The 144,179-nt window shown below is 41.4% G+C and overlaps 2 protein-coding genes across 17 annotated transcripts; one reads left to right on the plus strand and one right to left on the minus strand.

Annotated features, from left to right (window-relative positions):
* Positions 1 to 31,474: 31,474 nt before the first annotated feature.
* On the plus strand, positions 31,475 to 90,950 carry CREB1 (cAMP responsive element binding protein 1). Of its 11 annotated transcripts, none has more exons than XR_009453741.1 (10): positions 31,563 to 31,701; positions 53,526 to 53,647; positions 60,258 to 60,404; positions 61,158 to 61,199; positions 68,366 to 68,466; positions 70,735 to 70,877; positions 76,189 to 76,371; positions 78,212 to 78,362; positions 84,652 to 85,217; positions 86,508 to 90,950. XR_009453741.1 is itself a non-coding variant. In XM_059702913.1 (10 exons), the coding sequence occupies exons 3-10, from the start codon at positions 53,534 to 53,536 to the stop codon at positions 84,794 to 84,796; spliced, it is 1,026 nt and encodes a 341-aa protein (XP_059558896.1). In that variant the 5' UTR covers positions 31,565 to 31,701; positions 46,754 to 46,922; positions 53,526 to 53,533; the 3' UTR covers positions 84,797 to 90,950. The 11 variants fall into 11 exon arrangements, 10 of the variants coding, with proteins under 10 accessions (XP_059558898.1, XP_059558901.1, XP_059558895.1 ...); XM_059702913.1 differs by adding an exon at positions 46,754 to 46,922 and having other exon boundaries at positions 31,565 to 31,701; positions 84,652 to 90,950; XM_059702914.1 differs by adding an exon at positions 46,754 to 46,922 and having other exon boundaries at positions 31,568 to 31,585; positions 84,652 to 90,950.
* Positions 61,449 to 101,570, minus strand: METTL21A (methyltransferase 21A, HSPA lysine). Of its 6 annotated transcripts, none has more exons than XM_059702924.1 (5): positions 101,037 to 101,189; positions 100,424 to 100,602; positions 98,523 to 98,634; positions 93,952 to 94,268; positions 61,449 to 62,060 (listed from the first exon to the last, which is right to left on the minus strand). In XM_059702924.1, the coding sequence occupies exons 1-5, from the start codon at positions 101,146 to 101,148 to the stop codon at positions 62,028 to 62,030; spliced, it is 753 nt and encodes a 250-aa protein (XP_059558907.1). In that variant the 5' UTR covers positions 101,149 to 101,189; the 3' UTR covers positions 61,449 to 62,027. The 6 variants fall into 6 exon arrangements, with proteins under 6 accessions (XP_059558907.1, XP_059558908.1, XP_059558909.1 ...); XM_059702925.1 differs by lacking the exon at positions 61,449 to 62,060 and adding an exon at positions 78,103 to 78,325; XM_059702926.1 differs by lacking the exons at positions 61,449 to 62,060; positions 101,037 to 101,189 and adding an exon at positions 101,461 to 101,570 and having other exon boundaries at positions 92,625 to 94,268.
* Positions 101,571 to 144,179: the final 42,609 nt, after the last annotated feature.

Here is a 144,179-nt window from a genome sequence, read left to right on the forward strand (position 1 = left end):
GGGGTTGGGGCGCCACACCCTGTCACACACAGAACCGCAGGGCGATCAGGGGGTTTGGGCGCTGCCCCCTGTCACGCTGATCCCGGTGCTGGGAGGCCTCATGGCTCCGCTGATCCCAGTGCTGGGAGGCATATTACCCTTTTACTATATAGGGTAGAGGCCTGGTGCACGGGTGGGTGCTGGCTAGTTTGCCCTGAAGGGTGTCCTGGATCAGGGTGGGGGTCCCCACTGGAGTGCCTGGCCAGCCTGGGTGAGGGGATGATGGCTGTTTGCAGTTGGTCACACACCCTTCAGGGTGGGGGTCCCCACTGGGGTGCCTGGCCAGTCTGGGTGAGGGGCTGAGGACTGTTTTCAGGCTGGCGGGTGACGGAAGCTCCCAACCACTCCTTTTTTTCTTTTTTTTTTATTCTGGCCCAGCTTTAGCTCTGAGGCTCCAGCTCTTAGGCCTCCGCTGCTGAAAGCAGGTATCTGGTTTGTTTCGGTTCTATAATCGAAACAATGTATAACTCCAGCTCTGAGATCCCAGCTGGCTGAAAGCAGGTTTCTGGGGTTTTGTTTAGCTTCTGTATTTGTTACAATGTTTCAAACTGCAGGCTCAGAGGCCGGCAAGGCAGGCGGGGAACGTTGGTTTCCTCCGTCACTGAAGCAAGCAAGCCTCATGTTAGTTTCAAGCTGCCTGGCTGCCGGCCGCCATCTTGGCTGGCAGTTAATTTGCATATCGCCCTGATTAGCCAATGGGAAGGGTAGTGGTCGTATGCTAATTACCATGTTTCTCTTTTATTATATATATATATATATATATATATATATATATATATATATATATATATATATATATATATATATATATAATTTCAGAGAGGGCGGGAGAGGGAGAGAGAGATAGAAACATCAATGATGAGAGAGAATCATTGATGGGCTGCCTCCTGCATGCCCCACACTGGGGATCAAGCCCGCAGCCAGGGCATGTGCCCTGACCAGGGAATTGAACCGTGACCTCCTGGTTCATAGGTCGACGCTCAACCACTGAGCCACAGCAGTTGGGCATGGCTTCTCATTTTAAAGCCAGGGGTTGAAGTCAAGAATCTCATGACTGCAAGGGTGAAAACACCCTTAACCTTCAATTAAACTATTAAATGATAGAATTTGATCATAGTAAAACAGTCATTAACAATACTAAATATTTACGGAGTGTATCGTTTGCCTCACGATAAGATTTCCATGCATTCTCTCACTCGCTCCTCACAACGACCATAAAGGAAAGGTGCCATCACTGCCATCACTGTCCTGACTTAACAGGTGAAGAAACCAAGGCTTGGTCAGGGCAAGTAATTTATACAAGGTCATGAAACTAGCAAGTGATGGAGCTGCTATGTCTGCCTCCAAAGCCTGTGTTCTTAGCCATTATGCCATCGTGCCCCCCCAAAGGAATATGCACAATGGTGCCCCTGCTCCCCAGAAGAGCCGAGGCTGCTGACCACAAATCTATCCCTACTACAAGTGCATGGTGCTGCCTTCTTCCAAGAGCCTCACCGAATATGCCTGAAGGGTCCTCTCTCTAGCTCCCCAGCCCTCACAATAATACGCCCCACACAGGAGCTGTTAATATTAACACTAGCATCGTTGTGCTTTCTCTTTTTCTGAATATTTTACAATTTCACCCTGACTCTCTTTACCCAGAACATTAATTATTTAGGAATGTGTTTTGTTAATTTCCAAATGCATAGATTTTGAGTGGTTGGCTCTCTCCTGTTAATTTAGAATTGCATTACATTGTAATCAACTAGTCAATTTATAATTGCATTATGTTGTAATCAACTAGTCAATTTATAATTGCATTACGTTGTAATCAACTAACATTGTAATCAACCACCTATATGATATTAAAAAATGTTTAGCCCGGCCGGCGTGGCTCAGTGGTTGAGCCTATGAACCAAGAGGTCACGGTTCGATTCTCAGTCAGGGCACATGCCTGGGTTGTGGGCTCGATCCCTAGTGTGGGGCATGCAGAAGGCAGCCAATCAGTGATGCTCTCTCATCATTGACGTTTCTATCACTCTCTCCGTCTTTTTTCCTCTCTGAGATCAACAACAACAAAAAATTTTTTTTAAATGTTTAACTTGTTGAAATTTCTTTGGCCTGTTTTCCCCTCTATATTTATCTTACTCTCTAAAGCAAGGTGTAGAGTAACCTAAGGAGCTTTTACCAAAAAAACTAAGCCAAATGCTTCTTCAGACGACTGAGTCGGAATCCCCAGGGGAAGGTCCAGCCATCGTATTTCTACCTGCCCCTTCACACCCCACAGTGATGACTTTCACTTACATCACAGGTTGAAAACCTCGGCTCCTCAGCTATTTTGTGGACTTGAAGTCTGAGGAATTGGGAGGCTAGGAAAAAATTGCAGGAGGAGCAGAGAGGGCAGAGTGGAGATGAAGAATTCTGCTTAGTCGTATTAAGTAAGTGTACCTTTTTCATCGTTGTACCTCACTTATCTTTGTATGCACAATGCCTGGCAGAGAGAAGCCACTAATAAATGAGGATGAGTAGATGAAATCCGAAGTTACCTATGCAACTATGAGCATCACATGTTGCTGGCTAAAGGTCTGTGTAACATCTGAAATATCAGTGGTTGTGAGGTGTGACAACATTTACACAACCTTTGTATCTTTTCCCCATGTACAATGTTGAGCATATCGTAAACACTTCATAAATATGTCTTAAATGCAATTTATGGCCATGTGTATTGAGTTTCCTACCGCAACCAGAGCAAATCATCACAAATTTAGTGACTTAAAACAACGCAAATGTATCATCCCAGAGTCCTGTAAGTCAGAAGTTCAGAGTGGGTCTCACTGGGCTAACCGAGGTGCTGGTGGGGCTGCCTCCCTTGTGAGGGCTCCAGGAGAGAACCTGCCCTTTCCAGCTTCGAGTGGCTACCACTTCCTTAGTTTATGGCTCCTTCCCACCTTCACAGCCGTCCACGGCAGACCGTTCTCACAAGGCCATTTCTCCGTGTCTAACTTGTTTGTCTCTGCCTTGCTCGTTTAAGAACCCTTGTGATTACATGTGACTAACTGAATTTTCCAAGATAATCTCCTTATTTTAACGCCAGCTGACTAGTGACTTTACTTCCCCTTGCCAGGTAACATAACATAGTCACAAGTTCGGGGAGCCCTTATTCTGTCTACCACAGCACGTAAAGCAAACAGAAAGGAGGAAGAACAGAGGAAGAAATAACAATGAATGGACAAAATGAGGTGGTGAGATTAACAACAGTAATAACATTGGAGAGTATAAGGGTTGGCACATTAGACTATAAGATTTTGGAACAAAGCAAAAAAAAAATTCTCTATTCAAAGCTATCAGCTAAGTTCAAGTGCACACACACACACACACACACACAGTAATATCCTGGTTAGCTGATGCCACAGCTGGGATAATACTGTTTACTAATCAGACAAACTAAACAAGAAATGACTGTCATGTTAGTTTACAGAACTTTTGTAGCAAATGTTCTCACATTCCTTTCTTCCTGGAGAAGGATTCTTTTCTTGCCCCTTCCAGTCTAGCACGCCTCTGATATTTCTGGAAAATGCCTAGGAGGGTGGATAAACGTCTCAGCACTTGTCTGCCCCACTTAGCCTGTCACTGTAGAAGGACAGCTAGGGACTGTCCGAGCGCCCTGCAGAAATGCAGCACCGCTGGCTGAGTCAGGGGGAAGGCTGGTCCGCATCGCCCCCTGGTGCCGGGAAGCAGAGAAACCGGCCACTGTGGCTACCCCACCTGGAAGGAATTCTGTGACTTTGGAAAACAGTTGTTTAGAGAGTGAAGTTCCCCGGGGCTTTTAGAATCTACTGTTCTCGTTATTTTAAATCTATTTATTGGGAAATGCTCTAAAATATATTACACAAAAAGAATAACCATACTGAGTTAATACTGCCAAAGAGGACATAATAGCATAAAATAAATTATTCATTTCCTTGCCTTGTAAAGAGTACTCTAAATGCAATGTTAACAGTTCTTTCTGGCTGTGAATCTCAGTTCTTTTACTGTTCCTTAGAGTAGGCAGAATACCAATACTCCTTTTTTAAAGGGGTATGTGTGTGTGTATGTGTGTGTGTGTGTTACTGCTGTTGTTTTGGTCTCTTGCCTCCTCTCTTGCTGTCAGTGGTCACATCTTGATTTTGAGTTGGCCAGTGTGGCTTCCTTGAAAAGCTTCCTTCCCTTTCTCGTTTGCTGTGGAAACAGTAACTAGGATACCAAGCTAGGAAGCTTAAGTAACAATGAGGTTAAAAAGGCCCCCACTAAGCCCCCTCTTACACGTGTGTGAGATTTAAGACAAAACCCGAGTGACTTTGCACACAGGACCGCTGGGCTGCTGGTTCCGTCTAGAATTTGCGACAGTTTGACATCCATTTGGCTACTTAGAAGTTATTTTTACCTCGTTTCTATTTTTGCTCTGAATAGGTTAGTGTGAAATAGTTGTTTTGGCAAGATGGAATACTGCTGTATTTTTCCAATTTGCCAAAGATCTGAAATGGGATAAAAGTTCCTCAGTCCTGGGATCAGGAAAAAAAAAAGAAAAAGGGTGACCTTCCAATGCTTAGGGCAATTTGATATGAAACCAGGGCTGCATGTGCATTAACAGACTATACAAAGGATGGCTTGTCTGCTAATGGAAAACCATGCACTATGAGCTGTGTGTGCCACGCATACACTAACTGGAAAATATGGCCATTGTTGTGGGGGAAGTACGCTTAGGTTTTTGAAATGCTGCTCTCTTTGCCCCCAGGGGACAGCTCTGAGAGATAGTCACAAGATCCCTCAGGAGGTGCCAGCACCAATCCTCTCTCTCTCCTTCCTCCCCGGTCCTTTCTCCTGCTCCCTGTGATCACTTCCCCAAGTCACTGCCCGCAAGCCAGGGTCTCAGGCCTTGCCTTTGACAGAAACCATCTAAAGACACTGTCAAGGGAGAAAATGGTGTTTAAAGCTGCTGCACCCACCTTGCAACCAGGGGGGGAAGACCAAGAGAACTGCAAACAATTTGCCCCCAAACCATACCATCTTTGGGTTACAGAACCAACTGCCTCTGTACATCTTGTTCCATGAGAGTAACCCTCTAGTACAGCGGTTCTCAACCTGTGGGTCGCGACCCCTAAATACATCCTGCATATCAGATATTTACATGACAATTCATAACAGTAGCAAAATTACAGTTATGAAGTAGCCACGAAAATAAATTTATGGTTGGGGGTCACCACAACATGAGGAACTGTATTAAAGGGTCGCGGCGTTAGGAAGGTTGAGAACCACTGCTCTAGTAAGTCACCGGCTTTTATGTTATTTGCAGCCCAAAGTACTCCAGGGGAACGTTTTATTTAGGGATAAAGGCAGAGGGCTGAGCCCTCTGTGTGGGGAAGCCTGGGGGTGGGAGCCAGAGGTCCAGCATGGGGACAGTGCTGGTCTGAGAGAAGCAGAGACAAAACACAGGGACATCCTGTGGTTTAAATTCTTCTGCCAGTGAATTCCTCTTTTTGCCTGAAATGGTTAATGCAGCGTTTCTATCACTTGCAAACAAAAGTCCTAATTTAAGTGAGCTCATCCTTGTTTAAAAAAGAAAATGTTGGTGCATGTGTGTATGTATGGTCATGTAAACATGGATAAAATATGCTGAAACCGGTTTGGCTCAGTGGATAGAGCATCAGCCTGCGGACTGAAAGGTCCCAGGTTCGATTCCGGTCAAGGGCATGTACCTGGGTTGCGGGCACATCCCCAGTGGGGAGTGTGCAGGAGGCAGCTGATCGATGTTTCTCTCTCATCGATGTTTCTAACTCTCTATCTCTCTCCCTTCCTCTCTGTAAAAAATCAGTAGAATATATTTTTTTAAAAATGGATAAAATATAAGTAAATGGACTAAGTAGCTACCAGTAGTTAGTTATTCCCTGAGAGTGTAGGACTAGAGGGGAGTAAGAAGGACATATGTATCATTTTCACTTTATAAACTTCTTGATGTTCAAATTGGTTTTAACCAGCTTGTATCATTTGTGATTTTAAGGCTAAAAACTGCAGAAAGGCCTGACTGCTGTGGCTCAGTGGTTGAGTGTCAACCAGGAGGTCACCGGTTCGATTCCCAGTCAGGGCACATGCCCGGGGTTGTGGGCTCGATCCCCAGTGTGGGGTGTGCAGGATGCAGTCGATTCATGATTCTCTCTCATCATTGAAGTTTCTATCTCTCCCTCTCCCTTCCTCTCTGATATCAGTAAAAGTATCTATTTTGTAAAAACTGCAGAAACTGAGATAAAAGTGTTATTTTATGCATTTAAGTTTGACGTATAATGGCAATTAACAACTAATACACACAAGTCATTACAAACCTGAGAAGCACTGCTTGCAAACACCCAGCAAAGCTCAGACAACCACAAACGCAGCGTCCACATGAGCCCAGTAACAATGTGCCAGAGGGGGGACTGGTCCTCGGAAGTTGTATCCAGTCTGCCTGGGACCACAGCCCCCCAACTACCTCCATGCTCAGCATTCCTATTTTTTCTCCCAAAAGCCAACCCAAATAAGCCCACAGTCTGAGCTAAAAACAAACAAACATAAGAGTGTGCTTGCCATGCACATGCAGCTTCAAAGAAAGCTCCTCCACTCCCCCCTTCCCACCCCACTCATTTCCAGGCAGGAAAATCCCCCTGAGTCTGTGCAAACAGCCTGGAGAGCTAAAGGGGGTGGGACGTGTATTTCCCACCCCAACCCACGCACACAGGCTGAGGGCCGGAGCCAGGACCAGAGATGGGGTCCTAAGAAAGGAGTTCAGCTGGGCTGACCGTGAAGCCCTTAGCAGAGGGAACAAAGCACATAGCAGGAGGGACACGACATTCTCAGGGTGGGAAAGAGTCAGCCCGTGGAGGCCCAGGCGGCTAAAATAAAAGCAGGGCCAGTTCTGCAGGATGGCAGCAGGACCCCAATGGTGGCTGGAGGGTGCCAGGAGGAGAATTCAGGGACGGGACCAGCAACATCTTGTGTGAGGCTGGGGGGTGGGAGGCAGCATCTGACGATAGGTGAGACCTGTCTTCCGGGCAGGGATACTGAGGCAGAAATTCAGGCGTACAAACTACATGTGCATCCTTACTACATGCCGAGTGCTTTAAACTCATATTTCAAATAACTCTCTCAAAAACCTTGTGAGAAGGCAAGTTTTATCATCGCCATTTCCAAGACGAGCAAACTAAGGTAGGTAGGTAGGTGATATGTGATTTGCTCAGTCAACTCAAGCTGCTGTAACAGAATCCCAAGCGGGGTGCTTTAAACCACATAAATGTATTTCCTCAGCCTTCTGGAGACTCCAAGTCCAGGATCGAGGTGCTAGCAGGGTTGGTTTCTGGTGAGGCTCTCCTGGCGGGCAGCAGGCTGCCGTATTGCTTTGTCCTGGAGCAGCCATTCTTCGGTGCACAGGAGGAGAGAGATCTCTGGTTTCCCTTATTCTTGTAGGAACAGCAGTCTAATTGGATTAGGGTACCACCCTTATTCACTTAACCTTTCACCTTCTTAGAGGCCTTATCTCCAAATGCAGCACATTGGGAGTTAGGCATCAACAGAAGAATGGAGGGCGGGGGTAGGAACACAACTCAGTCCATGAAAGCTAGTTGATAGCAGACAGTATGACTCCAGAGCCTCTTTTTTTAAAAAAATTAAATCTTTATTGTTGTAAGTATTACATATGTCCCCTTTTTCCCCCCATTAACCCATACTAGCCCACCCCTAGCCCCCACCTCAGGCCTTCGCCACCCTATTGTCTGTGTCCATGGGTTATGCATATATGTATACAAGTTCTTTGGTTGATCTCTTCCCACCCATCCACCCTTCCCCCACCGTTCCGCTGAGATTCATCAGTCTGTTCCATGCGTCTCTGGATCTAGTTTGTTCATCAGTTTATTTTGTTCATTAGATTCCACATGTGAGTGAGATCATGATACTTGCCTTCCTCTGACTGGCTTATTTCACTTAGCATAATGCTCTCCAGGTCCCTCCGTGCTGTCTCAAAGGGTAAGAGATCCTTCTTTTTACTGCAGAGCCTAACTCTTTTTGTGTGAGTATTTTTATATTTTATTGAGGTAAAATTTAAATTTTACAGTTCAATAAGGTTTGAATAAACATATACATCTATATGACCCACATTCCTGGCAAGAACGATAGAGTACTCCTAACCATTGCTCTCTGCCAGACCATGTGCTGGCAGGAGGTAACGCCACTGAGTCACCTGGCCCCGGAGATACAGCCTAGATTAGGAGCTATCTCCCCCACACATCCGTATGGGGCTCCCGCCTGCGCCAGCCCTCCTCCACTTTGGTCAGAAAGCACCTCCTCTCTGTTCGCCTCCAGTTTAGAAGTAGCCTGTCTTCCTGCTGCTGCTATGCTTTAGGTTATCTCGCCATCCACTGTTCGGCTTCTCAGCTCTTCCAGCTCCTGTATAAACAGTTATTTGCATTAAATTTCCCGTTTCAAATATTCAGCCTGAGGTCTCTCTTCCTGGTCACACTTTCATAGTGCACTGATATCCTCCCGCTGGTCAGGACTGGCTCAGAAACCGGGGTGGTCCCAGGATTGGAGGGGGCCCCTCACAGAGGCTGGGAGGTGGCAGAGATTTCTCCAAGAGGATGCGAGATCATAGGACCGTTGTTCTCCACACCTTGTTGACATCTTGGTGGCCCACCTTGCTAGCAAGTTAGCACTCCCCTCCAGTTCATTCATCGCCCATGGCTCGCCTAGTTTCCAGGGGGACCTCTGAAAGCTGCCAAGACTAGAGACGCTACTATCCCACGGGTCTTCAGCTAATGACACAACACTAAGCTACTGATTGGATCTGTCAAATTGCCACGTATTCTCAAAAAACATGTTTGTCCAAATGAGGTGGTTGGGGAGAAAACAGTGACCAAGGAGGGCAAGATGGGACACTCGACACCAAGGAAACGTCAACAGCCTGTGGGTATCCCCTGGGATGCTGCCAACCAGCTGGGGTCAAGGAGCAAGCGGCCGCAGAGGCTGAAAAGAGGCAAAATGCCTGGTCAGCTGTAAGTCCAGTTTACAGCAGGCCCGGCTAGCTGGGAGAGCCGTATGGAGCAGACCCCAGGACTGCGGCAGAAGGACGCCCACCTCTGGTTTGGCTGCACAACTGTCTTGTCTTCCAAGAGCCTGTGGCTTCAGGAGGGAGGACCAGGAGGCGGACTGCACCCTGGCTCGCTGCCCCACGTCTGGGACTTCTCCAGAACTGCAATGGGCGTGAGTCAAGCCTCCTTGCCTCAGCTCACACCACCTCAGCGGCCCGCGACTGTCCTGTCCCCACTGCAGGCCTCGAAGCCCCTCGTCAGGGGGTTGAAGGGCACCAGCCCATCCCCACTCCTCCTTCGCTCTGTAAGTACACATCACTGTAGCCGGGTGTGCCATGAAACGACCCGGCTGCTAATGGGAGAAACGGAACACACACCCCTCTCCCCACACGAAAAAAAAAAGAAAAAGAAAAGAAAGGAAGAAAGAATCCTGTTAGTCACAGAGCTTTTCATCTGCACTGCAGAACAGGCTCTTGCTCTCTGAGCATAAAATCGAGTCTTGCACTGTATTGGCTCCTCAGACAAAAGCAGCTTCCCGGAATGGAACTCCTGGGAATGTGTGAGCTGGATTTAGTTTTCGCTGGGGAAAGGCAGGCGTACATTCAAAGGAGAGACGGAGTGGCCTTAAGCCAGTCAAAGAAGTAAATAGCTTCTATTCAAAAGAGGAAAACCCAGGCTGTGGGCAGGTCGCCTCCGGCTGATTCACACCTGCTGAGCAAACAGTACCTCCGCCCAAGCGGAACTTTCCCACAGTGGACCTTGGAAAAGGGGTGAGAAGAGATACTTATTGCAAAGAAAAAAATCACAGAAGTTAAAAATTATTATAAGAGAAGGACCTCAGATAAAAATAAAACAAAACAAAAGACTGCCCAGCCGGTGTGACTCGGTGGTTGAGGGTCAACCAGGAGGCCATGGGCAAGGCACACACCCAGGTTGTGGGCTCGATCCCCAGTGTGGGGTGTGCAGGTGGCAGCCAACCAATGATTCTCTCTCATCATTGATGTTTCTATCTCCCTCTACCTTCCTCTCTGAAATCAATAAAAATATATTTAATGATAATAATAAAAAGGAGAGAGAAGGACCTCAAAGCAGGTGGTTGGAGCTATTTTAAGGATAAAGAAATACTCTTTGTGGAGAAATGTTTAGGAAAAAAAAACACAAGGAGTGCATGAGTATCATATGATAGGAACAAAATGTTCTCTTCAAAACAAAAAGCCGTTATGAAATTTGTTTCAACATCACGTAAGCCACCTAAGCATGCCACCTAAGCAGCAGTCCGTGTGATGTAAAAAAAAATGTGGGCTCAGGCCCAGCTGGCGTGTCTCAGTGGTTGAGCGTCAACCTATGAACCAGGAGGTCACAGTTCAATTCCCCATCAGGGCATCTGTCCGGGTTTTGGCTCGTCCCCAGTGTGGGGGTGTGCAGGTGGCAGCCAATCAATGATTCTCTCTCATCGTTGATGTTTCTATCTCTCACTCCCTCTCCCTTCCTCTCTGACATCAATAATAAAATAAAATAAAATGTGGGCTCAGTACCTGACTCTGTCCACACTTCATCCACCCCACCCCATCTCACCCAGCTCCTGCCTTCAGCACCCCCTTCCTCCAGGGTCATCCAGGACTCTTAGGAGTCTCTGGGAGAAGAGTGTTCCTCTAAATTATTCATAGTACAGTGCAACTGACTTCCTACCCTCCCCTTCCCAGAGGTATCTGCTGTGTAAGGAGGCAGTGAAAATGAGCAAGGCTTGAAACAATGAATCACTCCTGGTAAAACTTCAGGCGCTTGTAAAGATTTTCCTTGGGGGCAAGGGGTGAGGCTCTTACCCACGCCCTAAATGATACCACTTACAGAAATATTCCATAAACTTGACCTCTTTTAGAGCATTAATTCACATTGTATCGGTGCGAGGCCACTGTTTTTTAAATGCTGACTTTCCAAAGTTGAGATCACAACTTGCAATCAAAATAGCCACGTGTCTAAAGAAGGCCAGCGGAAAAAGATGGAGGAGCTTATTTCTGAATCTGTGTTCTCCTCCTCATGTTTGAACTATGATATCAATCAATGGATGAGAAAACCTTTCTAAAACCCTGTTTTATCTCGCCACGCGTCTTTTCTACTGTGTGGGAAATGTTTTACCCAAATCACGCTCTGGTCCCAATAGGGGTAAAATCCCCTGAATGATAGATCTTATGTCCACATTTACAATTAATTATAAGGGACTGCTACTGTAATATTGACACTCTCATTCCTGGCTGTGGTGGATACTTCCAGAGACAGCACAGTACAACTGCGTGCTGTTTCTTCCACGTGACTTTGCCACTCCTCCCATCAATAGATGGCGTCCACTTCCTCTCCCCTGGAATCTGGGCTGGCTTTGTGACTCGCTTTGACCAAGAGAATCTGGCAGAAGGGACTGAGTGTGGCTTCTAGGCTTAGGCCGTAAGAAGCCTTTGAACTTCCCTTTAGCTCTCGTGGGGCCCCAGGACTTCACGTGAGGAAGTCCAGGTGGCGGAGCACAGAGGTGCCCCAGCTGACAGCCCCAGACATGTGAGGCCATCCTGCATCCTCCAGCCCTAGTCACGACCAGGCAGCACAGGCAGAGCACAGGCAAGCCTTCTCAACTGAGTCCTGCCCAAATTGCAGATCTATAGAATCATAAGCAAATGACTGCTTTAAGCTACTTTGTTTGGGGGTTATTTGATACCCAGCAGCAGATAACCAAAACACTGACCTCCTACAAAAATTGCTAAATCGTGTACAAGTCTCCAGGTTTGACACATAAAAGGTGAGATACTTGACCTCAGAAAGCATAATGTGTCTCCATACAAAAATGTAAATGATGGAAGTCTAAATCTTGCTCTGAGTCAGACTGCTCCCCCAATATCCATGCTCCCCTTCTTCTATGGTGTGGTCCTGGACCAACATTGTCAACAAAACATGGGAATTTGTTTACAGTGAAAATTCTTGGCCTACTACTAAATGAGAAACTCTTGGGGTGGAGCCCAGCAATCTGTATTTCAACAAGTCTTGCAGATGATTCTGGTGCATGCTGGAGGTTGAGAACCACTGTTCTAAGGCAATCCAAGTTCTGATGTTTAACTGGTACACCTGGCCACCTGGATAAAGACTAGTTAAGGTGGCTAGTAAAGGCTATGACTAAGTTCTAGCCACATAGAAGCAGAAATGGGAAATTAGTTGTTCCTTTCCCTGTCCTTTCACTAGAATTCAGATGTGATGGCTAGAGCTCCAGAAACTGCCTGAGATCATGAGATGATCCTGGGAAATAAATGTACGCACAGCAGAGCAACAAGATGGAAGGAGCCTGGGACCCTGACACAATGGGCATGCTACATTAGCTCTAGTCTGACTCCCTAACTTCCCGAACATGGGAGAGGAACTTGTTTTTGTTTAAACCCTTGATTTTTAAAGTTCTGCCCCTCACTGTTAAATATGATCCTAACTTATACACCATCCTAATAAAGTAGTCCCCCTTCCCCTCACCTGAGATATTTTAAAAATTAAGAATAAATGTCTTTTCTTTGCTTGTCACAAGATATCTTTTAGATTATTTCCTACTTACTTATTTTAACTGTCTCCCTATTTGAGGGTGGTTTTGCTTTATCATTCAATCCCCAGCATCCAACATACTTGTGCCCTCACAGTACAGACTTGGTGAGTATTTACTGAATTGAATGGACAGATGGAAAGAGAAATGTGAGCAAACAAAATTTTGTCCAGACAGTCTTTCAGCATTGATAACTTGACCAAGCCTCAAAATAAACCTTTCTTTTAAATAGTGAACATGCAGCAAAAATATCCCTCCCTTTTTTAATCTGAATATGAAGCAATAATAATAATAACCAATAGTTTTATATGCCTTAACATGCGCCAAGTACAAATTCCAATTGAGGGGCATCTTATAATATACCTGACCAGTACTCCTCAAAACTGCCAAGGTCATCAAAAACAGGGAAGTCTTGGAAACTACCACAGCCAAGGGAGCCTAAGAAGACAAGATACTAAATTTAGCATAGTATCCTGGATGGGATCCTAGAACAGAAAAGGACATAAGGTTGAAACTAAGGAAACCCGAGCAAACTACAGACTTGAGTTAACAGTAATAAGCCAATATTGGTTCATTACTTGTAACAAATGTACCATATTAATGTAAGAGGTTAACAATAGGGAAACTGGGCACAGGGTGGGAGTAAAGGGAGAAGATACAAGTAGTATATGTTCTCTGTACCACCTGCTCACTTTTCCTGTAAATCTAATACTTTTCTGAAAAATAAAGTCTATTAATAAAAGAAATATGCCAAAGACTCACATATATTAACTTCTATTACATATATTCTCATAAAGACTAAGATAGATACTATGATGAGCCCTTTTTTTACAGACATAAAAGAGTATACAAAGTTCAGTTTCCCCAAGTCCTGAAGCTTAGAGTTCGTTTTTTTCCTATATCAAAATTCATTTGATTCAGTCATTTAAATAATGTGTATTGGTCACTATGGAAGACAGTATGGAGTTTCCTCAAAAAACTGAAAATGGAACTCCCATTTGACCCTGTGATCCCACTTCTAGGAATATATCCCAAGAAACCAGAAACACCAATCGGAAAGGATATGTGCACCCATATGTTCATAGCAGCACAATTCACCATAGCTAAGATCTGGAAACAGCCTAAGTGCCCATCAGTAGATGAATGGATTAGAAAACTGTGGTACATCTACACAATGGAATACTATGCTGCTGTAAAAAGGAAGGAACTCTTACTATTTGCAATGGCATGGGTGGAACTGGAGAGCATTATGCTAAGTGAAATAAGCCAGTCAATGAAGGAAAAATACCACATGATCTCACTCATTCATGGATAATAGAGACCAGTATAAACTTTTGAACAATAATAGATACAGCGGCAGAGCTGCCTCAAACAGATTGTCAAACTGCAGCGGGAAGGCCGGGGAGGGTGGGGGGACAGGAGGGAGGGGGGTAAGAGATCAACCAAAGGACTTGTATGCATGCATATAAGCATAACCAATGGACATAAGACACTGGGGGATAGGGGAGGCTAGAGGGCTGTCAAGGGCGGGGGGGGGGGGGGAGGACACATATGTAATACCCTTTGTAATACTTTAAGCAATAAAAAATAAATAAAAAAAATAATGTGTATTGGTTACTGTGCCATCTAGAGACTGAGCTTAGAGCAGTGGTCGGCAAACTCATTAGTCAACAGAGCCAAATATCAACAGCACTTCTTCAAAATAGACTCGCCCAGGCCGAAAACCGACTTCTGTGCATGGGCCACGAAGTTTCAATCGCGCTGTACGTGCGTGCCCGCCCGTGGTATTTTGTGGAAGAGCCACACTCAAGGGGCCAAAGAGCCGCATGTGGCTCGCGAGCCACAGTTTGCCGACCACGGGCTTAGGGGATTCTATGAAAAGAGTCAAAACTGGGAAGGCAGATAGTGCTGTGTATCTGCCTACTGAAATTTAAAGGGCACAGGCAAACATTTTAGAGTACACAACTCTAAAATGTGTTATATTTATATATTGACAGCACATACATTCCTCCAACAGCTATAAACAACTAAGCTTGACATCTAATTACCAAGAACAGTTATTTAAATATGAAGCCACCAGATGGCACATGTTGTTAAGAACACATAAATCACACATCATAAGTGACATAGCTGATTCAAGCGTGGATTTGTGTCTTGTCCCAGGTACCAAAATAGCTAAGGCTCTATCTCTGAGGGTAATCCCTGGTCCAAACTGAAAGAACACCTCGAAGGAGAAAGATCTCTATGTCACTGCATTCCTTTCTAAAGATACATACTGTAGCCCTAACCGGTTTGGCTCAGTGGGTAGAGCGTCGGCCTGCGGACTGAAGGGTCCCAGGTTCGATGCCGGCCAAGGGCATGTACCTTGGTTGCAGTCACATCCCCGGTAGGGGGTGTGCAGGAGGCAGTTGATCGATGTTTCTCTCTCATCAATGTCTCTAACTCTCTATCCCTCTCCCTTCCTCTCTGTAAAAAAAATCAATAAAATATATATATATATTTTAAAAAAGACACATACTGTAAACTTCCTTAGCCACTATTTTGACAAGCAGGCCTGAACATTTTCCTTACTGACCACTATGTTGACAAAGATGTGGCCCCTGAGCTGGTCAAGCTGACATTCCTGGCCCATGCGGTCTGATTGCGGAATGTTATGAGCGCTCATTGATAACGTGGTACACCTGGACGTAAATAAGCCATGAAAATTTTTTTGCAGTGTATTACCTATGGGGTTTGACTTCCACACCCTGAACAGCAATCAGGTTCAATCTAATAAGCTACCTGAAACAATACCCTATGGTTCCTTCAGCTGCCTCACTACTTATCCTTAAAAATTCAGCTGACCTCTTTTATAGGAAGACTAGAGGCCCGATGCACGGATTCGTGCACCCGTGGGGTCCCTCAGCCAGGCCTGCAGGGATTGGGCGAAAACTGGCTATCCAACATCCCCCGAGAGGTCCCGGATTGTGAGATGGCACAGGCCAGGTCGAGGGACCCCACCAGTGCACAAATACGTTCACTGGGCCTCTAGTATGCGTATAAGATCTTTTGTTAATCTCTTCCCACCTCCCCTCTTCCCTCTGAGATTCATCAGTCTGTTCCATGTTTCCATGCCTGTCTGAGCGTCTGCCCCCTGGTGAACAGTGCGCATCATAGCTACTGGTTGGATGGTTGGACGGTTGGATGGTCAAATGGTCGCTTAGGATTTTATATATATGTAGATGGTGCTGAAAGCGATGACGGGAACCCTTGCCCCTCCCCAAACTGAAGCCAAAGAAAAGGCTTTGATGGCAAAGAAGGCAGTGCTGAATGGTGTCCACAATTTTCAAGAAAAAAGACACCCACGTCACCCACCTTCTGATGGCCAAAGACACTGAGGCTCTGAAGGCCTAAATATCCTCAGAAGAGCAATCCCAGGAGAAACAAGCTTGACTACTGAGTCGGCCATGAAGAAGACAGAAGACAATACCCTGTGTTCATTGTGCATGTCAGGGCCCAACAGGTACCAGGTCAAACAGGCTGTGAAGAAGCCCTCTGACATTGACACTGCCAAGGTCAACACCCTGATCAGGCCTGATGGAGAGAAGAAGGCATATGTTCCACTGGCCCCTGATGCATCGGATATTGCCAACAAAACTGGGATCATCTAAACTGAGTCTAGCTGCCTAATTCCAAATATAAAAAATTTATGCTTTTTAAAAAAACAGTTCAGTGCCCTTGGCGGTCCCATATCTGTCTCTTGCTTCAACAGTGTTGGGATGGAACAGACCCAGGGACGCCCCTTCTTCCAGCCTCGGGCCACTTTCCTGTGTCTTATCCAGTACCCACCTCAGAACCAACTCCGGGACCAGCCAACACACCGGGGGTTTTTTCTACCTTCACTCCTTATTGCCGAACAACCATGAGCTCCCAAATGCCTCCGAATTATCCCACCGACGTGGAGGCTGTGGTCATCCGCCTGGCCAGCCTGCATCTGCGGGCCTCCCACACTTACCTCTCTCTGGGCTTCTATTTCGACGTGAAGATGTGGCTCTCGAGGGCCTGGGCTGCTTCTGCGAGTTGGCAGAGAAGAAGCAGGAGGGCTCTGAGCGTCTCTTAAAGATGCAAAACCAGCTCCGTGGCCGCATTCTCTCCAGGACGTGCTGCAGCCTCCCCAAGGTGAGTGGGCAAAACGCAGGGTGCCATGGAGGCCGCCCTGGCCTTGGAGAGGAGCCTGACCCAGGCCCTTTTGGAGCTGCCTGCCCTGGTTCTACCGCGCAGACCCTCAGCTCCGTGACTTCCTGGAGAACCACTTCCGGGGTGAGGAGGTGAAACTCATCAAGAAGATGGGCGACACCTGCCTCACCTCGCAGGCGGCCGGCCCCCAGGTGGGGCTGGGTGAGTATCCCTTCCAGAGGCTCTCCCTCAAGCAGGACTAGGAGCCTGTGGAGCCCAGAGGCCTTTGAGGGGCCCCTCTGCATCCCCTGGCATCTGGTGTTTACCTGAGCCTCTTCCCAAAACCCCTAGCCATTCTTTTAACCACCCTGAAGCCCTCTCCCATGCATCGGACCAAATGAAACAATAAAGCTTTTTACAGAAAAAAAAAAAAAAAAAGTTCAGTTGAAGCATTAGCTCAGTGGTTCTCAACCTTCTGGCCCTTTAAATACAGTTCCTCATGTTGTGACCCAACTATAAAATTATTTTCGTTGCGACTTCATAACTGTAATTTTGCTACTGTCATGAGTCGTAATGTAAATATTTGATATGCAGGATGTATTTTCATTGTTACAAATTGAACATAATTAAAGCATAGTGATTAATCACAAAAACAATATGCAATTATATATGTGTTTTCCAATGGTATTAGGTGACCCATGTGAAAGGGTCGTTCGACCCCCAAAGATCCTTCACAAAGTCTTAACCTGCTCAGTGGGGGCCATTCTTATACACTCCCATGCACCTGTGCTGACATCAGTCATACGATTTGTCACAACTGAGTACAACTCAACAAGCACTGAGTGAGTGCTAATGAAGCACTGCTTAGGCACTTGGGAATTTCAGTGAACAAATCCAAGGTTCCTGCCTGCCCTGGCCACATGGCTCAGTTGGTTGGTGCGTTGTCCCATACACGAAAAGTCATGGGTTTAACTCCCAGTCAGGATACATACCTTGGTTGTGGGTTCGACCCCTGGTTGGGGCAGGTACAGGAGGCATCTGATTGATATCTCTCTCTCTCCCTCTCACCTCCCGTCCCCCCGCTTCCTCTCTCTCTAAAAATTCAATATAAATATATCCTCAGGTGAGGATTTTTTAAAAAATGCCTACCGTTGTGAGGAAAAACAGATAATAAACTATAATAAATAAGTACATTCTATAGTAGTTATACTGATAAGTGCTATGGAAAAAGAAAACATGGAGTGGAATAAGGGGGATTGAATGAACCGGGGTACAAAAGGGGGTTCAGGTGGCTGTATTAATTAGGATGGCCAAGGTAGGTTTCAGTGAGAACATGAGATGTGAGCAAAGACTTGAAAGAGGTGAGAGAGTTAACTCTATAAATCCCAAAGGAGGAGGCTTTCGGGCAGAGGGAAGACCGAAGACCCTCAGGCAGGAGCAGGCCTAGTGAGCCCAGAAACAGCCTGGAAGCCAGTGAGTGGGAGCGGAACGCTCCAGAGGGCGGAGGAGGGGCCAGCACAAAGGCTCTGCCTTCGACTCCGAGGGAGCCGTGCTGGGTTTTGAACAGAGGAGACTTATTTTTGCAAGATTCACTGGGGCCACTATGTTGAGAATAGGATTGTAGGGGGGCCAAGACAGAAGCAGAAAAACCTGTCAGGAGGTAATGATAGGTGAGGTTTGAGGAGGCCTCAGGCTAGAGAAGTAGCAGTGGAGGAGGGCAGATGGAGCCAGATTCCGGAGTCAGAGTTGCAGTCTTACGGAAGGGATGTGGGTGGAACAGACAGAGGGAAGCCAAGAACGGCTCCAGGGATGCTGCCCTGGGAAACGGCTGCAGTGGCCTTGTCCTGACCTAACGGCTGCAGTGGCCTTGTCCTGACCTAACGGCTGCAGTGGCCTTGTCCTGACCTAACGGCTGCAGTGGCCTTGTCATGACCTAACTTGGCGACGGCCCTGGAAGGAGCAGGTCAGGGTGTGGTGTGCGGAGCAGGAATTCAGAGAAGAATATGGATGTGGCTGTTGTCTGAAAACATTCTGCCGGCACCTCCTGGGGAGAAGGGATGAGCATGAGGAGAGTGGGTGTCCGCGGTTTGAAAGAAAGTCTGGGATATAGCAGAAGACATTTTAAAAGCGCTGCATTTCTCATTTCTCGCAATTGATATCACAGGCAACGTTATGAGAGAAAAAAACAAATCAAAAAGTGATTCTGAAGAACCAGACTCAGTGATTTTAAAAAGCCATCTAAATAAGTCTAAAAGTTTTTCAATAAATAAAAAATAATTTTGGCCCTAGCTAGTTTGGCTCAGTGGATACAGTGTAGGCCTGAGGACCGAAAGGTCCCGGGTTTGGGTTCGATTCCAGTCAAGGGCACGCACGTACCTCAGTTGCAGGCTCCTCCCCGGCCCAGGCCCTGGTTGGGGCTCGTGCGGGAAGCAACCAATCAATGTGTTTCTCTCACATCGATGTTCTCTCTGTCTTTCCCTCTCTCTTCTGCTCTAAAAAAAAAAGGAAAAATATCCTTGGGTGAGGATAAAAAATAAAATTAAAAAAAATAATTTTGATGATAAGAAATTATTGTGTAATAGTTTAATAGAACATTTTTTCTTAGTGACACAAAAGTATCTCTTAATTGGATGTAATGAAATACGATAAAAATAATAAATACTTACTAATTACTTACCATCAGCCAGGGACAGTGCTAAGTCACATATATGAAACTTTCCATTTGATCCCCATAACAATCCTATGACATAGTTCCCACGTGCCACCCCCCGCCCTTTTCTAGAGAAAGCTCAAAACAGCAACAAAGAAAACTCATGTGTCTTCTGCATGCCCCCAAAACTTTTTGCACCTTGCTATTTTTCTTTCCCCTGGAAAGAAACGATTAGCCTCTTATTGAGTAACTCCTCGCCTGTAAGAATTTTAAGAAGGAAATCCTTAGCATGGGTCTTCCATGCCTGCTACAAGCCAGGCTGCCCTCTCTCCTTCCAGTCTTTTCTGTCCCGTGTTTTCGGTTTTGTTTGGTTCCCTCTGTTCAGGTCAATAAACAGGCATAGAAGGAGGTGCTGAGCTAAAGGGATGAGTAAAACTTTATCCCTGGCCTTGAGGCATTTGGAGTCTAATGGGCTGGACAAATACATGAATGGGCGATATGTTTCATAACACGCAACGGGTGCTCTGCCTGTGGGTGCAGCAAGCTCCGACAGGGAACTGACTGCATAGGGCAAGCCCTAATGAAGAAAGAGAGGATGTTTTTTTTAAAATCCCTTTGGCTTCGGGGCAGCTCTAGTAAAAATTCTTGAGCTTCAGCAAGCCACTTAGGGAGTGTTTTGATTACAGCCTTTTCATACCTTGCCGCACACAGGCCACAAGGGCATATGCTACCGGACTAAAGACGATAGACTATAAGCCAGTGATGGCGAACCTATGACACGCGTGTCAGAGGTGACACGCGAACTCAGTTTTTTGGTTGATTTTTCTTTGTTAAATGGCATTTAAATATATAAAATAAATATAAAAAATATAAGTCTTTGTTTTACTATGGTTGCAAATATCAAAAAACTTCTATATGTGACACGGCACCAGAGTTAAGTTAGGGTTTTTCAAAATGCTGACACGCCGAGCTCAAAAGGTTCGCCATCACTGCTATAAGCCCTAGAAATGATTCCGTTCTGGCTTCCTGGAAAAAGGACAAGAAACTCTGACACACAATTACAACAGCATTCTCCAGTTCCACTCAAAACCCCAATTACAAAAACCATTTAGCACTGTGCCATAGACCAGATAGTAGACAGTGACATTTACCGAGGATCACACAGGGACGTGTTGGACAATAACATTTACGGATTCATTGCGGGAATCTCTACAGGGTAACTGTACTGGGGAGGAGGGGATAGGAGGGAAAAAGGTTGTACTCAGTCCTGGAAAAAGATGAGTCTAGAGAGACTGTGTGAACCTGGAGTAAAAACCCACCCTGCTAAGAGCCAGGGCTGTGAGCAAACCAAATCCCAGCAAATTCGATTCCTTGTCACTGCTGCCTATAACCCTCACTCACAGGCGGAGGCTATGTGTACGAAGGGACCTCTTATCCTATGAGGATCTCAGAGGCAGTTTTTTTCTGATCTATAGACGCAAGACCCTAATGCTATAAAATTTGCTGGGGCAGGAGTGGCGTGGACATGTGTGTGCCCTCTAAGTTCTGTTGGCGAGGAAATGTTTCCTGGAAGAAGCAACACTGTAGCCAAACCTGTAAGAAATCACTGTCATTTCTGACAGGTCCCTTTTTCAAAAGTATGTCAAATACTCGGCTGCAAGAATTTAGCTGACAGGGCTCGAGCTCTTGCTAGAAAAGTCTACACAGAAAAGGGCCACTGGCAATCATGGGTTCTTATTCTCACGTGCTGACGAGGGATGGGTACAGATGAACAGATTTCTTTTTTTAAAAAAAAAAATATATTTTATTGATTTTTTACAGAGAAGAAGGGAGAGGGATAGAGAGTTAGAAACATCGATGAGGGAGAAACATCGATTAGCTGCCTCCTGCACACCCCCCACTGGGGATGTGCCCTCAACCAAGGTACATGCCCTTGACCGGAATCGAACCTGGGACCCTTCAGTCCGCAGGCTGACGCTCTATCCACTGAGCCAAACTGGTTCTGCTGAACAGATTTCTTCTCTCCTTCCCCAACTCCCAAACGAGTCACCTCTTTCTAAATTCCTTGTAGAAGGAGGAGGACGAGGAGGGGATAAAAGTCTGGGTGGAAGGAGCTTTTGAAAACAGACGGGGTCCTTACCCCCACGCCACCTTTGGATGTTAGTCATGTAAATGTGTTAGTTGTAGGAGCTACAGTGACTCCTACCTCAGACGCTACCCAGGTGTGGAGAGCCTGTCACGCTGCAGAAACGGGGGATGCTTCCTGGGACGCGGTTTGAACCGCTGTGCCCTGCGGTAACAAGAAGGGCATGAGTCAGCCGTGTTGTTTCCAGGATCACCAAGACAACACACATGACTGAACAACTAGACAGACACCAGAAACGTTTAATCAACATGCATGTGAGTTCTGGCCGGTGCATGCACCAAAAAGTCACTGGTTCGGTTCCCAGTCAGGGCACATTCCCGGTTGCAGGTTCAGTCCCCCATAGGGGTTGTATAGGAGGCAGCCAATCTGATGTTTCTCTCTCTCTCTCTCTTTCTCCCCCCCACACCGTGCTCTCTTTCTAAAAATATCAATAAAAACATTTTTTTTTTTTTAGATGCACCTGAACCTCAGCCTTAGGACTGACAGTTATGACGACTTCCTCCTTTTTACTCAGACATTGAAAGAAACGTCACTCTTCTGGAGAAGAGCTGTGCTGGGATCCTTCTGAAATACCTTCACTGACAAACTGTCTTCTACTTTATCACAGTAAAGCATCAGTTTTTAAGCCCCAAAGACATTCAGCGTAAATGTTTTGTTTCCTTTGAATAAGTACAGGGCAGCATGGGCGTAAAGCCTGAAGGAAAAGGAGTAAGAACCTAACAAGACAGTTTAAAAGGCATGAGAATTCCTATCTTTTTATATTATTGTTTCTGATGCCTTAGATATTTGACTAGCAACACTCGCCTAAGAGTAGTGCAGTCAAAAAAATTAAATAAATAAATAAGAATTTGGACAGGGCTGCAGGAATGAAAGCTTGTTAACCTTACAAAGTCAAATGTCTCCCCCTTCCCAGGGTTAGTAACGCTGTTTTCCCATGGCTTCTTGGAAAATGCCAATATTTTCTTTGGGTTCTTTCCAGGTATTTTATTGAGAGGGCAAAATGGAGGATGAGGAGAATGTTGTGAACATGGGGAATGCTGGCCTCAGTATGCTTCTGTTCTTTCTATATAAAATTCTCAAGATATAATTGTGGAGGAAAACGGAGCATTGGTCATTTGCTGATTGTTCTAGCACAATAATTCCCCAAATATATTCAGCCCAAAGCCTTGCCTTTATATCCCAAATCAGTGCTTCTAAAACTATCTGTGGCAAAGGACCACTTTTTAAATCCTCAACAGAGGACATTCATTGATTTTTAGAGAGGATGGGGAGGCATGGCCTCTAATTCCCCGAACTGCTCTGCGTTTCTAAAGGGGAAATGGACTTCCTTCTTAGGGATATCCCTCCTGCAGGCACTCAGGTATCAGCTTCCCCCTCCTGCCAAGTCAAGTTGCCTTTCCTCCATCCATCCTATCTTCTAAACATGCATTGAATTCTCTCAACTATTTTATCTCCTCTCCTATTTTGGTCCATAACGGGCTGTACTAGAATCTTATTGCCACTGCAACAAATTACCACAAACTTCATGGCTTACGACAACGCCAATTTATATTATCTTACAGTTTTGGAGGTGTGAAGTTCAAAAGCCGTCCAGTGGGCTAAAATCAAGCTGTTGCAATACTTGCGGCCACCCCAGGGGAGAAACTGTTTCTTTGCCTTTTTGAGCTCCAGGCTGTCTGCATCCCTTGGCTCCTGACCTCATGTTCTGTCTTCAAAGCCAACAGTGAAGCATCTCCCAATTCCCCTCTTCCCTGCCTCCCTCTTTCCCTTACAAGAATCTTTGTGAGGACATTGAGCCCACCCAAATGATCAAGAATAATCTACTATCTCAAAACCCTTATCTTAATTATATCTGCAGAGTCCCTTTTACCAAGTAAAATAACGTATTTGCAAGTTCCAGGAATTAGGACAGGAGTATCTATGGGGGAACCACACTCTATCTACCAAAAGGGTTTATATTTGTCTTTTTCCTTTACTGTGAGGTGTCAGGAGTGAGCAAAGCAAAAAGCATGTGTTCAATCACCTTGCGTAACCAGAAGCCCAAATAGTATGTTGCTGGTTCCAATCCCTGGGACTTCTTCTTTGTTGTTGTTAATCCTCACCCAAGGATATTTTTTCCCATTGATTTTTAGAGAGTGGAAGGGAGGAAGAGAGACAGAGAGATACATCGATTGGTTGCCTCCTGCACATGCTACAACCGGGGACTGGGGTCAGGGATGAGCCTGCAACCCAGGTTTGTGCCCTTGACCAGAAATGAACCTGAGACTCTTCAGTCTGCAGGCCAATGCTCTAACCACTGAGCAAAACCAGCTAGGGCTCCCTGGGACTTGTATATCTATTTCTGAAACAAATATAACGATAGTGTAGGAATGATAGAAATAAACAAATATTACAAAAGCCTTCAATCCATACACAGGATTAGGGTAGGCCCCAAAAATGTTTTCAAAAGCCCTGAGTGCCACTATTTGGGATAAAAAAATGGCAAGGTAGAAATGGAAAGAAAATGAATAAAAGTGAAAAACAGAACAAAGGAACAAGAGAAAAAGGTTTTTGAAGGAGGTGCATATAATGCATCTATGGAATATGATTACTACTCAGTAATATGTGTGATAGCCATGAACTAGTAGACAAGATCAGAGATGGGAACAGAAAGGTATATATATATATATATATATATATATATATATATATATATATATATATATATATATATGTATATGTATTAAAGAAAGCTAAATTTAGACTCAGAAGTTCTAAATTCAAACCTCAATTCTCAGACTTATAGCTTGATCTTCCACAGTCAATCGGGCATCTTGGTTGTACGGCAGAGGAAACTGAAACCCCAAGAAGTTATCTCACTTTAAAGGAGCAGATACAGATAAAAGACCCTTGGGAAACATATCACATAGCAACTGAATGTTGCTGAATCTGAAGCCAAGAGAGGCACTGATCGAAAGCCAGCATCAGGGCGTAGTCAGTGATAACATGAAAACCCAACAACTGGAAGGCAGATTAAAGGCAAATTACCTTTTCCATTTCTAGAAAGATGGACTAGCCTGGACACAAGAAAAATCATCTTAATGCATGGCTAATTGGAGATATTCCTGAGAAATACAACTTTTATTCACTCGAAACAACTGTACTGAACTGTGCCCTCGCAAAGATTACAATCTAGTGGAGAACTAGACACTAAACAAATAGCAGTAAGTTGTGATAGGCACTTTGATGGAACAAAAACATGAGTTCAAGTACCTAAACCAGACTAGGGTGTTGTTAGGGACCTGGGGAGGGGAAAGGGGGGAAAGGGATTTAGGTAAGGCGCTCAGAAGCAATGCCATACCTTCAGAGCTCAGCTAAAGAGTAGGAGCTAGGGAAGCAAAGGTGAAGGGAGTGGTTTGAGCAGTGTTTCAAGGAGCCTGCTCCTTTGCCTGGGGAGAGTGGAAAGTTATCTTGGAAGCGACTTAGCCTGATTCCTGTGTCCTGCATGACAATGGTAGTAAGGCGGATGTCAGGAAACAGTACTTGGATTACTATGGCGCGTTCAGCATGGCAGAGTTATGTGGATGGAATTATAATTACTTTGCTTTCTTTTCCATGCAAAGCCCTCCCCCCTCACTCCTTTATATTCCACAACCAGGCAGGGGAGCACCATGGCTAAGAATGTAGGCTCTGGGGCCCGACTGCCTGCCACATTTCTTCACCCGCTGTGCTTCAGCCTGCTCACCTATAAAATGCTGCTGGAAGTACTATTTTCCTCCTTGAGTTATTATGAGGCTTGAATTCGTTAACACATCAGAAATGTTTAGGACAGTACTTGGCACGAAGCAAGTGCTCAGTAAATCTGCACTGGATCCTGCTACTGGATTTACTGCCAACCACTGGCCTTTTTGAAATTTCTAGCGGGAGAAGAGGCCGGCTTTGTTTACATGGCATTGCTTTCCGTCACAAGAAAGATGAGACTGCAGTTTACCATTTGGTCACCATCAAAATAGAAATTAAAAGCAACCAGACTCTTGCTGATCAGTTCTTCAATTCTCTGGGATGTGGGGAGATCTGAAAGCTTCAAAGAGATCCTCATCTCTTTCAGGTTACGCCAGTCCCCATTCTCCACAGGGGATGCATGCCAAGACCCCTAGTGGAGGCCTCAAACCACAGAGAGTACCAAACCCCCTGTGTACTGTTTTTTTTCCTATATATAAATACCCATGATAAAGTTTAGTTTATAAAATAGGCAGAAAAAGAGATTAACAACAACAAATAATAATAAAATGAAACAATTATAACCATACACTGTAATATAAGTTATGTGAATGTGGCATTAAGTAAAATAAAGGTTACTTGAACACTTGCAAGATCTGTTTAAGCTAACCAAATGACAGGAGATCAGAGAGGAGATGGGGTCTTGTGGGCCTAACGTAAGAATTGTGGCTTTTTCTAAGTGAGATAGGGAGCTACTAGAGGTTTTGAACAGAATCATGGGGTGGTTGGCTTTATATGTTGAAAGGATCACGCTAACTGCTGTACTGAAAACAGAATGAAGGTTAAGGGTGGCTGATATAACATCCTAGTCCAGTGATGGCGAACCTAGGACACGCGTGTCAGAGGTGACACGCGAACTTATTTTTTGGGTTGATTTTTCTTTGTTAAATGGCATTTAAATATATAAAACAAATATCAAAAATATAAATCTTTGTTTGACTATGGTTGCAAATATCAAAAAATTTCTATATGTGACACGGCACCAGAGTTAAGTTAGGGTTTTTCAAAATGCTGACACGCCGAGCTCAAAAGGTTCGCCATCACTGTACCTAGTCGAAGGCGACAGTGGCTGGAACCAAGGTGGTGTCAGTGGAGAAGGGAAGAACAGGATTTGACGACAGATTGGGTGTGGGGAGTAAAAGAGTTGCTGAGTTGGCCTCTGCAGTGGGAATGATGAAGTTCCCATAAACTGAGATAGACAAGGCTGTAGGTAGATAAGGTTTTTGAGGGGGAGGGCAATTAGGAGTCTAGCTTTGGACATAATCAAATGGAGAGGTCTATTCAACATCCAAGTAGAGATGCTGAGGTACTTGGATAAACAAGTGTGGATCTGAGGCTAGAGACTTGTGAGCATAGTTATCATATCTAATGCCCTTGACTGAATGCCATTGACTGAATGAGATCACTAAGGGAGAGAGTACAGAACAGGTCCAGGAATCCAGGGACATGCAATATTAAGAGGTCAGTGAGCAAAGGAGATTGAGAACAGTGACAGGAGTATAGGACAAAGACTAGGAGAGTGAAGTGCCCTATATCACAGAAGAAACAAATGTAAGAAGTGAAGGAAGTCTTACAGGGAGGAGGGAGTGATCACCTATGTCAAATGCTGCTCACAGGTCAAGTGAGATGAAGACTGAGATCAGGCCATTGGATTAAGTAACATGGAGAGTTTTGGTGGAATGCTGGGAACAGGAGCTAGTTAGAACATGAAAGAAAAGGAGTTGGGGCAGTAAATAGAGCACTCTTTCCAAGATACTTACTGTAACGAGAGCAAAAATTAATGGGACAGTGGCTAGAAGAGGAAGTGGAAGTAAAAATGGATTTTGTTGTTGCTCTTATTGTTTAAGATTAACTTTAAGAAGCAAATATATTAACCTACGTGGGAACCGTCACTGGTAAACAGATCAGGAATAGTTGTAACAGATCGGTGCTCCCCTCGTCTCCTTTGGAAAACTATTTGGAAAGTACAATTCAAACCACAAGATTATTTCACGAGCATTGATAACATTGACAGCACTGATGCCCAGTTTCTGAGCGTACATGGCACAAAGCAGGCGCTCAACAGATATTTTTAGAATTAAAGAGAAAGGTCACCATGGCCTTGGCGCTAGACAGGAGCAAACTGAGTCATGAGAGGTGATGCACCAGAGTAGGCAGGGTTCGTGGAACGTGAGATTGTAGCGAGAATGAACATTAGGTTCAACAGTGGAAGCAAGAGAGAAAAATAACAGGAAAAGGAAGCCATGGTTAGAGGAAAGTTCTCAAATGTCACTTTCTCCTTGAAGCCTTTTACAATCATCTCATGAGACCTCCGCCTTTTCTGGACCTCTCTCAGGCACTTACTCTTATACTATGTCAAGTTATATCCACGTGCTCTTCTCTACTTTCATCTCCCCAATATTGACCATATTTTTCAATTGAAAAACGGAGTCAAAAACTAAGGTAATTTCTAAGTCCCAGAGACAAAAAGCAGATGCTAAAAGTTTGACATTTCTAGTTCACTTCTATGGTTTACGGAGATGCTAGAGTAGAATATATGAAATTGGGGGACTGAGTTTCAAATCTGAAGTATATCCAAAATGTTTAATAAGATCAATTGCACTTGAATGCCTGGATGATTAAATGAATGAGTGAATGGACAAAGTGAAGTGAAAACTGAGGCCAGAAGAGAAGTCAAGGGGAACACGTGATTTAATAACTGAGGTCCCCTGGTCTGACAGGTGGGGCACAGGTGAATGCGGGAAGTGGGTCTGCAGTCAGAAAGCTCCTAGGAAGTTAGCAAAGTAACTAAGACGTGAAGAGATGGGGCCTAAAGAAAGCTCAGTATGAGTAGAAAGGAAGGATATGAGGACATTTTAAAATAAAAAATTACCACATTTGGTGGGTGATAAATATAGGCTATGAGTAAATAATTCCAAGATTTTGGTATCATGTGTAGGGCCAGCATAAGAACAGGGAAATGATAAACTCAATCTTGAAATGTATTTGACACAAGAATGAGATCTGCATGTAAAAGCTAGTAATCGGCAACATTTTGATGAACACTTAGTATGTGCCAAACATTGTGTCAAGTATGCTTTCCATGAATGAATTTAATTATCACAATAATGATCACCTATGATGTAGGTGCTATTATCATCTTTACATTACAGATGGGAAAATCGAGGCACAAGAATGAACCATTTGCCCAAACTCACATAGCTAGTAAGTGGATGAGCCAGGATTTGATTCCAAAAATATTAAGGAACTTATCCTGGGACCACACACATATTCATTATTTCTTCATTAAATATTGAATGAGTACCACTGCATTCTAGACATTGTGCTGGTGCTAGGGAAGGAAGGGAAAGGCTGGAGGTAAATAAGACAGACATGGTCCCCACCTGCACAAGACCTTACATGGGCATTAAACAAATAATTACAATATGATATATCAGAAAATGTTATTGCAAGTAGGTAGGAGGAGTGGGTGACAGAATTCCAGGGGAGCGGAATGGTGTGTGTCAATAACTTGAGGTGAGAGCCTACAGTAGGGGGAAAAAAAAAGAGAGAGAGAGAAAAGAGCCCAGAAAAGAAAAAAGAGAGAGAGAAAAAAAGACTAATATAAAAAAGATTAATATGGCTGGAGTGCAGAGCGATAGGGAGGCTGGAGAGAATGACAAGCCCAGATGGTGGAGGGCCTGGTCTCCATGATAAGGAGCTTAGACTGTGTTCATTACGAAAAGGAAATCCAATGAAGGAATTCAAGCAGGGTACTGACTTGATCAGATTTGTATTTTTAAAATGACTGTGGCTGCAGTATGGCAACTGAATTGGAGTGAGAGAACAGTTTTGTAGGACCTGGAAGGTAGTTATGTGCAGCACTTCAAGCAAGAGATGCAGGTGGCTAGGCAGGAGCAGGGCGTGGAAAAGTGGCCACAATCCCGTTTTTTAAGGCACAGGGGTCTAGGTGATTCTGATGTGTGTCAGAGACATGCTAGGTTTCTGGCTTGAACTCAGCAGATGAACAGGATGCCCTTTACTGATCCCAGGGCTAAGGGAGGAAGGTTTTGGAGGGACTGTAATATACAGGTGGAGTTTGACATGCCCCATTCATCCAAATGAAACTGTAGCAATGGCAGTTAGAACTATGAATCTAGAGTTCAAGAGCAAGGTCTAGATTTGCATTACGGGATGGACAGTCTTTGGCAGAGGGTATGTGAGGCTCCTGGTAGAGGATGAGGTCACCTAAGGGAGTACATAGGGTGGGACTCAGGAAGAGGACTCAGATTTGAGAGTTGGATAAAGGAGGAGAAGCAGAGGGAAGAGCATATTTGGTTGAAGGTGCGGTCAGTAGTGCCAAACGCTAGAATCAAGTCTTGTAACAGGATGACTGAAGCTGTCTGTGACAGATTAGAGCTGCTTCCAGTGAATGATTGGAATAGAAGCTAGACAGTAAAGGGTTGAGTAGTGGGACATGAGAGCATGTCCACAGGGTAAGAGACCATTGGAATCACCCGTTGGAGAGGGATTTAAGGAGAGAAATCTTATTTATTTTAAAAAAATCTTCATTGTTGAAACTATTACATAGGTCCTCCTTTCCCCACCCCCCATTAATCTCTTCCGGCCTCCTCCGCCCCTGCCCCCCAAAGCTCTCACCACCCCATTGTCTGTGTACATGGTCATGCATATATCTTTTTAAAGAAATGAGAGACTTAAGCATGTTTATTGATTTATTTTTTAAATATATTTTTACTGATTTCAGAGAGGGAGAGAGAGACACACACAGAAACACCAATGATGAGAGAGAATCATCCATTGGCTGCCTCCAACATGTCCCCCACTGGGGATGGAGCCCACAACCAGGGCATGTGCCTTGACCAGGAATCAAACCCATGACCTCCTGGTTCATAGGTCGATGCTCAACCACTCAGCCAGGCCGGCACGTTGATATACTAGGCACTAGGCGGGGAAGCCGGTAGACTAGCAAAGGTTGAATAACAGAAGGAAAGGTGGCTATTCTTTGGCCCAAGTCCTTGAGAAAGCAGCAGGTGATCGACCAAGAGAACCAAGAAGGGCAACTGTTTCTCACAGGAAGCCAGTAAGGGGCGGAGCTCAGACTTGTACCATCTCGGTCTGCTTCCTAAGACAAGGTCTGCTTCTCAAAGGGCAGAAAGGCGATTATGAAAGAGGACTGCAGAGTTCAATACAAAGGAGAACGAGAAATCAATATCGCGGCCGTGGGTGACCTCTGAAAGCGCAATTTCAGTAGCTCAGGCAACGGAAGTCACGCTGGCGGGTTTAGAGAGGGAGGGGCGGTGAAGGAAAGGGTGCAGTGGGTGCAAACCACGGCTGTAGAACACCGGCTGCGAAAAGAGAGCGACACTGGAAGGTGCCAGAAAAAAAAAAAAAAAAAAAAAGGCGGGCAGGTAGGGGAGGGGAAAGAAGACATTTCGAAAAATTGTGGAAGAGCAACCTGCCACAGGTCCCAGCCCCGAAACAGAACAGTCCGGCCGGCGGCCGCCCGCTTTCTCAGCTGGTTCTCGGAGCCGGGCTGCCCGGCCCGCCCGGGGAGACGGAAAACCCTCCCCGCGGGGGCTCCCGAGCCACGCCGGGGCGGCACCGCGTCCCAGCCCGGCCCTGCCCCGAGCCTTGGGGGCGTTTGCAGCTGCCTTCCTCCCGCACTCGGCTGCGGTCCAGACCCAGCGGCGCGTCTCCCGCGTCCCCGCAGCGTTTGAAAGTTCCCGGGCCGAGGCCGCCCGCAGCCGCCCTAGAGCCCGCCGCTTACCGCCGCAGGGCCCGACCCGCGCGGGAGTTTCCATGCAGTCGCCCACACCCCCCTGGATTTCCCCAGCCGGCCACACGCAAGCCCCACTTCCTCCTTCAGGTTTCCGCCGCCGCCGGGTTTTAGCCGCCAAAACGCGGCGAAGGAGCTTAGATCACTCCTCCCCCCCCGCCGCGGGACCCAGCCCACCTTCGCCTTCCCACTCCCGGGAGAACCCCAGCGCCTCGCCCGAAGGAAACCGAAGAGCTTCGGCAAGTTCCGCCTCCAGCGCGGGGGGGCGGGGCCGCTCGAGCTCCTCCGGGCGGACTCGGCTGTTTCCGTGCGCGGCCGCTGCGCACTCGGCACTGGGCGGCGCTGGCTGGCTCCCTGGCTGCGGCTCCTCAGTCCGCGGCGGCTGCTGCTGCCTGTGGCCCGGGCGGCTGGGAGAAGCGGAGTGTTGGTGAGTGACGCGGCGGAGGTGTAGTTTGACGCGGTGTGTTACGTGGGGGAGAGAATAAAACTCCAGCGAGATCCGGGCCGCGAACGAAAGCAGTGACGGAGGAGCTTGTACCACCGGTAAGAGGAGCAGGAGGAGGAGGCAGGAGCCCGAGAGAGCCGGGGGGACCGAGGGGGGACGGGGAGGCGCCGGACACCCGCGCTCCGGGCCTTCCCCTCGCAGGAGGGGCCGCGGCAAAGATGGAGCCTCCGCCCGAGCCCCACAACCTCGCCGCCGCTCGCAGCGAACAAAGAATAATGGCGGCGGACTGGAGCCAGCGGCGGCCGGGCGGCAGCGACTCTGCCTGCAGCCAGCGGCGGCGCTCATGGCGGGGGGCGGCGGGCTGCGGGCGGGGTGGCAGCCGGGGACGGGGCGGCGTGCGGGCGGGCGGCCGGCCGCAGCGAGCTGGCGCCCGCGTTCCCGCCGCCGCCGCCGCCGCCACCATCGGGCCGGGCGCGGAGCCGGGAACCGGGAGCCGGGAGCCGCCCCGGGGGAGACCGCCCGCCCGGCCCGATCTGGGCTGGCGCCGCTGCCCCCCGCGCCGCCCGCCTCGCCCCCGGCCCGGCCCGGCCGTCCTCCCGGCTGCGCCGCCGAGCGCCCGCGGGGGGTGGCGGCGGAGGCCGGCGGCCGCGGAGGGCAGCGGAGGTGAAGGTGCCCGCCTTCCCGGCGGCCCCGGTGCCTGCCCTGCCCGCGGAGCAGCGCGGCGGCGGCGGCGGACCCGCTCTTCGCCGCTCTCTTTGTGCAATAAAGTTCGGAACCCACGGCTTCTCCTCGTCCTGTATTTTGTTCGTGCCCTTTCCCCCCGCTCGCTCCACACCATGGCGGGGACCCTGGCTTTTCTGCTCCGGGGAGCGAGGAGGGCTTGTGCATTTTTAGGTAGTTTTGACTCTTTTCCCTTCGCCTCTTTTTTTTTTTTACTTTTTTTGCCCCCCCCAAGGCAGTAGTCATGGAAATGCATTCTTTTTGGGAGGAAGGGGTTGCTAAGAAAAAACACACATTTCTAATAAGTTTGAAACAGTTGGGATCTTGTAAAAGGGAAGCTGGCGTTTGAAAACAGTTTCGCTTTTAACCCTTTTCAATAAGGTGATCGCTTGAGATCTATCATGGTGAAACACCTCGTTTTTGGTCGATGTACTTTTGCTTTACATCACTTTTTATGTGTGTGTGTGTTTTTTCTTGCCAACCATGCCAACGCGTTTGGGCCCTCTGGATCGCTCCACCCCGCCTCCCGCCACCATGTTTCCCCACATATTTCTGTCTAAACGTGAACATATTGATTAATACTAATTCTAAAAATAGGCATTTCTAAAAAATATCCACTATTTGTCTCCCGACTGCGGTGGGTAACCCCGACCGGAGACTGAGAGTTTCAGCCACAAGGCTTATTTTTTTCTTTGTTAGGAAAAGGCATGGCAGAAAAGTCATTGACACATTAAAGATTAAAAAGATGATTTTTAGCGGACCTGCAGTATGACCTATTTAAGTGTGTCATACCCTCTTTTAGGAGTTAGAATTTCATTCCGGCCTTAGCTTACATCAGTTCCACCTCCTAAAGGTTTAGTATAAAAGATACTTTTGGTTGCCAGCTATTGAAATCTTTTACACTCACTGCTTATTTCCTGATTTAAAAGTAAAAAAAAAACAAAAAAAAAAACCGGTTGTTTTTAGGTGTTGCAAAAGATGAACGAATTATTTGTTTTAAAAACACTTGGTCTGCCACATTTCACTAGAACTAGTTAATATACAAGGTTTCTTGTGAGGAATTAATACTGATTGGTAATAGAAGCCCTCTTATTTTCCTGTTGCCAGGTCACTTTTTCAAAACCTACTTTGCTGCATTGCAAGTCTTAAACACACATTAGCAATTTGTCATTGTTGAAAAAATTAAGAAAATGCAATAAAGAGTTTTTCCATAAGGACTGAGAAGGTGATTTTATTGACAAACACTGAGGACATTATAGTATTGATGATGTTATAGATTACTGTTTTTCCTTAAGAAAGATTTTCTGAAACCCAGCATCAGTTGAGGAACATTTTTCTCCTACAGAGAATATAGGACAACTCTTCTTCTGTGAAAATTTAAACTTTATTTATAAATTCATAATCTGTTAATTCTTAGCAATTCCAAGTGAAACTTTTCAAACTTCTTTTATATTCATTAATATGTGAACATTCACATGGAGCATGGTACTAAAACTTACACTTCTCCCCCCTCTCACAGATCAGTAAGGAAATCACAGTTAAATCTGTGATTAATTTATTAACGGACCATGTATTCAGAAAATGAATCTTTGACACAAATTGACTGAAAAATGTTAAAAGGCACTTCTGGGACTTAAAGCTGGCACCCCTTTTGAATGACATTTTTTTTCATGTAAGAGCCTAAGGAAACTTAGAAACCTGATCTATAAAACGGCACTTCCCTTTTCTGCTTTCTAAAATTTATATTCTTGATTAGATCTGACAAATAGAAACTTTTCTTCATAGAGAAGTAGCTTTATTTCGTCACATTCTAAGACATGGTGTTTTGTTGTTTTGGAATATAATATGGTTATATTAAAAACCAAGTACAGGGTGGGGCAAAAATAGGCTTACAGTGTAAGGTTATAGTAAAACCAAGTACATGGTGGGCAAAAACAGGTTTACAGTTGTTAGTACAAGAAAGAGTTTATTCTTGTATTACAATTTATTAATTATTGTATTATATCATTTTCCATATGAATAACAACCTACTTTTGTCCCACATGTATGTATTCCCCACTTCATGTCAATTTAAAAATATTTTCCCTCTTCTACAGTAGAAAAAATGTTCTTGCAACTTAATGCTTACAATGTATCACTGAAATTTATAATTTCATTTATTCCATAAATACCTTACTAGATTCAGTTATATGCACTTGTTTGCCTGTAACACAGTCTTATAAGCATATCTTTTTTGACGTACAATGTCACAGTGATGGCATTTTAATTGAATAGTTAAGAGCTCAAATCTGAATGTAAGGATATAGTAGACAGGGAATAGAAAAAAGGCAAGGATTTTCTTTTCTCTTTTTTTTTAATATATTTTATTGATTTTTTTTTACAGAGAAAGGGAGCGGGATAGAGAGTCAGAAACATTGATGAGAGAGAAACATCAATTCAGCTGCCTCCTGCACACCCCCTACTGAGGATGTGCCCGCAACCAAGGTACATGCCCTTGTCCGCAATCAAACCTGGGACCTTTCAGTCCGCAGGCCGACGCTCTAGCCACTGAGCCAAACCAGTCAGGGCAAGGATTTTCTTATTCTTATGTGTGAACTCATTTCTACTGCAGTATCACTTGAGACAACAGTGTGTGGTAATTCAGGTATTTAGTTAGCATTCACTGTGACAGAATGTAGTTAGTGGAAAGAGCATTAGGTGTTAGAATCCCTGCTGACACTATTGTCATGTGCCTACGCTCAAGGAAATTTGTGACTTACCGGGGAATTTTTTAATCTTCCTCAGCCTCAGTTTTCTTATTTGTTAAATTAGAATAATACCACCTTTTTAACAGGGTCATGAGATAAAGTACCTCCTTAGGGACTCAATGATAGATACTCATTTTAACTTCCTAGCTGTGGGACATGGAACAGGTTTCTTCTCCATACCTAAGTTTGCTTGGTCATAAAGGTACAATATCCACCTCATAGAAATGTGGGAATTAAATAAATTAATACATGTAAACTGTTTAAATAAGTTAATACATATTAAATTACACAAGTGCCCAACAAATATTTTTTATTTTTAAATTATTCATTATTAACATTACTATGGAGTAGAAGCTGCAGCAAATCCAAAGATGAATTACACTGTCTTGTTGCTACTCTAAAGGAACTTTGAGGACGTGATGACTAATAAGGCAGAATATCAAAGGAAGGAGAGATCATACTTGGTGAAATAATGAAAAAGAGGAATACTACAGTTTTATATTTTCAGTTTTATTTTTTAATGTCATTCAGATAATTCATAATTCAAAACAAAATCTATAGGAAAAGTCCGTGTGTGTGTCACCCCCACCAAGTCGTCCGAGTATTGCCAGTTATTCATTCAGAGGTATATATTCATACACAAGCAAATACGTATGTACTCTCCCCTCCTTTTATACAAATGATAGTCTACTATATACACTATCATATATCTTGCTTTAATCCACTCAATACTGCTTAGCAAAAAGAGCTTCATTTTTGTTTTTTAACAATGAGGCATTTCATCATATGAATGTACCCATATTTATTAACTAGTTATTGAGCTGATTTTATTTTTAGATCTTACCTGACCCTTTAAAGTAATCTATCATTATGCCTTTATTTCTTTAAATGAAAGAGAATTCATTTGACTGATAAATAACAGTTTCTGACAGGAAATTGTCATTTGAACTTCCTCATTACCTTGTTAGCTTTTTGTGCATGAAAAGGCATGTAAGGTGTGCAAGAGTTAACTATGAAAATGAATTTAGTCTGAATTTAACTCCTGTTGAGGCTCTTTATCCTACCTATTGCTATTTCAGCCAAAATATTCTCAATAGCTTTCTCTCTAAATGAGAAAGAACATCTCATGTAGTTCAGTTCTTTAAAAAAAAAAAAAAAGTTTTTATTGATTTTTTTTATTTTTATTTTTTTTTTTAAGGAGAGAAATGGATAGAAAGAAACATCAATGAGAGAGAAACATTGATCGGCTGCCTTTTGCACACCCCCTACTGGGAATGGAGCCGAGATCCAGGCATGTGCCCTGTCAGGGAATGGAACCTGTGACCTCTTGGTTCCTGGGTCAGTGCTCAATTGCTGAGCCACAGCAGCCGGCTCAGCTGGGCAATCCTTTTTTTTAAGCAGACTATTTTCATGGGATATTAATGACCCAGTAATGCAGATGAGAATACTAGCTTCCTGTATTTATTTTTTGCATAGTCATTAACTTATTCTTTGATGATTTTCTAAATTTTTTAGTGTAATTGTCAGATTTATATTTGACTAGAGGCCCGATGCACAAAGTTTGTGCAAGAGTAGGCTTCCCCCGGCTGCCAGCACTGGCTTTCCTCTGGCACCTGGGACCCGGGCTTCCCTCACAGCCCTGCCTTCATCCAGAAGGTCGTTTGGAAGGACGTCCAGTCTAACTGGCATATTATGCTTTTATTATTATAGATGCCTAAGTAAATAGTTTCACCTATATGATTCTATACCAGGGTTGGGCAACCTTTTTGTGAGTGCGTGCCAAAACCAGCAAAATCTCTAACTCAAAATTCTTCTGTGTGCCAACCCTAATTTTTTGAGAACGTGTTACGCCTACTTGATATCTCTTAAGGTGTACATATGTGAAGAACCTTGAAGAAGTAATAAAATTCATTCGAGCAACAAAAACACAGTATATGATGATGAAAAATACATTTAAAAAATATATATTTTATTGATTTTTTTACAGAGAGGAAGGGAGGGGGGAGAGAGTCAGAAACATCGAGAAGTGAGAAACATCGATCAGCTGCCTCCTGCACACCCCCTACTGGGGATGTGCCCTCAACCAAGGTACATGCCCTTGACCGGAATCGAACCCGGGACCCTTCAGTCCGCAGGCCGACGCTCTATCAACTGAGCCAAACCGGTTAGGGCAATACATTTATTTTTTAATGTATACATGTACGCTGATAGTCCGACAGAAAACTATGACTACGTTTGATATTATCAGTGGGACTTTTGCTGCTGCATCACTGATGACAGAGTTTTTACATCAGGTTTATATTTCGTGACCTTCAGAGATATGCATGAGCTACTACTTTCATCCGTCAGGCTACTCCTATTACGAGACTTAACAAAATTCATCACTGAGAACAAAGATTCACAAGCGCATGTGGATGAAGCCAAAACACTGGTTGGATCTAGAAAGGCAGGGAGAGTTAAGGCAGAGGCATAGAAATTGCTCTTCCCCTCTCGTCAATCCATGTCTGGTCTTTAAGATAACTTGTTATGTAAAATTATTTATCTAAGATGCACCTACACTGAATTTATCTGAAAAATAAAGAAGTCGATATTAAGAAAAAAATTGTAAATGGAAGATTATAAGAGAGGGTTTTGTGTGCCAGCAAGAGTTACTGGCGGGCCATGTTTGGCACGCGTGCCAGGGGTTGCCCACCCCTGTTCTATACTGAGATTTTACTGCTAAGATGATACCACCTCACCCCCAGAAGTCTTTGGTCAACCAATTAGACCAAGTAGTACTTCAAGTAGAGCACAAAATTAAGTTTCAGCATCTCTCTTTATATATTTTTTGGCTCTTCTAAGCAGCATTTAACCTGGTTAAATACTGTTTGTTTATCTTTAAAATACATATGCTATACATTTTTTTAGTTGATTAAAGTTAGAAAGAAAAAGATAACTAATAATCTAGTAGGAGGGACATAGATAAGCTCCCTATCTTCCAAAAAGATAGGGAGGTGGAAGCTCTATCCACTGAGCCAAACTGCCTAGGGCTAATTTGTGCTGTTTTTATCTGAAATATTTACAAAGCACTTTTAAAGATTTGGGGGGATAATTAAAGTTTTTAAAGGCAAAACATTTTTCTTCTGGAATATATATCTGTGTGCTGCCAGGGAATTAAATAATTTCTCACGATATGGAGTTGTTGAATTGCCTTTTGGGAAGGAGGTAAAGGTAATGAATTAAAGTAACAAACGGATAAGGAGAAAATGGCTGTTTTCCTCTGCCATTTAATGTATATGCTAAATCAGTCATTATATAGAGGTTGCTCTGGTCAACTTTCTGAAGTCTTAAGAAGAAAGTATGGTTTTAAACTTACTCTACACTATCATATCTATAAATGTAGGTTTCTGAGAAATTGGAAACTTAGGTAAGACTAGCCATTTATTTTTCTTATTCAGAATGCTTTTCTCCCCTTAATATATATATATGTACAGGACAAATAACTCATGTCTCATGTCCTGTTTGCTTTGTTTTGCATTCTTTGAGATCTGCCAGACATGGCCTTGTAAAGATGTGTTGTTATAATTTACCCAGAGTTTTGTTCACTTGTCTACTAGGTTACCAAAAGGAAGAGGGGACAAGATTAATCATTCATATTCTGGTGTTTATCCTAACAGAGAAGAAGACAGTTCTCCAGTGATGAAAAATTACCTTTATATGTTTAATCTATGCTTGAGGCTAGTTACATGAATCTCAACTTCAAAAAAAAACAAACCAAAAAACACAGTAGTACTCCTTGAAAAACTTTTAAATGCTTGAGTTGCTTTTCTCAGGGTTGAGGTAAGGTAATAAAGGAGTTTACCATAAATGAGATGAGCTGCCTGAACCAAGATGAAAAGCACATAAGAGTTTTCTTCCTGCTGCTGGATTTATCTAGGATCTCTGAGGAATCTAAAACAAGGGGCAAAGATTTGGAGTGTAAGAGATTGATGTTAAGGGTGTGTGTGTGTGTGTGTGTGTTTTCCCAAAAGGAAAGAAGTGAAGACTGACATTTGGTTGGAGAAGAGAGAATTTAGCAGAAGTTAAAATAGCTAAGTAGTGACCTGGATAGGAGTGGAGGAGAGTGAGCCTGAAAGTTGACTTACGCCAATAGTAATAGAAAATGCCTTTCCCAAATATTAATGAATCTTCTCTAAAACTAAGATTTATTTCTTTAATAAAGAAATGAGCTACTTATATGCATGTGAGTTTTCAGTTACAACTATATGACAATATTAGATATAGCTAAAAATGTTTGTAGTTTAGCCAAAGCTGAGTAAACATTATCTTTAGGGCCGTTATCTCTGTTTGTATAAGTGATTGGCAGTAGGAGACTGAGAAGTATCTTGGTTTTTTTTTATCACAAGCAAAAATTACTGCTTGTTCTCACTTTGTATCCTTAAAGGGGTATTTCTTTTTATATAATATCAGCAGCTTTATTGTTTGCTCTGACCAGTAATAGTAGTATGTTGGTTTTACTTATTGCCAATTTATCAATCTAGTCCTTTATTCAATGAACATTTATTTAAAATCTTTTTGTAGTGAGATAATCACATGAAAATTTATTCAGTTAAGTATTTTTATAGATATTAATTAAATGAAGGATTGCTCTAGTTCAGTGGTTCTCAACCTGTGGGTTGCGACCCCTTTGGTAGTCAAACGACCCTTTCACATGGGTCGCCTAAGACCATCCTGCATATCAGATATTTACATTACAATTCATAACAGTAGCAACATTACAGTTATGAAGTAGCAACGAAAATGATTTTCTGGTTGGGTCACAACATGAGGAACTGTATTTAAAGGGCCAGAAGGTTGAGAACTACTGCTCTAGTTGCTATAAATACTAAAGCCTGATTATATGGCTCCCAACTTCAAGGAACTTACGGTGTAGTGGAAATGATTTATTCAGGGCAGAATATCAGTTTTCACTGTTGTGTTGAAGGGCTATAGGAGCTTAAAAGAGAAACAGTTTAGTTAGGGAAAGTTTTGTGAGAAAGAATTTAAACAGTACTGAAGAACTTGAATAAATAGAGATAAAAGGGTGTGTATTCTAAGCTATGGCATGGACAACAAAAATGAAGACATGGAAGTAGAATAAACCTAATGTGCTCACAAGTTGTTGAAGAAAGTATTACATTAACTATAATCTCACATTATGAGGAACTCTGTGAGGCAGGAAGCTTTAAATTTCATATAAGAGAAGGAACAATATAAACAGGAATGACATGATAAATTGGGCTACAACATAGATTTCCTGACTCCTAATTCACTCTCCTCCATGGTAGATTATGTTGCAGTGTAAACATTGGACATCATAGTTTTTAGTAGTTTTACTGAAATACTCACATACAATCTACCAATTTCAAATGTACAGTATATTGGTTTTTAGCATGTTCAAAAAGTTGTGCATCGACCACCACAGTCAGTTTTAGGATATTTTCATTACTCTCAAAAGAAACCTAGCATCTCATAGCCTTCACCCCTCAATCTCTTCATACCCCCCAGCACCAGGCAACCACTAAATAAATCTATTTTCTGTCTATAGATTTACCTATTCTGGACATTGCATATAAATGGACTTACACAGTAAGTTTTTCATTGTGATAACCTTTTTCACGTAGCATAATGCTTTCAAAGTTCATCCAAGTTGGATGTATTAGTACTTCATTTCCTTATATTGCTAAATATTCCATTTTATGGATACACATTTTATCAATAAATTCATGGACATTTGGACTTTTGGGCTATTTATTAATAAAACTGCCATAAATATTCATTTATTGCATATGTTTTCATTTCTCCTGAATATATACTTACGAGTTGTTACTGAATTATATGGTGACTGTTTAACCATTTGAGGAACTGTCACACTTTGCCAAAGCTACTGTACCTTTTTACATTCCCACTGGCTATGAGGGTCACATCCACACCAACACTTGTTATTCTTTTTCATTATAGCCGTCTTGGTGGGTAAGAAGTGGTATCTCTGTAGTTTGGATTTCTCTGATCACTAATGATGTCTAGAATCTTTTCATGTACTTATTGGCCATTTATATATCTTTGAAGAAATGTCTATTCAGATCCTTTGCCCATTTTTAAATTGAGTTAGTTGTCTTCTTATTGAGTTGTAGTTCTTACTATTCTAGAAACAAGATATATGATTTACAAAATAGGCTTTCATTCTGTGGATTGTCTTGCTTTTTTTTCCCAGCCGAGGAAGTAAAGGTTATCAATTAAAGAAATGGTGCCACACCTAGAGTCGCAGGTGAGCTCATGCTCAAACACCTGGCTTCCTGGTGGCTTCCATGTGATGGATGATATAGAGGACTAATGGAATTATGGTCCTGATTAGGGTCACACTGTATTGATTGGTCAGTCTTTTCATTTTATTTATTTTTTTGTTTGTTTCTTAATCCTCAATGGATATGTTTTCCATTGATTTTTAGAGAGTGGAGGATTGGGAGAGAGGAACATCAGTGTGAGAGAGAGAAGTCTATTGGTTGCTTCCCTCATGTGCCCCGACCAGGCCATGCAACCCAGGTACATGCCCTTGACCAGGAATTGAAACCAGGACCCTTTGGTGCACAGGCCAATGCTCTGACCAGTGAGCCACACTGGTCAGGTCTTCACTCTCTTGATGATGCCCTTTGAGGCACAAGAGTTTTTAATGTTGATGATTTCCAGTTCATATATTTTTCCTTTTGTTGCTTGTGCTTTTGGTGTCCCTGTCTTGGACATCATAAATTCTTATTTAATTACAACATTTTCTAAATATCCCTGAAAGCTCAGACAAACAGGACACCATTATTTGATGAACAATAACTAAAGCCACTAATGCATATTCGGACTTACACCATGTCTCCTCTGGACTTCCCTTTATTCTGTGTCCACATCCCTTAGTTGGGGTAACTGATGATGTTTCTTTTCATCAGAAACAAAAATCAAGAAATGACAACTTTAAGTGAAACATTTTAAGTACTATGTTTTGAGAATTATTTGTTATGAGAGAATTTATTATGACACTTGTGTGGGTGTAGTGTATGACTCATAAATTCTACTGTATTTGGGGAATTCATACTTTACAAACTTTTACCCTGAAGAGAGTAGTACCCATAACTCTTTTGTTTTTTACATATGGTTAAATTGAGCCCTGGAGAATTTTAATAATTTATTGCTGACCTAGCTTGTTTAGCTCAGTGGTTAGAGCACCGGCCCCCAGACTGAAGGGTTGTGGGTTTGATTCTGGTCAAGGGAACATACCTTGGTTGCAGGCTTGATGGAAAAATATCTTTGGGTGAAGATTAACAAAAAAATAAAAATAAAATAATACCAGAATAAACTGTTTTTCCATGCTGCAAACTGTAAACCTACTTTTGTTCCACCCTATATTCTACCCATTGTTAGCTTGTAAGCTCAGTGAGAGAAAGGTTCTTGTCTGCTTCTTTTTAGTTCCCATAGTTTTTAGCAGAACACTTACATATGTGATAGGCACAGAACATGTATTTGTTGAACGATTCCCTCTTGCAGGGTCACAAATTTAAATGGATTAAAAACAGTGCCCCTTTAGAGTTGCACAGATTAAAGGAAGTGGAAATATAGATTTCATATAATTAAAATGTACTGAAATTACAGATTTATTTTTTTTAAGCCAAGGAAGTTGGGTTTTTTCCATTGCTTAAAAATTTGTCTTACTTTGAATTTTTATTGATGCTTTATTAACTCATCCTGTCCCATCTCTGAGACATGAGAAATAACATGAGATTGTATTAATCAAAATGACCTTACCAGAAATCACTACCAGGCTAATATGCTAAGTGCCCAATCATCTGGTCAGCCATTCAATCAATCAAAGCATAATATGCTAATGATATGCTAAGACCTTTCAACTGCTTGCTATGAGGTGCACTGACCACCAGGGGTAGACACTCCGACTGGTAGGTTAGCTTGCTGCTGGGGTCCAGACAATTGGGACTGAGCGAGACTGGCCAGACATGCCCTGGAGCCGTCCCGCAGTTCATCCTCAACTCCGATTGTGCACCGGTGGGGGTCCCTCGACCTGGCCTGTGTCCTCTTGCAAACCGGGACCCCTTGGGGGATTTTGGAGAGCCAGTTTCAGCCCAACGGTGGAACGACTGGTCACTATGATGCTCAGGACCACCAGGGGCAGACACTCAACACAGGAGTTGCCCCCTGGTGGTCATTGCACTCCCACAGGGGGAGTGCTGCTCAGCCAGAAGCCAGGCTCACCGAGCACAGCAACTGTGGCGGGAGCCTCTTTCACCTCCACAGCAGCACTAAGGATGTCCCATGGGGGGCGGGCCTAAGCCATCAGACAGACATCCCCTGAGGGTTCCTGAACTGTGATAGGATGCAGGCTGGGCTGAGGGTGTTCCCCCGCGCCCCCCCCCCCCCCAGTGCACGAATTTCATGCACCGGGCCTCTAGTCTTTATATGTTAACCATGGCTAATTTTAAGTATAGTCCCAATATATCCTTGGTTCCATGAATGCTTGGGCTTTTTCTAGTAAGAAAGACATAGTTAAAATGATTAGCATGTTGCTTAATAGACCGTGCAGTTCCATTGCCAAATGCAAAGAATTCTTAACTTTTTGTAATATTGGAGGTTATGTGGTATAGCCCTGAACAGTATTGTAAATTCCTTACAAATCTCTTAACATCTCTAGTTCTTTATCTAAAGTCAGACAGAGCCCCAACCGAAATTCCTGTCTGACGACTCCTACTGTAATATGCGGACTTATTTAAGGAAAACTGAATTTTCAATCTTCCATGTCTAATTTATAAATAATTTGCCAAGAATAGCATTTCAAATTTAGTTTAAAACAGAACTATTAAAATAATAAATTGTTGATTTTATAAACTTACTGTTCAAAAGCACTTGGACACATTGATTTCCATTTGAATCGTGATTTTCACAAAGTCCCTCTGGTTTTGTTGAGCAAACGGAATAGGTCACACTTCTGTGGGTCTTTACAGTTTCGGCATTAAGGTAGTTTATGAAGCAGAATTTAAAAGCTGAAGACAGTTTCATTCTTTAGTCAACACAAAAATTGCTTTTCTAAAAGTAACTGTATGTAGGAGGTGTATGTTTCCTTGGAAAACAGTTCAGCTCCAAAAATCCATTTAGTAGAACTTCATATGTGGAAGTTTATATAGGATCACTTCTTTGAAAGGCTTATGGTGTAAAAATCTGGAAACATAGTTTCAGTTGGGTGTTTGGAAAGAAAGGAGAATGGGGAGAAATGGGATAAAAGTTACCTAAAATAATACATAGTCATGGTTGCAGTAGTCTTACCTGCAGGAAAACAAAGCATATACATTTTGCCGATACTTAAAAAAATAACAACTTTGTTTTAAGAAAGTACTAAAGTTTTCTTATTGAAAGGTTCTATAGATTAATTAATTAGCTACACATTCTAGGATAGCTGTCATAAATCATGCAGTACATTTCTATAAATCAAATAACATTTTTCTAATTCACTTCTATTAAGAACTTCCTTTGAGGGGACGGTATCTTTTCTATAGTGCATGCTATATATTTTAAAATAACTTAGTTTATAAAAATAGTGTTCAGATCTGGTATTCACAATATAGCAATAAGTTAGAAAATATAAACATTGAACTTAAAACAGTTTCTCTGAGTTCAATTCAGTAAATGTATATAGGTAATTAATTTTATTAAATAACATTGAAAAGATTCACCTTTGCTGTACGCTGCCTTCTTTTTGATAGCATTGGTACAGATATTTTCTATTAATACAAAGAATTTATGAAAAGACATAAACACATTTTCAGATTTTATTTGCTTTATAAATGATTAAATCTTATCAATTTAAGTAATAGAGAATTAATTTCATATATAACTTTCCTTGCCTTCCTCTAATACAAGCATGTCAAAATCGCAGCCCACAACAAATATTTTTGCGGCCTAGCCAATATAATGGTATGTAAGAAACATTTTAATAAAAATTTCATAACTTAATTTTTATAATATCCTGTTACACATAATTATTAATAACGAACTACAACGTTCGCTAATGACTGATTACTATAATCGTGTTGCAATTCATTTCCATACTCGCCAGTGCACCATTTCTCTCTACCAATACTAGCAGCGAATATTTTAACAGCCAATTGTCACATCATTAGTCTTGTACTGACTTGCTTGGTGTGCGCAACAGAAAATATTTTGCTCCCAGAGAACAAGAAAAATAGGCTTATTTGCATTATGCTTATTAATTTGTGCAGTTATTCAGTGTCTGGTAAGTTAATGTTCAAGAAAATATATTAATTTTTATTAAAATGTTCTATTATATTATGTTAACAATTATTTATCTCAGCCCTTGGTATTCAACATGTCTATCGAAATAAACCTACGTTTCTACAAACATTAAACCTTTTTTTTTTTTTTTTGCGGCTCATATAAACTTAAACCTTGTTTATTTGGCCCATGTTAGCCTTTGAGTTTGACATGCTTGCTCTAATATCTAGAGACTGAGGTATGGGTTTGTTCTTCAATTAAATGAGAAAGACCTTGGTAAGAACACAGAGAAAATTGTGTCAGAATACTTAGCTTGCTAGACAACAAATTTATTTTATTATATCGCCTGTTCTTTTACTGTTTTTCTACAAACATATATAACCTCATTTTGTTAAGGTGTAATCAGTATAATCTAATAAAATTTTTATAGTTGAAGTTGATATGTGTATTGAGGTGTGTGTGTACATTATATACATACATTTGAATATGCGGTATAACTGATTTCAGTGAAGATAACTTGTATTTTATACCAGAAGACTATTATTGGCATCAGAAACCTGGAGCATTATTACATTTCCAGTATTGATTGCATAAATCTCATTATGCTGGGTTGGACATATCCTCCTATATAATGAAACCCTAATATGCAAATTGACCGAATGGCAGAACAACTCATCGCTATGACGCGCACTGACCATCAGGGGGCAGATACTCAGTGCAGGAGCTGCCCCCTGATGGTCAGTGCTCTCCCACAGGGGGAGCACCGCTCAGCCAGAAGCTGGGTTCATGGGTGGTGAGCGCAGCGGCAGTGGCGGGAGCCTCTCTCACCTCCGCTGCAGGCAGGTGGACATCTGCTGAGAGGTTCCGGACTGAGAGAGGGCGCAGGCCAGTCTGAGGGAACCCTCCTCCCCCCAGTGCATGAATCCATGCACTGGGCCTCTAGTGATAAAGATAAATGATAAGTATTTAAGGTTAACAACCAAAAGAAAAATTGTACAAGGAAAAAGATAAAGGGAAAAAGGCAGTGCAACATAGTTATTGATTATTGGAAAGCTGAAGTCTGTTGTTTAGCACCTCAAAGTTTTACCACTTTTTTTAGTAAATCTTAACACTTTAGAAAATTAATACAGACATGTTGAAGGTGTTAAGAATGTGTTAGCAAGGCTTTCAAACAGTTATGATATCCTAAAAACTAAATAATAAGTACCAAATAATTGTAGAGAGTATTACGTGTTGCTCATAGATGTTTCTAGGTATACCAGGTGTACTGGTTAATAATTCGATTTTGTAATCAAAGAAAACACGATAATTTCAAGAGAAACATCAAAAGTGCTTTATTCAAAATAATGTCCATCGCTAGCTACACATTTCCCCCATCTTTCAGGTAATTTGTGGATACTGTCCCAGTAGAACTTTTCTTGTTTTGAGGCAAACCATTCAGAGACCCAATTTTTCACTTCTTCGTACATTTTGAAGTGCTGCTTAGAAAGTGTGTGTGCCGTCGATGAGAACAAGTGATAATCTGAAGGAGCAAGGTCTGGTGAATACAGGAGGTGGATTAGTACTTCACAGGTAAGATCTTTTAACGTGTCTTTAACTGGTTTTGAAGTGTGTTATGGTGTGTTATCATGAAGCAAAATTACTTTGCCATGTCTTCTGGAACATTCTGGTCGTTTCACCATCAAAGCCTGGTTCAAATTGATTATTTGTTGTAGGTAGCAATCAGTATTAATGGTTTCACCTGGTTTCATAATACACCACACCTTCCTGATCCCACCAAACACAGAGCATTGTCTTCTTTCCAAAGCGATTTGGCCTTGCAGTCGATGTTGATGGTTGACCTGGATCAACCCATGATTTTGTGCATTTGGGATTCTCAAAATAAATCGACTTTTCATCGCCAGTCACAATTCAATGCAAAAAAGATTTTCTTTCATGCCATTGAAGCAACATTTTACTGATGACTTTTCGGTTTTCCATTTGTCTTTCATTCAGTTGATGCGGCACCCATTTTTCTTCCTTTAAAATCTTTCCCATTGCTTGTAAATGATCAGAAATGTTTGTTGAGCAAAGTTTAATCTTTCTGCAAGTTGTTTTTGAGTTTGACATGCATCTTCATCCAATAATGCTTGTCATTGTTGGTCTTCAAACTTTTTCGGTTGACCTGAATATTCTTTGTCTTTCACATTGAAATCATCACTTTAAACTGTTTAAACCAGCGTTCACAAGTATCTTGAGATGGAGCATGTTCACCATAAGCTTCCCGAAGTATACGATAACTCTCAGCAGCACTTTTCTTCAAAATAAAATAATGAATTAAAACTTCCTGCAAATGCTCTCTGTTTGGCACAAAATTCAACATTTTTAAGCATAAAAATGTATATGATGTTAACACCTTCAGAAAATTTGACATAGGAAGTTTTGAAGCTTACTGTCAATACAACAAAATAGCATACATATCAAATCATATATATATCAACATATGTGTAACTTCATCTATTGAAAAAAAGTCCACATCATTAACCGGTACACCTGGTACTTCTGCAAAATATTTTTGGTACTGCATTTGAGTATGACAGAATAGTTATTTAAGTTTTAAAGTCATGTGCCCAAATGTGCCTTTTGCTGTGGTTACCCTGGAGATTTTAAACTAATGCTTATATGATTTCCTTAAATCCTTGGACTTTTGGATTGTTAAGAGTTCAGGAGGAATGTATTCGGTGTAGGGTGCAGGGGTAGGTTTTTCTCTCATTTATAATTGAAGTTATTTACATTTTTTAAGTCAGCATTTATATGTTTTGCTAGTTATGGCTGCATTATTTCTTCAGAGTCAAAAATGCACAACCGTTCATTTCTTTGAACACTTACCTCCCTTAGGCTGGATTGATTTGGTCATAGATTTAAAGGATTAAAAAGTAGACTAGGTTGTCGGGGAGATGGGTCTACGTTTCATAAATTGAACTAGAATGTTTAGGATTGTAAAGACTGGGACATTTATTAAAGGTCAAAATGTTTTAGGAAAAAGAATGAGGTGATCTGTAGCATTCTTTCCTTTTGCTCAATGATTATTAACAAAACTGATGAAAACAGGCTTGCTTTCTTAATTGATTAGCTTTAGTTAACTTGGTAGAGGCAGATAGAGATGAAACTAGTGCTGCTAGGAATTTGTCCCTGACTTGTATAGTTCTGTATAGAATTGAAATGCTACTTTAAATCAATGAAAGTTTCACTGCTCAGCTTTTATAGTATTGAAAAATCCCTCAAACATCTTTTCCAGGTTTATTTTTTACACAGCATTTCTCACCATCTGATTTACTTTCTCTCCCCTGTTCCCTCACACTAGAATATAAGTTCACAAAGGAAAAGTGTTTTACAATTTTATTTTGTATATTTCTTTATCTTCAGTAACTTGAACAGTTATGAAACTGAAATACAAATATATGTAAACTGTTCAAATTGAAGATATTGTTGGTTTTAGAAAAGTGATTATTTACTTGTGAATTTCCTCCGGTTATATTGTTATATAAATAGAAGTAAAATCTATTGCACTATAAAAATTCTGAACCCAGTACTTACCTTAAGAGACATCATTCTCATATTCTCATTTTGCCCTAGTAATTGTTGATTACTTTGGATTGACCATTATGTATTGTGATTTCTTTTCTCTTTGCTTCTATACAAAATCTGACACCAGCCAGTGACACAGTCATTTCTCTAAAGGTCTACCGCAATTTAAACCTTTGCAAAATGGGCAGATGATCTGAATAGACATTTCTCCAAAGAGAACAAACAAATGGCCAAGTGACATATGAAAAAAAAAAAATGCTCAAAGTCCCTAATCATCAGAGAAATGCAAATCAAAACCATAGTGAGATTTATGAGATATCACCTCACACCTGTCAGAGTGGCTATCATACAAAAATCAACAGACAAGTGCTGGCAAGGATGTGGAGAAAGGGAACACCAGTTCATTGCTGGTGAGAATACAGGTTGGTGCAGCCACTGTGGAAAACTATGGAGTTTCCTCAAAAAATAAAAAATGGAACTTCCGTTTGACCCAGCGATCCCACTTCTGGGAATATATCCTAAAAACCCTAAAACACCAATCAGAAAGAATATATGCACCATATGTTCATAGTAGCATTATTCACAATAGCTAAGATTTGGCAATAGCCCAAATGCCCATTGTTAGATGAATGGGTAGAAAAGCTGTGGGACATTTACACTATAGAATATTGTGCAGCTGTAAAAAAATAGGGATCTCACCCTTTGGGACAGCATGGATGGACCTGGAAAGTATTATGCCAAATGAAATAAGCCAATCTGAGAAAGACAAATATCACATAACCTCACTTAATTTGTGGAAAATAATGAACAAAATGAACTGACCAACAAAATAAGACCCAAAGCATGGAGGTGCGGAACAGACTGACATACCTTGATGTGGAGTTGAGGGACGGGAAGAGATAACCAAAGAACATAATGCATAGCCCATGGACACGGGCAATAGGGAAGTGAAGGCCTGGGGGAGGAGTGGGGAGGAGCTGGGAGGAGGAGAGTAAAAGGGGGGAAATGGGAGATATCTGTAATACTATCAACAATAAAAAGCATTTTAAAAATTAAAACTTTGCTCCTACCATTTTTCTTATCAGAAAAGTTATCGTTTCCCCCCCACACATTAATCAGTACTATATTGCAGAGCACATTCTCTTACTTTAAATGTCATGGCAGTGCTCGTTTGACGTTTATTGGGATGTTTAACTAAACTACATTTTAAACTCTCAAATATCTACTATCTTTACTGTGTAAAGTGATACAACCTTATTCATAAATTCCTTGGAGGCTTCTAAGATAGAAAAGAAAAACTTATCTTCTCTGAAAAATTAAGAAAAGGGACTATTAAACTGTTTAATAACTATAACAGCAGTTAAAACGAGAGCTGTGTAGTGAGTAATAGAGACTCCAGGTAAAAGATAATTTTGTTGAATAATATTCTGGTCTTGTATCATTTTTTATTGATTTCTGAGAAAGAAAGGGAGAGCGAGAGAGGGATAGAAACATCAGTGATGAGAGAGAATCATTGATCTGTTGCCTCCTGCACACCCCTTACTGGGGATCAAGCCCAGCTGCCGGCCGGGGCCTTTCTTCCCTCCTGCGCCGCCCCCTGGTGGTCAGTGCAAGTCATAGCGAGCGGTCGAACTTCTGGTCAGTCGCACTCTCGAGGGGACAATTTGCATATTAGCCTTTTATTGTATAGGATTACTTTTAATCAAATTAAGTTGAGTGAAACTGTAATAAATGATAGTATAGGCAAAAAAAAAAAAAAAAAAAAAGGAGGGGGGAATTGAGATAAAGTCTTTTAAACATGGTTGCGGCCAGGCTGGCATTGCTCAGTGCTTGAGCATGGACCTATGAACCAGGAGGTCACAGTTCGATTCCCAGTCAAGGCACACGCTTAGGTTGTGGGCTCTATCTCCAGTGTCGGGCGTGCAGGAGGCAGTTGATCAATAATTCTCTCTCATCATTGATGTTTCTATCTCTCCCTCTCCCTTCCTCTCTCTGAAATCAATAAAAATATATTTATTAAAATAAATAAAAATGGTTGCTTACACTGTCTACAAAGGAAGTATTGTGATGATAAATTTTATTATCTTTGTTTTCATTAAAATGACTGGAGAAGATGGAGAAAAGTTTGTGGATTTCTGCTTTTATTTGGCTTGACTTAGTATTAATCTCAAATGGACTCATTTACCTATTATTATTGAATCGTTGTAATATTGTTACTACTTTCACTTCCATTTTCTCCCAGACCAAAAGTATGCACAACATTTAAAGTGCATAAATTGTTTTGTTGTTACTGTTGCTTTCTATTACTTTTGATATTTTTCTTAAATACTGTAGTTTAAAAGAGCACAGATCATTAAGTATAAAAGTCAATAACTATCACAAATGATAATCAGAATTATTTGATAACTTTAAAAAAGAATTATTTTACTCTTTGGAAATATAGGGTAAACAGTTTGGGCAAAATTTCAACAAAAATAGTAATTTCATGTAAACTGTATCTGGGATTTTAAAAAATCTTGTCAACAGGTATCTCAAAATTATTATTGAAGCACAGTTTTTGGTTCATAGTTTCAAAATGTTATCCATGATTTTTGCTATTAATTTTTTTTTTTTTTACATTGTACAAGTATTCCTGAATCTTTGCTCATGGGAAGAGAAAAATAATATAAAAAGAGGTGAAAGTCAGCATCCTATACATGTCTACCAAATCTTCCTCTATTTAGAGCTACCACTTACAGTATACTAGAGGCCCGATGTACGAAATTCTCAGCCCTGCCTGCCTCACCGGCCCTCACGGCCCTGGCTTTGGCTTCGTCCGGAAAGTCTTCCTGACAGTTGTTCTACTCTGTCAAATTAGCATATTAGCTCTTGATTATATAACTTCCCATACCTTTTTCCATGCATATACCTTTACAACAATGTTTTTTCTTGTTTTAAACATAAATCAGAGGTCTATTTTATAATATGTTCATGGCCCACTGTTAAAGTTTTATGTCATTACATTATAGATTTTATTTGTCTTTACTGCTATAATTTCTTTAAAGGTCCTCCTAATGATAGATACTTGTTTCCAGGTCTTTGCTATTATAAAAAATTTCTACAGTGAATATCCTTGAACATACATCTTTGTGAACTAGTCAATAGTAGTTCAGTAAGAATTTCTTATTGATTAGTACTTTCTCTGTATTCTAGAGGTTACTGTGTTGATTATATGTGGCAGATATTTTCTCCCTGTGCACTTGTCTTGATGGCTTTTGCCATATAAATGTTTTAAGTAATTATGTAGTTTAGTCAGTTGACCTTTTTCTTTTTTATCTGTTTTATGAATTCTGAATTTCTAAATTACTTTTATTCCTTTCCAGAGATATTTCCACTTTAACTTTTAACTGTCACTTGTAAAACGCTTTTTTTATAGAATCCTGTAAATGATGGCAAAATGTATTAGTATGTGACACATTCTGATGGTATGTAGTAAACACATAAGGAACAGTGAAATGTTGATGGTCAATTTCAGAATTACAAAATAAATGTAATGAAGTCTGGAAAAGCATTTTGGGTTTTATGTTATTTATACAATCATTGTAGGTAATTTTAACTATTAATAAATTCATTTTGACAAGTAATATGCTAGGCACTGAATGATAACAGTAGTCCAGAGATAAGAAGTAATCCCTTTCATTGTGAATCCTTTACACATGATGGCTTCCCCAGTTATCAGAAATTTCTCTCATCTCTAGGTAGCTGCTTGCTGCCATCCAGTTCTGATAACCCAACAAATATACTAAGCCCTTAGCACAGCAGGGCTCAAAAGTAAAAAAACATCAGCCTAATTAAAATTATCCACAATTTTGCAATTTAAAATTTCAAAAGTTTGTGTGTGTGTGTGTGCGCGTGCGTGTGTGTATGGTGTTGCATACTATACATAGTGAGAGGAATCAGAACACTAATATTTTCATGTGTTTGGAGCCTCCAATTTGGCTCTGTGACTAATTATCCCACCTTTCTATCTTGATACCCCACAACTTTGGCTCTTGAAACTTGGGCTGATTTTGCCCTACCTCCAGTAATTTCACATGGAAGTAGCTTCTAATTTTTCTCCCCCCCCCCCCCCCCATAGTAGGAGGGAATACTCTTATAGAAGGTACCATGAAGCCAGTATACCTTATCATCAGCTCACTTCTCTCTACACTCTCTTCATTCCTGATTGGTATAGTTTGAAAAATTATAACTTTGCTCTCTCTCTCTCTCTCTCTCTCTCTCTCTCTCTCTCTCTCTCTCCCTCCCTCCCCTTGTCAGTAGGGGAGATTCATGGAAGAGAGAAATAGCCTAGGTAGAGTAATCTCTCATTGGGAAGAAATGGCAAGGAAAAAGAAAGTGTTTTTCTTTTTTGAAGGGACTGAAACATTTACAACTCAGCAAATTTGGACAAGTTTTATAATAATTAAGCTACATTATATTGTAACTAGATTTTTTTAGTGTATTTGCTAACCTATCCACTACATAATACCTATTAACTTGAAATTTGCCTTTAAAGTCACAAAAAGCACAAAGCACTGTAGTGCTTGTAACACTCTTTCATATTATTGTAGGTGGCTAAATGACCATGGAATCTGGAGCAGAGAACCAGCAGAGTGGAGATGCAGCTGTAACAGAAGCTGAAAACCAGCAAATGACCGTTCAAGCCCAGCCACAGATTGCCACATTAGCCCAGGTATTAAATACATGGAGAGATTCCAAGTTGCTTCTCGTCCGAGAGGCATATGTTTTTATTACAGAGATATGCATAGAATGAACACAGACATTCTTAGAATATCAAAATTCCTATATTAGTATTAGACTAATTTTAGAAATGATAGTATTCAGTTGCATATCAGAAAAAAGTGTTTTGTTAAACTGATACCCTATGTGTAGCAGCATGATTCAGAAAATTACATTTTAACTAGTGGGCAGATTAATTGTCTCTTAAACAAAGGAAGAAAACCTTATAAGTGCTTTTTTTCATATCATGCAAATTTATTTTGGGACATAGGGATGCAGATAATCTGAAAGGCTAAGTTTATATGTGCTTAAACTAAAAATATAGGATAAGTAAATAAATTGACACACAAGTAAATTTCAAGGATGATAGTTTTTGTTTCCTGTATATTTTAAATATAATTCATGACTCTTTCATTTTGTCTTTGTCTGAAACATTCTATCTCTAAGGTTATATTCTCTCCTTATTTTTTGTTATTAGATATTTTTCCTTAAATAGTTTATTTTATTAACAACTGTTTGAACGTATATGAGAAAGATGGCTAATATAAACACCAAATAGCAAAAATAAATATGCTAGGTAAGAGTATGATATTGCCTGTTTCATGTGAAGTCTCCCAGGAGAAAATAATCCTAGCAGAGGCTCTGGGATATCATACCTCAGCTTCCCAAAGAGTTTTAAAGCTCTCCTAGAGGAGTCACTGAGCAAGAATAGCATCTTAGGAAATAGAGGGCCAACCATTGATGGTTACCACACGGAGTTAAAGTGTGGGCCAAAAACTGGACCTCCAGCAGGAATATAATTGGGCTGATCTGTTTTCTCCTGAGGTCACTCAGGCCCACCTCCAGTCTTGAGGAATAGAAGACACATGAGGATGAAGTAAATGTATTCAGATGAGTCGGGTGCAGGAACAAAGCAGGAGAACCAAGGCTTTATCAGTACATGGTTGAAAAACATGCACAGATAAGAATCTGGGCTCATCCAAGCATTTGGCCCTCTAGTAAGAAGATACAATGCCACGGGGGATTTTGATGGTGACAGCGCTCAACATGTCTCTCTCTCACCTCACACTATCTTTTGTGGCCTGATGACCTCTAAGTCTGCTATAGTACATCATTCTGGAAATTTCTTCCTCCTACTGACTTTCTTGAGAAGTTTGTGTTCTTAAAATAGGAAAGCATGATTTCCAGTGGTTTCTTGAGCAAGTTTGGGTAAAGAATTCTTGGTAAAGAAATCATTTTTCTTTCAAATTTTAAAGACAAGTAACTTCTAGTGTTGCTGTTTGAGACTAAATGCATCTCTTATTTTGTAACTCTGGTATCTTAAAAAATCTCGTCTCTGATCATAGTGCTTCATTATTTCATTATTGGGTTACTAGGACCTTGATTTGGACAATTTTTCATCCATTGTCCTATTTATTCAGTGGGTCCTTTTGTAGTGGGAACTCATGCTTTCAATTCTGCACAATTTCTTTAAATTATTTGGTTGATGGTTTTTACTCTTTTCTCTCTAGGATTCTTGTCGTACAGATGTTATACCTATAGAATTGTTTCTCTAATTTTCTCATCTCTTCTTTCCTGTTTTATATCTCTTTGTCTTTTTGTTCTGTTTTCTGAGAGTTTTCCTCAAATTTACATTCTAACCCATCTGTTGAAATTTTTTTATTTCTCCTGTCATGTTTCTAAGAGTTCCTTTTGTTCTCTGAATAGTCCATTTGTGTTTTAATAGCATCCTGTTTATATTTCACAAAGGCAATATTTTTTCTTATATCAGAATATTAATTAGGTTTTATTTTAAGTTTTCATCTCTGTACATAGATTTTCCTTTATAGCTTTTCCCCCCTTCCATTTGTTCTGCTCTTCATCTTCCATTTTAGAATGTGATTTGTAGTCATCTGTCAGGTTTAAAAGTAGGGAACCAAAAAGCTGTGTTGGAAGCTCTGTGGATATGTTTGAGGCTTATAATGAGTTGTGAGCTTCACTTAGGGTGACTGGCAGTATATTTTAGGTCTTTTTTCTGCCCCTTGGCATTGGTCAGGTTCCCCAGAGAAAGCTTCACTAATACTCTGCTTGTATGGTAAAGGCCTAGGTAAATACAGAGAAGACTGAGGTTTAGTACTCTACCTTCAGCAATTCCCTGTGTTAGGCAGTCAAGTCTAGAGACACTCTCTATCCAGGGAATCTCCACTTCTCTTGCAGCATGGGATACCTTAGTTGTTCTCTCCACAGGGAGTGAGGAGGGGTTTCAGTTGCTTCTGAAACAGCCTTCCTTATCCTCATTCTTTCACTCCACCTTCCAGGGTGTCTTAGATCCCAGGCCCTTAGGATTTTATGGTGCAAATCATGCTTTCCCTGCCTCCACCCTATGAGTTGGCTTTCTGAGGTTTTCTAAGTGTAATAACATTCATCCATCTGCTTTCCAGCCTCCAAATTTCTTCTTTTTTTAATCCTCACCTGAGGATATTTTTTTCCCATTGATTTTTAGAGAGAGTGGAAGGGAGGAGAGAGACAGAGAGAGAAACATTGATGTGAGAGAGACACATCGACTGGTTGCCCCACCCCACCCAACCCGCACCGTCTGACCGGGCTGGGGATCCAGTCTGAAAACGAGGTATGTACCCGTGACCCTTCAGTCCACAGGCCGATGCTCCAACCCCTGAGACAGACCCGCTAGGGCCAGCCTCCAAATTTCGTATTCTTTTCCATTCTCATGCTTGCATGATTATGCCTGTAAAAACAAAATCAGTTTCATGAAATTTAATTGGAGATTCAGGAAGGAGCAAAATTATTATACACATATTCCATATGTCATTCTTACTAAGCAGTCCTCTAGCACTTAAAACTTTTGAAAACAGGGTGGCATGATGTTTGAGTTTTAGGAAAGCTAATTCCCATTTGTATATTTTTTTGTTCTTTTTATCTCTAATTACAGTTGTTTTCACTTGCTCATCCAAGTCTGTAACACAAACATCATACATTGTCAACATAATTTCCTTTTGTCATTCCAATATCTGCTTTTGTTTCCATTGTTAGTCTTTTTTAAATATATATATATATACATTAATTGATTTTGAGAGAGAATGGAAGGGAGAGGGAGAAAAACATTGATGTGAGAGCAAAACATTGATCGGCTGCCTCCTGCACACCCCCTACCGAAGATTGAGCCACAACTTAGGTGTGTGCCCTGACCAGGAATCGAACCAGCAACCTTTCTGTGCATGGACGACTCCAGACCAACTGAGCCACTCTGGCCAGTACTTATTGTCAGTCTTTAATACTAGAAAAATAGAATAAAATTGTCAAATCCAAGATCAATGAACAGGAAAAAATATTCAGCCTAACTAATGAAGGAAGAAAATCTAAAACAATAATGAGATGTCTTATTTTACTTTTGGAATTTGCAGAAATTTTTTTAAGTGAAAATGAAAATATTGTTGGTTTTGACTATGAGAATGTAAATTTTTAAAAAAATATATTTTATTGACTCTTTACAGAGAGGAAGGGAGAGGGATAGAGAGTTAGAAACATCGATGAGAGAGAAACATCCATCAGCTGCCTCCTGCACACCCCCTACTGGGGATGTGCCCAAAACCAAGGTACATGCCCTTGACCGGAATCGAACTTGGGACCCTTTTCAGTCCGCAGGCCGACACTCTATCCACTAAGCCAAACCAGTTAGTGCAAGAATGTAAATTTTTATGAACTTAACTGAAGAGTTGGATAAAAGGGTAATTATTGTTGTAGCTTCTTGAAATAGGCAAATTTGAAAACCTAAATATGGCCCTAGCTGGTTTGGCTTAGTGGATAGAGTGTCAGCCTGCAGACTGAAGGGTTCCGGTTTCAATTCAGGTCAAGGGCACATGCCTGGGATTGTGGGCTTGATCCCCAGTAGGGGGCATGCAGGAGGCAGCCAATCAGTGATTCTCAGAATTGATGTTTCTATCTTTCTTTCCCTTTCCTTTCCTCTCTGAAATCAATTATGTTTGTGTGTGTGTGTGTGTGTGTGTGTGTGTATATAAAGGAATTTATTGAATAAATTATATACTTTATTATGCAACCATTAAAAAAAAAGACTGTTAATGGAATGGAAAAGTATTCATAGTGGATTCATATGATAAAATAGATTCCATGATAATGTATTACAAAAATTGAGTGTATATGTGTACCTTTAAAATCACCTAGATCTACAGCAAAATTATAAAAAGTGATTAGCTCTGAGTGGTAGGAATATAAGTGTCTCATATTTTATTTTTGTGTATCTGTATTTTATAAACTTATAATTAGAGGAGCCATCATGTAGAATGGTCAAGGTAGAAAAGGAATTATTCACTGAGTTACTTAGCATCTTATATTCGCCCTAGAGAATAGTCAGAAGAGGACATAATTCAAATATTAGAAGAGCTTTTATATGGAATTGAGATGAATTATTCTGAATAACTTAAGATTGGGGTTCAGTGTAGGGAAATGTGTCTTTCGGTCCATGAGCGTTTATAAACAGGTCCCTATGTAACTAGTGGAGGGGTAGTCCATGGACCACATTTTGAGAACCAAGTAAAACTGAACAAGATTTATAGTGGCCAGAGAGAAAAATGACTAATTAGGAAGGACTTCTAACTGCCCAAAGATGGAAGGCTTATGGTTTTAACCTCTATCTTCAATAGAGATCTTCCCCACAAGCTTCACAGTCAAATATCAGATCAATTCTTTCATCTTCCACCACCATCCCCACCACCCAAAAGTTTCTCCTTCTTGTGTTCTCTGGTTCAGTTGATAGCAGAGTCTACCATTTGTTACCCAAAGATGAAATATATGGGTCATCTTTGATTCCTCTCACCTCCTTCAACCAATCATTTATAAAGCCCTTACTGGTCTGCCTCCTGAATTTTTATTAAATTGCTTCTCTCATTCCCATCCCTACCACATCTAGTACCTTCTTTCTGCCTTTATCATCTCACTTTAACTACTATTTAGGTTTTCTCAATTGGTCTCCTAGCCTCCACTTTTTTCTTCCTGTGACATAAATATTTTTCACATTGCACAAAAGAGATCTATCTAAAATGCAAACCTCACCATGATCAGGAGTTCAAAACCCTTCAATTGCCTTTCCCAAGCTCCTCAGGATAAAGTGCAAGTTCTTTAATATGACATGTATAAGAGTTTCATGACTAGCATATTCAGCTCCTGCCTGCCTCTATTATTTCATCTCCTCACTTCCTACATTTTAGTAACGAACTATAGAAATGATCCCTGAAAGTATAGTCTTACTTCCTACATTTTAGAGTAAAACACATCTCCAGTAGTACTGACTGCTTGTCATCCCTCTCTGTCATGTACAGATCATGCTGTTTCTCTGCTTTTGCCAGTGCTAGCCTCTCTGCCTGGAATTCTATGCTTATAGCAACATGCCTAACATGTGTTCTTTGTTGCAAATTTATATTATTCCCTGGTAGCCTCCTCTCTTGGTGGGATGGGATCGCTCTCAATGTGTTTATTTTTATCTTTGCAAACCTCATTATTTCACTGAAGTATATTTATTTGTGTCCTTTTCCCCATTTCTTCACACACATTCCCCAATCTATATCTTTCTCATTTTTGTAGTTTCAGATCTAACATTGTTCTCGGCATATAGGTCCCCAGTAACTGTTCACCAAATGAGCAAATAAAATTCCTACCCCAAATTTGTGCTAGCATAGGAATAGTTAAGCACCATCTGATAGACATATGGCATAAGAGCCCTTTGTACCTACATATTGACTCATTAATAGTGCCTTCTTTTGTGCCTCAAGGAAAAAATGGTTTCTCTTATATTTTCTAAACTCTGCTCCTTTATTCCTTCAAGAGGAAAATAAATCTTTAAAATATCAACTATTACCAGTTTAGTGATTTATTTGGGGGGTGGTAGAAATTTTTACCTTATTATACCTATTAATACTTTCTCATTAATGAAAGGCATACTATTAATTAGTTTAAGATAAAACTATGCTGTGTATTATAAAATGTGCATTTGTTATAGACTTAGTAGCTAAGTTTTGCCCAAACTTGAGAGCAATTATATTTCAGAACATGATTTATTTGGTACATGTTACTAAGAAGACTTTTATGTTTAGGTCTAGCATATTGCTTGACTCAGTAAATTACTTAATCTCTTTGAGGGATTGGCTTTTCTCTTTCTAAAATGGATATAATCCTGATTACCCAGGCTTGATATTTTTGAAGAGCAAAATGAGAAATTGGGTATGAAAGCAGGTGGGAAAATGTGAAGTTCCATACAAATAAAGTAGTATTTAGTTTTCAAAGGAAGTCTGTTATATATTTTGTTATTACATTAAAATAGTATTTTGATTTTTGTCATTTGGGAGGAGTTGAAAAATGGGGATGGGGAGGTATTTGAAGTCTTTTTATTTTTTAAGAACATTAAATTTAATCATTAGTTTCTTTCACACCAATGAAAGACTTACCTAGCAAAAAGGTCATCATTTTGCTGCTAAATTTTGCTTTATATTCAACATAAGTACTCCCAAGAAGGTATCTGTGATGGTAATTTTTTTCCATGTTCAACACAATAGGTATCTATGCCAGCAGCTCATGCAACATCATCTGCTCCCACCGTAACATTAGTACAGCTGCCCAATGGGCAGACAGTTCAAGTCCATGGAGTTATTCAGGCGGCCCAGCCATCAGTTATTCAGTCTCCACAAGTCCAGACAGTTCAGGTATGTGTATAAAAAGTTCTGCATCTATTTTTATAACTGTGGTTTATAGTCATATCTCTATTCTTTCAGTAGTTATGAAAATAGGGGCATTATGTAGTTCAGAGTTTATTTTATTTTACAATAAATGAATACGCTGCATCTGTATAGTCACTTTTATAGGAATGCATATACCCAAGAACAGACATAGAAGAAAAAGATTTTCTTAAGCTATAGAAGAAAGAGAATTGATTGGGGGAAATCTTTAATAAGTACATGGGATAAAATGAAAATGTTTGGGAGAGACTGTAAGGTTCATGTACCTCAATTAAGGAAACTTAAGAAATAAAACTAATATCTTTGTAACTATTTTCTAAATATGCAACTAAAAAAATAAACCCTTGCCAAAAATTAACTAATAACCTTACCTAAGATATTATTGAATTTAGAGATTACATAAAGCATTTGTAATATGAGCTATGTTTAGGGTTCTAAGTTACAGAATATAACTTTGAAATAATGATATTTCAGAAAGGGCACCTTAAGAGTCAGGGATTATACTACGCATTATCTCATTCTTTAGAGAGATTGTTCCTTTGAGTTGGATCCAAAGGAATTAGAGGCACGTAGACCTCTGAAGGTGACTACTCAATTGTAGGGAAAACCTAGAGCAGTATACATCTTTGCGGTGAGCTTATTGAAGAAGAAAAAAAAACTTGAACGTTCATTCAAGTAGGCCATAACCCCAGCCTCCCATTTCATATTTTTGCTTCACAGTCTTCCTGTAAGGACTTAAAAAGACTTTTCTCCGGAACTCAGGTGAGTCCTAGGTCCTAGATTTGGAGAGAACTATTTTTAGAAAGGAAGGTGAGAAATTTTTCTTTATGTCTTTGTCCTTCTCTGTAAACATGGGATTCAGGTTTGAATAAAAATCTTAGAGATCTTCTAAGTCTAGGCCAAACTTGTTACTTATCCAGCTCTTAGTCTGTGGCTTAATTTCCCTATCTGTCTTTTCTTCCTTCCTCTAAATTGTAGCCCAGCATTGCTTTCAAAGGAAGGAAGGTCATATTATCTCCTGAGGTAACCAATTTATAATTTTTAATTAGGGATAATTGCTAAAATATTGTTCCATGTGATGAACCAGGTATGCCTTTTCTTTTTTTTAATCCTCACTGAGGATATTTTTTCCATTGATTTTCAGACAGAGACCAGGTATACCTTTCACCAGGTGATCCCAGTTAAGCAAGTTTTAACTCCTTTCTGTTAGACTGCTTCCTATTCCCATCTCCCACCCCCTTCCTATCAAAAAAAAAAAAAAGATCAGACCAAACAATTTTCTATTTTTCTTCAGTCATTTATTGTGTGGTGTAGCTTTGATTCCTCATTACCATCCTTGTTGTCTTCTGTGGGTGAGCCTTGCATTTTCCTTGGGCATGGTAGCCAGACTGATGGGTATTTGTAGAGGGGAGAAGTGTCTCCTTTGTCTTGGGAGCATTCTGTTAACGTTGAAAGGACTTGTTAGATCTTGGCTGCCATATTATTCTTTTGTGTATTGAGCTGCTGTTACCTCCCCGCTTCATTATGTCCTTGTGCTTTTGGCTTGCTTGGATACTTAGTGGGGAAAAAGGATGTTTTCATGTGAAATCACTAAATTGTAGGAATTTCCATACTGAAAGATACCTGAAAGGGAATTTTTTACCAAGTAGGAGTCAGTATTGCCCAGTTAAAAATGGAAGAATTTGATATTTCTGTGGAATCATAGTGGATGGGTTATAGTCTCTTATACTTTGCCTCCATTTTTATTTCATTAATGTTACCTTACATTCTCTATCCTATGCCATTACTAATTCCCTATTCATATCTTCTTCTTGATAATAGTGGAAAGATTCTAAAGCTCACATTAATCTTTACTTTTTCAGTTTTCACTTAATAGTAGGAGATCTTTCTATAAAGAACACCAAAAAATTACCAAAATTATACCCACAAAATTTGTTAAGATTACAGTTTTTGGCAATAATATGTGATATATGTTTATTCTTATTTTTAATCTTTACTTTGTGACAACAATAATAATAATAATGTGGACCTGGGGTTCATAGGGCCATTAACTCTAGAAATGGGTTCATCTTTTCAAGAACACATTTTTTCTATTAAGGTGAGTTATGCCTATAATTGAAAGCCTGAATTCTATAAACAGAGACATAAATAACAGTATTTTTTAAAAAGGGCCTAAACCAGGGGTGGGCAAACTTTTTGACTCGAGGGCCACAATGGGTTCTTAAACTGGACCGGAGGGCCGGAACAAAAGCATGGATGGAGTGTTTGTGTGAACTAATATAAATTCAAAGTAAACATCATTACATAAAAGGGTACAGTCTTTTTTTTTTTTTTTAGTTTTATTCATTTCAAACGGGCCGGATCCGGCCCGTGGGCCGTAGTTTGCCCATGGCTGGCCTAAACCATGGAGAATCTATTACATTTTAATGGTCACTTCAGCTGGTTAACAGTGACTAGTATTAATAACTAGGAAGTAGTTTACATCAAAAAAGGTGATCTCCAAAAGGAGAGAAGGGGTTTCTCGAACTTTTAGATGGGAGAATAGTATTATTCTAGAACAGCATTTCCAAAATACACAAGGCACATTTCTCAGGTGTGAGAATAACATATTAGGACTTCTGTTTATATTTTTTAATCTAAGAATATCAGAAACTAAGCTGTAGTAATATTCCATTTATTACTTGACATTGGTACCCTAACTCTATCTTATGTATACGTTAAGAGTCAAGTCTCACATATTATGTGAGTGACATAAATGTATAGAAATTAACAGTGGCGTCCTTACTTTTTATTTGTTGGTTTTGGATGCATTTTTAATACAGTGTAATTTAAACATGTCAGAGGATTTATGGATTACCTTAAATTACATTCATTCCTTCAACAAATTTTTATTGATCAGATGTTATGTGCCAGTCACTGTTCTAGGTGCTTTGAAAGACAGCAGTGAACAAATAATACTTCCCTATTCTCATGAAGATCACATTTGAGCGAAGAGAAACAATGAAAAAATAAAATATGTCAGGTGAGGATAAGTACTGGGAAGATGATTAAAGCAAGTGAAAGTGATGGAGCATGGTTTGGAGAGAAGGGTGTTCTGTTTTATGTTGGGTGGTCAGGGAACATGGTAAGCAGAAGGCAGTGAAGGAGGCTAGTCCATCTATATACTGTATATAAAAGGCTAATATGCAAAGTGTCCCCTCGGGAATTCGACTGGGAGACCGGGAGTTCGATCACTCCCTATAACAAGGAGTGCACTGACCACAACCTGGGGGAGGGGGGGGGGCGCTGTGGAACGAAGGAAGGCCCTGGCCAGCAGCCAGAAGGAAGGCCCCAATCAGCCCTGATTGCTGGCCAGGCCTACAGACCCTACCCATGCACCAATTTCGTGCACCAGGCCTCTAGTACAATAATAAAAGGAAGTCCAGAGGCTGAGAAGTGAGAGTATGGAATAGCGAGGAATAGTGAGAAGATGTAACTCAAATAGAGTGAGCAAGGGGGAGAGTAGTTGGAGATGGAATTTTTGATAGAATCTTTACAATACTGTGTAATGTCATGGGAGCAACGATAAAAATCTTTTGTGCAACATCGAGGTTTAGTGGTTATATAGCAAAGTGTGTAAGAGTTATCTAATGAAAGGATGAATTGTTTGTTTTTTTACATAAGATACGTGTTCTGAAGATTCTGGTATTTTTAATGATGGCAAGCAAGGATGTGCAAGGGACATATTACCTAATATATTTTTGGAAAGAAAATCTCTTTTATCCTTTCTGGGAGAAAGTGACATATTAATGAATGAGAGAGGAACTAGTTTTTGAAAGAAACTTATGCTGTGGTGAGAGCATTTTGAAAATAAAAGTTTGGAAATATTTTCATACCTTTTTTTAAAACTGCAAACAATAAAAATATACTGCAAAAACTGTAAATTTGGCACCTAAAAAGTCAAATCTATATACTTTTAATACCTGGAAATAGAATTTTTCAAACTTTTTAGAAGTCCTCTAGAGTTTCAGTAGGTGTTGAACTTATTGGATAAAATATGAAACCATAATACCTTTTATTAGCATATAGTAACTGAGAACCAGGGAAATGAAAATATACTAGATAAATCTCATCAAAAGTTTGTATAACTGGTAGATTGTTTTATTAAGTAAGCCCAGCCAAAAATTCACCTATTTATATCTATATATCAAGAGGTCTCTTCTTTTTCAACAATAGCAGATTTTAAATCATATTTCAAAAGCCCAAGCTTATAATCATATTTTTGAGTCACTGTTATAAAGTATTAAATGATTTTTGACAAAGCACATTAAAGCAAATTATTCACTATTAAAAATGAAATGATTTAAGAAATTTACAGATACATTTTAATATTTATACTTGCTCTCTTTAAAATACTGTTTTATATGTAAAATAACACTTATAATTTACAAATAAGAAATATATGCTTATGTAAATTTTTCTTATTTGTAAGGGAGATCTGCAGATCAGAAGTGCTTGGAAGTTATTGTTCTAGATTTTTATTAAACGTCTTGATCCACTGAGTAAAAATCTGCCTAAGCCATGAGTGTGAACTATCCCAGGAAAAGTACTTCAGTTTCCAGGGGACTACATATAGTTTGAGAAAGCATCTAATATTATCAGTGCTTTGATTTTCACTGATATTTTATTTTGAAATTTCAAAAAAAACATCAAAATAGGAAGTTTTCCCCTCCATATAAATTGGAGGTATCGGTTTTTAACAAAGTAAAAGAGAGTTGAGAAATACAGATCTAAAACTTTACATCTACAAGTAATAGTTTGGCTTATGAAAATGTATTGACTTATAAGCAGCAAAGGTTAAAGATTTATTTAAGGAGCTCCAGAAGGGGTTTATAAGTGAGGTGATAGAGGGTGAGGCTCAGAGGAAGTTGTCTATCATTGGAATGAAGTAGTCTATGATACTTAAAATTGGGATGTAATTTTTTATGTTATTTTAATAGACTATTAAATATGTTAAACTATAATTACTAATTTTTATTTATAAAAAGGATTTTTAAAAATATTTGTATTTATTTTTAGAGAAAGGGGAAGGGAGAGGGAGAGAGAGAGAAACATCTACGTGAGTGCGGAACATCAATCGGCTGCTTCCTGCATGTCCCACAACCTGGGCATGTGTCCTGACTGGGAATTGAACCTAGAGGTTCATGGGACAGTGCCCCAACAACTGAACTACACCAGCCAAGGCACATAAAAAGGACTTTTTGACATGATTTTTATTAGTCTCAGAAATGTGGGTCCACTGTGTGTTTTTGTTTTTGTTGGGTTGCTTTTTTATTTTGGGTAGATAATCCATAGGAATTGGCCTCATAGTTCTAAATAATTACAATATGGAAAGTTAATTCCTTTTGTCTGAATTGACAAAATCTTTTAGATCAGAGGAAGAGTTGTTTTTTCCCTCCTGCTAAGAGCAATAGATCCACTGAGTTTAAAAAAATTAAAGGCTGCATACAAAAAGCAACATTAATTTATTTCATTTTGAAAGTGTCGCATGGGTGGTTTATGTAACATGTTTTGAAGTTGTTTTCAACCTGGGAGAGTGTGCCTAAGTCACTGTATATCCTTAAAAGAAGGTTGTAAGGATGAGAGTCAAACAAGGCAAAAAGAATAATAGAGGACCTAAGATTCTGAGAAATTTTAATGAAGGTAAACACTTTTGATACAAAATACTGTCCACTATGAGTTCTGTCTTCTTATTCCTTGAAAATCTGACCACTTGTTAAGGCCTTTTCACAGCTCCTTATCTGCTCTACCTCTGTGAGAAAGTCTGTGCAGACTACACTGAGTGGCTAGTTACAGCAGCTACAGATTAGTGAGAAATTGTTCTAGGTGCTCCTTTGGCAGTAACTATAGTGTTACTACTCTGCAGAGAATTACAGAGTAAATTCAGCCTTGCTCATCTTTTTATCTGTCATTTCTGGATTCCTTAAATGTTCCTGTTATATTTTTGGTCTTAAAGACTATTCTTATATTTTAAAGTGAGTGCATATCACAAAGCCCTGTCAAAGTGAGTGTCTGCACTCTAACTCTTAGGCTCAGACCATGTACATCAAGCATGTCAAGTTTGCGGCCCACAACGAATATTTTTGCAGCCTAGCCAATATAACGGTATTGAAGAAACGTTTTAATAAAAATTTCATAACTTAATTTTTCAATATCCTGTTATACATAATTATTAGTAATGAACTACAACGTGCGCTAATGACTGGTTACTATAATCGTGTTGCATTCATTTCCCTTACACATCTTACATGCAGGCGCATCATTTCTCTCCACTAATACTAGCAGCGTATATTTTAGCAGCCAGTTGCCACGTCATTAGTCTTGGACTGATTTGCTTGGTGTGCACAACAGGAAATATTTTGCTTCCGGAGAACAAGAAAAATAGGTTTATTTGCATTATGCTTATTAATTTGTGTAGTTATTCAGTGGTAAGTTAATGTTCAAGAAAAAATATTAACTTTTATTAAAATGTTCTATTATTTTATGTTAACGATGACTCATTTATTTCAGCCCTTTGTATTCAGCATGTCTCTATCGAAATAAACCTACATTTCTATGAAAATTGAAGCTTTTGTTTTTTTGCGGCCCATATAAACTTAAACCTTGTTTATTTGGCCTGTGTTAGCCTTTGACTTTGACATGCTTGATGTACATAGTACCTTTGGGATTTCTCTGGTTCCTCTGAATATGTTTTTTCTTATTGTTATTGCCATACATTTTGACTGGGAGCTAACCCACATAGACCCTTTTGCCCTGTTTAAATCTAAATCTCACTCTGACAGCATCGTGCACACCTAGTTCAGGAGAGAGTAAGAGGCTCCTGTTGGAGCAGACTAGGGAAACTTGGCAGTATAAATCTGACAGGAAGCTTGCCTAGGTGAATGAACTTCTAGTCTGAAAATGGTCTAAAAACACGTCTGGGTTGCTGCTTCTGAAAAAACTGGTTTGAGATTGGAACCAATAGGATTTTGGTGCCCGTAAGGATCTCTAAAACTGAGATGCCAAGTACTGACAGTGACTCCACTACTTCCTAGCTTTGTGGCTCCGGTGAGTTACTTAACTTCTTTGTGCCTCAGTTTTTCTGTCTATAAAATATATATAATAATCACACTTACCCAGCACCTAATGTTACTATTTTAGTGAGTATTAAATAACATAATATATATATTTAGCAGAGCACTTGGCATATAGTAAGAAATACTAGTTGCTCCTTTTATTATTATTTCATGTAAAATCTTTATTCAACTTCATTACTTTTCAGTTCAGGGATACTTACCAGAAATGCATAGGTCTTTGAGTGTTTGCTTACTAAAAATTGTAGATTACCAATTTTGAACCATATCTATATGTAACAGAGCTTTTTCCTAACTTACTAGAAACCACCATCTGGAATGTGTTGGGGTATCACCAATCTTATTTGTACCCTTGTAAATATACTTAGAAGTGTTTTCACAGTAGTTCAGGAAAGTATTTGTATAGTCACTGTATAGACTTACATGACCAAATATTTAGTCATTTTTTTCTTACCTTCATGTCAGACACTTTATTTTACTTGGTAAATTTTTTCTAACAACTGTAAGAAAACAACTGACAGGGACTATTGATGCATTCAGGATTGATTACAAGAAGTCCTGAAAGAGATTAAGCTGAATTTGGATATCACAGAAGTGTGGTTTTGACAAATTTTTTAGGTCCTCTGACTTCTATAGAATAAGTAAATGGGAGGGGAAAGTGAACCGTGTAGGTCTCTCATAAAAAGGGATTTTGTTAATCTACTGAAGCATGTATATGGTTTATGTATGTCCTTTTGTATTTGACTTTTTCTTAAAATTCATAAATATTTCATGGGAATGAAATTTGATTATCAAGATAAAGTTCTTTATTTTCAGATTTCAACTATTGCAGAAAGTGAAGATTCACAGGAGTCAGTGGATAGTGTAACTGATTCCCAAAAACGAAGAGAGATTCTTTCAAGGAGGCCTTCCTACAGGTATGGAATTTAATAGTCAAAAGAAGTTAAAATCAGAGATGTCGGGAAAACAATTAGCTGCTCAGCTCAGGACCCAGTAGCTTACTTTTCTTCATCTTTAGTAAAATAACTTGGAAGCTTATCATGCAGAGTGAGAGCACTTCTTACTCTGAACAGTGCTGGATAAACACTGATATTTTTTTTCCTGCTTCTGTTTTCGTAGATTATGCTGGCTACTGCTTTTCTGTTTAAAGGTTTGAAATACACTTAATAAGGTTATAGTATTTTCTAGTTACATGCCAGTTCTGACACTGTACTATTCATCTACTTAGCAACACATTTGCCAACCATTTTCTTGTGCGATGGTACTTGGCAGATAACTGTTAATAGTTGTTTTAGGGTGATGCTTTGCTGATATCCCCTAATTTTAGGGGCACCTTATTGTAGTTTTAATATTCAGCTAGAGAAGTTGCCTGGTCCATGCTTTGCCTCCAAAGATGAACCAAACCATTTTTTTTATATTTAGATATTGGCTTCATATTCAATATCTCCAGGAAAATTAATTCTGCAAATCTTCATAAGTTTACTTTAGAGTTTAATAAAGTTCAACCCTAACTGGTTTGACTCTTCAGTGGCTAGAGCGTCAGCATTTATAGAATTTCCAGAGGGGAAATTTGGAGAAAGGAAATTAAAGAGAATAGAATATTTTATACAATACTAGTAAAGGTAATTTCATAGATAAATATAAAAGCCAGGATTATTATAGTTTTGCCTTGTAATTTCTCTTTTTTTCCTATATAATTTGAAAGACAAATACATACAACAATAATTATAAATCTGTCAATGAGCATACTATGAAGATGTGATAGAAAAAACATAAAAGGGCAGAGTTTGGGTAGACTGTTAAAGCTAAGTGACTAGTGCAGATTGATTTGTTGGAAATTTAAGATATCAAAAATTACTTGGGTTAAGGTTTTTTCATCTCTTCTGTCATTATGTTATTAATTTGAAATACGAGAAAATTCATTTGTTTTTGTTTATATTCCATTTTTAGAATTTTCCCCATCCTTGTTGATATTATTTTCTTTCATTTTGAATATGTGAAACATTAGCATGATTCTGAAAGTTAGAATTGTACCAAAAATATATACATATACCCAGAAGTGTCCCTGCTCACTCATTTCTTCTACACTTTTTTACTTTTTTCCCAACCATCTTCAGTAGATACTAATCTCATCAAACTGTTTAACCTCTCTTTTTCTTTTTTTCTTGAACAGACAAGGAGATACATGTATATTTTCCTATTTTATTTTCATATACTAAAGGTACCATGTGTATCCATTATTGGGATGAACCATATTTATTCAACCATTCTCCTATGTGTGGGCATATAGACTGTTTCTAGTATATGCTGTTACAAACAGTACTACCATGAATACCCTTAATATTTTCATGCTGTGGGAAGTATATCTTAAGGGTAAATTCCTAGGAGAATGCTATGTAAACATAGTTTTGTTAGATGTTACCAAATTCCTTCCATAATAGTTATTCTGATTTTATACCCCAACATTAGTGTATGAGTGTCTGTTTTCTCACAGGTTTGATCTTTTTCCCCCCCATCAATGTTTAAGAGTTCTTTATATATCAGGGATATTGGCCCTTTTGTATGTAATATATGTAAACATTTTCTCCTAGTATTGATGATATCTCTTGACTTAATTTTTTATATTCTTTGCCACACAAAATGATTTTTTAATTAATTTCATTAATTATTTTTATTAATCTCTTCTTTACTTGCAACTGGATTTTTTAATCACAGTGTTTACATTCAGGTTTAAGAAAAATTCATCTGGCCCTAGCTGTTTTTGTTCAGTGAATAGAGCGTCGGCCTGTGGACTGAACGGTCCATTCCAGTTAAGGGCACATGCCCAGGTTGCGGGCTGAATGCCCAGTGTAGGGCATGCAGGAGGCAGCCGAACCATGATTCTTATCATGATTCTTCTCTCTCATCATTGATGTTTCTATCTCTCCCTTCCTCTCTGAAATTAAAAAAATATATATGTTTTAAAAAGAAAGAAAAATTCATCTGTATTTATCTGGTACTGGTATGGTTTCATTTTGACATATAAATCCCTGATCCTGTTTTAGTTTATTCTTACAAATTTTTATATTTTAAACTTTAGTCCTATGCACTAGTAGCTTCTTCCCAGTTTTCTGATCTTTTCCTATTACTGTTTTTAGCTAGTAAATGTCACTTTTATTTTAATTTATATAATTCACTTTTTCTAGGAAAATTTTGAATGACTTATCTTCTGATGCACCAGGAGTGCCAAGAATTGAAGAAGAGAAGTCTGAAGAGGAGACTTCAGCACCCGCCATCACCACTGTAACGGTGCCAACGCCGATTTACCAAACTAGCAGTGGACAGTATAGTGAGTAACAGATATTTCTGTTTTGGCAAGTGAGATGAAAAACTAATGTCTGCGTTCTCCTTTAAGGAATTATAAAAATGCCAACTCTTTTCTCAGTCTCGCTTATTATTATATTTCCTTTACTGTTCAATATGTAAAGTTCTGTAATGGCAGTATTTTCTTTTCTTCAGGTTTTTAATTTGGATTGCTCAAGTATGTAAGCCCTTTAGATGGCCCTATGTTTTATGCTGATGCATGGAGAGTCTTAGAAGTTTTTTGAACCACTACTTCAGGTTTTTAATTTTTTAAAAAAATATATTTTTATTGATTTCAGAGAGAAAGAAAGAGGGAGAGATAGAAACATCAATGATGAGAGAGATTCACTGATCAACTGCCTCCTGCATCCCCCCTACAGGGGATCGAGCCCACAACCTAGGCTTGTTCCATGAATGGAATCGAACCAAACGGTGACCTAGTTCATAGGTTGGCGCTCAACCACTGAGCCACCGCAGCGGGGCTATTATTCCTTTTAATATGAATGGTAGTGTTGTGAATTATAATAATGAAAGCATAAGGACTGCTGAATTACATTCTTTTTGGCTTATAGAAAGCAAAGATGTCTTTTGCAAAATTCAAAGTTTCCATTTCTGTTATAACACCTATCTTTCACCTAAATCTTTTATAAAGTACTTTTGAGTTCTGCTTTGGTTTGATCAAAGGCATTTGTGTGAGTGGTACTTTTTGTTCTCTTTTCCTAATATCTTTGTGTCTCCCAAAGTGCCTCATATTCATGATATTTTCCTTTTGATTTGTTCATTAACTTCAGTACTGCCCATTGTTTTCTCCCATCCCTTCCTTAATTATAAAGTAAATGTACACCTTGAAACTCCTTTCCTGCATTAGTTTTCTAATGCCCTGGGGAAGCCTATGTCAGGAATATGTATAAAAGTTTGACTCCCAAGTTAATAGTTTTCCAGTTATAACTCAAACTTGGTTTGCATTTCAGCTGGATTAACAACAAATTTGCAAGTAGCAGACTTTTTAGCTCTCTCAAAGCTGAAACTTTTCATAGTAAGTAGAAGGAAGGCATTTTTTACTAAGCTGCTTGTCCACTCTGTAAATTTAATAGAGTTCAGTTGTCTTTTTCCTCCTTAAGTTCTTTGTTGGCAGAGGTAAACAGGTACTATCTAAGTACATGTACATGTGTATTTTTTAACCTTATAACCAGATAATTTGTGTTATTGAAGATGTGTATTCTAAGACAGATACATGACCTTTATTTTTCTCCTGCTTGAGCACGCCTCGGGGAGATAGCATGCTCCTATTAGTGACAGTGATGCACTTAGTGGAGCATCCGACTTGAACTAGGAAGCATGCTCTTTAGGAAAGAGGCAGATCAGAATCTCACATAGAAAAGCAAAGTTCAGAAAAGTCCATGTTTAATTTGGCAAACTGCTCTCCTCCAGCAACTGAGGAGAGCACTAGTTTTAAAAGGTTAATAATTTGAGATTTTAAAATCTTAATCATTATCTTTCTCTCTTATTCTGAGTGTATACACATGGCCTTGATGGAACTGATTTAATGTTATGTTCTTAATTGTCATTAAGAACCAATATAATGCCTCCTTATACATATACAACATTTATATATTTCTTATACAGTGGGGCCTTGACTTGCTAGTTTAATTCGTTCCGAGACCGAGCTTGTTAAGGAGCTTATTAAGGAGCTCATTAACTCTATCAACTCAATGCAAAAAAATCGGTTGAGAGACAGCTGGTATCTCAAAAAACTCGTTAGTCGGGACACTCGTAAGTCAAGGCCCCACTGTATAACAAATTAATGGTTGTGAAAATTCAAGTGGTATAGGTTCATCCTATATAATAAAGAGATAATATGCAAATTAACCTTCACACCCTCACAAGATGGCTGCCTACGACCAGGCCAGCAGGGAGCAGGCTGTGTGGGGCAACCAGGTTGGCGGCGGGTGGGGGGGGGGGGGGGCAGTTGGGGGCGACCTGGCTGGCAGCAGGGGATAGTTAGGGGTGACCAGGCAGGCAGATGAGTGATTAGAAGCCAGCAGTCCAGGATTGTGAGAGGGATGTCCGACTGCCGGTTTAGGCCCGATCCTGCAGTCGGACATACCCCAAGGGGTCCCGGATTGGAGAGGGTGCAGGCTGGGCTGAGGGGACACACACTCCCCCCTCCCCCTACTCCCCCCCCCCCCCCCGAATTTCGTGCACCGGGCCTCTAGTAGTATTAATAAAAAGTAAAATTCTTTTTCATCCCTTCCCAGTAGTAAGAATTTGGTATATATTCTTTCATTCTTTTTCCTTCTATTTATACAGATACATGTTATCATGTATTTTTATACAAGTGAGACCTACATTATTTATATAGGCAATATATACATAGGGTTTGTGTATTATGTCTTTAACAGCTATATCGTTTTTTATTGTATAAGTAGAACATTTAAACAGTCTCCCACACACACATACTGATGAACATACAGAACATCTCTATTGTTTCGAATAATGCTACATGAACATTCTTTTTTTTTTTAATATATTTTATTGATTTTTTTTACAGAGAGGAAGGGAGAGGGATAGAGAGTTAGAAACATCGATGAGAGAGAAACATCAATCAGCTGCCTCCTACACACCTCCCACTGGGGATGTGCCCACAACCAAGGTACATGCCCTTGACTGGAATCGAACCTGGGACCTTTCAGTCCGCAGGCTGACCCTCTATCCACTGAGCCAAACCAGTCAGGGCTGAACATTCTTATCTATGTAGTAATGTCTCGGTAAAGTAGCATCCAAAGAGTAGACTTGTTGAATCAAATCATATCCTTCCCAGTTGCCCTTTTCAGTGGCTGCACCAATTTTTGTTCCATAAATTGGTTATGATTTTTATTAATATGGTTACTAATTTTATTTTATTTTTTTAAAAATATATTTTATTGATTTTTTACAGAGAGGAAGGGAGAGAGATAGAGAGTTAGAAACATCGATGAGAGAGAAACATCGATCAGCTGCCTCCTGCACATCTCCTACTGGGTATGTGCCCGCAACCCAGGCACATGCCCTTGACCGGAATCAAACCTGGGACCCCTCAGTCTGCAGGCTGACGCTCTATCCACTGAGCCAAACCGGTTTTGGCGATGGTTACTAATTTTATTCATACTTGATTCACTGTCTCTGTTTATAAAGTTTTGTTTGAAAGATTCTATTTTTAGTTAGAAAACATGTGTCTATCATTTTGAACTTGAATTTTTTGTTTCATTGAGCAAAACTATAACCCATAATGCTTTCCTGTTTATTTTGGCTACTGAGAATCTCAGCTAAGTTTATGTTTAATTACATTCTTTCTATCTAGATTTTCTGGTAAGGTTATTACATACACCTAGAGACACATCAGTCACTTGACTTCTATCTTTTCCTTCTTGTTTTAATGAACTTAGTTTTATTGAAAGCTATCTAAAATCCTTTTGGATTAATCAAGAAATAATTATTATATAATAAATATTGAGAAAAACCATGTTTGGTAGAATCAGACTTCAGTTTTCAGAGTACTTTCATATACATTATCTCATTTGATTTTTTACAACAATTGTACCTTAGTGGCTAGAACCAGATATTTTTATTTTTACAGAAGAGATAACAGATTCAAGTAACAGTTTAGTGATGGAAGTTGGACTAGACCCCAGATCTCCTGATGTCTAGTTTTCTACTTCTTTCTCCCACCTTGAGTTCATTGGTAGGTAGCCATGAAAGCTGTATGTGTTAAATACAATAGAATCTGCTTATTAACTCTGTATGAAAAATTGTGGTTTGATTCTCTTAACCTTCTGATTCTTTCAAGTTATCTTGCAGTATTAATCTCAGAATAGTTCTTACATATCCCTTTTTTTTTTATCATTGTCAAAAATAAGTAAAACTTATAGAATTAGCTAAAGTGAATGGACTGTATTTGCCAGTATCTTAATTTCTACAGGTATCATTTGTAAACCAGATGAAAGCCATTAACTTTTATTATTTCTTGATTGAATAGTAAATAATCAATTTCCATATTCAGGTGACTCAGTATATTAGTTACTAGAGCTAGCTGACAGTTAATCCCAAGTTAATTCGTTTCTAACACACAAAAAGTAACGTGCTTAAGTCAGACATGTTGACTTATTTAGTTAAAAATTTGTTATGCAATTTTATATGTAATATTGTAACTTTTAGTCACTTTTTGGAAAACTTGAACTCAAACAAGGAGAGTGTCTAGAAAAGGATCCAACTATCTATCTCAATGCTGGCATCTAAAGGATTGCTTCTTCCAAATAAAATAATGATCTATTTCTTTTTATTAACTTTATCTATGCACTCTATCATAAAGGTGAATTCATCTATAATAATAAAAGCGTAATATGCTACTTAGACCGGACGAAGCCGCTGAGGCAGAGGTGGCCGCGGCCATGGCAGCAGGGGTCGAGCCCCTTGCATGAATTTCGTGCATCAGGCCTCAAGTTTTTTTAATAAAGTGAAATATCTAGTAGCATGAGCCAAAGGTGATTACTTTGTAACAGATGAATGATGTATGGTTAATTAGTAAATAATAAAAAAAAAATTCTATATGAGAATGTTTGGGTAAGTAACTTAGAAATAGCAGTCAAGTTTGTTTTTTTTTCTCTAGATGATTATCTTAAGCTCTGATTTTAAAATCCATGAGAGACTCTATGATCATTAAGTACCATGGGACATTATGTTGTTTCATTGAGTGGACTTCTGTTATGGTTGTGCATTGCTAGCAAGTTAGAGAAAAGAATGTACTACTGAACTACTTTATTAATTACACATTAAGACAACCATTTACTGGGTGCCTATTACATGCCCATTATTGTACTAAAAATATGAAAGTAGAAAAGAAAAACCATATTTCCTACCCTCAAGAAATTTAGTGAGACAGTAAATACTACACAGTTAGAATATTAGGTAGTTAGTGCTAGAATAAAGGAAGTATGGATCACAAAATGGTACCTCCTCTAAACCAAGTAACTTCAAAAGGAATTTAATATTTTCTCATTTAACTACTTTTTAAAAAATTAACAAACATTATTATAAATTATAATGTGGTTCAGAGAGTGCATTTATATTATAGAAATTGATTGTGGGTTTCCTAAGCAGAAAAGTACTTCAGTGTACCAATCCTTCTTGCCAGTGTTATTTGCTCTTATAATTTTTTCGAGTTTACGTCTCACAAGTTATTCTACTTTGAATTTAGTGTGTTGTAAAAGTCCTATATGGTATTAATTAAACTTGTAACAATAAAATTCATTGGATTTTAGTTGCCATTACCCAGGGAGGAGCAATACAACTGGCTAACAATGGTACCGATGGGGTACAGGGCCTGCAAACATTAACCATGACCAATGCAGCCGCCACTCAGCCGGGTACTACTATTCTGCAGTATGCACAGACCACTGATGGACAGCAGATCTTAGTGCCCAGCAACCAAGTTGTTGTTCAAGGTAAGTGAATTCAGATTTCACAGGTATGGTACATTCTTTGAAAGGTTGAAATTTTAAAACTCAGAAAAAGTAAGTATGATACTGTAAAATACTGTAAATGTAAATTTTTTCTTCATTATAAATAAATTTTCCACTAACTCTTCCATTATTCTAATTAGACCACAATGTCATGGCATAAAAACAACTATTTTCAGTTTTAAAAATACAACTTCTATTTCTAACACCTAGAATTTGGGGATAGGAGAAACAGGGTAGGTTAAATGGAAAGACAATGAAATTGTGAGTTAGGAAAGCTAGATTCTAGCTTAGATTCTGCATAGATTTGCTATGTGACCTTGAATAAGACTCAGCTTCTCTGGGCCTCATTTTTTTTCATGTGTCAAATGAGAAAGTTGTACTGATAAGAAACTGGAGATGCAAATTTTTGTTTCTCTGCTGTTTTATTCAAAAGAAATTTACATTCTCATTTCTAAGATCATCCTTTTTATATTTCTAATGAAAAGCACTGTATTCTGAAAAAGCTTATACCAGTATGTAACTCCGCTGGTCTATGTAGAAAAGTAGTAGTTAAATCCTTGATGAATTAATAGAAATAGCTTTTTTTCTGTTTAATTTATAATTTTGTTTTGTTTTTTCCCAATTTGTTTCAGGAATCTTTATGGAGAAGAGTTGATCATTTTTCTTTTAAACTATTTGAATATTTTAATATATGGTTTATACCAGATTGAAAATTTGCATATTGAGGAAATAAAAAATGTTTCTAAAAATGTTTTTATTAATAATATGTTTTGCCTCTGTTAGGTAATGACAGTTGTGCCCCATCCCCTCATCATGGAAGACAATTTTTGAATAATTCTAAAACATCAACTAGAGAGAGTCATAATTTACTTAATTACTAAAAAATAATATTTGAAGAAGATAATACTTTGCTTGTTAATGGGAGTAAAACACCTTTTCACTTTACATGCAGGTACTCAAAAATTGTAAAGCAGGATGTCAGTGAATTTGAATTCTGAACGTCAGTTTGAAGATGGTAACATGTTTAGTATATAAATCTTTTCCACTCAAACTACACATTTTAATTGATATTAACAAATATGGATAATTTTATAAAGATCTTCAAATTCTCTCGGATAATGTTAGGTTCCTTATTCTTAGGAGGGCATATTATTAAGCTGTTTTTAGAAGCAGTTTGACCAGTAGTGATTGTATTTCTTTTCACAAGTAATAGATCATTTAGTTAGAAGAATAACTAATACATTAAACAATGTTTACAGATGATATAATTGTCATCATTTGGTATACTTTTTCATACTTAGTTTTGTGTCAATTAGAAATTTATAATAGTTGACCATAATGCTTTATTTTTTCTTCTATTTTGCTATTTGATGAAAAATCATGGTCGTTTTTATGTCGTGGCAAGAGTCTACTTGAAATTTTTTAATATGAATTTACCAATATCAAAGGAAGACATTGAGGACTTTATCTAGGAAGATGAACCAAGCTGTGCCCTGCTTACCTTTTAGACTTAAGGTTGGTAAGCATGTTAACAACAGAATAGAACTGCATTCCAATGAAATATAAATTAAAAACCCAGCAGACATAGGCTAAGACCTCTTTCCCCCAAGGGTCTATACTAATAAATACATTAATTTGGGAATTATTTCTCAGTAATTCTCAGTAATGCTGATTCTCTCACCATTTTAGTCAGAATCATCTGTTCCTTCCCCCTCCCCCCTTTTAATCCAAAATGTATGTTTAGATTGATGATTGCATATCTAGTTTTACCAGGCCACAGTGCTTCAGTGTCATACATCATATTCACCGGTTTTCTTTCCAGCGGCCTCTGGAGATGTACAAACATACCAGATTCGCACAGCACCCACTAGCACCATCGCCCCTGGAGTTGTTATGGCATCCTCTCCAGCGCTTCCTACACAGCCTGCTGAAGAAGCTGCACGAAAGAGAGAGGTTCGTCTGATGAAGAACAGGTACATATGTTGTATTTTACTGAGACTGTTGTAAGTCGGCTATGTCTTCACATTCTTCTAGATATGTGTCTTTTATATCTGCTGACAATAGGATATTTGTGCTGAATTTTTTTCTGGTGGAATTGATGGATCTTGCTAAAACTTCTTTATTTAATAAACTGCACTTACAAAATGGCTAACAGTATTATGGATTAATCTTTGATCATAAGGTAGTTTTCTTTCATGCAGTTTCCCCATGAAAGGTGTAGTGCACAATTTGCTATATATTCATTATGCTTTAATCAACTGGCTAGTTTATTTAAAAATTGTTTGTTTTTGCCCTAGCTGGTTCACCTCAGTGGATAGAGCATCAGCCTGGGAACTGAAGTGTCCCGGGTTCAATTCCGGTCAAGGGCACATGCTTGGGTTATGGCTCGACCCCCAATAGGGGGTGTGCAGGAGGCAACTGATCAATGATTCTCTCTCATCATTGATGTTTCTAGCTATCCTTTCCCCTCCCTTCCTCTCTAAAATCAATAAAAATATATTTTTTTAAAAATTGGTTTATTTTCATGAGCAGTATATTTCAAGATCAAGAGTTTCATGTATGTTATTAAAATTAAATGTTAAATTCATTTGTAATATAGTTGCCATTACCCAGGGAGGAGCAATACAACTGGCTAACAGTGGTACCGATGGGGTACAGGGCCTGCAAACATTAACCATGACCAATGCAGCCACCACTCAGCCGGGTACTACTATTCTGCAGTATGCACAGACCACTGTGGCTAATCTATGTCTTAATGACTATTACCTTTACTCAAAATAGTAATAGTTTAATACTGAAATATTCTTTGAGAATAGATTGTCTAAGAATACCTTGTAATTGACAAAATCTTAAAATAGAATTAGTCATCAACAATAAAAATGCTACCTATCATAAAGTAAATTCATAGCTGCAAATGATTTTGTCATTAAAAAACAAAATACTTTTATTTGCTTATATGTACCTTAGGACTTTAATATTAATAAAATGAAAATGAGGTATATAAAGATATAAGAAGTTATAAATTGGTGAAAATATGCCTCTGCTGTTCACCCCAAGAATCATCAACACCGTGAATAAATTGAAAGAAACACAGAGATTGAACATCAACAATCTGGATTCAAGTCCTGTATCTATCCCTTTTACTGTGATTTTGGAAGAATATATTAACCTTTTAAACCTCAGTTTTCTGTTATAAAACAGGAACCCACAGCCCACCCAGGGTTGCATATTCCAGAATCTAACATAAATGGAATCACACAGTATGTAGCCTTTTGGATCTGGATTTTTTCCACTTAGCAAAATACATTTAAGATCCGTTAACTGTGTTGCATGAATCAATAATTGGTTTTATCTCTGATATTTCATTGTATGTATGTACTGTGGTTTACCCTTAAGTTCATATTAGTTGTTTCCAGCTTTGGAGGATTATGAATAAAGTTACTATAAATACTTACGTATACGTTTTATATGAACTTTCAACTCACTTGAGTACATATCTAGGAGTGGTCTGGCTGAGTGGAATAGTAAGTATATATTTAACTTTATAAGAAAACAGCCAAACTGTTTTCCAGAATGGCCGTACCATTTTGCATTCCCACCAACAATGTTTGAGATCCAATTGCTCTATATCAAGTGTGAAATTGTTTTGTTTTTAAATATATTTTATTGATTTTTTACAGAGAGGAAGGGAGAGGGATAGTTAGAAACATCAATGAGAGAGAAACATCGATCAGCTGCCTCCTGCACACCTCCCACTGGGGATGTGCCCACAACCAAGGTACATGCCCTTGACTGGAATCGAACCTGGGACCTTTCAGTCTGTAGGCCAGTGCTCTATCCACTGAGCCAAACCGGTCAGGGCAAGTGTGAAATTGTTTTACATTTAGGCCTATGATCCCTTTTGAGTTAACTTTTGTATGAGGTGTGAGGTGTGTCAAGTTTCATTTTCTGTATGTGGACACCCATTTATCCAGCACCATTTGTTAAAGACTATCCTTTCTCTATTGTCATTGCACTTTTGGCAAAAATTAACTGACTGTATTTGTTTGAGTCTATTTCTGGACTATCTAGGTTTTTTCATTGGTTTGTGTCTCCCCTTTCATCAATATCATGCTGTCTGGATTACTATTAGTAAGTTTTGAATTTGATAATGTGAGTCCTCCAACTTGGTTCTTTTATAGAATTTTTTTTTTTTTTTTACTTTTAATTTCTTTATTAAGGTATTACATATGTGTCCTTATTCCCCCATTACCCCCCCCCCCCCCCCCCACACACACACACTCATGCCCTCACCCCCCTGTTGTCTGTATCCATTGGTTAGGCCTATATGCATGCATACAAGTCCTTTGGTTGATCTCTCCCCCTTACCCTCACCCTCCCCTACCTTCCCTCTGAGGTTTAACATTCTGATTGATGATTCTCTGTCTCTGGATCTGTTTTTGTTCATCAGTTTATGTGTTCATTATATTCCATAAATGAGTGAGATCATGTGATATTTATCTTTCTCTGACTGGCTTATTTCACTTAGCATAATGCTCTCCAGTTCCATCCATGCTGTTGCAAATGGTAAGACCTCCTTTTTTACCGCAGCATAGTATTCCATTGTGTAGATGTACCACAGTTTTCAATCCACTCATCTGATGGGCACTTAGGCTGTTTCCAAATCTTAGCTATGGTCAATTGTGCTGCTATGAACATAGGGGTGCATATATCCTTTCTTACAGAATTGTTTTAGCCATTCTGGTTCCTTTGCATTTTCATATAAATTTTAGAATCAGTTTGTTGATGTCTATAAGAAAGTTCGCTGAGATTTTTATGAGGATTATGTTGAGTTTATAGGTCAAATTGAGGAGCATCTTAACAATACTGATTCTTTCATTCTATGAACACAATATATACTCCATTATCCAGCATACAGGACTTTGTTCCTTTCTGGAGATTCCAGGAGAGAGTGTCTTCTTGCCCTTCCAGCTTCTAGTGGCTACCTAACATTCCTTGGCTCATGGCTCCTTCTCCGTCTTCAAAGTCATCAGTGTAGCATCTTGCTGTGTCTTCCTTTTATAGTCATACTAGAGGCCCGGTGCATGAAATTTGTGCAGGGGGGGGGGGGGGAGATGTCCCTCAACCCTGCCTGCACCCTCTCCAATCTGGGACCCCTCAAGGGATGTCCGACTGCCCGTTTAGGCCCAAACCCAGTGGGATCGGGCCTAAACGGGTAGTCAGACATCCCTCTCACAATCCAGGACTGCTGGCTCCCAACCACTCACCTGCCTGCCTGATTGCCCCTAAACGCTTCTGCCTGCCTGCCTGATCACCCCCTAACCACTCCCCTGCCAGCCTGATCGACCTCTAACTGCTCCCCTGCCAGTCTAATTGCTCCTAACTGCTCCCCTGCAGGCTGGTCACCCCCAACTGCCCTCCCCTGAAGGCCTGGTCTCCCCCCCAACTGTCCTCCCTTGCAGGCCTGATTGCCCACAACTGCCCCCCCCCCCCCTTTGCAGGCCTGGTCCCTCCCAACTGCCCTCCCCTGCTGGCCATCTTGTGTCCACATGGGGGTGGCCATCTTGTGTGTTGGAGTGATGGTCAATTTGCATATTACCTCTTTATTATATAGGATCTTCTGCCTCTCCCACTTTTAGAGACTCTTCTGATTACATTGGCTCCAATCAGATAATAATCCAGGATAATTTTCCTATTTTAAGATCAGCTGATTAACAACCTTAATCCTGTGCAACCATAATTCCCCTTTACCATGTCAGATAACATATTCACAGGCTAGTGACTTATAGCTTGCTAAAAAATATTTATTACTTTTAATCTGTTAGATTTTTTAAAAATTTTATTTTTAATTGTGGTAAAATATAAAATTTGCCATCTTAACCATTTTTAAGTATACAGGCTCAATAGTGTTAAGTATATGCACATTGTTGTGCAACAGACTTCCAGAACTTTTTCATCTTGCAAAAGTTATACTTCATAATAAACAACTTCCCTCATTTCCTCCTCCTTCTCTAGCCCTTGGCAGTCCCCATTCTCCTTTCTGTTTTTGTGAGTTTGACTACTCTAGATACTTCATAGAAGTGCAGTCATAAAGTATTTGTCTGTGACTGCTTATTTTACTTAGCACCATGTCCTCAGGATTCATCATGTTGTCGTGTGTGACAGGATTTCCTTCATTTCTAAGGCCGAATAATATTCCGTTGTTTATATATACACCACATTTTAAAAATGTGTTCATCTGTGAATCGATATTTGGGTTGCTTTCCTTCTATCTCTTGGCTATGGTGAATAATGCTGTTAGGAACATGGTGTGCAAATATCTCTTCAGTATTCTTCTCTAAATTCTTTTGGATATATTCCCCAAAGTGGGATTGCTGAGCCATATGATAATTCTATTTTTAATTTTTTGAGGATTTGCCATAGTGTTTTCTATACTGGCTGCATTATCTTACCTCCTTATCAACAGTACACAAGTTTTCAAATCTCTTCACATCCCCATCAAATCTTGTTATTTGCTTTTGGGGTTTTTGTTTTTTCTAGTAGTCCTAATGGCTGTGAAGGGTATTCCTCATTGTAGTTTTGATTTGCATTTCTGTAATGATTAGATTGATATTGAGCATTTTTTATATGCTTTTGCTGGCCATTTGTATATCTTTGGATACATGTTTATTCAAGTCCTTTGCCCATTTTTTAATCAGGTTATTTTGTTGTTGAGTTCTGGGTGTCCTTTGTATTTTCTGAATATTAACTCCTTATCAAATATATGACTTGCAAACATTCCCCTATTCTATAGGGAGGTCTTTTACTCTGTTCATTGTGTTCTGTGCAGAAGTTTTTAAGTTTGATGTTGTCACATTTTCATATTTACTTTCATATTTACTTTTACTTTGTTGTCTGTGCTTTTGGTGACATAGCCAAGAAATCACTGCCTAAACCAGTTGACTTAAAGCTTTTCCACTGTTTTCTTCTAGAAGTTTTATAGTTTTATGTCTTGGTGTTTAGCTCTTTAATCCATTTTTATTTAAATTTTGTATATGGTATAAGATAAGGGTCCAACTGTCTTCTTTTGTGTGTTTTCTCAACATCATTTGTTGAAGAGACTTGTGTTAGATTTTTAAAAATGCCTTGAAATAGAGAGTTTGTGAGATCTTTCTATTCAAAGCAGGGATGGGGAATATCCAGCCTGCGGGCCATATAAGGCCAATGAAATCATTTGGTCTGGCCCTGCCAAGGCATTAGGGGTGAGTTAATTATTTGACCAAATAGAGCAGGCTGATTTGCAAATTGATAATTCTGTATGGCCTGCGAATGATGTTATAAATATCTAAATGGCCCTTGGCAGAAAAAGGTTCCCCACCCCTGATTTATTATTTTTTTTTTTATTATTATTAGTTAAGGTATTACAAATGTGTCCTCATCCCCCCCACTAACCCCCAACCTCCCCCCCACACACAAACTCATGCTCCCACCCCGCCGTTGTCCATGTCCATTGGTTTGGCTTATATACATGTATACAAGTCCTTCTGTTGATCTCTTCCCCTTACCCCCGCCCTCCCCTACTTTCCTTCTGGGGATTGATAGCCTGATCGCTGTTTCTCAGTCTTTGGGTCTGTCCCTTTTCATCAGTCTATGTTGTTCTCTATAATCCACAAATGAGTGAGATCATGTGGTATTTATCTTTCTCTGACTGGCTTATTTCACTTAGCATAATGCTCTCCAGTTCCATCCATGCTGTTGCAAAAGGCAAGAGTTCCTTTTTTTTTACCGCAGCATAGTATTCCATTGTGTATATGTACCACAGTTTTCTAATCCACTCATCTGCTGATGGGCACTTAGGCTGTTTCCAAATCTTAGCTATGGTGAATTGTGCTGCTATGAACATAGGGTTGCCCCACCCCTGATTTAAAGGATGATTTTTCACACTAAAATTTGCCTTAATCATTTCTTAGTTACTGATGTTGATAGAATTTCAAGTTTTATAGGTATGATGCAGAACATTTTAATAAACATTTTAAAAAGGTAATTTTTAAGTGATTGTTAAGCCCTTTTGGTTGTGGAGTTTTCACATTTGGGGTTTTTTGAATCAAACTTCTGTGGTATATTAAAATTAAATGTTTGTATAAGGCAATTTCCCATTCATTCTGTATTTCTTTCAAAAGCTAAATTTAAAATGATGTGAGCTAACTCTCTAAAAAGAAATGTATTCCAACCCAAAGTAAGTGATATAGAAATGTTACATAATATTTCCTTTTTTGCTTATAGGGAAGCAGCACGAGAGTGTCGTAGAAAGAAGAAAGAATATGTGAAGTGTTTAGAAAACAGAGTGGCAGTGCTTGAAAACCAAAACAAGACACTGATTGAGGAGCTAAAAGCACTTAAGGACCTTTACTGCCACAAATCAGATTAATTTGGGATTTAAATCTCACCTGTTACATTGGACAAAGAACTGGCTTGGCCACAACCAGAAAGACAAAATAAACATTTTATTTTCTAAACATTTCTTTTTTTCTATGCGCAAAACTGCCTGAAAGCAACTACAGAATTTCATTCATTTGTGCTTTTGCATTAAACTGTGAATGTTCCAACTCCTGCCTCCACTTCTCCCTTCAAGAAGTTTTCAGCACCAGGAATCATGAAGAGACTTCTGGAGTTCATCCCCCATCCTCCTTAAGAAGTAATAATTGATTGACTTGTAAATTGATGGGGGAAATGAGGAAAAGAAAATTTTTTTAATGATTTCAAGGTTTGTGCCGAGCGCCTTGATTGCCTTAGGGACAGAATTACCCCAGCCTCTTGAGCTGAAGTAATGTGTGGGCCACATGCATAAAGTAAGTAAGGTGCAATGAAGTGATTGCCAAATTGACGTTTCCACATTTTCATTGTGAATTATGTAAAATCATTAAAAGAAATACCCTCTAAAGAATGGTGTTGAAGAAAGTAAGAATGAATTTGGAGTGCTTTCTATGTACAATTTCTTCAATACTGAAAACGTCCTTGATTCTTAAAAACATTCTGTATTAACTACAGCTCTTCCATAGGGCAGTTGTTGCTTCTTAATTTAGTTCTGTATGTGTTCAGCATTTTTGAATACATTAAAAGAAGTAACCAACTGAATGAAAAGGCATGGTATTTTAATTTTAAATTAAATTGAAATAAATGTAAGTACAAATTTTGTTTTAGTTAGTACTAAATTCTTAGTAAAAAGATGCTCTACTCAAACCAGCCCTCTGAGTTATATAGCAAGGTTTTTAAATAAATGTTTTTGTCATCGCCTTCAAAAATATTTATATTGTCACTCATTTACTTAAAAACAATTTCTAATTAAACTGTTCCCATTTGCACTTACATTATACCACCAATAGGAAAGCCTTCAAAATGTTAAGTAAAGCAAAGTGATATGTTTGTTTATAAAATGTGTTGTAGGAAAATACTTATTTTAAATCTTTCCCGTATTAACATACTTTAACGGAATATCTCTACTGAATTTTTTTAATGAAGTTGTAAGAATATAGCTCTGAAAACTACACTATTAGATGTGACAAGGGAGGTAATTTTCTTCAGACATGTTTGAATGACTGCTGTACTCTACAACATTTAGATTATCATTCTTGCTAAGTATTTTTCTTCTTCTAAAAAGGATAATTATGCTTTCAGTTTCCAGTATGCTATACTAGTATAGTCTTTGTCACTCTGTAAAGGAGATACCTGTTTTAACTCCTGACTGGAACAGTCTGTGCTTATATGTACCATACATTGTTTCCAATGCTTTTTGTTAATTACTCATTTTATCACTAAGCCTGATAAATCTAAAAATTATTCTTTAATAGAAAAATAAGACTAATAAAAGAAAAATAAAACTAAGGTGGATTTTAAAAATTGGAGACTGACATAATGTTAGATATAATTTCTCATTTGAGGTTATTTCTTTTAGAAGAGAGTCAAGAAAATTAATATTTTATGTTTAGTTATGAGTTATTTTTTAAAGTTTACTTTGTTAATGTGTTAAAATATGCAGATGGGTGTTAATTATTGGGTCAATTTTTTTTAAAGAAAAATTTTTAATTAATATTTGTAAAAGGTATATTTCTGTTTGTAACAAACCACTGCCTTTTTTCAAGGATGAACAGAGTTTATGAAGGAGCATCATTCTAAGAATGGAGTGATGTAGTATATTTGGACAATATACCAGATGCTCAACAAGGCTTTCAAACAACTGTAAAGATTGATGTTTATCCTGCTGAGCTATTGGGGAATGTTATAGTATAAAAATTATTTGTATACCAGTATAGAGATGTCATTTTTCAAAACTGGTTTAACAGAAACCAAGCAAAATCGCAAATTTGTTCACCAACTAGAATTCTTTCGTAATTAGTCAAAGTGAACATTTTGAATGTTATAAGCTTTATAAATGAAAATTGCCTAGTATTTAGCAAGTTATAAATGAAAGCTACACATTTTTCAAAAGTTAGGGCTTTCTATTTAATAAGAAATTTGGTGGTCCTCTTAGTCCCTGATGAATCAAGGCAATCACTTCCATATTAACTGGTTGGATTTTTAAGTTATAAAGACCAGGTCCTTTGTACCTTGAGGATGATTGCACTGGTTTGAAGGTAGTTACTTAAATGGTGAGATAACAAATGTATTCTGTTGCTAATTCTGTTTTAGACCCTTGGAGAGACTTGAAGATTTCAGTTTATAGAAATTAGGCATCTTTTGTGCAGACCTTTTTTTTTAAACAAGAATTGGGGGAAAGGTTAGTTTTTATGCATGCAACTTTGAGAATTTTTATTAAGAAAATGACATAATGAAAAAAAAAATTGTAGCCAAGAACATAAATGGCCATGTTACCAGTAATAATTGTTTTTTTCTCTTCATATTGGCCAAAAGGGAATGAAAATGTTATCATAGGAATTTGTACATATGCTACTGATTTGCCTAGAAAATAGTTTGGTATCACTTTGCAAACATAGGGCCATGTGGCACTTTTATCTATAGGACAGATGAATAGAGATGAAGTGGATGGGTTTATTTTTGATATTACTCTTATTAGTTTTCAAGCTTTGATAGTGTTTAACTGAAAAGTGGTTTAGAAAGGGCTAGATCCAATGTGTTCACATTAAAAAATTGATATCAGATGTAATTTTAAGTTCATTTTTTTCAAACTCAAGTACCATATTGGCAACCATAATACTGTCATGGGTGCTGTGTTCTTTAGATATTCTTGGGGGGGAATGGCATTTGTATGATATATGTGTACATATATATATATATACATACAGTATATAATCTGAAGCTCTGAGAGCTCTTAAGTCAGGAATGCCGAGTATTATAGTATATTGAAATTAGGTGAAATTTTACATTTTTGCGTGTTCTATTGCATACCTTTTGGTAGTTTCTTGGACTGCATTACTCCAGCACTCATGATTGATTTTTGTCTTCTAATTTTCTTCCAAGTGTTTTTTTTTTTTAATTATTATTATTGTTCGTTTTCTTTGGCTTGATACTTTTAAACATGTTACTAGTCACTTGAAAACTCCCTCCACCCAGAGTATTTGGTTTTTATCTTTGTCTCTGGCAGCTACAACAGTGGTTAAGAACATTTAAAGATAGCTTCTAGGAGGTACCGCTCCTATTTCAGAAATCATCCTGGGGGAGGAGTTTTGGTCTTTTCATTTGAGCAGGGATTTGTCAGGATGTGTGTTTTGATGGAAGGTCAATAGCAGTGCTAGTATCTGAAAGCACAATGCCAGCCAGGCAGGCTGTCCAATCAGAAGTCATCTGGCTGAAGTTTATCTCTGGCTCTCAGGCCTTATCCCTACTATCATTTTGACCATTTGGGTGACATGTGGAATCATACAAAGGCTTGGGAAGAAACAAGTTTGTTTAAACCAGGATGCTTTTCCTTACTTGAAGTGACTTCAATCTAGACTTCTTCTTTTCATTTTTATTGTTTTAAATTCTGTGATCAGCTACAGTCAGCATAAATTCGTCTCTTTATTTTGAAGATAAAAAAGGCTGCTTCATTTTGCAGGATTAAATAAAGCTTTTATCTTAAAGATTTTTTTCATTAAAGTGTGTTTTAGAAAGTGACTATATACATTTTTAGTTATTTTCAAAAGGCTTTATTTTATTGCCTTTGTAGCCCTGAAGACTGTTGGTATATTGTTTCCCATTGATTTAATACAAAAGTTGTATATTTGTTTGGATTATATTTACATTATATTCTTTGTAAATGTTTGGTGTAACTTGCACTTTTAAAAATTACCCGGTTTGGGTATTATCAACTTGAGAAATTCCCTCATCAATTAATTGTCAACTGACTTTTTATGTGTTTCTCCTTTCTTCAAATAATGGGACATTTTTTAAATGAAAACTTTTCATTGATTAAAATATTGTAGCACCTACAGTCTAGCCTTATAGTTGTAAAAGAAAAATACCAGTAAATTAGATCTAGCCCCATTAATTAGAAGATGCGGCCTGAACCCTTATTCGGTTTCATCTTGGATAAAGGTAGAAAGAAAAGCAACTCAAGTGAATAAATATTTCCAATTTTAAATGAGTGTCTTATCCTCACCCCAACATTAATACTATTTATAGGATGCCAAGATATCCATGGATTTGTCCAGAATGGTAAAAGAATTTTCAAGGCAATTATTGTCATAGTGGAGACCACATGTAATCATTTGAGTAAATTTATTTCTCTTAAAATTGGCCTGGTTAACATTAAAGAGATGCTGCTTAAATTTGACTGATTTCAGATGAGGAGGGAGAAGGAATTTCTTGGTAAGCCTTTAGATCAGCGGTTCTCAACCTGTGGGTCGCGAACCCTTTGGGGGTCGAACGACCCGTTCACAGGGGTCGCCTAAGACCATCGGAAAACACATGTATAATTACATATTGTTTTTGTGATTAATCACTATGCTTTAATTATGTTAAATTTGTAACAATGAGATTGGGGGTCACCACAACATGAGGAACTGTATTAAAGGGTCGCGGCATTAGGAAGGTTGAGAACCACTGCTTTAGATGAAGAGCTGTGGGATAAAATTTGCTCACTCCGTTGTACAAAGCACAACCAGAACTTGTGAGTGGCTTACTTGAAGTGACTTCATACATCTTGAATACTTTTAATGTTGATGTGTTGACTTTTTTAAGTTGACTGCACAGTCACTGTATGTACTAGGAACTGGTTTCCTTGACTTTCTAGAATCATTGGCTAAGAGAGGCACTAATCCCTGCGGGGTTGAACATATCCTGAAGCTGAGTCAGTATGGAAGAATTTAAAATAAATCAAACAGGGTGCTGCAGTTCCATCTGTCTCAGGCTCACGGTAAGTTCTTACTGATTAGTGAATGTAGCTTAAGCCTTTGTCTGTGTCCTCAGGGGCAGACTTCAAGAGGGACCAGATAACGTTTGAATGGAGGGATTATATTTCAGGTGTTTTAGCTTGAAATTTATTTTTTAAAAAAATAAAAATGGGGGGGGGGGGGTAATAGAACAAAGCCTGTGAAGCAAAATTGATATTATAAAACAGGCAGAGTTGTTTAGCACAGAGAAAATATTGACCTGTCTGCATTCTGGTACTGTGGGTGCAGGTCCTAGCTTGGTATAACGATACATTTTTAATTCTCACCAGCAAGGAAAAGGAAAAGGAACAGTCTTCAGAAAATGTCTGCAAAGGGTCAAGCAGTAGAAAATTCGAATGTTACCGACTTTATACAGGCATTATTTAATGCTTGCCTACAGAAGTATAGCATTTCCAAGCTTCTGTCTGAGAAGCATTTCAGAGATGTGAAAGTAAATCTGAGGTAGTTGAAAAATTGGTAAGGACAGGAGAAAATCCCTGCAGATACGATCTTACGTTAGTTGGCCAAGTGAAATGATCTAGCATTGTGTTTGGGAGGTTTTATTTTCTTACGTTTTTAAAATTGAATTGGTAAATACTTTATAGGCGTATTTTTATCCAGGTGCCACTCCAATTTGTGTGTGTAATAAAATTATTTATATTAAAAGTGGGAAATAATTTGTCAACATTTTTCTGTGAGTATAGATTAGGGGTGGCAAAGAAGAGTGCTAGTTAGCAGTTTTCCAATGTAAAGTTGTCCCTAACTGATTTGTCCACATGTTGGTTATCATCCCCACCCAAAAAAGGAATTATCCTAACCTGGATGTATCACTTGAAAATTTTTAGAAACAATAATCAGGGAAGTTTCTAGAGAGTGTTTGCTTTTTTTGGTTTTCCTTTGAGGACTGGGGTAACAAATACCTCCCCCAAAAATTATCAGCACAAAACAGGGTATTGATTTTCAACTCTGATCTTGCTATTGGAGTTGAATACTAAAGAACTATAATGAGGAAAATACATTTCTAATACAATTTCCAACATTCTAGAAACATCCCTGTTTTAATTTTTTTACTTAAATCTTTTTGTGCTTTATCTGTAAAGAAATAAAATGTACTGAATTATAAAGCATTTTATTAACACTATGTACATAGCTGCTTTGTGTTCAGAATGGTAGCATTGCTTTGTATATTAAAGTGATCCTTGTGAATTTGTGAAATATTGTCATAAAGTCCTTTTTCTTACTGTAATCTTTGTGGTAAAAACTGTCATTGCCCTTTTACACACATTTATGTGCAGTCACATAAAACATGCTTTTAAAAACTCAGAGTCTCTTTTTTGGGGATGGGGGGTGTCTATCTTGTTTTTTGCTAGTAGTGTTAAGCTATATTTTCTTGGACTTACGTTTGTTACTTTTGTTAAATGAGCAGAAGTTACGTTAGAATATATCACAAGCTTGTGTTGCAGAGCAACAGGAAACTAATTCAAGCAACAAGAACTTACCTTCAGTTAATTTTACTGTCTTTCTAATTTTTACCACACGATGTCTTTGTTCAGTAAGATTGAACAGTGCCTATTTGAAGATTCGGAGATGTTACTGCTCTATTGAGACAACCAATGGGAGACGTGTGACCAACTATCTCTGATGTCATAAAATGCATGTTTGCATTGGAAGAACAATAATTGCTAACTTCTCAGGTCCCCTTATAATTCTGAAGTTCTGTGATCATATGAAAGGAGGGAATGTGTTTAATCTGCTCCTTGCTTAAAGCATATGAATAAAAGACATACTATTTATTGATTCAATTTCTGAAAGCAGCAGTTGCATTTATTCTAAGTACTTCTAAACTGTCACGATGTGTTTATGAAGCCTGTTACACCTGCCACTGTATTAAAGGAATTATCTGACTTTCTTTTTTTCTTCTTCTACAAAGAGTGGCCACCACATAATTTATTATACAGTCAGACATTTTTGAGAGTGAAAGGGTGATGTTAACAGGGACAACGGGCATGAATGAACTGAGCTACCTGGCCAGGGCTTATAATGCTTTATGAAAATGTAAAACAACCCAATCAATGCTTTCTTGGTAGAGCATCTAGGCATCTTGAAGCTCTCCACCCCAAATCATTTTACATATATCATTCAAGGTGTGTGTGTGTGTGTATCTACATAGATATATATATGTGTATATATTATTTTATTGATTTCAGAAAGCGAGAGGGAGAAACATCAGTGATGAGAATCACTGATCAGCTGCCTCCTACATGCCCACATTGGGGATCACGCCCACAACCCAGATATATGCCCCGACCAGGAATTGAACCCTCACCTTCTGGTTCATAGGTCAATGCTCAACCACTAAGCCATGCCGGGCAGGCCAAAGTTTAGGAATTTTAAAGCAAAGGAGCCGAATTCCAATTAATACAATGATTTCTAATAGCATGCCTGAATGTGATTGGCCTTTCGTTAGTGCTGATACTGCAGGGCTCTTATTTTACTTGTTTTAACCCCTTGAGTGCCAACCAATATCCTAGGAACTATGCTAAAATTGCCAAGGCATTTTTGCTGATTTTACAGCAGTTTAGGAAAAAAAATGAATCGCAAGTAAATGAAGTTATATATTCAAAAACTTAAGGAAACCTTTACTACATTGGCATACTTATCATCACTAATAAAAGCAGACTTAGAACGGGACGCCATTTCAAAGCTTTGATAGCACTCCCGGCACTGGCGAGAGGAGGAGCGCGATCGGGCGCTCCCTGGCACTCAAGGGGGTAAAAGACCACATTCATGTACAATACTGGCATTTCATGGATTTGGTAAACAATGGGTATTTCTATTTCTTGGGCATCTATCAGAATTGTGTTGAACTGATACACCACAAAATGCTCAGAACTTTTAATTCACCTTTATTTTTAAATATTTTTATTGATTTTAAAGAGGAAGGGAGGGAGAGAGAGAAACATTAAATATGAGAATCATTGATCGGCTGCCTCCAGCATGCCTCCGACTGGGTATTGAGCCAACACTCTGGGCATGTGCCTGACTAGGAATCAAACCTGGGACCCTTCAGTCCCACAGGCCAACGCTCTATCCACTGAGCCAAACCAGCTAGGGCAATACTGGGTGTGCGACTTCTTTCATCAAAGATAATCATGAAACAACATTGCAATCATTTAACCCAAAGATCAATATCGTCTAAATGGAATGTATCTTTTTCACTCAACAAATTTACTACTAGACACTGGGGAGGCAAAATAAAAGAGCATTCCTGGCCCTCAGGAAGCGCACAGTGTTCCGGGGAATCCAAACAAGCAATGACAAGTACTCTACGAAAGGAACTTGTCCTTGGAGACTAAACTCTCATGCAGGGGTGAGATTTAAAACTTTCATTGTCATCCTATGCACTATGAGGAGGCAGGGAAAGCCTAAGAAAGAACTACAAAGACATTTGAGAAACGGGAAAGGTGAAGGGAAAAGCTATGGCTTTTGCTTTATGAAGATGATAACCTAGTCACAGCACATGGAGGTCCAAGATTTTACATGCTTTCAAAAGTAACTAAAACATTATTTTTTACTGATTCCTTTGTTCATAGACCTACATCTGACATTAATTCAAAAAGCATGCTATGAGACTGTAGAAAACTTGCACCCCAATCTCAAACCACCAAAATTATTTGACTGAAACTGGCAGACAAAAGGTTTCGAAAGCATTAACAGCTCAGGGAATATATGTTAAACTTGTTTTATATTCAGAAAATTAGAAAAAAATGGGCTAAACATATATCTCAGAATGTGTTTAAAGTTATTTGCATGACTTAGCCTCTCACTAAAGCAAAACAAGCTCACTGCTTTGAAGATGCCAATACGCCAGCCCTTCATGGTATCAGTGAAAACTGCTTATCAGGAGGCAGCATATGGGATACAGAAACAACATGAACCAAAGCTCACACTTCCTCTTAATGTTAGAGTTTCAGAGTGAGTGAAATATGACTATAAAATCACAGCAGTTTGTTCCTCGAGAACCTTTGGTTAGACTTTTTGTACAGTAAGCCATTTCATTAAACATGGTTAGATTCCCCCTGCTAACACCTTAATTGACACATTTAATGACAACATTCCTATAAATTACAGCCAACTATAAGCCCTCCCTCTGGTTTCTCTTCTGGGCTTTGTAAACATGTACATCTTTTTCAGGATCATAGTGAACCTTACTCACGGAAAATTGCCTCTCCAGCATGGCTAAGAAGTTGTTGTCCCGTTCGTAGCGGATTCGGCAAGCTAAAAGAATCACGGAGTGGCTGCCACAGAGATGTGCCAAAGTTTGCAGAAGGTCCGTGAATGTTTCTTCTAAATATATGATATCAGCTCCAAGTATCAGGTCAAACTCTCCAGGTGAAAAGCTCCCCAAATTCTGTCCCCAAGTCAGCTCCTTAACCACGGCTCTGGGTTGAATATGCAGAGGTAAGTTGGCTTCAACATTTGATTTAAGAAATTCTAATGCTACTTTTCGATCCGTGATAGTCACCTGAGCACCTAGAATGTGGGACAGAGAGAAAGTAATGGGTGCGTCAGTACAACTCATAGGTCTCGGGTCAAGTTCAACAGCAGGGTGGGTGTCTGTAGATATTCCACCTGATGTGCAGACCATGCCCTTCAGGGTGGCTGCAGATTAGAACAATGACCAGTGGCTCCTTCTGCACGGCCGACTGTAGAAGTGAACCTTATAAAACGCAGGGCCCCAAGTGACAACAAGTGGGAGCTTCTCAATTCTGCAGGCAGAGCTAGCCCTCCCTCCAGAGGCGCCTGCCTCTACGTTTCATTCATTGGGTCGCAATCTTGGAGTCAGTAGGCTTCAGGGTGAAACGGAATCCAACAATGAAAAATCTGGGAGCAGATGATTACGAAGAAGACAAGATACCAGAAACAGGGAAGGGCTACTTTCTGGGATTAAAGCTTTAAAGAGAATCAAGGAAGAGATTAATTGGCTACGAAGAAATCCTAGCCTACTTCTCCTTATGCTGTTACAAAGCAGCCAACCTATATGTATTTATGTTACGTGTGCATGTGTGTGTGCACGCGTGATTATTGAAAAACGGTAAGCTTAGAAGTTACTAGATTGTGGTGTACTCTCTGGCTCTCAGAAGCATACCCCTGCCTTCCCCTTCCTCCTCTCCCTGCCCCCCACCCCCACCCCCAGGCCTTTGACTTTAGCCTTTCTCTCTCCTAAGCTCCAAGGGCCCTTCTCCTGCCTCTGTAACTTGTTTCCTGAGCCCACACAGCCCAGCTGGCTCACTTCTACTACCTCTGTAACTTCCTAAATAATCATTCTCTTACAATTTGAAAAGAAATTCCTGGGTTATATTAAAGTGCTGTGGGTTAAAATGTGGGAGCATGTCCTCTAAGTGCTAGGTTTCCACATGCAGTGTATAAAATTAATGAGGCAATATTTTACTCATCTCTTTCTTGTGGGCTTTTACTGTGAACAAAAGATCCACCAATTTTTTGAACCAATATATGTGAGAGGCTGAACCCTTAAAATGAAGCACCACGTAAATTCAGCCCCGAAACGACCCTGTTTGTCTACATTGTAATACCAACTTAGCATGTATAATCTTGTTTAATTTTGGCCCTATCAATTCTGAAATTTGAAATTCTGTTTCATTCTTTCCTAAATTTCCCACTGGCCGGCCCCCTTCTTCAGTTCATTATCTTCACGGGTAAACCCCCCGGATTCCGGAGCTGCTGTGGTAAGCACCATTTCAGAGGTGTCTTATCTTGAGCTGCAACACTAGGTTAGGACAGTATGTAATTCATTCTGACATTTACAATCCTGAGTGTGAGACTGTGAGAATGTTCCAGTTGTTAGATGTTACAAGCATGGACCTACCGCTTTGTCTATCCATTGCCAGGCAGCGTGCTGCCTGGGAGCGGGAGTCGGTGATCCTTCATCTCTCCTGAAAATCACAGCCTTTCCCGGTTCGACTCAGAACTTTATCTCTGGAGAGAGATATATATATATATATATATATATATACATATATATATATATATATATATATATATATATATATATATATTGATTGATTTCAAAGAGGAAGATAGAGGGATAGAGAGATAGAAACATCAATGATGAGAGAGAATCATTGATCGGCTGCCTCCTGCACAGCTCCTACTGGGGATGTGCCCTCAACCAAGGTACATGCCCTTGACCGGAATCGAACCTGGGACCTTTCAGTCCGCAGGCTGACATTCTATCCTCAGAGCCAAACCGGTTAGGGCTCTGGATTTCTTTTATTTATTTATTTATTTATTTATTTATTTTATTGATTTTTTACAGAGAGGAAGGGAGAGAGATAGAGAGTTAGAAACATCGATGAGAGAGAAACATCGATCAGCCGCCTCCTGCACAGCTCCTACTGGGGATGTGTCCGCAACCAAGGTACATGCCCTTGACCGGAATCGAACCCGGGACCTTTCAGTCCACAGGCTGACACTCTATCCACTGAGCCAAACAGGTTAGGGCTCTGGATTTTTTTTATTTTTTTTTAAATATATTTTATTGATTTTTTACAGAGAGGAAGGGAGAGAGATAGAGAGTTAGAAACATCGATGAGAGAGAAACATCGATCAGCCACCTCCTGCACATCTCCTAATGGGGATGTGCCCGCAACCCAGGTACATGCCCTTGACCGGAATCGAACCTAGGACCTTTCAGTCCGCAGGCCGACGCTCTATCCACTGAGCCAAACCGGTTAGGGCTCTGGATTTCTTAAGTCACAGAGCACTGTGCTCACAATATGGGGCGATCTAGTCATTTGCATATCATCTCGGTGTTCATTTCAATAGTTCTTTGATGCAGACCTCCTCTAATGCCTGTCTCGGGGATTTCTGAGGCTGCTTCTGACTGACCTACACGGTGTTCCAGGATTCTTAATAAGATCCTGATGGCAGCTGACCATTTCCCTGGAACATCTATCAACTCCACAAACATTCGAGTGGCCACTGGACAAAAACCCTCACCCTCCCAGAGCCTGCATTCAAGTGAGGAAATAGACAATAACAGGCTTTAAAAAAAGAATATCCGTCCAGTATGTCAGTGAGAGATATGCACCAAGGAAAAAAATAAATCAGGAAAGAGACATGTAATGTCAGGCAGTAAGGGAGGCAGGGTGGACGGGGAAGGCCTTGAGAAGACTGAGGCAAGGCCTGAAGGAAGGAGCCGCCGAAGGCACGGGCACAGGCACGCAGGGGAAGGATGTTCCTGGCAGGCACAGAGCAAAGGCAGAGGCCGGAGGGGAAGGGAAGGAGGAGGCCAGAGCGGCTGGGATGAGTGAATGAGGAACAAAGCAGAAGGAGATGAGGTCACGAAAGTAACAGGAAGGGAGGCAGATCATGCAGGGCCTCGTCGGTCCTGTTTTGAAAAGGCTTTAGGCGAAAGAGGTGACGGGACTAAGCACAAATTGGTAGTTACAGAATAGTCATAGGGATGTGAGAATGGTATAGGAAATAGTATCTGAGTATATTATTGATCACAATACAGTGAGGAGGCCAATACAATATTCAGGTGGAGGCTGGTGGCTGGCCCCTGCGTGAAACCACCCCAGACACCCTCCACAAGCCACCTTCAGACCCGGCCCCCACCAGTCAGCACTCCCCGGCTCTCTCGGTGATAGTCTTTGAGGAGCCTTATCCTGGTGTTCCCGCCCCACAGGTGCAGATTTCTAGACCAGAAACAAAAATACTCAGAGAGCCAATCGCACTTGATAAGCATTTACTTTGTGCCAATCAGCGAGCTAACAGATTTCCACACACATCCCATTTGGTCATCAGTGTGCAATGAGTGCGATGGTTTCCCTGTGTTACAGGGAAATTGCAGTTTAGAAGTTAAGCAACTTGCCCAAGGTCACTCGGCTAGTGGAAGTTAAAAGACGTGTCAAAACCAAGTATCCTTCTAAACCTATGCGCTTCGCCACCCTGTGTCACTATACCAGCCAGTGAAGTTTTTGTTTGTTTGAATATATTTTTTTATTGATTTCAGACAGGGAGGGAGAGGGAGAGAGATAGAAACACCAGTGATGAATCACTGATTGGCTGCTTCCTGCAGGCCCTCTACTGGGGATCGAGCCTGCAACCTGGGCATGTGCCCTTGACCAGAATCGAACCTGGGAACCTTCAGTCCACAGGCCGACACTCTATTCACGGAGCCAAACCAGGTGGGCAGTGGTCAGCAAACTAATTAGTCAACAGAGCCAAATATCAACAGTACAACGACTGAAGTGCAAATAACAAGATGAGAGAGAGAGAGAGAGAGAGAGAGAGAGAGAGAGAGGAGAGAGCGAGAGAGACGCCCAACTTGCATGGCTCAGTGGTTGAGTGTCGACTTATGAACCAAGAGGTCACTGTTCAATTTCCGGTCAGGGCACATGCCTCGGTTGTGGGCTTGATCCCCAGTGTGGGGCATGCAGGAGGTGGCCAATCAGTGATTCTCTCTTATCACTAGTATTTCTATTTCTCTATCCCTTCCTCTCTGAAATCAATAAAAATATATTTTAAGAGAGAGAGAGAGAGAGAGAGAGAGAGAGAGAGAGAGAGAGAGAGAGAGAATTTAGCCTTGTTGGATTGGAGGTAAGAGCACCAGCAGATAGCCCGTAACTCCTAATAAAGAAATACAGCGGGGAGAAAAAGAATCATGTCAGGGGAAACAGTGGGTTTTACATCAATAAAACAGCAGACGCACCACTCAATGAGCTCCACTCACAAGGGCTCAAGCTCGCGCATCACACTCACCCAGCAGGGCAGCCACGATGCCCACCAGCCCCGTCCCAGCACCCAGCTCCACAGCAGAGCGGCCCCTGAGCTCCACGGCTCCCATCTCCAGGTACGTGGAGAGGACGACGGCCTGCGTCAAAACACGGGGGGTTATGATGAAGTCAGCAAGTGCTGGAGTTTCAGGTAGGCTCTGCGCTGGCAGGAGACATCGCACCCCTTGCCCACGGCAAGGGTCAACTCCCAGGCGATCCGCGCACACGGGAACTCAGGTGCTGCTGGGAGGTGACCCCTCGAGCAAGCACAGCACAGCGTCCCGCAGAGCGGCTGCCCCAGGCCCTGAAGGGGACGGTAGCGGTCCACGACGCGGCCCACACGAGACAGGGTCCTGCTCAATCTGGGAAGATTCATTCTTATGCGTCACTGCCTACACTCGAGGCTTCCAAGACTCTCTGGCATGAACGGTCTCTGGGATTCTGCTTAAGGGAACGTCCAGTTTCTAAACCAGGCTCAAGTCGGCAAGGCCACAACATCTGCCAGAAGGAAAAGCAGAGCAGCACCCAGGCTCCCGGAGCTGCATGCCTCCCTCGGGTCATCACCCAGCAGGAGCCCTCGCCATGCGTTACTGGGCATCAAAAGGTGAGTTTTAGACACACTCTGGATACTTGGCGTGTGAGTTAGCATTTGCATACAGTTCTACAGAAGCACTGAACACTGTTAACATGGTTTTAAAATCGTTTGTTTTCATGGCCACTTACTATTGGTCTAGTGAGCACTTAGGAGGCTCACCCATTCCTCACTACTGTCTATTTTTACTACTTGGTCTAGGAATACTTCTCATGTAGTTACCTTCGACTAGGTTCCTTAAAGTACTCGGTTAGAACATATTGATTTTTATTTCTAAATGTGCCTCTCACTTCAATAATACAATGCAAAATCTGTAAAACTGTATCTACATCACGCAGTTATCCAACATCAAATGAGCTGCCACCTAGTCCCAGGTGTGGTGCTAGAATCAGCCGTGGGCAAACTACGGCCCGCGGGCCGGATCCGGCCCGTTTGAAATGAATAAAACTATTGAAAAAAAAAGACCGTACCCTTTTATGTAATGATGTTTACTTTGAATTTATATTAGTTCATACAAACACTCCATCCATGCTTTTGTTCCCGCCCTCTGGTCCAGTTTAAGAGCCCATTGTGGCCCTTGAGTCAGAAAGTTTGCACACCCCTGTCTAGATGCTGGGGGCAAGTCGCTGGCACATGCAGCTGAGGACAGTGCTCGGAGAGGAAGTAAAAAGGCAATTGTAGGATCATTTGGGGACCATTACAACCACCCAGAACTTAAAGGAAACACATGGCCCTGGCCAGTGTGGCTCAGTGGAGGAGAGCATCGGCCTGAGGACTGAAGGGTCACATGTCTGGGTTGCAGGCTCGATCCTCAGTAGGGGGGGTGCAGGAGGCAGCCGATCAGTGATTCTCAGTATTGATGTTTCTATCTCTCCCTTTCCCTTCCTCTCTGAAATCAATAAAAAAATATTAAAAAAACACACATGATCTTCACTTTGGGCTTTGTCATTTTACAATATCCTTTGTGCAGTATTTTAACTTAACGTTCCTTTACTCGCCCTTAAAATGCAATCTATTTTGGGGAAGATGATCAGGAAAGTAATTCTAGTGGGTAGAAGTATTTCTGGAGCGAATGGGGTCATGAAAATATTTAAAAATTGAGCATGGTGATGGTTGCACCACTCTGAATTTACTTTAAAAAAACCAGTTCATTATGCACTGTAGATGACATGTACAGTATATGAGTTATATCTCAACAAAGCTGTTCTTTCATTTCTTTTTAAGTAAAGACCAGTCTTATAATCAATTGCAGATGTTTTCAGAGCGCCCCCCCCTGCCCCCCAGGATTTGCTTACCGCGTCCCAAACCACGGCTGCGACCCCCAGTTGCCTCCAGTCCTGGCGGATCTGGATGGTGTGGTTGGCGAAGGAGAAGGTGGCGAGAGGCTTGTGGAATTTCTGCAACCCCATTCCCGCGGTCTCCTCATAGGGCACCAGGGCCATTTCCGCTGTGCCAGCTCTCTGCTTCCTTTCCCCTGTTGGACAAAAGAATCCTGCATGCTCTGGCCAGAAGTGCATTCTCTCCTAGGTGGCCCGAATGCTTTTTTTAAGGTCGTTTTATGGATTCAAAAGAATAAACAGAGATGTGGAAAGCTTTTGTCGAATTCCTTTTACATGGTTCTTCTTCCAGACTCGTGGGACGTGAGACGTGGCTCTGAATTCATCCCAAAGGATGTCTTTGGGCAAAAGCACCCAGAACCGCACAATTCCTGCAGGACGCCCTACACACCTCACTGTCAGGACTCAGGGGGGCTCGAGGGCGAGCGAGGCGGCATCGGACCCGGGGGAAGGTAGCGCTCTCTGCACTGCCCCGGCCCGCGTGGGCTGCAGCTGCACCCGCCGACGTGGGCAGGGTGTTTCTGCCGTTTTGTTTTGGTCTGGCCTCCACCCCTCCAGGCGGTGCGCTCACTGGTGACAGCCACGGACCGCGCCTGCACTGAGACCGCGAACCGCTCCATGGTCCTACTTTTTGGCGGACGGTGCACGCACCCCCACCTCCGGAGACTGGCAGTGAGACCCATGCGGCTTCCCAGTCGCTCGCGGGGAGAGCGCGGCCCTAGGTCCTGAACAGACTCGGGCGTCCCGGCTAGGAGGCCTCCCCGGGGCCCCCCAAACCCGCCGCCGCCCGCCCCGCTACAGCGCCCACAGGCGCGCGCTTCCTTCCCGCGGGCGCCGGAGCTCCTGGGATCGGGGTGGAGATGGGAGGCGGCGGAGGGGTCCACAGGGCCCTTGGGGACCCCCGGCCGAGCGGGACGCCCACCCACCCCGGGGTGCCGGGAGCTGCCTGGAAGGCGCGTCAGGCCGCCCCCGAGCTGGGCCTGGCCGCTACTCACCCCCGGAGCGGCCCTCGCGGCGCGCGCGGCGCTCCCCGCCCCCAGCGGCTGCGGAGACGCCGGGCCGGCGGGCCGGAGGGCGGGGACGCCGGGAGGGGGCGGTGCAGGCGGCGGCGGCGGAGGGCGGCCCGGCCCGACGCGCGTTTCCGGTTTCCCAGGCGCCAGGGCAGGTGCCCCGCGGTCGCGGGGGGGAGAGTAGGGGCGCGAGGACGGGGCGCACGCTGCGCGAGCCGGGAGGGGGGACCGGGAGCGCTGCCTGCTTGGTGGTCGGCCCGCACCCCAGCGGGTCCCCAGGGCGTTCGGCTACCAAGTCGGCCTCCCCCGCCGAGGGCAGCGCTGGCGGGGCGCGAGGTGCACCGGGGCTGGGCACGCTAGGGCGGCCGGCGAGAGGGAGCCCCCAGCGTGGCCCTGGCTGCTTCCGCGCGCGTCCTCTTGTGTAGCTGGGTGCTGGCTCGTCTTAGTTGTCTAGGTGGCCGTAGGCATGTGTAGGAGAAGGTTCGCTCCGAAGGGTCGTGGTCACCCACTCGTGCAGGCGGCACCGAGGGAGGTCAAGGCGCAGACGCGTAGCCGGCCCTGGGCGCCCGGCCTGGGCTGTAGAACGGGGGGCGGGGAGGCGGCGCCACAGGGACGCGGCCCGACCCTGCCCCGGCGGAGGCTGCAGTGAGCACCCCAGGGTGTGACCACACGGGGGGGGGGGGCGGCAGGTTCCACCTTTGCTTTTCTGCTTTGACCCTGACCCCCGGTTCCCTCACTCCACCCGCTGCCGCTCTCCCGGAGTCTCACCCGCTCTGAACGTTAGTGAATGAACGCGAGTGCTTTTCACCCCGGTTCTCAGCTCCGGGAAGGTCTCCCGCCGCGTGCGGTGTGCGGTGTGCGCTGAGCTTTCCGGGTGATTCCGGCGCCGCCGCGAGGCCGGACGCACCCCCTCTCCCATCCCGCAGGGGGCGCGCCAGGCCTCTCCTGGCTTCCTTAACTGTCCAGCAGGAGGCTGGGCCTGGGGGCGCAAAGGTGGCTTGAAGTGAACTTTGAAGGTCTCTAGTGAAGGTCCTTATTTATTTATTTATTTGCTTTGCTGAGTTCTTTTAAATTTATTTTTAATATTTTATGGGATGTCTTTTTGAGAGCTGCTTTAAGTTCACAGAAAAACTGGAGAGACGGTGCAGAGATTTCCCATACCCCCCCTGCCCCACACGTGCATAGCCTCCCATGATCAACATCCCCACCAGAGAGGTACATTTGTTACAATTGGTGGACCCAACAGACACATTAACACGCAGAGACCAGTTTGCATTAGGGTTCCTGCGTGGTGTTGTACATTTGATGAATTTGGACAACTGTGCAATGACATATACCCACCATTATGTTACCATGCACAGTAGTTTCACTGCCCTAAAAGTCCTCTGTGCTCTGCCTGTTCAGCGCTCCCTCCTCCATAACTCCTGGCAACCACTGATCTTTTTACTCTCTTCATAGTTTTGCCTTTTCCAGAATGTCATATAGTTGTAATCATATAATACATAGCCTTTTCCAATTGGCCCCGTGAATGTAGTAGTATGCATTTAAGGTTCCTCTATGTCTTTTCATTGTTTAGTAGCTCGTTTCTTTTTAGTGCTCAATGACATTTCATTGTGTGGATGTACCACTGTTTATCCACTTACCAATTAAAGAGCATATTGGTTGCTTCTAAGTTTCGGCAATTGTGAATAAAGCTGCTATAAACATCCATGCACAGGTTTTTGTGTGCACATAAGTTTTTTGACTCCTTTGGGTAGCTACCATGGAGCATGATTGCTGGATCGTAGAGTAAGTATTTTTAGTTTTCTCAGAGACTGCCAAACTGTTTCCCGAAGTGCTCATACCATTTTGCATTCCCACCAGCTATGAATGAGAGTTCCCGCTGCACCTCAGCCTCACCAGCATTTGGTGGTGTCAAGAGTTTGGGATTTTGGCCACCTTACTAGGCCTGTAGTGGTATTTCATTGCTGTTTCTGTTTTGTCTTTTAATATATTTTTATTGATTTCAGAGAGGAAGGGAGAGGGAAAGAGAGATAGAAACATCAATGATGAGAGAGAATCATTGATTGGCTGCTTCCTGCACGCCCCCTACTGGGGATCCAGCCGGCAACCCAGGCAGGTGCCCTTATCCAGAATCAAACCCCGGACCCTTCAGTCCACAGGCCGATGCTCCATCCACTGAGCCACACCGGCTGGGGCTACTTTGCAATTCCTTAATGACATATGATATGGAGCATTTCCCCAGTATTTGATATGTAATTGATATCTAACATTGTATTAGTTTAAGGTATACAACATAGTGATTTGAAATATGCATATGTTGCAAAATTATTACCATAATAAGTTTAGGTAACATCCGTCACTCACACAGTTACAATTTTTTCCTTGGGCTGAGAACTTTTAAAATCTACTCATAGCAAGTTTCAATACAGTATTGTTAACTAGAGTCACCATTCTATGCATTACATCCCCAGAACTTATAACTGGAAGCTTGTACCTATACTCATTCTTGCCAACCTCCACCTCTGGCAACCACTAATCTGTTCTCTATTTCTGTTTTATCTTTTGTTTTGGGGGTGTGTTTTTTTTAGATTCCACATATTAGAGAGATCACACACTATTTGTCATTCTCTGTCTAACTTACTTCATTTAACATAATGCCTTCAAGATCATCCACATTGTCACAAATGGCGGATCTCCTTTTTTATGGCTGAATGTCTGTGTGGTGTGTATGTGCGTGTGTGTGTGTGTGTGTGTGTGTCACACACACTATATTTTCATCCATTCATCTATTGATGGAGCTTAGATTGTTTCCATATCTTGGCTATTGTAAATAATACTGCAATGAACATAGGGGTGCAGATATCTCTTTGAGAGAGTGATTTTATTTCCTTCCAATATATACCTAGAAGTGAGATTGCTGGTCTTATGGCAATTCTATTATTAATATTTTTTAATCCTCATCTGAGGATATGTTTTTATTGATTTTAGAGAGAGAGAGGAAGGGCGAGAGAGAAGAAGAAAGAGAGAAACATTGATCAGTTGCCTCTCTTACCTACCTTGACTGGGGATCAAACCCAAAATCTAGGTATGTGCCCTGACCGGCATACAGGGTTATGCTCCAACCAACTGAGCCACCTGGGAGTCATGCTGGGGCACAATTAAAAAATTAATTATTTTTAATTGTTTGAGGTAATCTCCGTACTGGTTTCCATAGTAGTTGTACTAATTTACATTTCTACCAATAGTGCACAAAGATTCCCTTTTCTCCACACCCTCTGTCACCAACACTGTGATCACTTGTCTTTTTTATAATAACCACTCCAACAGGTATGAGGTGACAGCTCGTTGTGATTTTGGTTTGCGTCTCCCTGGTGATGAGTGATGTTGATCACCTTTTCAGGTACCTTTTTCATGTATCTGTTAAGCACCATTTCATGTACCAAATGGTTTGGACCGTTTTAAAATCTGATTGTTTTCATATTACTGAATTGTAAGAGTTCTTTGTAAATATTGGATAACAGGCCTTTATCAGGTGTGTATTTTGCAGCCAGTTCCGCCCAGTGTGGCTTCCCTTCTGTCTGTTCTCTCACTAATACCACACTTGATTACTGTATGAAGACTGAGGTCAGGTAGTATCAGTCCTCCAACTTTATTCTTCTCTTTTGATGTTACCATTTTTTTCTTTGTTGATCTTCTTTCTCTTTCCTTTTTCTCTCCTAGTATTGTCTTTCTCTTACCTCCTCTACCTCTCTGTGCTGCTTATCCCTCTCAAATTTTTTTTTTTTTTACCTCTCTTTTTCATATTCTTCCCTCATTTTGTCCGTTTCCTTTGGGGAGCCATCCTAGGGCACAAGAATAAAGTATGTGCTTTGGAGCCAGAGAAACTTCACATTTTAATATTGCCTCTGACACTTTAATTGGGATGACTTTGGGTAATTACTAAACCTTCCTAGATCCCAGGTCCCTCACCCACCAAGCCTGGCACAGGGATTCTGGCCTCCCTCCTCCATCCTTCTCCCAGTCTCCATTGCTTCTACTGAAATCATCATAGGACTTTATAAGACAAAACCTTCCCAGCCTCTCCAGCATTCTACAAACATAGCACATTTGCCTCATTGAATTTACTTGCAGATTCTCTGGAAAGTGATTTACATTTTCTCAACCATAATAGGCAAGAATGTCCTGAGTCCTACGAATGTGCTAACTGCCGTACCAATTGGCTCCGGAAGCAGCAAAAAGAATGTTTAGAAGCATATGCAGCTTGTATAGCAGTGTAGACATTGAGCGGAGCTCTGTTTTTGTCAAGATAAACCAAGAATAGCCAGTGCTTCCCTGTGAATACTTGAAAATAAAATTTTTTAATCCTCAAAAAAAGTTGGGTATGTGATAGATTTTATTATTGAGTCACCCAGTCCACCTTCTCCTACAGGGCCTTGGTGTCCCCTCCTGAGGGAGGGCTATCTCCCCATCCTGTTGAGGTTAGGCTTGGCCATATGACTTTCTTTGGCCAATGGAATGTGGGTGGAAATGACACCTCTCACCTCCGAGCAGGGACATGAGGTGTCTAGCAAAGCTGAGTCATTGCTCCTTCTCCCCGTGCTCGAGAGCTGCATGTCCGAGATTGGGGTGTTCCCTGACCCTGGGTCCCCCAGCTGCAGAGCTGACCTGTGAAATATGTGAACCATGAGAGACAGGTAAACCTTTGTCGAGATAGCCATTGAGGTTTGGGAGTCACCACGACAGGATGACTCGGCAGGAGCTGGCAGAACACAGATGTGAAAGAAATTTCAAAAACCAGGTAGACGTTTTCAGGATGGGCGGCTTTGTTTAGCTTCTCGGTGAAGGAGACTCATTTTTTGAGCTCGGCCTCGTTCATCATGACTCCTGATTGCCCTACACCTGGGCCCCCAGTGCCAGCATCGGCCCAAGACTACTGACCACCTTTATCCTACTGTGATTCTAAGGCCGGAAGACAGTTCACAGTCTTGCTGGGATGTGAACAAAGGTAGGCTCGCTCTTCGTGTTATCTGTAATTGCCAAGTACAGTTTAACCATAACATACCAGCCTGTACGTGCTTTTTCCTTTAGCAGGGGCACGGGGCTTCTTCCCCGCTCCTCACCCGGACCCAGACACCTGAAAAGGAGACGGGCGTGGGCATCTCCATCCTAGTGTTTTCCCTGGGCACCTCGGGCTATTGGGCTCTTCCTACCTCCTCAGCCCTGCATGGGGAGCAGGATTTAGGGTGGGGGTAGGATATAAAAAGTGCACCCAGAGCCTTTGGTGGACAGCTTTCTATTTTTATCCCCCAGACTAAACGGGCCTGTCCCCAATCACATGACACCTCACCAGAGCAAAATGGTAGATGGCACATATTCTCTCCCTCCTGCCTTCTGGAACCAGTCCATGTCTGAGGTCACAGTGGAAGCAGCCACCTTGGTACAAGGTGACCCCACCCTCGGCCAGGAGTGGGCACCTAACCCAGGCTGGGTAAATCAGTTTCTCTGCAGAGTGAGGATTCAGAGTGGCTGTTGGACATCTGTTGTTGTTACGATCTTTATTAGCTCAACATTGATTTCCATTGTGTTGGTAGCAGTTCCCTTCGGCTAACGGTCAAAAGCTCAGCCTGGGGCCCCAGAGTCACATCCCAGCTCTGCAACTCACTAGCTGTGAGGCCTTGTGGGTAAGACACACTCACCTGTGCCTCCATTTCCCCATCTATAAAATGGGGATAATGTGCCGAAGCTGGTTTTTGCTCAGTGGATAGTGTCAGCTTGCAGACTAAAGCAGTGGTGCTCAACCTGTGGGTCGCGACCCCTTGGGCGGTCGAACGACCCTTTCACAGGGGTCGCCTAAGACCATCCTGCATATCAGATATTTACATTACGATTCATAACAGTAGCAGCATTACAGTGATGAAGTAGCAACGAAAATAATTTTATGGTTGGGTCACAACATGAGGAACTGTATTTAAAGGGCCAGAAGGTTGAGAACCACTGGACTAAAGGGTCCCAGGTTCAATTCCTGTCAAAGACCCTTGCTTGGGTTGCAGGCTCAATCCCCAGTAGGGGGCGTGCAGGAGGCAGCCGATCAATGATTCTCATCATTGATATTTCTCTCTCTCCCTCTCCCTTCCTCTTTGAAATCAGAAAAAAATATATTTAAATAAATAAATAAAAAGGGGATAACGTGCTGACTAAATTAGTGAGCAGATAGTAAACTGAGGTTTAAAATGAGTTAATTTTTCGACAGTGCTTAAGACGGTGCCCAGCAAACAGTGAACTTCATGCAGCCTTAGCTCTTCCTGTATGTGTTTGGGTGGGGCTGCCCTCAGCCCTGGCTCCAGGACCAGGTAACATGTCGCAGGCCTGGCCAAGGAGCATTTCCTTGTATCTGGCCCTGGGTGGCTCAGAAGTGGGCAATGTGACCAAAGCGGGGCTTACCCGCCATCCATCCCAAGTGCCCGGGAAGGAGAGAAGCCAGCGTTCCTGTAGGTCATCTTGTCCCCAGAGGGCTGAACCAGCAGCGAGTGGAGCCGGCACAGGTGCTAGTGGAGGGGGAAGTGGCCTCCTTCATGCCCTGTGACCACCTGGACCCAGCTGGCTGGGAATTTTTAGTTATTTGAACCATTAAATTCCCTAATTAGCTTAAGCCGGCTTGAGCTGCTTTTTTTGTCCCCTGCAGAAGAAAGACAATTCTGATTCCTTCCGTCTGGACTGGTCCCTGAACACAGGGGGTGGGAAGTAGCACTGTGTGTGAGTCCCTCCGGGTGCTGCTGAGTATGGGACAGAGCAGCCGGAGGCAGAGGGGCCGGGCTCCAGGTGGCTCTCCTGTCCCTGGGCTCCCAGGACCTAAGGGACACCAGTGTAACCTGATCATACATTTCCCTTTCTCGCTTAAGCTGGCTGGAGTGCCTGTGCATTCTAACGGCCAGTGTGTTTTCTGTTGTTTGTCTTTAGGAAGTAATGTAGACGAATACAAATATTCTGTAAGGTCCTTGTATAGAATTTGGTGATGGCTAACTTTCTATCCTGTTTGCCAAACAGCAACTTTGATCCTAAGAGACGGGTCTGTGTTTGAAAGACAAATGTCTCCTCTCCGTACTCCCTGTCAGCAGATAACCTGAGTTAACACGGCAGATGACTTGAGTTGGTGAAATGGAAGCGTGATCTCTGGCTGCACCTTTCCTGTCCGTTCTAGAATGAAGAAGCGGCCCCTTCTCGTCCCCCCAGCACCTCCACACACCCAGCCTGGGAGTTCTGTCCCCTCCCCAGTCCCGAAGAGGCTTGTCCCCAACCTGTTCTTCAACGACTTCTTTTTGCCAAACAACTCCAAGGGTCCCCTGTTATCTCAAAATTCAGGGTTTTAAGAGTGGTGCATGCTTACTGCCTTTGGGTTTGTGGGAGAGGAGCAACCTTCCTACCCTCAAGATTCTCCTGGCTAGTCTAATAAGCACATAGACATGAGACAGAGCAGCAAGAGAAAATAACCAAGTTTAATACATACATATGTATGGGAACCTTACACACACAGGAGAGGCAGGGGCCCCACGTGCGCAAGAGGTTCAGAGATAGAAAGGGGGACTGAGGTGTATGAGACACCTCGAGTTAGGGATGAGGTTGGGTGCTCAAAGGATCGTTGCAGGATGATGAGAAGAACAGATGCTTAGTACATAGATGTTTTCGTGCCGTGTAGATTAGTCACGACTCCTAATTTAAGTTCTACTCAGTACTTAAGAGAGAAGTGTCTTGAGCCTGTGGCTAATGCGTCTTTAGCTCAAAACAGTCTTCATGTCAACTCCTGCTGCTGTCTGGCCCTACTGAGATAATATCTCACAGCTACTTCTGGCCAACGCCTGGGTCCCAGATAACAGGCATCTCGGAGGCATTGGACTTAAAGAGGTCCTTTAGTGAGGGGGCTTTTGTGCTGGGTGTTGGGGCACCGGCCTCTGGTCTCGCCCCTCTCCATCGCCTCCACTCTGCCTCTCGGCTCCCCTGGTTACTGCAGCTCCTCAGAAAGCTGGCCTATTCTTCCTGCACTCTTGCCTGCTTACCAGCTTTCCTGCAACTTCAGCTTCAGCATGTTCAAAAGTACCATCTCCACTCTGGCTGGTGTGGCTCAGTTGGTTGGAGCGTCATCCCATACACTGACAGGTTGTAGGTTTGATTCCCAGTCAGGGCACATACCTAAGTTGTAGGTTTGATCCCGCACCTATGGGAAGGCAATTGATCAATGTTCTCTCACATCAATGTTTCTCTCTTTCTCTCTCTTCCCCTCTAAATGCAATAAGTATGTCCTCTGGTGAGGACTAAAGAAACAAAAAACTATCACTTCCACACAAGCCCAGTGCTCTGCTGAGCAGCCACAGGGGTGCAGTGAAAGAATGGGGACTTTGAGATTACACAACTTGACCCTCAGTCCCACTTCTGCTAGTCCCTCATCACAAAACCCTGGGCAGGTCACCACAACTCCTTCACTTTATCTGTTTCCTTATCTGTAAATGGGAGTCCAAGGACTGATTCCACCCTGTCTACATCCTTTCCTGCCTGTATGACCACGACTAGTGAATTCCGTGCCTCGCTTTCGTCATCTGCAAAACAGGGATCTTACCACTGTCAACGTATGAAGTGTTCAAACCTGCAGAGGATGTTTTATGAATTTTTTTGAGCCGAACTGACGACGATTGCCAGGAAGCAAAATTTCAATGGATTGAGGAAAACACTCCAGAGAATGGCAGTTTGTTTTATACATTAGAATAAAAGGAGAAGGGATACATGAAATCCATTGGTGGTAGATTAAGAGAGGAAGGAGAACGCAAAACGGGGAATCTGGGCCTGGGTAGAGAGTAAAATGATGGGTGCAGGATAGTTCATGTACAGCACAGACAGGCGGTATTCAGGGGACAAGATAACAGTGAGGGGTTCTGTGTGACCTTAGGCTCTGGTTCTGTGAGTTGTGCTCTGAGGGGTCTGGAAAAGGAGATTCCTCTGACATTTCAGCGGTGATGTTATCTTAGATGCAAAAAGGCAACAGGCAGGCTCACTGAAGGTGAAGATGGACCTTCGTCAAGGAGGCTCCGGGCCTGGGACGTGGCTCCCGGCCATGCCTCGTGTTTATGAGGAATCTTTATGTTCAGACCATCACTTGTGCTTACCTTCGGCCTCTGGGTTTGTAGGGCTGCCCTGCAGGCTCCCCTGAGCGTGTCAGGTTTGGTAGGTGGCCCCTCCTTTATCCACACATGGCTGTGACCCGCTCGGTGCTGAGACCAGTGCTGGGCATACAGGAAGCATTTACTAAATATTTGCTGTTGCTTAATTCCTCATTGTTGTCTGCGGCTCTAGCTTTTTCCTTGTCAACAAGATTTGTAACCTCCCTGCCTTTCAGTGCCCATATTTTTCTTTTTATTTATTTATTTAAATATATTTTATTGATTTTTTTACAGAGAGGTAGGGAGAGGGATAGAGAGTTAGAAACATCGATCAGCTGCCTCCTGCACACTCCCTACTGGGAATGTGCCCGCAACCAAGGTACATGCCCATGACAGGAATCGAACCTGGGACCCCTGAGTCCACAGGCCGACGCTCTATCCACTGAGCTAAACCAGTTAGGGCCATATTTTTCTTTCTAAAAATTATTTCTTTTTTTTTTTTTAAATATATTTTATTGATTTTTTACAGAGAGGAAGGGAGAGAGATAGAGAGTTAGAAACATCAATCAGCTGCCTCCTGCACATCTCCCACTGGGGATGTGCCCGCAACCCAGGTACATGCCCTTTGCCGGAATCGAACCCGGGACCTTTCAGTCCGCAGGCCAACGCTCTATCCACTGAGCCAAACCGGTTTCGGCTAAAAATTATTTCTTTTAATCCTCATCCGAGGATATGTTGTTATTGATTTTTAGAGAGAGGTGAAGGAAGAGAGAGAGAGAGAAACATGGGTCGGTTGCCTTCCATGCGTGCCCCAACCGGGGAATCAAACTCACAGCCTAAGTATATGCCCTGACTGGGAATCGAACCTGCCACCTTTTTCTGTGCACAGACACCACTCCACAAATGGAGCCACCCATCCAGGGCTCAGGACCCATATTTTTCAATCTGTTCACTCACTGCTCAGGTGGCTGTGGTGACCAAAGTGTCTTTAAGGGACCAGCCTTGGTAGTCACCCCCCGCCCCCTGGAAGAGCCCCGATTGTCCCTCTACTCAGCCTTCTCCTTGACTCCTCCACAGCCCAGGCTGCTTGCTGTGGGGCCTGCCTCAGGTCAGAGGATGCTGTGAAGGACTTGATAGCTGCTCAGCCCATGAGGTCAGTGCATGTGTGGCCTGGGGCTGCCACAGCAAAGTACCACAAACGGAGTGGCCCATAAAACACAAACCTGTTCTCACAGTTGTGGAAGCCAGGAGTCTGAAGTCAGGGCATAGGCAAGGCCATCCTGCCTGCAAAGATTCAAGGGAAGAATCCCTCCTCGCCTCTTCCAGCTTCTGGCTGTCCTTGGACTTGGCTTATGGCCAAGCTCGTAACCCAAGCTCGGCCTCCATCCTCACTGGCAGTCGCCTCCCTGCGTGTCTGCATCTCCAACCTCCCGCTCTTCATTAGGACACTAGTCAGTGGATTCAGGGTCCCTCCTACTCCAGTATGAATCTTCTCTACTTCATTCCATCCGCAAAGACCCGATTTTCAAGTGAGATCGCATTCATGGTGCAGCATACTGTGTCAGGGGACATAATTCAGCCCACAGCAGTCAGCAACCAAAACAGAAAGGAAAAATAAATGAGGGGCAACATTTTAATGAAAATACCTTTTTTAAAAAAAAAAAAAAACACACACACAAACACTATGGATTTTCTTACTGAACCATTTTAAAGTGGAAACCAGTGTAGGATAGTGGTTGGGAGCATGGTCCACTGAATCATATAGCACATGAGTTTACATCCTGCAAAGATCACTTTCTTGCCTTTCGTAAAAACAAGAGTAATGCCCATGTCATTGGACAGTTGGGAGGTGGTGGTGGTAAATGAGCAAGTGGACAGCACAGAGTTTGTGTTCTGATTGGGCTCTTGGAGGCTGGTGCCCTGGGGGGTCACTTAACCTCACTCAGCCACAGTGTCCCATCTGTAGGATGCGCAGGCTCTTGGAATTTACCTCAGGGGCTTGCTGTGAGCAGTCGTTGAAACAATCTCTGTAAGGGGAGATTTGGGGGAGGCCCCAGGCCTGTGTTCTGGCCAGGAGGATGGCGGCCATCATGCCCCTGCCTGAAGGCCCTCCTTCCCGAGAGGTGCACAAGCTGGAGGCGCGGGGTCCCCGAGTCACTGGATTGTGACAGGAGCAAGAAATAACCCTTCGCTGGGGTCAGCCACTGAGATCTGGAGCTTGTTCACTGTCGCATGTAGCCTGGCCTGGCCTCACTAACAGGCAAGGGAAGGTCCTCTGAGTGCAGTGGAAGGAGAGGGCTCTAAGGGAGAGGCATTGGAAAGATTCGAAATTTAAAAGATTAACGGGTTAGAGTTAGAGTAGGGCGGAGAGGGGAAGGCCATCCAAACAAGGGAATAGAACATGCAAATGCTTGCAGACAGAAGAGAGAACCCATCCAGAGAGCACCCTTGAGCAAGGGGGAATCAAACCCAGGACTGGCACTGTTGAAGTACTCATTTCTGCATTATCACTACCAAGTCTTCTGAGTGAGTCCAGGAAACCTCGGGAATCCCAGGGGTGAGGCCGACTGCCCTTGCCGACACTAATGTGCAGCCAAAGAGTTACTGTCCTCAGGATACTCAAGAAGCTTAAGGAATAACGCTCAGTGGGTGCCACAGAAGGGTAACCATATATCGCATCCTGGCATAACTATTCACCATTTCTTTAAGTTCTCTAGCTTCTCAATGTCTAAGTTCTCATAAGACCTCACTACCTGGAGGGAAGGACAGAGCCGCCCAGCACTGCACGGAGGGACCGTGCGGCGTCAACAGCAGCATTCGGACTTACTGTTTTGCCGGTGCCATCAGGCTCTCACAGCTGCGTGGCAGCTGCTGCCCATGCTCTCGCTCAGCAGCACAACAGAAGTTTCCAGGCTTGGGTTCTGGTGGGGTTTGCAGTCACAGCTGTGCTCTTCAGAGAAGTGCTGAATAAATATTTGTTGATGAATGTGTGGGGGTTCAGAACCAGTCACCCCAAGATAGGCCTCAGTGGTAATACAGATTACTTTGTGCTAAGGGCAATTTTCCTTTCAAATGTTCAATCAACTTCTGCCCCTCCCTTTCTTTAACCCCCTAGAAGAACTTTGGTGCTTTGCCCATAATAAGAGATGAGCAGAGATAACTTCTTTCGACCTCTCCATAGGGCAGGACAAAGTTCTGTTTATTTAGCCTCTGCTCTTCCTACAATGACCCTTTGAAACCCCCAAGGCACCTTCCTTCATCCCAGCTCAGGTTGTCTTATATGCCCATGTTCCCTTTCTGTCTCTGCATGTGGGGTGTCTGACTCTCATGTTATGTGGGTTTCCCGTACATGTGTATGTGTTAAAACCTGGTTATTTTCTCTTGCCGATCTGTCTCATCTCATTTAATTATCGGCCAGAAGAGCCTTGAGGGTAGAGGAACGTTTGTTCCTCCTCCCCAAACGCTGAGATTCAGTACCATCACACCAAATTATCGCCCACCTCACTGTAAGAATTTTCAAGTTCAAATTCCACATAGTAGATGCCTTTGAGTCAACGATGCCGAAGAATTAGTGGTCACTTTCATTTTTTGTACATGTTTCATTAAGCTGGGGGTCAGTAAAATCCACAAGTGTGCTATCCATTTGGGCAAGAAGCTATTGGCTATTCATCTTTTGATGCTGCCAAGAAAAGGGATGGAGTTGTTACCTGTTCAAAGCCCATGTGCCCGATGCTTCAAAAGGCCAAAACCCAAAATGTCAAAGGTTTGGAGTAAGGAAAGGGTTATTGATTCTCAAGGTGCCTACCAAGAAGATGGGAGCCCTAGTGGTACCTCAAATTCATCTTAAAGTACAGAGTTCGGGCTTCTTTTATGTCGTGGGAAAGAGAAATGGGAGTGGTAAGAGGTGACTGACCATAGCAGAGATCTGGGTGCCCCTGGGTCTGAGGAAGATTGTCTTAATTAATGTGAGTCAGAGCCAACTTCCTGTAAATCTTTGCTAACCAGTACATACTTCCTTCTTCTCCTCGAGCTATAAGCAGAATTCCTCTAATGATTAGCCTGCCTATATGCAAGACTGAGCAGAAGCCGTGAGCCTGAAGGCCATGGGAACAAAGCAGGCTTGAACAAGATGCAGAGGCCAAGCATTTCACTGTCTCAGAGCCATTTGCCTTTTCATACTCTGCATGTTAATTTGTGTGTAACTAGAAAAGTGTGTTCCATGTTAAGTCAGACCAAAAGGTATCATCAAAAAGAGAGCAGTAAATTATCAATTAAAGATGCTAGCTTTTGCTGAAACCGGTTTGGCTCAGTGGATAGAGCGTCAGCCTGCGGACTAAGAGGTCCCGGGTTCGATTCCTGTCAAGGGCATGTACCTGGGTTGCGGGCACATCCCCGGTGGGGGATGTGCAAGAGGCAGCTGATCGATCTCATTGATGTTTCTAACTCTCTCTATCTCTCTCCCTTCCTCTCTGTGAAAAATCAATAAAATATATTTTTTTAAAAAATGCTAGCTTTTAGTTCTAAAATAACTCATGTATGTACAGCAGGGCCCCTCCTCAGATGACACAGGGCATTTGGAATCCGGCTTTTCCTGATGAGATGATGGGAGTGGATGCCTATGCAGGTGATACCAGGGAGGACACAGCACCCAGGGGCCAGGCAGACAGCCTTCGGACAGCCTTGGCCTAAAGATATATTTTGTTTGTTCCACACCAACTTGGCCCTAATTGTGTTTTGTTTGGTTGGTTTTATTGTCAACTTTTAAAGAGTAGAAGATGTCAGGTAAAAATCAAGATATCTGGCTTTCCTTGAAATTTTGAAATAACTAGGGAGAGTGGGTCCAAATGCCCACAATGGAGGCAGAAGAAAGTGAAACAGGGAATCTCTGGGACTGGAACACGAGCAAAACGGAGAGCCTGGCCAGTGTTTCTCAATGGTTAGCACCAACCTATGAACCAGGAGGTCAGGATTCGATTGCCAGGCAGGGCACATGCCAGGTTGCAGGCTCAATCCCCGGGAGGGAGCATGCAGGAGGCAGTCGATCAATGATTCTCTCTCATCATTGATATTTCTATCTCTCTCCCTCTCCCTTCCTCTCTGAAATAAAAAAATATATATTTTTTAAAGAGTAAAATGGAGCCCTAGCCAGCTTGGCTCAGTGGATAGAGCATCGGCCTGTGGACTGAAGGGTCCCAGGTTCGATTCCGGTCAGGGGCATGTACTTTGGTTGCAGGCACGTCCCTGGTAGGGGCGTGCAGGAGGCAGCTGATCGGTGTTGCTCTCTCATCGATGTTTCTAACTCTCTGTCCCTCTCCCTTCCTGTCTGTAGAAAATCAATAAAATATATTAACAATAAAAAAAGTAAAATGGAGAGACACTTCTTTTACATCGGTGGGTATGGGATAGTTAATAACGGACATTTATAGCACAGCGAGATGGTATGGAGGAAGTAAGATAGCAATGAGGGGGGTCTGTCTTCTTTTCTGGCACAGCTTGCCTGCCCGGATGGGTCTGGGAAAGGAGAAACTGACATTTCAAAGGTATAGATCTTAGATGCAAAAAGGCAGTAGACAGGCTCACTTACGGTAAAGATTGACCTTTATAGGGGAAAAAAATTTGACCTTTGCCTAGGAAGCTACAGGCCTCGGATGTGACTACCCGCAATGAATTGCTTTTACTTAGGACTTTTTATGGTCAGACCATCCTTTATGGTTACCTTCGGTCTCTGAGTTTGTAAGGCCCACCATTCTCCCCTCCCCTGAGCTTGTCAGGTTTAGTATGTGCACCCCTCCCCCCTTTTTTTTAAAGAACAGTTTATTGACTTGAGAGAGAGAGAGAGAGAGAACCAATGTGAGAGCGCAACATTGATCGGCTGCCTCCTGCATGCCCCCACCAGGGATCAAGCCAACAACCTGGGCATAGGACCTTGACCAGGAATTGAATCAGCAACCTCCCGGTGCAGTAGATGACACCCAACCAACTGAGCCACCCTGGCCAGGGTTGTGGCTCCTTTTTTGTGCAGACTTCTCTGAGAGCAGGAGCAGCCTGAGATTAGTGAGGTGGCCAAGGAAGGCCACGCTTTTATTTTTTAATATGTCTTTATTGAGAGAGGAAAGGAGAGGAAGATAGAAAATCAATGACAGCAAAACATCGTTCGCCGGCACTTTATCCGAGGGGCCTTCTTGATTCCTGATCTAGTCGTGATGCCACTGGCAGGCAAATTAACCCACACGTGCACAGGGTCGTATCACTCCGTAGTCCAAGAGATCAACTATTGAAAGCTCCTTAATAGGAAATGTTTTTAGAAGGGCATATGGAGAGTCAGAGGGGCTAAGTATAAATCTGTATTTACAGAACTGAATAAGCAGAAAGAAAACCTGAATAGAAAGAGCCGAATGGAGAAACTTTCTCCTAAAACAGGTTTGTTTGTTTGTTTTCAGCAGGCGTGAATGTGCGTTTTGCTGTATATGTGAATTTCTGGAACACTAGAGTGACCTGTAATTTTTAAGAAAATCTGCTAATGATGCTACAGGTACTTCTGATGCAGTCGAATTATGGAAGGGCCTGAAGCTGTATCCACTTTCATTGGAGGTAAGCCCATTGGGTTGCCTTATAGACTTGGAAATGATCAAATAGAACACAGACTTCCTGCCATAGAAGTTTTAAGTTTAAGACATTTTAAAGAGTAAGACTTAAAGAGAGATACACAGCTGGCAGTTCTCACGTTCCTTCTTGCAGTGATTTTTCCTCCGGACTCCCCCACTTTCGAGCTAGGACGGTGGGCTGTCTCCTGTCTGAGCAGGTGCGTTGTTTCCACTTTTAGGGAGGCAGACTTCCTCCAGCACTGACCAGCTGGCGTATAGACCAGCACTTTCCGTGGGGTGCATAGAGGGCACTTTAAGCTGCTAATCAGTAGACAGAATGCAGTGCCCGCTAATATATCTTTATTTATTCTATCTACTTTTTGGAAATGTTGGTTGTGACTCAATAAACTTATTTTTATGTGCCACCAATGGGCCCCCAAAAGTGGGTCTAAATCATAGTCCATTTGCTATGAGACAGTATGGGTTCAACTTTTTGTTTTAGGAAAAAAACAAAAAAATATTTGGAAAATTTATCAAAAACCATGTATATACGTTCATTAGCATTTTTATGGGGAACAATCGGATGGTACAGTGTAGGCCACGCAAGTAAGTCAAACAATGTAGACATAAAGATAAATAATAAGAAAATAGCGCTGAACAGAGTCAGGAATGGGGCTCCATGGGGGTGCTTGCTTGTTGAGATGCAGGAGAAATAAAATGGGTGAAGGAGGAGGAAAAAGAAGCACACGGAGAGGAGCGGAGACAGTAATTTCAAGAAAAGCTGGGGGCCAATTTTCCGGTGACCTTATCACCTTCCTCTTATGCTTAAGCTTCATTCTGGTGTTCTAATGCAATGTCTAACCTGACTGAAGTTTGATTTGGAGGGATGATGACCCAATCTTATTTTGTCTTGATGACATTTTGGGAGGAGCTAAATATCTCTCAGCTCAACCTAAGAAATAATACCAGCATTTTACAATGAAAGTCTAATTGGAATGTGAATAAAAGTGCTATTGGCTAAGGGCCTCTATCCACTGCTTATGTCTTATTTGAAAATCTGACCCAAATATCTGACAATCAAAGACGAATATCTTTCATCTTGTCATTTTTTCCCCTCAGTTTTGCCATCTGGCTCATTTTACCAGAAGAAAACTTGGCACCCACATTCAGCCAGAATGGCCAGCAGTTCTCAAAACATCTCATTTTCTCTTTGCCAAACACAAAGTAACGACTGATTTCAAAGTGTAAGTACTTAAGTAAAACAAATGACTTGAGGGTGGCATTTTTTTAAGAAAATGGGATTGGAAGAGCATTTTGGTGTCATCAGATATTTCAAACCATGTTCTCAAGTATAACCTAATTTATATTTCTTTGTGTTTGTCCCTGAATTTTCAATGTAATTTAACAAATACCTTTTGAACTCCTGCTACGTGAAATGGAATGAGCCAAGCACTAACGGATACCAAGCGGAAATAGCTCTAACTCTGGAAGAGTTAGATTTCGGTGGCTTAACCCAGTGGAAGTCAAGTTTACGCCTACTTACCAGCTCAATTATGCTGTTCTAGGTCAGCAGGCAACATTGTTGTATCTGGAGATCCGGGAATAGGGCTCCTTCCATATACATATTGATTTCAGAAGGAAGGAAGAGGGAGAGAGAGAGAGAAACATCAGTGATGAGAGAGAATTCATTGATCGGCTGCCTCCTGCATGCCCCACACTGGGGATTGAGCCGGCAGCCCAGACATGTGCCCTGACTGAAAATCAAACCGTGACCTCCTGGTTCATAGTTTGAAGCTCAGCCTCTGAGCCACACGGCAGGGCGGGCTCCTTCCAGCTTGAGTTCCTGCCATGCTCTTTTGCTTGGCAGATCCTTCTTCCTCAAGCTGCTGAAGAAGTGGAAGAGTAAAGAAGGCAGTGCATGCTTCTTAAACACCCAGACCAGAGGTAACACCCATCACTTCCACTTACATTCAGCTGCTAAGGACAAGTCACGTGGGCACATGTAACTTGGATGTATGACATGTTGGCCAATGTAGTCCCTGTCGGGGCTGCACTTTCCTGCAACAACTTTGCACTCGGGAAGGGAGGGAACACGCTTGAGGTCTCTGTCCACATTGTGTAAGGTGTGTAGCTTCTACCTTTGCCAGAGCAGAGAAAAAAAGTTCACAGGAGAGAAATGTTATGGAAGAGGTGGCGTTTGAGGTGATCCTCGATTGACAGACCTGCCAGACAGGTTGGTAAGAGAGGCATTCAGCAGGTGTGAGGTGCAAGGCATGGAGGTGGGGAGGGAATGTTGAGTACCCAGTTTTCCTGGAACTAAGCTTTGCGCCCGGGAGAGAGCAAGCTTGAAACGTCACCGTTGTGTAAGGCCTTGATTGTCAGGAGAAAGTGAACTCCATGCCTCCGTTATCACGATGGTCATGCACTCTGAACACAGGGCCCCGAACAATGACAGCATTAATCCCTGACAAGTAACAGACAAGACATTCAGTAGGAAGGGGTTTCATTTTCTGAGAGCAACAATAATGACCTCATCGTATTGCACTTAACTGGCTGCAATAGATTCCAAAATTTTGCGTTTGTTCCCATGTGTCTTGATATTTGGGAAATGCAGTCTTCACATTCCCACTGCAGTCTTTCTCCTTCTCCCCGGCTTCTCTCACATGGTTATCTGGAGATGCCAGGGGTAGCCTTACACACTGACTCCACAGCCCGCGGTGCCTCCTCTCGGGAGGGACAGAGGACCCTCCCAGGGCCGTGAACTCTGACTGCCGACACCAAACCCTGCACGCTCCACAGATGTGATCCCCTTCTCCTTCAGCAGACTGTGTGGTCAGAATATTAGGCCTGCGACTCCGACCAGAGATTTAACAGGCGTGAATATCTGTTTAGAAATATTCAGGTGCAAAGCCACAGGAAGGGCATATACAACAGCATGGGGGGTCTTAGGAAGGGAACTGGACTAGAAAGTGAACTTTCTCTGAAGGTGTGTAGGTTTCTAACTCCAGTGTTCTGTGAATTGTGACTTTGCTGTCTATTTCTCCAAATCAGTGGTGGCTTTAAAATATACCCAGGTAGAATACTGAAGAAATTCTGAGTGGAGTCGGACCGTTTGCATTGTGCCGATACATCGATGTTGTCTTCCCATTTTGGAGCAGGGTAGGGAAGAAAGAAACAAATAGATTTCTGAGAAATGCTGCCTTCGTCTCTTCCACAGAAGTCTCACTTGAGGCGCTTGGACCTTACCTGGTACTTTCTTATTCTTTCCATTCCATTTAATGTAATGCAGTTTGGCAAAACTGTTTTTAAGCCATTGTTACTTCGGTTTAAAATAGTCTATGTAGGCATGATATAGAGTTTAGTTATACAGAGCTCTTAATATTATATATTTATCCTAATTGGCTTCATAAAATAAAAATTATAAGCAATAATTTTCACAACAATCAATTTTTTATAAATCCATACTCAAAACAATTTTCCACTATAAAATTAACAAAAATTTTAAGAGCTGCCGAAACCAGTTTGGCTCAATGGATAGAGCGTCGGCCTTCGGACTGAAAGGTCCCAGGTTGGATTCCGGTCAAGGGCATGTACCTGGGTTGCGGGCACATCCCCAGTAGGAGATGTGCAGGAGGCAGCTGATCGATGTTTCTCTCTCATCGATGTTTCTAACTCTCTATCTCTCTCCCTTCCTCTCTGTAAAAAAATCAATAAAATATATTTTAAAAAAAATTTTAAGAGCTAATATTTAAAGTCGGTGAGGATATTGTGAGATGAACATTCTCATTTACTGATGCTGTTAATTTAAATAAGAACAAACTTTCTGAAAAGCACAGACCTGGGTTGTGGGTTCAATCCCCAGTTGGAGTGCATAGGGGAGGCAACCGATTGATCTTTTGCACATTGATGTTTCTCTCGCTCTCCCTCTCTCTCCCTCTCCCTCCCTTCCTCTCTCTCTCTCTCTAAAATTAATAAACATATCCTCAGTGAGAACAACAACAACAACAAAAACTTGGTTAGCATCTTGACTGGGCCTCATTTTCCTCATTTGAAAAGTGGGGATCTGAAAGGGGTTGAAACGTGCTAACAAATCGGAAGGCCGTCCCATGTTGGCTGGCATGGAGTACTGCTTCATAAATGATCGTTTTCCAGTAATCCAACACCCGCTCAGTATGTTGCTGGGTTGTGCTGGACCACCGGTTTGCAGTCCCTGGGTCTAGACCCCCATTCTGAACCCTGCAGCGGGAAGTAGAGGGTGACTTTTGTGAGCACTGAGCCACTTCAGCTTTGAGACTGGAGACAGGGGTTCAGGTGGGACCTTGGTGCAGCAGCATGTGTGGCCAGGTCTTCAGGGTTCTCTAGACCATGCAGAGAACCGGGCGGCACAGGGAGCCAAGCCGGGCACAGGAGAAACCTGATCAGATGCTTTTCCTTTGTGCCTGCTTGCTCACCTGCCCCCCAGACTTTCGTCCTCCTCCCTCCCTTCAGCAAATAGTTAGCAATACAGATTATGTGACAGTCTGCGTGCTTGGCATTGGAGTTTGAATATTAAATAAGCTCTTGGGTCTAATCTTTTAAAAAAACAATTTTTTAAAAATTGATTTCAGAGAGGAAGGTAGAGAGAGATAGAAACATCCGTGGTGAGAGAGAATCATTGATGGGCTGCCTCCTGCACGCCCCATAGTGGGGATGGAGCTCGCAACCCCGGCATGTGCCCTGACCAGGAATCAAACCATGATCTCCTTGTTATAGGTCAGTGCTCAACCACTGAGCCAACATCGGCCAGACTTGGCCACAATATTTTTAAAAAAGTTGAAAGCAGCGGGCATTTTAAAGCTGGGAGGGACATGGCCACACCTGCATTTCAGACAGCAGCCTCTGGGGAAGGGATTTCCAGGGTTGGTGGTGGAACGACTGGAGGTCGGGAGGACCTTTCATGGTCCAGACCTGGGTAGATGAGGGTGCGAGGAGCTCAGAGAAACAGGAAGGAGGTGTGACGGCGCCTGGGAATTCAGGCGTGGTTCTTTGTTCCTGAGCATATAGCTGTGGACACTGTTCCCCTGAAATCCTGGGCATTTTCCAGCTTGGCATGTGGTTAATATTGCCCACAGAGATCATTTGATTCAAGAGGACTCCCTGTCAGGAATCACATTGACTGCTTGTGACTGTTACCCTGTAGAACTCTGGGACGGGGTTCTCTGCTCCCTCCTCTTCCCCTCCCTCTCTTTCTTTTATTTATTTTTTCTTTTCTTCTTCTTTTTGAACAGCAGCATTGATTCCCTTGAATACTATCATTCATATTCAAAGTTGCAATTCTCTTAAAGCCAATTAGAGAAAGCGCCGATTCAGGGACTATCTCTTGAAATTCACTAACTTTTTTTTGTCTTTCTTCTATCTCCATTCCATGAAATTTCCGAGCAATGATATCATCCTCCAGAAATGCATCCTGGGTGAAACCTTGTTCATCTCCACAGTTGAGAAAAACAGCGGTAGTGAATGCTTGCTTTGTATAAATGCCATTGACACGTGACTTCTGCAGAGTGCGTCATAAGGGATGAAAGGACAAGGCTACCCTGAAATTCAGGTGCTGGGGTCAAACGGGGTACTTTCCAGGGAGGGACTGTGAGGCCTACCACACTCTTGGCACAATTCAAATTTTGACTCAACAGAGTAACATAGTTCTGTATATCATTGGCTTTGGGGATTATTTGTGAAATGTGGAAATTATTGAATGCCAAGGGCCAAGAATTTCTTCTAAATTAATCATGAATGGCCTTCAGTAAATAATGTTGCTTGTTAAAATCACCTTTCATATTACAGTTTACAAACCGCCAAATCCCTTGATTTTGTCCTTTGTTATTTCATTTACTGCTTCCAAGTTTAACTAAATTATAATTCCTCTGAAGATGTCATAACTGCTTGTTCCTGTTTTCTGCTGCTTTGCTATGACTTGATTTATATGTTTAATTATTAAATCTATCTAAAGCTTTTTTGTATAAATTAAATTGTTTTTCAATATTGCTAGCAACCAGAAATAAACCCAGAAGGGGTTTTACTTCTCCATAAAGTAGATAATTTGCATATTTTTTAAAGTACTAAACACAGTATAAATGTGAGGGAATTTAAGCCAAAGGAAAAAATTTTTTTTAATATATATATTTTTTCATTGCTTTCAAAGAGAGAGGAAGGGAGAGGGAGAGATAGAAATATCAATGATGAGAATCATTGATCAGCTGCCTCCTGCATGCCTTCTACTAAGGATTGAGCCCTCACCCTGGGTATGTACCCTGACTGGGAATTGAACTGTGACCTCCTGGTTCATGGGTTGACACTCAACCACTGAGACACAACAGCCAGGCCAGAGGAAAAAATGTTTTGCCTTGGAAAATACTTCAAGCACAGTAGTCACATAACTAATTACTTTTAAGGTACAATTGGATAGGATCCAGGAAAACTACCCTTTGTAAAACAGATGAATGTTTTATCTGAAAACTTGGTCCACTTAAGAAAAAAATTAACTACCAAGCACTTACGTAAGTGGCTATGTTAGTTACTGTGGTACAAATTATATTCAATAGAAGTTTCATGCTAAGAAAAGCCGTGAAGTATATAAGATGAGTGCCTTCCTTGTGATTATTTTCTTCAGGAGCTAGAAAATAACTACTTAGAAAGATTTTGCATGAGGATAATTGTTCTGTAATGGAGAAAAACTAGGGAAATAATTATAAGAATGAAGAAGATATTTCCTAACCATCTGTCACTTAAAAATAAACAAAAAAGGGAAACTAGTAATTTTTCAGAAAGACTTGGAAGCAATACCACAGGACAACAGTACACATACAAAAAAAACTTTCCAAGAAGAAATCAGAGATTATGATATGTTAAAGTTCTTTCTAGAGCCATCAGCAAGATGTGTTTTACTATTTCGGTCAATCACCTTTAGTTGACATTCCCACATAGCCAAGGTGGAAGGACACACCCAACTCTGATGTCAGTAATTGGAAGCAGGAGATGTCAACAGATAGACATTTCCTGCTGGAGGGTGGGCGGAGTGGCAGTGGAGAAAAGCAATGTTTTCATTTCTTATTTTGTTTAATGCACTGGAGAAATAGTAAGCTAATAAAGGACTATATCTATGAGCCTACATGGACTTTATTCAGATAACATTTCATTGATGTTCTCTTCTGCTAGAGTGGTGGTTATTCTTAAATCTGTAGGTATCAGCCCCTGCTCCATGCCTCTTGGAGGTCTCCAGCCCTGCCTCAGAGGAGCTGCTGAGCTGGGCAGAGGTAAGATGGCTCCTCATGCTTTGTCATTCAAGAGGCGGAGTCTGTGTCCCTTCCCTTCAGCCTGGGCAGGTTCCCTGACGGCCCTGATCAATAGAATACCTGGCAGGAGCAGTTTCAGTGCCTAGCTCTTCACAGGCTGGCCACTTCTACTTTTTGTCTCTTAGAAGGTTCACTCTCGAAGCCCTGAGCCCCCATGCTGTGAGGCCACCGAGCTAGCCCGGTGGAGCAGTCCTGTGGAGAAACAGGCCCAGCCAGCACCCAGCTGTTCTAGCCACCCTGGTCCAAGTGTCTAATCTGTGAGTGAGGAAATCATCACGTGACCCCTGCCTCAGAAGCCATGTGACTGCACCATCAGCATAGTGGTTAGACAATCATATTTTACAATATTTTCAGTACCTACCTGGCACCATACCTAGTTATTGCAGTATTATTGACTATATTCCCTATGCTATACTTCACATCCCCATGAGTATTTCATAACTAACAATTGAATTGAGGTTTTCGACAAGCCTCCCAAACCCAGAAAATATGAACAATCAATCCTTCATCACACATTTTCCTTTTACTTTCTATTCTTGAGGTTAAGATTCTAGATCCTAGAGTTATCCAAAATAGTATTATATCTAGTTATCTATAGCCAGAGACATCTTTTATCATTTGTCTACAGAAACCTCTTTGATTAGTCCCCACCCCACCCCTCCAAATTGGCATTAATAGGCATAATGAGAAGCAGGATATCAAGGCAGAGATACATAGAAAAATCCTTCTTACTACTTTGTATGTTGGCTGGAATTTATATCTATTTTTTTCTTGTTAGTGAAAGCATTTAAAGGTAGGAGTGTACTTCTTTGGTTATGAGGAATTTCTTGCCTTTTTCAACAAACTAGGTTCAAGTTTTATTTGATATTGTATTAAGTAATGTTTAGTTTTTAGTTCTAAATATAAGCAGTAACCCTTAGTCATAGAAAATTATAAAAGCCCAAGAAAGAAGGGGAAATTCCAATTTGGGGAATGGTGAGCCAGCTGCTTTATGGATGCCTTGAAAAACTTCTGAGAGTGGAACTGGGGGTGGTGGTGGGGGTGGGGGTGGAGGTGGGGAGGGAAGATAGCTGGGCATTCCAAAGGTGGGAAGCGGTGGTGTGGAAATAAAAATATTCAACATGGTTCACAGTGTTATCAGAGAAAGGCGTGGATGGTCTTTCTCCATTGCTGGTGGGAGTGGGGTCCTTGGGGTACCGCTGGAAGAAGCTTTTCCGGAGGCACCCACCGGGGGATAAGACAGCGGTTCTCAACCTGGGGGTCGCGACCCCTTGGGGGTCGAACGACCCTTTCACAGGGGTCACCTAAGACCATCGGAAAACACATATAATTACATATTATTTTTGTGATGAATCACTATGCATTAATGATGTTCAATTTGTAACAATGAAAATACATCCTGCATATCAGATATTTACATGACGATTCATAACAGCAGCAACATTACAGTTATGAAGTAGCAACGAAAATAATGTTATGGTTGGGGGTCACCACAACATGAGGAACTGTATGAAAGGGTCACGGCATTAGGAAGGTTGAGAACCACTGGGATAAGCTATAGTAGAACGCTTTATTTTTGTCGAATTATATCCCCGTGTCTCTAATGCCCCATTTCCCTTAGTCCGGTCCTGAAAGATGTACAGCTGGGGATTCAGCAGAGCTAAGAGAAAAGCCAGCGTCCAGAGTTTTCGTTCCATGTTGGGAACGGATCGGCACAGCATCAGGCTAGTCGCAGCCCATCAGTCCATTGTGTGGCGTCCACATGGCCATGAGCGATGTGGGCGAATGCAGAGGCACAAGAGAGCAGGCCCCCTGCAACAAAAGCCCCAAGAGTCCTGAAAGCACGAGTGCGAACTTCTTTGTTTAGGAGATTAAATATATCGGGTCTTCCTGAGCTTGCAGTGGCCATGCCTACTCTGGCCAATAACCTGTTCCCAGGTGTGACTGACAGACAAGTCACCTTCCCTATGTCACCTTGACTTTACTGGGCAATGTTTCTATTCTTCCTCGTCCAGTCCCTTCCCCCAGAGATCCCCAAGGAATAGATTGGTGGCCACCTAGGGAGTGTTACACTGCAGCCTCCAGGCAAAACTGCACAAATGACTATAATATTTGGACTTTCCTTTGCTCCTTTCCAGTTATTTATGAGTAGGTTATTTACTGGGTACATGGAATAAAGATGGACACAGATAAGGCCAGCAGTGAGTTGGGATGAGATTTTGGAGATCATGAATGTTAGGCTAAAGAATTTGGCATTTATATTCTGCAGGAAGTGAAAATCCAAGTTTCACATTTGTCCTTAAAATCTCAACTTCCGGAACAGCACATAGAAACACAATGTCATATTTGAGACTCACTATTTGTTCATTTCCTGTGAGACATTTTTGAATATAAAATTGGAGGAAAGACTTGTATTTAAGTTCCTTCCTGATTTTTTTCCCCCAATGGGAAGAGGGAAAGTTATACACTTATCTTCTACAATTGAACACAAGCAGAATTCCACATCTGTGCCCAAGAATAAAACGCAGTCACAGAAACAGCACTGTAATTACAAACACAGAAAAAATATTATGCTGCTAGAAGAGCACATTTACAATCAATAAGGATCCTATGTATTGTTAGATAAAATCTGAGAAGCTCATAGTTTTGATTGTCCGGGAAGGTGAAAGAACTTTTTTAATTTAAATCTTGGGTTTAGTTTTTCGTTGTCTAAGCCCTGATCCATTGCCAGTGGTGAGTCAGAGGAGATGTCTGAACTTGTCCATGTGTAGTTATCTGTGTCATGTCTTATCTTCCTTGGATGGCCAGGACTGTTTCTTATTCGCCTACTAATTTCACAAGGACCTAGCGAAGTGTTCCTATATAAAATGTTCGCTGAGTTATATGAAAAGGTTTCCACTATCTGTCAAAAATGTAAGTCAACAAATAGCATTTTGTGATGTGGCTATGGATGTGAACTTTAGGCTGGTGGTTAGAATCATAAGGCCACAAGTAACCCAGAAGTTTCCTTAGCCCTTTTCCTTGACTGGGAAGAAGAGCTCAGTGAAAGCTATTAGCTGAAGGGGAAAGAAGTTCTGGTAAAGATAACTTTTCAAAATAGTAATAGAAAAGCAAAAACATTTACTGACAGAAAGTGGCTATCATTAACTAAAAAGACAAAATTACACATGAAACAATGATATCTATCTTTGGGGGTAAGATTGAATAACAAGCAGGATCGCTGAGCCCACTCCCCAAAACCCTAGAAAAAAAGAAAAGAAAAGAAAAAGAAGTTGGCCAGTAAATAATCTACCAGGAGTGTGGGGATAAGAAAGCTACATATGCATTTTGAAAAATGTCATCCTGAGTGGGAAGGTTTAAGGAGTCTTCTCACTTTTTGTTTCTACCCCACCCTCCACAGGCCACCAGAGCGCTCCTCAGAGGTGCTATATGGATTTCTATAGGTGTTTCTGTTGGCCAGACACCTGGGAATCTAAAGAAGAGAGCATGACGAGTTGGGCAGGAAGTATCCTTCATAAAAGTTGTCATTGACACCAGCCCAAAGAGAAGAAAGGCCCTTGTCCTGGGTATGTTTTTGCAGGAGATAAGTTGGTGTTGTTCTAAACCAGTGGTTCTCAACCTTCTGGCCCTTTAAATACAGTTCCTCATGTTGTGACCCAACCATAAAATTATTTTCGTTGCTACTTCATAACTGTAATGTTGCTACTGTTATGAATCGTAATGTAAATATCTGATATGCAGGATGGTCTTAGGCGACCCCTGTGAAAGGGTCGTTCGATCGCCCAAGGGGTCGCGACCCACAGGTTGAGAACCGCTGTTAAAGGAAGGAAACAGAAGGGATTCTTGGAACTCTTCCTCTCTGGGGTTCCTGGACAGTCTTTATCTTTTCATCATTGTTATATATCCCCTGAACTACTCCGTAGTACTGGATTAGACATGTCATAAAACACAGCTCTTAAAGACACAGATTGATGGTGGTCAGGGTCTGAGTGGTGGAGTACATGGGGAGATATAGGTCAAAGGGTATAAACTTCCTGTTATAATGTGAATAAGTTCTGGGGATTTAATATACAGCCTCTATGCGTTCTCCATTTTCCATCCTTGGTTATCAGGGTTCTCTCCAGCTAATCTTCAGTTGATTTTTCAGGGTGGTTCTCTGTATTTCAGTTGTATTTCCAGTTTGGTTCTGGGAGAGTGCCAGTGTCTAATTATATATTTTTAATGTACATTTTTTGTTATTGATTTCAGAGAAAGGAAGGGAGAGGGAGAGGGAGAAACATCTATCGGCTGCCTCCTGCGTGTCCCCTTCTGAGGATCAAGCCCACAGCCTGGGCATGTGCCCTGACCGGGAATCGAACTGGAGATTTCCTGGTGCATGAACTGGAGAATACTCAACCAACTGAGTCACACCAGCCGAGCTCTAATTATGTTTTTTTAATTTACTGTCAAACTAACTGTGACCATAAATTGAAGTGCCATCATTAGAGGACATATTTCTGATCAAATAAGCCACAAATTCAAGTCATCCAGTCAAGCCATAAGACACTTTTTTTTAGTTTTTATAGTCATAGGAAGCAGTAAATGACAAGGGCTCACATGCAATAAAGCTGATATCAGTCTGTGAGGAAAGCCCCATATATCAGTAGTTACATTATAACTACACCAACCTAATAAATTCAGATGCCTTTTATATGTTCGAATATTTTCCCATTTCATTCCTACCATTCCTGCATGAATCACACTGGTTCATCTGCTATAGTTTAGAAGATTCTGGCCAGTGGTCAACATAAACGTAAGTGATAGCACATGTAGACTCATTTCTGAAATAACAGGGGAGATTTATGATCACAAGGCAGTGATACTTGTGGGAATTTCAGTAGCTGTGGAGTTGAGACAGGGAGGAATTGGAGTAACGGGGTTAGACCCACCTGTTGAGCTAAGAGAAGGAAGTTTTAAAGAGAACCACTGGATCAAGATTCTGGCTGAAAAGGGAGAGCTTGAGTCACTGAAGGTTTCCGATCACTGCTAGCCTGGATGCCAAGGTTTGCCAGTGGACACCTGAGGGCCTTTGGCACGGGGCAGCTTCTGTTGTGAAAGGAATAATAACTCCTTTCCTTAGGGGACCCTCTGAAAGCACTGAGGTGACAAGTGGCAAAAAGAGCTTATTTTCTGGCTGGTGTGGCTCAGCGGTTGAGCGGTTGACCCAGGAACCAAGAGGCTGCTGGTTCAATTCCCAGTCAGGGCATATGCCTGGGTTGCAGGCTCCATCCCAGGTGGGGGCCGTGCAGGAGGCAGCCAATCAGCTACTTCCTCTCTCGTGGATGTTTCTCTCTCTCCATCCCTCTCCCTTTCTCTCTCTCTAAAAATCAATAAAAACATATTTTTAAAAAAGAACTTACAAAAATCTTGGTGATGTCCTACACAGCAAGAAACAAAGTGTGTGTGTGTGTGTGTGTGTGTGTGTGTGTGTGTGTGTGTGTGTGTGTGGTTTAAAAGGATAATTCCTATCATTGCTCCTTGTTGAGGTGTCATATAATTGAGGAAAACTCATTTTAGGGATGAAGATAAAAATCAGAACCTAACAATCAGTCGGTGGGTTGTGCTTATCCGTACCCAGCCCCTCTCTACCTTCAGTTTCCGTCATCAATGGGAGAATGTGGGTGCAAATGCCAGAGGTCTCAGGCACAGGCGTGGCCACTGGCATGGAGAAGAGGCACAGGTGAGGGTGCCCCATTAAGGTAGGTTTCAGTTTTCCTTCGTGGGCTCTTTGCATCGGTTCAGGACTGGACTTTTTGTGAGGGAAGAAGCTTAATTCATTTCCCTCTTATGATAACTAGGCAACCACAGCACATACTTCACAAATTATGTCTTATTGGGCTGAAGCTGCACTTAAGAATTAATCAGAAGAAAAATCTTGGAAAAGATACAGAAAGTAAATCTAGTTTCCTGTTTGTCGTTATGAAGCGTGGTGCTTACTTTTTAAGACTCACATATGGTTTGGTGTGGAGGGTGGTGAATACAGTCCAGAGTAACTTCCTAGCTCTTTTGCCCACCTCGACACACATGAAATGCTGTTCTTAGAGCAGTTCTACCAGTAAAGAATTGAAGGAAGTTTGATCATGTTATCGAATAGGAAGAGCCTTGGATTTATTTTCAAAGGTGAAAAAATGAAAACCTTTCATGCTCTAATTATTGTTAATGACTAATCTCTGTGACTCCCCTCAACATAGATGGCACCACACCAGGTGAGCTAATAATACAGTCTGAGGCACTCTTGTCTAGAAAACTTTTGAAGATTCAAAGTCCAGCTGAGGCCACTCTTCCCACCTCAGAGTTCCAAGGGTTCTGCAGAACAGTTCCCACTCCAAACAGTAGGATTTCTGGAAAACTCCTCCAGCCCCCGACAGGAAATACTACCTAGGTGCCAAAATAGAAGATGGAACTCAGGACTAGAGCAATATGTGTATGAGATGATGTCAGAGAAGTGCTGAGTGACTGTGGGCTGGCATTTTCGTATGGTACAAGGATGAAGGCCATGACAGAGGGCTCACACCAGATAAGTAGCTGAATCAAGACCTCTGCTTAAGAACAAAATCCTGGAAATACCTGCCCTCTGTGACCAGAGCATCAGATACACCACATCCTTGGCCTAAGGGAAGTTTGTGCCTTGGGCGCTTTGTGCATAAGAAGTAAATTTCCTTTGAGAAATGAAAACCCCCTGCAAAGAACTTGTACGCATATACGGACACAGACAATAATGTGGTGAAGGTCTCAGGGGAGGCGTGTGTAGGGGGCGGTAGAAGGGGGTTCAGTTGCGGGGGAAAGGGGACATCTGTAATACTTTCAACAATAAAGATAAGTTAAAAACAAAGAACCATAAAATTTTTCAAATTAAGTTGGAAAGAAATTATATGGATTTAATAATAAAAGGCATAAGGTATAGAGAAACATTTTTGCAGGACAAGAAATTAAATTATTCTAATAATGGTTATTTCTGAATGGATAAAAAAAGGGTTTGTAAAGGTTGTAAAAGTTAAAAAACAAAAAAGGTATAAGGTCTGAATTTGTCCTGTCCACATGGCATGAGAATACTAAGCCCAGATATTAATATAAAAATAGATTTTGAATAGAAGGAACCCCTGAGAGCTGTGACAGAAGCAAACACAAAATCTCTCTGAGCAACACTTTCATGACTCCAGGCCCCTTGCTAAAGATGTGCTCACAATTAAAAATAGACTTCATGAGGAAACAAGATACCACAAGGGCCAGGACACGATAAATGGGAGAATTAGCACCCCAAGAACTTGAGATAATAGAGAGTAAACAACCAAGAGACAAGAAAATAAGAAAACACAAGGAGGAAAAGATGAAAGGAATGGGTTGCTTAGTAAAAGAGATGTTAGAATATGACATAAATGGACATATATTCCTCCAAAGTCACTAATTCATAATGGATTCAAATTGAAATCAAAGAATTGAAGGTAAACTTGACATTTTTTTATTGTTATACTTTGGAATAAATTATCTGCAGGGTTTATGGAAACTCCATTATGTGATTCTCATAAGATTATATTTAAAAGCACCTGATGGGTTTAGTTTAGGTCATAAATGCATAAACATTTCACTGATTTTTCAGCTGCTATATGAATAAATTATTTTCATAGAAACGTTTTTCTAGATTTTAATTTTTTTCTAATTATAAAAACAATCTTTATTGTTTGAGACAAATTCTGCAATATGGAAAAGAAGGAAAAAATTAATAGTCTCACTATCCTGAAAGGCGATTAACATTTTAGTATATTCCGTTCCTGTTCTTGCTGAGCAATGTGTCCTTATGGGGCTGAACTTGTACTGAAATACCATGTAGTACAGTCTTTATTTTATAAATGTAACATGTCATAATCATTTCCCCATAGCCTTAAAACTTGTTAGAAATAAAATTTAAGTGGTTACATAATATTTTCTCATGGCTATATCATGTATTTCATATTGCATTTTTCAGTTGCTTCAATTTTTCATTGCTATAACTCTGCAAGAAATATTTGTACATGTCTTTTTATCTAGGATTTTTTAAAATTAAGGAACAAGCCTTGATCTTCTACAGTTTATGTTTTAAAATGTATTTTATTTTAATTCAAATTTGTTGAGTATCTACTACGTGCCAGACAGCTTTTCCCTATAAACCTATGATGGTGTTTTTTCCTCTCATTGTTAAAATCATTGCATGCACTGTAGAACATTTGGTGTGTTTGTGTGTAAAAGAGGAAGCATAGAAATGAGGGAATTCAGCTGTCTTCTTGTTCAGTTTATAGGATCTAAACCAGCAAATAGAGAACTACAATTAGAAGAGCATTTGCTGGGCACTTACAACATCTGCAAAACAAGTTTACCGGTTAGATGCAAAGGTGACCGAGTGTAGGTTTATTTCATTGGACCTTTAAAATATGTTTGCAGTGACCCAGCAAGGCAACTCAGGCTACCTCCTTCCCAGACTCTCTTCTCCTATAATTCTAGGATTTGATGACAACTTTTGTAGCTATATTTTGACAATTAGGTTAGCTTACTAAAATGTCTACTCAACCAAAACCCACCTATTAGAGCCACAAACTCCATCTCTTATATATTTCAACTGAGAGAAGCAACACTAACCCTGTGATCAATTTACCCCACAGCAACCATTTTTAAAAAATTAAAAAATGTATGTATTTTAAAGATTTTCTGTCTTACACACATATGTAGAAGTACTGTTTTGCTTATCTTTCAGGTTCAGCAACAGCGGAGAAAAGAATTTAGAAGTCATAATGTTAAAATCTGGAAATAAGGTGAGAAGTTGTAGATAAATTTGGGGCATGGGGTGGGGGGGTCAAAGAATAATAAATTCCTGTTATTAAATTCTCAGCTCCAGCACTTGGCTCTGGCACAGAGCTCGAACTGGGAGGGCCCTGCCTGGGGATGCGATAATCCTAGGGGACATAGCAAGCCCTGGTTGAAGACTCAAGCGCTGTAAGTCAGTTTGTGATTATACGTATGTAATACAACAGACTGAGGTGACTTTAGAAAGAAGAAATGACAATAGCTTATTGTAAGAAGGGACTCATTTCTGAAGAAAGAAAAGTGACAGTCGTGTACACAGTTCAGGAAAATAAAACATCTCTTTACAGGGGAAATGTCTTTTGCACCAGGCAGGGCCGGCTCTATTGCCAAATTCTGTCAAAAGCTGAGGCAATGACTGCATGTCAAAAGGCAATTTAAAGCAATAGAAATCTATAGTGTGTAAATAGCTGACCACTATGTTGTAGACCTGAAGCTAATATAATATTGTAAGTCAACTATAACTGAAAATTAATAAGAATGCCCCACAAGGAAAAAAGCTAATAGAAATTACTGCAATTCAGGACTTAAATAATGTTTCTTAACAATATTCAGTGGTGAGGAAGAGGAAACTCAAAATGAATAACAGGAAAACGACAAGCTGGTTTTCATTCTGCAGGAATAGTTTCTCTTCTGTTTCCACCACTAGCCTGTGACAACTCAAAGATCTAAGAAATGGCTGGAATCTGAAGCCACGAGGGTAGATGCTGACCCCATGTCTCCGAGCCCAGGCAAGTCCATACAAAGTGAGGCTTGCCGGAGACCGATGGATGCCTTCTCAGCAGGTTTCTGAAGATGTCAGCTTCTTCACTTTCTGTTTCGGGGCCAGAACCCTGAAAGGTGCAGAGACAAATGGGGCGTGGGCTGTCTCCTTACTTCCACTGTCTCGTGTGTTTATGGGGTGTTTCTCCTGTTTCAAACCCGATTAATTGGACTCTCACAATGTGTTGACTTTTTCCTTGGAGTCAGCATGCACCTTTCGAACCCATACCCACTGTCCCTGTGCACTAAAATGGAGAGAATATGAAGTTGGGGGCAGGCAAGACCAGGTGTTAAGCCCTGCAGAAGTGGCCTGTGCCTCACTTTCCTCATCTGAAAAATGGGAAAACAGTGAGCTCCTCCAGGAGGGATAATTACACACGAAGGTCACTTGACACAGTGCTTGGCACACAATCATTGAGCAGCTGCTTAGTAAGGAAGAGGCTGAGCTTGGAGCCAGACTGCCAGGATTTGGGTGCTGGCTGTCATTAACAGCCGTGTGGCCTTGGGCAGGCCACTTCAACTCTGTGCCTCAGTTTCCTCATCTCTAAAACGGGAATAAGGAGAGCACCTGCTTTGTGAAGAAAGCGTGCGTTAATACGTGGACAGCACTAAGAGTGGTGCCCGGCACACAGTAAGTTCTCAATATAAATCTTAGCCATTCCCTAGAATAAAAATTAGCAAATTATTTTTCCTATCTCATGAGGTTGTTGGGAGATTTATATAAAACAACCAATAAAAGTACATAAGACAGCTTCTAGTTCATATTAAATACTCAAAATTAGATATTACTTTGGTATTTTACTATATTGCATAGTTCTGTAGTATAAGACAGATTTTTACGTTTCTACCAACAATGATGTGTGATTAGTAATTAATTAGATGCTATCATGAGTTGATATAAACCAGGGGTGGACAACGTCTGGTCCGTGGCTGTATAAGGCCTGAGAAATCATTTGGTCTGACCCTGTCAAGGCAACTGCAGGCCGTACTTGAAACTCAATAAATCTAGGAGATTTTTCATAGCAACATGAATTTATAATAAATGATTATATTAAGCGAATGATGTTATATATACCCAAATGGCCTTTACAGAAAAAAGGTTCCCCACCCCTGGTATAAACTGTATTTTCATGTATGTCTGAGGAAAGACCTGAACTGAAAAGAGTTACAGTCATATAATGAAAGAAAACAAAACATTGATTAGCCTCTCTTGAGATGCCTTATTTTACTGCTTCCCAACTCTAATACAGACTTTCTGAGTTTTCAATGTTTTACCGTTTGAGTGAGTGAAAGATATGTTTGTTTCCTTCAGTGATTTGAGTCAGGCCCTGGTAATCAGCTAAAGTGAGCGCTGGCACTTTGAAACAGTGTCTGTTGACGGAAATATATTTGGCATCACCGGGGAATTTCAAACAGTGTCATGCTCCCTCAAGCCCAAGGTGACAGTATGATTATGGAGTACAAATGCGGCGAAACAATTGTATGCTGTCATTTCTATACTGAACACAGGGTCATGTTAGTGTCCCGTTAGCAGCTACAAAGATTAAACTCTAGTTTTGCAAATTGGTGAGAATCAGTTCCCTCCCTTCCCTCATCCCAGAGGCATATCTGGTTCACGCCTCCTGGAAGACGTGGGCTCACTGGAGGTTTTCTTTTGGTCTTGCCTCGGTGTTTCTGGTGCAGAAAATCCCCTAATGGTGAAATTAAACTGAAAGTCTAAGAATTCAGAAGCTGATTAGCCGGGAAGAACTCGTGCGGCTCTGGGTCTTCTACAACAACCCTGTGTTTTTCTAAGTGAAGAAGTCACAGGACCAGGCCCTTAGAGCTGAAGAGCCCGACTTTGTCACCTCGCCTGGGTTTCAGGTTTTCTGAAGGCCTTTCCGAGGTCAAGAGGAGACAGGCCACGTCCATACGACACCAAACCAATCCAAAAGCGGAAAGAAAAAGAAGAGAAAAAGAAATTCCCAAAGAGGGTTACTAAACCTGTGGTATTTTTTTTTTTTAAATAAGAGTTTGAGCCAAACTGATGACATATGCCCAGGAGCAAGATATCAAATGCTTCTCTGTGGCATATTTTATTTTATTTTATTATTATTCTTTTTAAAAAACTCACCCGAGGATAGTTTTCCATTGATATTTTTAGAGAGAGTGGAAGAGAGAGGGAAAGACAGAGAGAAATATTGATGTGAGAGAAACACATTGATTGGTTGCCTCCTACATGGGCCCCGACCAGGGCCCCAGCGGGGAGGAGCCTGCAACTGAGGTACGTGCCCTTGACCGGAATCGATCCCCTGGATCCTTCGGTCCACAGGGCGACGCTCTATCCACTGAGCCAAACTGGCTAGGGCTGTGGTATATTTTATTTTATTGATTTTTTTACAGAGAGGAAGGGAGAGGGATAGAGAATTAAAAACATCGAGAGAGAAACATCGATCAGCTGCCTCCTGCACACTCCCTACTGGGGTTGTGCCCACAACCAAGGTACATGCCCTTGACTGGAATCGAACCTGGGACCCTTCAGTCCACAGGCTGACACTCTATCCACTGAGCCAAACTGGTTAGGGCTGTGGTATATTTTAAATGTCAATATCTGGTAAGTAAACAGTTCAACCCACACAAACACATTTAGTTTAATATAATTGCACTATTACCAAGGTGATTAGGGTGTTTATTATTATTTGTTAGTCCTCACCCGAAGATGGTTTTCCATTGATTTTTAGAGAGAGTGGAAGGGAGGGGGAGAGACACAGAGAAGGAAACATCAATGTGAGAGAGACACATCAATTGGTTGCCTTCCACACCTGCCCCAAACCCGGAATAGGGATTGAGCCTGCAACTGAGGTACATGTCCTTGACTGGAATTTAACCTGCGACCCTTCAATCTGAGGTCTCATGCTCTAACCACTGAGCAACTGGCCAGGGCATTAGGGGATTTATTAAAAATATTGGCTCATAGTTCATGACAGATGTGATCCAGTAATGAGATGTTAAGTCATGAATTAAGTTGGACAGTGATACTGTCTTTCTTCAACTCACCAACCCTCCCCTGTAACTATAGGTAGAGTCTGGTACATTGAGGCTTTTTGTGACAATGAGGACCCAGGCCAGTGGCCCTCCCCTTCTTAGGCCCTTCTATGAGTATCCAGCTCATAGAAGTACCACTGCCTGACTTTTTAATACCCGCTCTTACCTGTGGTCGAGTGAGTGAGTCAGCCCAAGAGTCTAGGCTGAACTGGCTGGCATACTTACTTATGGCACCGTATTTTTGTTTATGTTTCTGAAAATATTTTATGCATTGATTTTTTTTTAAAATATACTTTATTGATTTTTTACAGAGAGGAAGGGAGAGAGATAGAGAGTTAGAAACATCGATGAGAGAGAAACATCGATCAGCTGCCTCCTGCACATCTCCTACTGGGGATGTGCCCGCAACCCAGGTACATGCCCTTGACCGGAATCGAACCTGGGACCCTTCAGTCCGCAGGTCGACGCTCCATCCACTGAGCCAAACCGGTTTCGGCTATGCATTGATTTTTTTAGAGAGAGAGAGAGAGACATCAGTTTGTTGTTCCACTTATTTATGAATTCATTGACTGACCCTTGTATGTGCCCTGACGTGGGATTGAACCCGAAACTTTGGCATATTGGGAGGATGTTCTAACCAGTTGAGCTCCCTGGCCAGGGCCCTGTTTTTTTGTTTTGTTTGTTGTTATCAGTTTTATGGGTTTGTTGCTCTTTGAGAAAGATAATCAGTTTGGTCTCTTGTTTTCAATGAATAATAATCAAAATGCGGCCTATAGAAGAATGACAAGTAAATGTTAATAGAATCAGTAGGTCTTGGGTAGGGGGCTGTGCAGAAGAACATGGAAAGACTAAGTAGGAAGCAAAAATAAGTTACTTACATTCTTTTTTAAAATATGTTTATTGTTGAAAGTATTACAGATGTCCCCTTTTTTCCTTATTAACCCTTCTAGCCTGCCCCTAGCCCCACCCCAGGCCTTCACCACACTATTATCTGTGTCTGTGGGTTATGCATACATGCATACAAGTTCTTTGGTTACTCTCTTCCCAACCACCCACCCAGTTACTTACATTCTTAAAGGAAGTTACTGATGGGGGCTCTTTCCATGAGAGAGGACTCCTCAGTAAGGGGGGGGGGGGGGCGGAAACTAACGAAAGCCTCCTGAGAGGAGCATGCAGTTCAAAGTTCGGTCCAACACTGGGCGTTTATTGCTCATGCAGATTACCTCTGACTTGATAGGAAAACAGGAGTTTCCAAACTGGGTGGGGTAGCCATTAACTTCATTCCCGTACTTGGTCCACTTCCCTGAATTTTTATTTGCAGATATCAGATGAGGCTTTCATTTCTCCATTCCCCAGGAAGCCAGGAATGAGGAAATGAGAGAGAGAGAGAAAGAGAGAGAGAGAGAGAGAGAGAGATAGAGAGAGAGAGAGTTAGTTAAGGAGAGAAGAGGAAGGTGGAATCTTGGCAGTTGGAACAATTGAGTTAGGAAGGCTTGAGTTGGGGTGAAGATTGGAACTTGGGTCTAAAACACAGGGAGAGGGAACAGACATAATAAGGGAGGGGTGGGGAGGAGCGGTCCCGCCGAGTGATCCTGTGGAGAAGGACTCATTGAAAAGTCTGGGCTTATTTTAAATGACTGTTTATCAGATTGGGCAGCAGGATGGATCAGTGGGATGCCAGGGGCACCAAGAGGGCTTAGGACTTGGGGCCAGTGTCCCTGATGCCCCTCCCCCTGCCTCTCAGGGCAAACTTTTCAGATGCACTGCTAAATAATTTAGCTGATTAATAAGAGGGTTACACATATTTTGGTACATCTAGTCTAGGTTTCATTGGAGCCAAGCACCTCTGTTCAAGTGTCAGGTTTGATGGTTCTTCCGTGGTTTCCTATTTCCCCCAGAATATAATCTGAAGTCCTTTCTAAGGCCTTTAAGGGTGCTTTAGGACCCAGTGGTAAACTGCTTCCTCTTCTAACCTCATCGCCTTCCATTCTCCCCTGAGATACTCCTCCAGAAATCTGGCTCTTTGCTTTCCTCTATTGCAAAGAACCAAACTCCACTTCCCGGCCTTTGCAATCACTGTTCTTCAGATACTGCAGGGCGCGCACCTTCCCGCGTCATTCAGACCTCTTTCTCTGCTCCTGTGTTAGATATGGCTGCCAGACAAAGTCCCACAGACTAGGTGGCTTACACAACAGACGTTAATTTCCTTACAGTTCTTGGGGCTGGAAATCCAAGATCAAGGTGCCAGCAGGATTGGTTGCTCCTGAGGGCCATGAGGAAGACCCTGCTCCAGGTCTCTCTCCTCGGCTTATATAGGGTGTCCCAAAATTCACGCAAGAAGTAATTTTGATAGAAAACACAGGTTTATAGTTAAAAATTGTAAATGTTTTATTGATCCATAAAGTATACAGTATAGGGTTATGTATGGAATAGCACATCAGGTAAATGGCTTCCATGGCTTTGCTGGCACAATAGCAAAGCCGTGGTCTTCATTGGTCTTCATTGTCCCTGCTCATGGGCCATAATTGGTACTTGGTAATGCTTATCAAATTGAAGGGATTGAAATCAAAGGGCAACAGATATTAGAATCTGATTCAATAAACCAAGTAAAATTAGGCTTTTATTTTTTGTTGTTGTTGTTAATGCTCACACAAAATTCAAATCTTGCGTGAGTTTTGGGACACCCTATAGATGGCCGTTCTCCCTACATGTTCCCTCTATGTGCCGAGTTCTACACGTCCTCTTCTTAAAAACTCAGCAGCCATGATGGATTACCTTATTCTAACTTATTACATTCTAACTTATTACCATATTTTGAGGTACTGGAAGTTAGGACTTCAACCTAGGAATTTGGAAGGCTGGGGAGGAGGCACAGTTCAGCCCATAACAGCCTCTTCTCAGAGAAGACTCCCTGATACATTCAAAATAGTGTTCCTATTGACGGACACATCTTTATTCATTTATTTTTTTGAAGGCCCCCTTTACTTAAATGTCAACCCTAGCGGTCCCAATTCTTTGTTTTGTTAACTGACGTATCTCCAGTGCCTAGCTTACCTAAGCCTGGAGAGTAGGTAACATGAACAAATGAATACATATTATGAAGCCATTACAAATTACTCTGCACAATAGCAATGACAGAGAAAGATGCTAAAGGTGTACTGTTTTTCTTTGTAAAGCAGAGTTTTAAAAAATGCATGTGTAGAATAGTTTCATTTTGAAATCATATACATATAATTTATCTTTATTAAAATAAAGCTTGGAGAGAGATGCAACAAAATGCTAATAGTAGGTGGCTCTTGGGGTGGGATTTTGATTTAGTTTGATTTCTCTCATTGATGTGTATTTTCTCATTTCATCAGTGATTATATATTGCTTCCATAAGAGGAAAAAGACAATGCAACTTAGTATTAGGAGATATTTTGTCATAACTTGTAACTGACTAATAAGTGAGAAGAAAATACATGGTTTACCTTTTTCAAGGCGGAACGGTGGGGTACACAGCAAGTGGGCAATTTCTTACAGCCCCGTGGCTGAGATCACAGCCGATGGAGTCCAGCCAGGCTGCCTTCAAGGTCTCCCTTGCCCCCTTCTCAGGCATATATGTCATGCGTACTGAGCCTAAGTCTCTCGTCCATAGATTGGGGTGATAATGGTACACACAAGACCGGGCTGTCTCTCAACTCTGGAGCAGACTGGAATTGGATATCAGTGATTTGGAAATTTGAGGCCATGAAGAGTGAGAGAGCAGCCCAAGTATTTGGCTGTCTCTTTGTTCCTTTTAAAGGGCAGGCCAAGCAATAATATCCAAATACCCATCACATTGCTTCTGGGCTCAAGACCTGCACTGGGGGGAGGTGAGTAAGGCACTTGCGAAAGGTGCCAAATTTAAGGAGACACCAAAAAACTCAGTAATCAAGATCAGTAATATTTTAATGGGCTATTTTTAAAAAACCATGTTAAAATCTATAATGTGCAAAATATCAAAAATTTTAATAAAGACAGGCTAAGTATTACTGTTTTCTCCTATCCCTCAAGTTCCATTACGGCTCAGCACAGCACCCCATCCAGCCACAGCCTGAAGGTAGGAAACCTTTAATTATTCAAGTCATTATTAATTACTACTTAATTACAATCAATTATCCAATTATTCTGAGCCACAGAACTGGCTTGGCTCACTCTCTGACTGTCTGGCCTTCAGTCAAGGCCCTGGGAGGGTACCAGTAGGGAATGTGTATTTTTCTAACCCTGTTCATTTCTTTCTCCTCTACAGACACCTAATCACAGTTGCTACCTAATCACAGCCTTCTTACCTCATCGAGGACTCCGAGGGGCAAAGTTTTTCCTGTTCTTTTATAGAAACATAAAATGCCAGCAAAGCATGATTTTTTACCCAAAAGAGCACTAAGCAGACTTTGCAGATGTTACAGACTCCTCCACTCATGGGGAAGGGCACACTGACATTGGCATACCTTGCTTCAAAAATAGACAACAGCAAACAGCGTGTTCATTCCATCTTTTTCCCAGGGGAAGGGAAAATCCTTCTGTGATGAGGTCAGCTGGGTTCCCTGTGGAGAGCTTCCCTGCGGGGCTTTCATATTACTGTGTCTGGGATTTTGTGGGTATTAGTTTATGCATGTAAAGCATTTCACGGTGCACATTCACATGGAAATTGCGAGTTAAAAGTAGCAAAGATAATATTTAAAGCGTGGTTTCATGCAATGGTTTTATTGGACAGAGGACAACTCATCCGCTGATACCATAGATTCTAAGTTGCTTTATTAAAGTAATCACTAGAGAAAAATAGAATGTTCTTAGCATGTAGGTTTTAGAAAATTTCTGCTCTTTTCTCAATTTGATGTACATAAATGTTGTTCTGCCAAAACCGGTTTGGCTCAGTGGATAGAGCGTCCGTCGGCCTGCGGACTGAAAGGTCCCAGGTTCGATTCCGGTCAAGGGCATGTACCTGGGTTGCGGGCACATCCCCGGTGGGGGATGTGCAGGAGGCGGCTGGTCGATGTTTCCCTCTCATCGATGTTTCTGACTCTCTATCTCTCTCCCTTCCTCTCTGTAAAAAATCAATAAAATATATTTTTTTAAAAAAATGTTGTTCTCAAGCACATAAATTGAGGCATCATGGAATAAACTTAACCTATGGCAAATTTGTTTCTGAAAGCATCTGCAGAAATCTGTTTCTTTCTAGCTACTAAAAAACTCAGAGACCAAAAAGAAAGGGGGATCACTCGGACGCCAAGTAGTGCATAGGACTTACAGGATGTTTAGCATCAGCCATTGTAAGGTGATGTTCTGGAGGAGCTTCACAACAGTGAAGAAACTGGCTTTGAAAGTTTTTTTCTTTAACTGATGGAATGTTGCTCACCACACTTTTCTCTTTTTAGATTCAGGTGTTTACATGGAAAAAAAAAAAAAAGTGAAACACTCAGATTATATCGGGTGTCCTCCCAAAATGAATACACACACTTTGAATAATTTTAAAGGCATTGTTTACTAAAATACATTTCATTTTCAAAATGAGCTGTCAGCTGTTAACTTATGTATACATTTTGGGGGACACCCTGTATATCTGTGTCCAGTAAGCAATCTGACTACACTGAGACCACCAGCCTGTGAGGGAGGTCCGGCCAGTCCCACATGTTCCAGCTTTCGCAGGCCAGGCACCTGACATGTAAGGGAAGAAGCCATTATGGACACAGGAGACATGACCTGGAGAAGAATTGAGGAGCCCACCTGACACCCGGCACTGACACTCCGGATGTGTGGCTCCAGGTGAGCCATCTGGGCCCTGCCCAGTTGCTAGACACACTCCAGCTGAGGCCCTAGGCATCCTGGAGCAGAAGTAACCACCCCCAGGGTGCCCTGCCTGATGTCCTGATCCACGAAATTGTGAGCATTATGAAACGGCTGTTGTTTTAAAAAATGCTAGAGAGGCCGCGATACCAAAAGCAGAGGCACAAACAAGAATAAAGAACACGAAAAGGTAAGGAATCGTTATAACAGTTCTCCAATTCTGATGGTTGGTATTCTCAATTCCACTTTTTATTTATTCATTCATTCAAGAAAAGTGTATTGAGACAGCTACAAGGCAGAGATTATACTTAGTGCTGGGGATTAATAAACAATAAAATAGGTCTGTTCTTGGGGAGTGCCTAGTTTAATGGGGGTGTCAAACAAGTAAACAGTTTCCATGCAATATGATTCAGGGCTGCCCTACAGTAAGGGTTTGCAGAGAACTAATGGCACAGAAGATGCAGAATCTTCCAGCCTTGAGGGAATCAGAGAAGCATTGCAGAGAAGGCTCTGCTTGAGATAAACTGCAAAGAACAAGTAGAGCTCTAGCCAGTTTGGCTCAGTGGATAGAGCGTTGGTCTGGGGACTGAAGGGTCCCGAGTTCGATTCTGGTCAAGGCCACATGCCTGGGTTGCAGGCTTGATCCCCAGTAGGGGTCGTGCAGAAGGCAGCCAGTCAATGATTATCTCTCATCATTGATGTTTCTCTCTCTCTTTCTCCCTCTCCCTTCCTCTCTGAAATCAATAAAAACATATATATAAAAAAAGAGAATAAGCCATAGACACAGACCATAGTGGGATGGAGGCCCGGGTGGGGTTGGTGTGGGTTAGAGGGAATCAATTGGGGGAAAATACAATGGGGACATCTGTAATATTTTCAACAATAAAGATAAATTTTAGAAAAAGAACAAGTAGAGTTTTACTAGTTGGCCACGGTGGGGTGGCGCTAATGCTATGGCTGCAAAGAACAGGGCAGTTTGGATTTGGACACTGTGGTCTCAGTTTTCTTTTGCTTTTCCTGGGCAGAGTGCTGCTTGCATAACTAATTTTTTTAGAGAAGTATTTGATCTGTGTGGTAAGTACGACTGAGAAGGAACAGCTCATGGGATGTGGAGGATTAGTCAACCTAGGCTCATGGAATGAGCACCCTACAGAAGCCTGGCCTGCTCAGCAGAGGAGCCA

Source organism: Myotis daubentonii, chromosome 7, assembly GCF_963259705.1.
Source record: "Myotis daubentonii chromosome 7, mMyoDau2.1, whole genome shotgun sequence".
Classification (NCBI taxonomy): Eukaryota; Metazoa; Chordata; class Mammalia; order Chiroptera; family Vespertilionidae; genus Myotis; species Myotis daubentonii.

Excerpts from the sequence above, each read along its gene's own strand:
- METTL21A (XM_059702923.1), bottom strand. The coding sequence starts at position 101,148 with ATGGGTCTCACTGCCAGTCTCCGGAGGTGGGGGTGCGTGCACCGTCCG. Across the intron at positions 100,603-101,036 it reads GCGGTCCGTGGCTGTCACCA|GGGAAAGGAAGCAGAGAGCT; the intron begins GTGAGCGCACCG and ends TTTGTCCAACAG. Across the intron at positions 98,635-100,423 it reads CAGCCGTGGTTTGGGACGCG|GCCGTCGTCCTCTCCACGTA; the intron begins GTAAGCAAATCC and ends GTTTTGACGCAG.
- CREB1 (XM_059702915.1), top strand. The coding sequence starts at position 53,534 with ATGACCATGGAATCTGGAGCAGAGAACCAGCAGAGTGGAGATGCAGCT. Across the intron at positions 53,648-60,257 it reads AGATTGCCACATTAGCCCAG|GTATCTATGCCAGCAGCTCA; the intron begins GTATTAAATACA and ends TCAACACAATAG. Across the intron at positions 78,363-84,651 it reads GTTCGTCTGATGAAGAACAG|GGAAGCAGCACGAGAGTGTC; the intron begins GTACATATGTTG and ends TTTTGCTTATAG.